The 141,809-nt window shown below is 47.2% G+C and overlaps 9 protein-coding genes and 4 long non-coding RNA genes across 29 annotated transcripts in view; 7 read left to right on the forward strand and 6 right to left on the reverse strand.

Annotated features, from left to right (window-relative positions):
- Positions 1-1,237: 1,237 nt before the first annotated feature.
- LOC1278391 (actin nucleation-promoting factor WASL) lies at positions 1,238-65,153 on the forward strand. 7 transcript variants are annotated; one of them, XM_061662024.1, is made up of 9 exons: positions 1,238-1,484; positions 1,715-1,770; positions 59,836-60,183; positions 61,057-61,284; positions 61,475-61,574; positions 62,540-62,677; positions 62,770-63,041; positions 63,169-63,816; positions 64,010-65,153. In XM_061662024.1, the coding sequence occupies exons 3-9, from the start codon at positions 60,049-60,051 to the stop codon at positions 64,289-64,291; spliced, it is 1,803 nt and encodes a 600-aa protein (XP_061518008.1). In that variant the 5' UTR covers positions 1,238-1,484; positions 1,715-1,770; positions 59,836-60,048; the 3' UTR covers positions 64,292-65,153. The 7 variants fall into 7 exon arrangements, with proteins under 7 accessions (XP_061518008.1, XP_061517844.1, XP_061517925.1 ...); XM_061662105.1 differs by lacking the exons at positions 1,238-1,484; positions 1,715-1,770 and adding an exon at positions 58,950-59,206 and having other exon boundaries at positions 63,169-63,294; positions 63,439-63,816; XM_061662168.1 differs by lacking the exons at positions 1,238-1,484; positions 1,715-1,770 and adding an exon at positions 58,950-59,117 and having other exon boundaries at positions 63,169-63,294; positions 63,439-63,816.
- Positions 28,438-29,101, reverse strand: LOC133394079 (uncharacterized). Its single transcript, XR_009766595.1, has 3 exons — positions 29,025-29,101; positions 28,773-28,915; positions 28,438-28,699 (listed from the first exon to the last, which is right to left on the reverse strand). It is a non-coding gene; the product is annotated as an uncharacterized LOC133394079 (long non-coding RNA).
- LOC133394084 (uncharacterized) lies at positions 34,374-35,068 on the reverse strand. The gene is made up of 3 exons (XR_009766597.1): positions 34,992-35,068; positions 34,740-34,882; positions 34,374-34,666 (listed from the first exon to the last, which is right to left on the reverse strand). It is a non-coding gene; the product is annotated as an uncharacterized LOC133394084 (long non-coding RNA).
- LOC133392972 (uncharacterized) lies at positions 40,685-41,348 on the reverse strand. Its single transcript, XR_009765938.1, has 3 exons — positions 41,272-41,348; positions 41,020-41,162; positions 40,685-40,946 (listed from the first exon to the last, which is right to left on the reverse strand). It is a non-coding gene; the product is annotated as an uncharacterized LOC133392972 (long non-coding RNA).
- Positions 46,592-47,075, reverse strand: LOC133392973 (uncharacterized). Its single transcript, XR_009765940.1, has 2 exons — positions 47,018-47,075; positions 46,592-46,908 (listed from the first exon to the last, which is right to left on the reverse strand). It is a non-coding gene; the product is annotated as an uncharacterized LOC133392973 (long non-coding RNA).
- LOC133394032 (uncharacterized) lies at positions 54,659-58,845 on the reverse strand. Of its 4 annotated transcripts, none has more exons than XR_009766593.1 (3): positions 56,278-58,820; positions 56,141-56,194; positions 54,659-55,273 (listed from the first exon to the last, which is right to left on the reverse strand). XR_009766593.1 is itself a non-coding variant. In XM_061662563.1 (3 exons), the coding sequence occupies exons 2-3, from the start codon at positions 56,339-56,341 to the stop codon at positions 55,323-55,325; spliced, it is 936 nt and encodes a 311-aa protein (XP_061518547.1). In that variant the 5' UTR covers positions 56,342-58,645; positions 58,741-58,845; the 3' UTR covers positions 54,659-55,322. The 4 variants fall into 4 exon arrangements, 3 of the variants coding, with proteins under 3 accessions (XP_061518547.1, XP_061518480.1, XP_061518406.1); XM_061662563.1 differs by having other exon boundaries at positions 54,659-56,194; positions 56,278-58,645; positions 58,741-58,845; XM_061662496.1 differs by having other exon boundaries at positions 54,659-56,194; positions 56,278-58,645; positions 58,708-58,823.
- Positions 65,154-72,180: 7,027 nt separating the features above from the next.
- On the forward strand, positions 72,181-72,573 carry LOC133391100 (uncharacterized). Its single transcript, XM_061641614.1, has one exon. It carries the CDS (start codon positions 72,181-72,183, stop codon positions 72,571-72,573), a length of 393 nt encoding a protein of 130 aa, XP_061497598.1.
- Positions 72,574-81,746: 9,173 nt separating this feature from the next.
- LOC133391283 (uncharacterized) lies at positions 81,747-83,905 on the forward strand. The gene is made up of 2 exons (XM_061644106.1): positions 81,747-81,969; positions 82,035-83,905. The coding sequence occupies exon 2, from the start codon at positions 82,227-82,229 to the stop codon at positions 83,406-83,408; it is 1,182 nt and encodes a 393-aa protein (XP_061500090.1). The 5' UTR covers positions 81,747-81,969; positions 82,035-82,226; the 3' UTR covers positions 83,409-83,905.
- A 5,092-nt stretch (positions 83,906-88,997) lies between these two features.
- On the reverse strand, positions 88,998-102,372 carry LOC1272061 (uncharacterized). 2 transcript variants are annotated; one of them, XM_310930.6, is made up of 9 exons: positions 102,244-102,372; positions 101,094-101,538; positions 100,098-100,328; positions 98,392-98,559; positions 98,122-98,294; positions 97,957-98,044; positions 97,706-97,858; positions 97,326-97,622; positions 88,998-95,526 (listed from the first exon to the last, which is right to left on the reverse strand). In XM_310930.6, the coding sequence occupies exons 2-9, from the start codon at positions 101,154-101,156 to the stop codon at positions 93,823-93,825; spliced, it is 2,877 nt and encodes a 958-aa protein (XP_310930.5). In that variant the 5' UTR covers positions 101,157-101,538; positions 102,244-102,372; the 3' UTR covers positions 88,998-93,822. The 2 variants fall into 2 exon arrangements, with proteins under 2 accessions (XP_310930.5, XP_061500082.1); XM_061644098.1 differs by lacking the exon at positions 102,244-102,372 and adding an exon at positions 101,685-102,233.
- Positions 102,373-104,876: 2,504 nt separating this feature from the next.
- On the forward strand, positions 104,877-106,629 carry LOC4576158 (uncharacterized). The gene is made up of 3 exons (XM_001237334.2): positions 104,877-105,412; positions 105,732-105,956; positions 106,022-106,629. The coding sequence occupies exons 1-3, from the start codon at positions 105,217-105,219 to the stop codon at positions 106,048-106,050; spliced, it is 450 nt and encodes a 149-aa protein (XP_001237335.1). The 5' UTR covers positions 104,877-105,216; the 3' UTR covers positions 106,051-106,629.
- Positions 106,630-108,944: 2,315 nt separating this feature from the next.
- The window catches only part of LOC1272059 (uncharacterized), a 46,832-nt gene continuing 13,967 nt past the window's right edge, over positions 108,945-141,809 (forward strand). The window contains exons 1-3 of one of the 7 annotated variants that reach the window (XM_566191.5): positions 108,945-110,688; positions 125,015-125,480; positions 135,441-135,533. In XM_566191.5, the coding sequence (XP_566191.5) occupies positions 125,172-125,480; positions 135,441-135,533 (402 nt within the window). In that variant the 5' untranslated portion in view covers positions 108,945-110,688; positions 125,015-125,171. Of the gene's footprint in view, positions 110,689-124,652; positions 124,787-125,014; positions 125,481-132,655; positions 134,378-135,440; positions 135,534-139,611; positions 139,953-141,809 lie in introns of those variants that run through there. The other 6 variants (XM_061657106.1, XM_061657112.1, XM_003436889.2 and 3 more) reach the window with 6 other exon arrangements.
- On the forward strand, positions 120,109-121,185 carry LOC133391102 (loricrin-like; the record flags this gene model as incomplete). Its single annotated transcript, XM_061641619.1, has 1 exon — positions 120,109-121,185. A coding segment is annotated over one exon (1,077 nt), but the record flags the coding sequence as incomplete, so codon positions are not given.
- Positions 121,121-124,583, forward strand: LOC133393256 (AT-rich binding protein-like). The gene has a single exon (XM_061657261.1). The coding sequence runs from the start codon at positions 121,249-121,251 to the stop codon at positions 122,158-122,160; it is 912 nt and encodes a 303-aa protein (XP_061513245.1). The 5' UTR covers positions 121,121-121,248; the 3' UTR covers positions 122,161-124,583.

Consider the following 141,809-nt stretch of genomic DNA (forward strand, 5'->3'; position numbering starts at 1 on the left):
TTTGCCGTCTGCTAAACAAAGTCTTTCTATATTCCGTTTAGGTAGAGAACTTGAGTCGTTTAGAAGCCGTTTAGTGGTCGTTTAGTGGATTTGTGGCACTTGGGATAGCCTTATAACTTTCTGAGCAAAAATCTATATGAATGGTCGTGTGGTCAGATACGTGGGTATCAACACCAACGACCATTACTCAAATCTCACTTGCTTCAGTGCTGGTGGTTTCCGTTGGAGTTTAGTATTTAAACAATCGTATCGCCGTTCTAGTTCTAGCGATGCATAACTGCAATGCGAAACCATACAACAGTACAGAGGAAATGAGAAAGCTCTCCTCCAAGCGATGAAGCTCAACTGGTTGGGGTATCCCACCAACAGAGAGCGCCACCAGCTTTTTTGCTATTTTTAGAATGCATGAGTCGTTTAGAAGCCGTTTAGTGGTCGTTTAGTGGATTTGTGGCACTTGGGGTGGAGCTTTCATTTTTTTTTCTATGGATATTCAATTTTCCAGTCGTTTAAGCTTAATCTGTGGCGCTTGGATAGTGTGAAACCCTGTAATTTATCAACCCCATTTTTTCGATTAAATATTCTTTAAAAATATATTTTGGACTTTGCGAGTTCTTATTCTTTGCGAGAGCAACATTAGAACATGGATTAAAGTGTATTATTTTGTTTTATTCCGTGAATTTATTCTATAATTCATTGTGTTTTCGACATTTTTGGAGATAAAAACTAAGAAAACATTATTTTTTTTCAATTTTCACATTGATTCCTTATTATCTACGAGCCGCATGGACAATTTACGTGCGATTAGAACTCATACTCAAATGATTTTAAACTTCGTGCATAAACAAATCATCAAATCTTTTGTTAATATATCTTATTTTTTCGATAAAATCAATAGACACACAAAAATGCACATAATAACAAAGAAATCTGTTCTATTTGCTAAGCTCTGTGTGCGGAAACCAATGGTTAACGGTTCAAAAATGACGTAAAGTCTCTCAACTATGGCGACCCCCCAAAGGCCCTAATCCACCACCTGATATTTTTAATCCACCTTGCTGAGGGCTCCGGTATTAAAATGGTGGAGGGCTGGAGGGGGGTATAGAAAATTGTATGCGATTTGACATAACAATACTCAATGATGGCGCCCGGAAAACGCGCTAATAATTCACCTTCTTAATAAACACACCTTGAGCGTGTCGTGTGGTCTGTCACTGAACTTGCCCACGCACACTGCCACAAACTAGACGTCATTTGTACAGTGAGTGTGAAGTGGGGCTGTGTGAAATGCGTAACCGGCTTGTTCTTTTTGCAATCATGGCGGACAGGTGCACATCAGGCGCAAGGCTCTCGCTTACAATTTTTTAATTATAAATTGTTTAATTCTGTGTTAAGCCTACTCCATTACTTTGGTTAGTGATTTCTAGTTGTGCTGCGCCGGATAAAGTAAGAGTGCTGGCAGAATAATCATCTGTTGGACGGTGAAGGTAAGAAATTTAGAGATAGGCTGTGAAAGAAATGGCAGAAATTGTGTATTTTATGAATTTAATATACTGAAATACCAAACTGTTCCTATTTCGCTAATCCTTGTTAAAGAGTTCCACGCCATACGCGCATTCATTGATCGAGCGCATTAGAATTTACGTATTTATATAAAAAAGTTTTCATGTTAGAGAGCGGATTGAGGTTAACCCAAGCTCCTTTTATATTCTTTCAGATGAGGTTAACTTTCAACATGTTCTTCGAAATCGCCTGATCCGCAGCGTTGCAAAGGTAAGAGAATTTTACATAGAGATCGCTGCCAGTCGCCTGTGGCTCCAGCTTGAGAAGAATGCTTATTATATCTTCAACTAAAATTAATTCAATAATATCGATCAATGCTCAACAATCAAATTCTCAACTAACCCACTGTCGGGACAGCAGTGCTAGCGAGAAATCAAACATTGAGGTTAGTTTCTTTTGTTCGACAGAACGTTCAATCGTTGCGGTTCGTATTCGTGCGCGTCACTTCTGTGAATTTTCTGTTACTTTTCGTAGTGCAAGTGTTAAGTTGGGATGTTGCAATCATGTAGCGAGGATTGTTTCATCACGTCCGTTGTTGTTAAGGAGGTTAAAAATAACCCATTTTATAATATTTCGTCGTACGGGCCTTAGTTTTTCAATCGCTCCTACTAAATTGCGCTACTTTTGCGGCCATGTTAAAGAGGTGGTGAGCTTAGAAACCGAAAACGTGTACAATACTCGTGTTGATCGTTTTAAAAGAAACGTGGTTTTCGTGGTGAAAAAAGTTCTCAGTTTTAACACAAAATCAGTAGTAACCGTGATCGACATAATTTTACAGTGCATCTTGTTATATTACATTATTTTGCATTATGTTACGTAATATTCGATTATATTATAGTATATTATATTACAATATATTGGTTTATATTATATTATTATATTCGGCAAGATCATATATTACGTTCGCCGAAATTCATTCGCAGCGACATTCAATCTCCATTGTTTTAAGTCATTTCACAGCCGCTTGAAGTCTGAATTTGGGTGACGTCATCCACATTTCAATGAGAAACCCGTTCGTTCCTGTTTGCATGGGACAAGTTCCGCGAGGTTTTGCGGCGCCGATGCTTGTGCTGTACGCTCATTCTGAAGTGATCGCCGAACGGATTTCGGCGAACGGAGTCCACGATCTCGCCGATTTTATTATATTTTTATTGGATTTATTTATTTGTTCTTCGTAAACTATTTAAGTGTTGGAAAATGAAAAAAATAACAATTTGTTCTACTAAATTATCTAAACATCAACCTAACTATGCTAACCTCATACAGTACTTAAACGCCTAATTTGCTAGGTCGACAATTATTATTTTAAGTTTGTTTGTAATTAATTCTAATTTTCTTTTAATAATTTTCTAAATCTTTTTTTCAATGTGTGTGTTTCAAGTGTACTTTTAAGTATTGGATGTTCGTTTTCCTGGGTATGTGTTTTGGTCTACTATCTAATTCTCTTTGAGGTAGTTTCCGGATACATGTTTTCTGCCTTTACATGTTTCCGGATATGAAAAGGCATGCCTCAGATTTTGAACGATTACACGTATGCACAACAACAGTTTCGGCTACTAAAGAAATGGACGTTAAGCAATATTCTATAACCATTCCTCCTCCTGAAACTGCTTCGTAACTCTATATAGCACAAGGTGGCGAGAGCAAATTCTAAGCATCTCGCATGCGTTATTTCTTTGGGTAATATGTTGTCCAATTAAACCCTTTGCAGAACAAAGAGTTTCCGGCTCTTGGAGATTGTGCGTTGGGAACTCTCGGCTCCATCTACCGTCATCGTCAAATGACATCATGCTCATAACACTTAGCTCAAAATGATATACTTTTCCAATTATTTCAATAGTTGCTTCACTGTTGTGATTTAAGTTTGTTGTTCGCTCGCACACGTTTCTCTCGGTTAAGGCATCGAATCATCTGACCCAAAAATACGGTTAAAGTCGCCGATTAATGTTCAAAATAAGGTGAATAGTCGCGGGTATTTCACGTTATGTTACTGGCTTTCTCTACATTTAAAAATAATCCTCAATATTGTCAACATCTACATCTTATCTATCTAATCAAATATACTAGTTCCATTTTGATGCCATTTTGAATGCTGGAAAACCCATCACAGCAATCGTACATAGATACATTCATCATTCAAAAACCCCAAACTGTACAGGGTTTGTGTGCATGAAACGCACTTTGAACATACATAAACCCGCTACAGGATGACAATTTTAGAGCGGTTCCATTTAGTGTTTCATCAGGAAGCGGCACGCGCTCTCCTGAGGACCCAGTCCATGCAATCGTTATTTTTCGAGCACCACTTCCCAAACTGCATCACCGATTTCTTGCTCCTTGCTCGATAACTGTTCGATTTATGGCAGTTAGTAAGATTAATTACTAATTTATTCAGCTTAATATCAATTGAGTCTCTCAAGACTGCCTTGATTCGAGATATTCCTCAAAAAATAAAAAATAAAAAATAAAAAAAAAATAAAAAAAAATAAAAAAAAGTTATATCTTGTGGACTACATTTCCCTGCGGACAAACATAAGCATGAACATCCTAAGAACAATCCTCCTAAAAGGAGCTGCTGTCAAAGCTGTGTGTAAATAGAATTTTGACTAGTTTTTTTTTAAGTTATTCTTTGAATTAATGTTTAGCAGCGACTGAGCTGTGTGAAACTATTATGGAAACGAGAAGATCTGAACTCTAGATAATCATAATACAAACATATCAGGATACATCCTTTCTCGTACAAAAAAAAAGAAAAAAAAATCAAAATAAGAACAAAGCTGTGCAAAAATACAGTTTATTTCAGGATTGTTTGTGGCTATGTTACAATTGTTGCTTATAAAACTTCGCACCGAACGCAATGCAACGCTACTTGGGGGGACTCACACGTAATCTATGATAGGGCAGCTGCATGGTGCGTCTCTGTTTTGGTGTTGTATTTAAGACAACGTAAATAGTTGACATAAATGACCAGGATACACAACGCGTTGCGGCTGTGAAGGCTGCGGATACGAACGTACATGAAATATCTAGCAAAAGGCGGCACGTACCAGGGAAACGGTTGCATTAAAAGAAGGTGCGAACATTTACGGGGCACGATCATCCTGGTGGTGGTTGAATGGTAATTGCGCCGCCTACCTTAAGGCCGGACGGGGACCGTTTTTTCTGCCCCTGCCCTGTAGCAAAGGACTGAGCGTCCAGCTGTGTGGAGCACGAAAGCTCCCATACTAGCATGCCCTTCTAAAACCGCCCAAACCCCAACAATGTACGTTGTGCGACCAAATAATACTGTGTGCAATGGTTGTGATAACGTCGGCTGATCGCTACTGCGCTTAAAATTATGATCCCATTGCAAAGACGATCCATGCCGTTGTTCTGTTGTATTTTAGGTGTGTGCATAAAGACGCTGCTCTAGTGAAGGGGGGGGGGGGGGCATCATATATTACAACAAGACGTGTAACATATATAGACAATCCTGCAAATATCAAGACAATAAGAGATTTATGACAGCTGTGCGAAGAGCGGCGATCGTTCAAATATAAAACCGAGGATGTAACATCAATTATTAAATACAAAAGGAAAAACTAGTCAAAACATCCATTTCAAAGCGCGGTAGTCATTTGTGGTCAAAAGCTTGCCCTAGTCACTTTCCGATGTATACATAGCATTTATGTTTAGCCGCTTGGGAAATGTTTTCCATCAACTGTCTCATATTGGTTTGGCAGTGCAATAATTTTTCTGTTCTTGCTCATGCTTGTCAGCACGCCACAAAAAAAAACAAAAAAAAAAACAAAAAAAAAACAAAAAAAAAACAAAAAAAAAACAAAAAAAAAACAAAAAAAAAAACAAAAAAAAAACAAAAAAAAAACCAAAAAAAAACCAAAAAAAAACAAAAAAAAACAAAAAAAAAACAAAACAAAAAAAAAAAACAAAAAAAAACAACAAAAAAAACAACAAAAAAAAAACAACCGAACTGTATCGAGATTGTGAAGATCAAATAATTAAATCATCAATAAGTAAATTGTTGTGAATCGTTAGTTCTGCAGAGCGAGGAGAAAAGACCTTACGGTGAATGCAGCCAAGGAAGAGAGGTTTCCTTATTTCTAATTTGAACAATATTGTTGTATCGCTTACACTTTTACTCTTTATTTCCTTTATTCGTATTTGATTTATACACACACATTCACGATATAACAATTAATATCTCCTGGGTGACCCACACCATGAACTATTTCATCAAATTTATCTAATTACATCACTTTTTTTTGCTGTAAAAATTGTACAATTGGCTAACCGAAGCCTTCTCTACTTCTTCTTCTGTTTTTTTCCGTATGGTAAATATTTTCCTTCATTGATGATATTATCGAATATCAGCAGCAGTATCCACCATCTTCCTCACAGGCTCGCCATTTAATATCACATTCACGTGACCTTTGCCTTTACCGTTTACCATATACACTGTTTCAATTATAATCATTATAATTATCCTCTTCATACCGCATCCTGGATTTCTTATAGCGCTCTGCAGAGTTGCAGAACCCTTCCTTGTGACCATATCTGCTACATTCGTTACATCGGTAACTTTTATAATGGCACTTTCGGGCATAATGCTCCTCACCACAAAGCCAACACTTCGGTGCTGATCTATTAGAATATCCTTCCTGTCTTTCCTCATGGCTCTCCCTCCCTCGCTTTGGACCGGGTCTCTCAAACTTCTCGTCATTCACGACGTTTACCTCCTTGCTCTCATTCTCAATCATCTCAGTGTCTTTTTTCAGTGTTACCATCTTTTGGCACATCTCTACTAACTGCGTTAGAGTGGTTACTTCACTATCCTCTATCCTACTCAGCAACCGCAACCTGATATCAGCGTTTCTGTCGTCCTTTAACCCACACACAAACAGAAAACACTTCAACTGTTCCTCTGTAAGCCCTGCGAGCTCTGCTTCCACTACACTCTTATTAACACGGCAACCGAACGTCACGTAATCCTCCAGTCCACTTTTTTGTAACTGCAAACACTTAAATCGCTTGCTGACCTCTGACTCACGAGAGCCAAACAGTGATTTTAACGTACTTACAGTTTCCGTAAAATTGAAATCTTTCGGCTTACGCGGCAGTACACAGCTCGTGTACCGCTCATGTTCTGTTTGCCCCAGCTTCCTCAGCAGCAGCCGCACCTTTGCGTCATCCTCTAGCTTACTTGCATCCTTCTCGAACAGATCCTCATAACGCTAGAACCATCCGGCGAACGTCGTACTCTCCGGATCGAAGTGAAAATCTTTCACCTGGCCCGCCAGCACATCGCTAAGCTGCTCTGACCCATTCACGGGCTGCTTAAGTTGCGCTGTCTGCCAAATCTCGCCTATCAGCTTTTCCTGCTGCTTCATGAACGTCTGTCGCTGCTCCAGCATCATCATGTGCTGTTGGCGAAACAGCTCGCGAATCCAGCTGGGTCCAGATTCCGTTGGATCGACGCTTCCCGTGTCACCGCGATGGCCGCTGTGCGATGGCCGCTCCTCATCACCGTTGCTCGTCTGCTGGTTAGCTTCTCCGTTGCTATTCATAGCACGATCACTGCCTATTGCACGGGTGGTTTCTTATAATCCCATCCTCGTCGCCAGTTGTTGTATCGCTTACACTTTTACTCTTTATTTCCTTTATTCGTACAATTACATTATTTGTTCACACTACCAGCAACGTCCGTACTCCATCAAGGTTCGTAGGAGAGAGCCTCGAACTCTCATCTCCTTGCACCCACGTACCTACGATCGAGCCCCGAGTGGCACTCACCACTTCGTCCCCAGGGGTCGGCAACCTATATTATCGTATACAACAAATATTGTTTTAAATTAATTTGTGTAGTGTTGGATAAATCTGATTCAGATCGATGAATCTGAATGAATCTTTCAAATGTTATTCAGTGAATCTGAATCACGGTTGCAAAGATTCATGAATCTCGGAATATTCTTGAATCATCAAAGATTGATGAATTTCAAGACTCGTAAATTTTGAAAGATTCATGAATATCAAAAGATTCATATCTCTCAAGAATCCCATGAGATTCATACATCTCCAAAAATTCATAGAGCTTGAGCTTATTATTAACCTTCTCTTTGAAGCAACAACCAACAAAGTCATGCCAGCCTATACAGGCTTTCGGGACTTCTTGGCAAGTCCACGCAGCCGAATAGTTTGTTTTTCTACGGGGGAGACGGTCCATGCGCGGCTTAAAGCCCCGACGGGTTTAAGATGTTATTTCAGATGTTGGGGATGTTGTTTGGTGAGATCGCGCAAATTAACTATTTTGCAATCCATTCATGAATCCATGGAGATACAGCGCCTACCACAACTATATAGACAGTCGTTTTTCGCGATTTGCGGAAAATCCATAAGAGATACATAAAAACAGGGAATGTATGAGTTGTGCAGAATGCTATTTCACGTCTTCGTATATTTTTTTCAAGATTTTTTTTAACAATTTTTTACAAGACTTATGACGATAACAAATGTATGGTCGTACCATAACTATAAAGACACTTCGAAAAACAGGTTTTATGTGCTAACTAACGCATTTAAAAATCGTTAAAAAATATAAATAACATATTCTACAAAGGTTTTACTCTACAAAGGTTGTAATCATGTAGCGAGGATTGTTTCATCACGTCCGTTGTTAAGGAGGTTAAAAATCACCCATTTTATAATATTTCGTCGTACGGGCCTTAGTTTTTCAATCGCTCCTACTAAATTGCGCTACTTTTGCGGCCATGTTAAAGAGGTGGCAAGTTTAGAAACCGAAAACGTGTACAATACTCGTGTTGATCGTTGTAAAAGAAACGTGGTTTTCGTGGTGAAAAAAGTTCTCAGTTTTAACACAAAATCAGTAGTAACCGTGATCGACATAATTTTACAGTGCATCTTGTTATATTACATTATTTTGCATTATGTTACGTAATATTCGATTATATTACAGTATATTATATTACAATATATTGGTTTATATTATATTATTATATTCGGCAAGATCATATATTACGTTCGCCGAAATTCATTCGCAGCGACAATCAATCTCCATTGTTTTAAGTCATTTCACAGCCGCTTGAAGTCTGAATTTGGGTGACGTCATCCACATTTCAATGAGAAACCCGTTCGTTCCTGTTTGCACAAGTTCCGCGAGGTTTTGCGGCGCCGATGCTTGTGCTGTACGCTCATTCTGAAGTGATCGCCGAACGGATTTCGGCGAACGGAGTCCACGATCTCGCCGATTTTATTATATTTTTATTGGATTTATTTATTTCGATTTGTCCTTCGTTAACTATTCAAGTGTTGGAAAATGAAAAAAAATAACAATTTGTTCTACTAAATTATCTAAACATCAACCTAACTATGCTAACCTCATACAGTACTTAAACGCCTAATTTGCTAGGTCGACAATTATTATTTTATGTTTGTTTGTAATTAATTCTAATTTTCTTTTAATAATTTTCTAAATCTTTTTTTCAATGTGTGTGTTTCAAGTGTACTTTTAAGTATTGGATGTTCGTTTTCCTGGGTATGTGTTTTGGTCTACTATCTAATTCTCTTTGAGGTAGTTTCCGGATACATGTTTTCCGTATGAAAAGGCATGCCTCAGATTTTGAACGATTACACGTATGCACAACAACAGTTTCGGCTACTATTGAAATGGACGTTAAGCAATATTCTATAACCATTCCTCCTCCTGAAACTGCTTCGTAACTCTATATAGCACAAGGTGGCGAGAGCAAATTCTAAGCATCTCGCATGCGTTATTTCTTTGGGTAATATGTTGTCCAATTAAACCCTTTGCAGAACAAAGAGTTTCCGGCTGTTGGAGATTGTGCGTTGGGAACTCTCGGCTCCATCTACCGTCATCGTCAAATGACATCATGCTCATAACACTTAGCTCAAAATGATATACTTTTCCAATTATTTCAATAGTTGCTTCACTGTTGTGATTTAAGTTTGTTGTTCGCTCGCACACGTTTCTCTCGGTTAAGGCATCGAATCATCTGACCCAAAAATACGGTTAAAGTCGCCGATTAATGTTCAAAATAAGGTGAATAGTCGCGGGTATTTCACGTTATGTTACTGGCTTTCTCTACATTTAAAAATAATCCTCAATATTGTCAACATCTACATCTTATCTATCTAATCAAATATACTGGTTCCATTTTGATGCCATTTTGAATGCTGGAAAACCCATCACAGCAATCGTACATTCATCATTCAAAAACCCCAAACTGTACAGGGTTTGTGTGCACTTTGAACGCACATGAAACGCACTTTGAACATACATAAACCCGCTACAGGATGACAATTTTCGAGCGGTTCCATTTAGTATTTCATCAGGAAGCGGCACGCGCTCTTCTGAGGACCCAGTCCATGCAATCGTTATTTTTCGAGCACCACTTCCCAAACTGCATCACCGATTTCTTTCTCCTTGCTCGATAACTGTTCGATTGATGGCAGTTAGTAAGATTAATTACTAATTTATTCAGCTTAATATCAATTGAGTCTCTCAAGACTGCCTTGATTCGAGACATTCCTCAAAAAAAAAAAAAAAAGTTATATCTTGTAGACTACATTTCCCTGCGGACAAACATAAGCATGAACATCCTAAGAACAATCCTCCTAAAAGGAGCTGCTGTCAAAGCTGTGTGTAAATAGAATTTTGACTAGTTTTTTTTTTTAAGTTATTTTTTGAATTAATGTTTAGCAGCGACCGAGCTGTGTGAAACTATTATGGAAACGAGAAGATCTGAACTCTAGATAATCATAATACAAACATATCAGGATACATCCTTTCTCGTAAAAAAAAAGAAAAAAAATATCAAAATAAGAACAAAGCTGTGCAAAAATACAGTTTCTTTCAGGATTGTTTGTGGCTATGTTACAATTGTTGCTTATAAAACTTCGCACCGAACGCAATGCAACGCTACTTGGGGGGACTCACACGTAATCTATGATAGGGCAGCTGCATGGTGCGTCTCTGTTTTGGTGTTGTATTTAAGACAACGTAAATAGTTGACATAAATGACCAGGATACACAACGCGTTGCGGCTGTGAAGGCTGCGGATACAAACGTACATGAAATATCTAGCAAAAGGCGGCACGTACCAGGGAAACGGTTGCATTAAAAGAAGGTGCGAACATTTACGGGGCACGATCATCCTGGTGGTGGTTGAATGGTAATTGCGCTGCCTACCTTAAGGCCGGACGGGGACCGTTTTTTCTGCCCCTGCCCTGTAGCAAAGGACTGAGCGTCCAGCTGTGTGGAGCACGAAAGCTCCCATACTAGCATGCCCTTCTAAAACCGCCCAAACCCCTACAATGTACGTTGTGCGACCAAATATGTATGATACTGTGTGCAATGGTTGTGATAACGTCGGCTGATCGCTACTGCGCTTAAAATTATGATCCCATTGCAAAGACGATCCATGCCGTTGTTCTGTTTTATTTTAGGTGTGTGCATAAAGACGCTGCTCTAGTGAAGGGGGGGGGGGGGGGGGGCATAATATATTACAACAAGACGTGTAACATATATAGACAATCCTGCAAATATCAAGACAATAAGAGATATATGACAGCTGTGCGAAGAGCGGCGATCGTTCAAATATAAAACCGAGGATGTAACATCAATTATTAAATACAAAAGGAAAAACTAGTCAAAACATCCATTTCAAAGCGCGGTAGTCATTTGTGGTCAAAAGTTTTCCCGAGTCATTTTCCGATGTATACATAGCATTTATGTTTAGCCGCTTGGGAAATGTTTTCCATCAAATGTCTCATATTGGTTTGGCAGTGCAATAATTTTTCTGTTCTTGCTCATGCTTGTCAGCACGCCACAAAAAAAAACAAAAAAAAACAAAAAAAAACAAAAAAAACAAAAAAAACAAAAAAAAACAAAAAAAACAAAAAAAACAAAAAAAAAAACAAAAAAACAAAAAAAAAACAAAAAAAAAACAAAAAAAAAACAAAAAAAAAAACAAAAAAAAAACAAAAAAAAAACAAAAAAAAAACAAAAAAAAAACAAAACAAACAAAAGAAACAAAACAAAAAAAACAAAACAAAAAAACAAAAAAAAAACAACCGAACTGTATCGAGATTGTGAAGATCAAATAATTAAATCATCAATAAGTACATTGTTGTGAATCGTTAGTTCTGCAGAGCGAGGAGAAAAGACCTTCCGGTGAATGCAGCCAAGGAAGAGAGGTTTCCTTATTTCTAATTTGAACAATATTGTTTTAAATTAATTTGTGTAGTGTTGGATAAATCTGATTCAGATCGATGAATCTGAATGAATCTTTCAAATGTTATTCAGTGAATCTGAATCACGGTTGCAAAGATTCATGAATCTTCGAATATTCTTGAATCATCAAAGATTGATGAATTTCAAGACTCGTAAATTTTGAAAGATTCATGAATATCAAAAGATTCATATCTCTCAAGAATCCCATGAGATTCATACATCTCCAAAAATTCATAGAGCTTGAGCTTATTATTAACCTTCTCTTTGAAGCAACAACCAACAAAGTCATGCCAGCCTATACAGGCTTTCGGGACTTCTTGGCAAGTCCACGCAGCCGAATAGTTTGTTTTTCTACGGGGGAGACGGTCCATGCGCGGCTTAAAGCCCCGACGGGTTTAAGATGTTCTTTCAGATGTTGGGGATGTTGTTTGGTGAGATCGCGCAAATTAACTATTTTGCAATCCATTCATGAATCCATGGAGATACAGCGCCTACCACAACTATATAGACAGTAATTTTTCGCGATTTGCGGAAAATCCATAAGAGATACATAAAAACAGTGAATGTATGAGTTGTGCAGAATGCTATTTCACATCTTCGTATATTTTTTTCAAGTTTTTTTTTTAACAAATTTGTACAAGACTTATGACGAAAAACAAATTTATGGTCGTACCATAACTATGAAGACACTTCGAAAAACAGGTTTTATGTGCTAACTAACGCATTTAAAAATCGTTAAAAAATATAAATAACATATTCTACAAAGGTTTTATTCTACAAAGGTTGTAATCATGTAGCGAGGATTGTTTCATCACGTCCCTTGTTGTTAAGGAGGTTAAAAATAACCCATTTTATAATATTTCGTCGTACGGGCCTTAGTTTGTCAATCGCTCCTACTAAATTGCGCTACTTTTGCGGCCATGTTAAAGAGGTGGTAAGCTTAGAAACCGAAAACGTGTACAATACTCGTGTTGATCGTTGTAAAAGAAACGTGGTTTTCGTGGTGAAAAAAGTTCTCAGTTTTAACACAAAATCAGTAGCAGCCGTGATCGACATAATTTTACAGTGCATCTTGTTATATTACATTATTTTGCATTATGTTACGTAATATTCGATTATATTATAGTATATTATATTACAATATATTGGTTTATATTATATTATTATATTCGGCAAGATCATATATTACGTTCGCCGAAATTCATTCGCAGCGACAATCAATCTCCATTGTTTTAAGTCATTTCACAGCCGCTTGAAGTCTGAATTTGGGTGACGTCATCCACATTTCAATGAGAAACCCGTTCGTTCCTGTTTGCATGGGACAAGTTCCGCGAGGTTTTGCGGCGCCGATGCTTGTGCTGTACGCTCATTCTGAAGTGATCGCCGAACGGATTTCGGCGAACGGAGTCCACGATCTCGCCGATTTTATTATATTTTTATTGGATTTATTTATTTCGATTTGTCCTTCGTAAACTATTCAAGTGTTGGAAAATTAAAAAAGAAATAACAATTTGTTCTACTAAATTATCTAAACATCAACCTAACTATGCTAACCTCATACAGTACTTTAACGCCTAATTTGCTAGGTCGGCAATTATTATTTTAAGTTTGTTTGTAATTAATTCTAATTTTCTTTTAATAATTTTCTAAATCTTTTTTTTCAATGTGTGTGTTTCAAGTGTACTTTTAAGTATTGGATGTTCGTTTTCCTGGGTATGTGTTTTGGTCTACTATCTAATTCTCTTTGAGGTAGTTTCCGGATACATGTTTTCCGTATGAAAAGGCATGCCTCAGATTTTGAACGATTACACGTATGCACAACAACAGTTTCGGCTACTATTGAAATGGACGTTAAGCAATATTCTATAACCATTCCTCCTCCTGAAACTGCTTCGTAACTCTATATAGCACAAGGTGGCGAGAGCAAATTCTAAGCATCTCGCATGCGTTATTTCTTTGGGTAATATGTTGTCCAATTAAACCCTTTGCAGAACAAAGAGTTTCCGGCTCTTGGAGATTGTGCGTTGGGAACTCTCGGCTCCATCTACCGTCATCGTCAAATGACATCATGCTCATGCGTCATGCATCATGCGTCAAATGACAACACTTAGCTCAAAATGATATACTTTTCCAATTATTTCAATAGTTGCTTCACTGTTGTGATTTAAGTTTGTTGTTCGCTCGCACACGTTTCTCTCGGTTAAGGCATCGAATCATCTGACCCAAAAATACGGTTAAAGTCGCCGATTAATGTTCAAAATAAGGTGAATAGTCGCGGGTATTTCACGTTATGTTACTGGCTTTCTTTACATTTCAAAATAATCCTCAATATTGTCAACATCTACATCTTATCTATCTAATCAAATATACTGGTTCCATTTTGATGCCATTTTGAATGCTGGAAAACCCATCACAGCAATCGTACATAGATACATTCATCATTCAAAAACCCCAAACTGTACAGGGTTTGTGTGCATGAAACGCACTTTGAACATACATAAACCCGCTACAGGATGACAATTTTAGAGCGGTTCCCTTTAGTATTTCATCAGGAAGCGGCACGCGCTCTCCTGAGGACCCAGTCCATGCAATCGTAATTTTTCGAGCACCACTTCCCAAACTGCATCACCGATTTCTTTCTCCTTGCTCGATAACTGTTCGATTTATTGCAGTTAGTAAGATTAATTAATAATTTATTCAGCTTAATATCAATTGAGTCTCTCAAGACTGCCTTGATTCGAGACATTCCTCAAAAAAAAAAAAAAAGTTATATCTTGTAGACTACATTTCCCTGCGGACAAACATAAGCATGAACATCCTAAGAACAATCCTCCTAAAAGGAGCTGCTGGCAAAGCTGTGCGTAAATAGAATTTTGACTAGTTTTTTTTAAGTTATTCTTTGAATTAATGTTTAGCAGCGACCGAGCTCTGTGAAACTATTATGGAAACGAGAAGATCTGAACTCTAGATAATCATAATACAAACATATACATCCTTTCTCGTAAAAAAAAGAAAAAAAAATATCAAAATAAGAACAAAGCTGTGCAAAAATACAGTTTCTTTCAGGATTGTTTGTGGCTATGTTACAATTGTTGCTTATAAAACTTCGCACCGAACGCAATGCAACGCTACTTGGGGGGACTCACACGTAATCTATGATAGGGCAGCTGCATGGTGCGTCTCTGTTTTGGTGTTGTATTTAAGCCAACGTAAATAGTTGACATAAATGACCAGGATACACAACGCGTTGCGGCTGTGAAGGCTGCGGATACAAACGTACATGAAATATCTAGCAAAAGGCGGCACGTACCAGGGAAACGGTTGCATTAAAAGAAGGTGCGAACATTTACGGGGCACGATCATCCTGGTGGTGGTTGATTGGTAATCGCGCTGCCTACCTTAAGGCCGGACGGGGACCGTTTTTTCTGCCCCTGCCCTGTAGCAAAGGACTGAGCGTCCAGCTGTGTGGAGCACGAAAGCTCCCATACTAACATGCCCTTCTAAAACCGCCCAAACCCCTACAATGTACGTTGTGCGACCAAATGATACTGTGTGCAATGGTTGTGATAACGTCGGCTGATCGCTACTGCGCTTAAAATTATGATCCCATTGCAAAGACGATCCATGCCGTTGTTCTGTTTTATTTTAGGTGTGTGCATAAAGACGCTGATCTAGTGAAGGGGGGGGGGGGGGGGCATAATATATTACAACAAGACGTGTAACATATATAGACAATCCTGCAAATATCAAGACAATAGAGATATATGACAGCTGTGCGAAGAGCGGCGATCGTTCAAATATAAAACCGAGGATGTAACATCAATTATTAAATACAAAAGGAAAAACTAGTCAAAACATCCATTTCAAAGCGCGGTAGTCATTTGTGGTCAAAAGCTTTCCCGAGTCACTTTCCGATGTATACATAGCATTTATGTTTAGCCGCTTGGGAAATGTTTTCCATCAACTGTCTCATATTGGTTTGGCAGTGCAATAATTTTTCTGTTCTTGCTCATGCTTGTCAGCACGCCACAAAAAAAAACAAAAAAAAACAAAAAAAAAACAAAAAAAAAAAACAAAAAAAAACCAAAAAAAAAACAAAAAAAACAAAAAAAAAACAAAAAAAAAAAAACAAAAAAACAAAACAAAAAAAACAAAACAAAACAAAAAACAAAAAAACAACAAAACAAAAGAAAAACAAAAAAAAACAACCGAACTGTATCGAGATTGTGAAGATCAAATAATTAAATCATCAATAAGTACATTGTTGTGAATCGTTAGTTCTGCAGAGCGAGGAGAAAAGACCTTACGGTGAATGCAGCCAAGGAAGAGAGGTTTCCTTATTTCTAATTTGAACAATATTGTTGTATCGCTTACACTTTTACTCTTTATTTCCTTTATTCGTACAATTACATTATTTGTTCACACTACCACCAACGTCCGTACTCCATCAAGGTTCGTAGGAGAGAGCCTCGAACTCTCATCTCCTTGCACCCACGTACCTACGATCGAGCCCCGAGTGGCACTCACCACTTCGTCCCCAGGGGTCGGCAACCTATATTATCGTATACAACATCTTCCCCACTAATACCGGCGGCTTGGCTCATTCCACCTTACATTAAACGACTCGCGTTTTGTTCCCTATTCATTGTGTTGATTTATACACACACATTCACGATATAACAATTAATATCTTCTGGGTGACCCACACCATGAACTATTTCATCAAATTTATCTAATTACATCACTTTTTTTTTGCTGTAAAAATTGTACAATTGGCTAACCGAAGCCTTCTCTACTTCTTCTTCTGTTTTTTTCCGTATGGTAAATATTTTCCTTCATTGATGATATTATCGAATATCAGCAGCAGTATCCCCCATCTTCCTCACAGGCTCACCATTTAATATCACATTCACGTGACCTTTGCCTTTACCGTTTACCATATACACTGTTTCAATTATAATCATTATAATTATCCTCTTCATACCGCATCCTGGATTTCTTATAGCGCTCTGCAGAGTTGCAGAACCCTTCCTTGTGACCATATCTGCTACATTCGTTACATCGGTAACTTTTATAATGGCACTTTCGGGCATAATGCTCCTCACCACAAAGCCAACACTTCGGTGCTGATCTATTAGAATATCCTTCCTGTCTTTCCTCATGGCTCTCCCTCCCTCGCTTTGGACCGGGTCTCTCAAACTTCTCGTCATTCACGACGTTTACCTCCTTGCTCTCACTCTCAATCATCTCAGTGTCTTTTTTCAGTGTTACCATCTTTTGGCACATCTCTACTAACTGCGTTAGAGTGGTTACTTCACTATCCTCTATCCTACTCAGCAACCGCAACCTGATATCAGCGTTTCTGTCGTCCTTTAACCCACACACAAACAGAAAACACTTCAACTGTTCCTCTGTAAGCCCTGCGAGCTCTGCTTCCACTACACTCTTATTAACACGGCAACCGAACGTCACGTAATCCTCCAGTCCACTTTTTTGTAACTGCAAACACTTAAATCGCTTGCTGACCTCTGACTCACGAGAGCCAAACAGTGATTTTAACGTACTTACAGTTTCCGTAAAATTGAAATCTTTCGGCTTACGCGGCAGTACACAGCTCGTGTACCGCTCATGTTCTGCTTGCCCCAGCTTCCTCAGCAGCAGCCGCACCTTCGCGTCATCCTCTAGCTTACTTGCATCCTTCTCGAACAGATCCTCATAACGCGAGAACCATCCGGCGAACGTCGTACTCTCCGGATCGAAGTGAAAATCTTTCACCTGGCCCGCCAGCACATCGCTAAGCTGCTCTGACCCATTCACGGGCTGCTTAAGTTGCGCTGTCTGCCAAATCTCGCCTATCAGCTTTTCCTGCTGCTTCATGAACGTCTGTTGCTGCTCCAGCATCATCATGTGCTGTTGGCGAAACAGCTCGTGAATCCAGCTGGGTCCAGATTCCGTTGGATCGACGCTTCCCGTGTCACCGCGATGGCCGCTGTGCGATGGCCGCTCCTCATCACCGTTGCTCGTCTGCTGGTTAGCTTCTCCGTTGCTATTCATAGCACGATCACTGCCTATTGCACGGGTGGTTTCTTATAATCCCATCCTCGTCGCCAGTTGTTGTATCGCTTACACTTTTACTCTTTATTTCCTTTATTCGTACAATTACATTATTTGTTCACACTACCAGCAACGTCCGTACTCCATCAAGGTTCGTAGGAGAGAGCCTCGAACTCTCATCTCCTTGCACCCACGTACCTACGATCGAGCCCCGAGTGGCACTCACCACTTCGTCCCCAGGGGTCGGCAACCTATATTATCGTATACAACAAATATTGTTTTAAATTAATTTGTGTAGTGTTGGATAAATCTGATTCAGATCGATGAATCTGAATGAATCTTTCAAATGTTATTCAGTGAATCTGAATCCCGGTTGCAAAGATTCATGAATCTCGGAATATTCTTGAATCATCAAAGATTGATGAATTTCAAGACTCGTAAATTTTGAAAGATTCATGAATATCAAAAGATTCATATCTCTCAAGAATCCCATGAGATTCATACATCTCCAAAAATTCATAGAGCTTGAGCTTATTATTAACCTTCTCTTTGAAGCAACAACCAACAAAGTCATGCCAGCCTATACAGGCTTTCGGGACTTCTTGGCAAGTCCACGCAGCCGAATAGTTTGTTTTTCTACGGGGGAGACGGTCCATGCGCGGCTTAAAGCCCCGACGGGTTTAAGATGTTCTTTCAGATGTTGGGGATGTTGTTTGGTGAGATCGCGCAAATTAACTATTTTGCAATCCATTCATGAATCCATGGAGATACAGCGCCTACCACAACTATATAGACAGTAATTTTTCGCGATTTGCGGAAAATCCATAAGAGATACATAAAAACAGTGAATGTATGAGTTGTGCAGAATGCTATTTCACATCTTCGTATATTTTTTTCAAGTTTTTTTTTAACAAATTTTTACAAGACTTATGACGAAAAACAAATTTATGGTCGTACCATAACTATGAAGACACTTCGAAAAACAGGTTTTATGTGCTAACTAACGCATTTAAAAATCGTTAAAAAATATAAATAACATATTCTACAAAGGTTTTAAAGAAATCATTTTTGAACGATTTTTAAAAAGTGTTTTTATAACTTATTTTAAGGTTTTATAAGTTTTATAAGAGTAATTATCGAAATATATTTTTTTCGAATATCAAAAAAAATCACAAAAAAAAAATTGTTTTCCCCTGTAATAATTGTTTTGAAAATGCCATTCAAAGAATGTAAAAAGTTTTTTGAAAACTATTTTGAAATCACTATGTATGTAACAGCAGCAAATATTTTGATTCTGCTAAAAAATCGTTGTTGAGCTTTTTGTGTCGCTTTTGTTTGATCGGATTAGTTTTGAACCGTTGTTCACAAAATTGATAAGGTACTCATGGCAATTTCAAAATAGTTTTCAAAAAACTTTTTACATACTTTGATTTCCATTTTCAAAACAATCATTACAGGCGAAAACAAATTTTTTTGTGATTTTTTTTTTGATATTCGAAAAGAATATATTTTGATAGTTACTCTTATAAAACTTATAAAACCTTAAAATAAGTTATAGAAACACTTTTTAAAAATCGTTCAAAAATGTATTTCTTTAAAACCTTTGCAGAATATGTTATTTATATTTTTTAACGATTTCTAAATGCGTTAGTTAGCACATAAAACCTGTTTTTCGAAGTGTCTTTATAGTTATGGTACGACCATAAATTTGTTTTTCGTCATAAGTCTTGTACAAATTTGTTAAAAAAAAAACTTGAAAAAAATATACGAAGATGTGAAATAGTATTCTGCACAACTCATACATTCACTGTTTTTATGTATCTCTTATGGATTTTCCGCAAATCGCGAAAAACGGCTGTCTATATAGTTGTCTATTGAGTATTGTTATGTCAAATCGCATACAATTTGCTATACACCCCTCCAGCCTTCCCCGATTTTAATACCGGAGCCCCCAGTATTGTTATGTGAAGTCGTGAAATGTCAATTTGCTCTGAAGCACTTCACCTCCTAATATCCATACACCTTGGATCTATCCCATCAGAAGCTTGCCTATGAACACACATTGCGTTACTTCGTGCCTATGAAGTGATGGTAACCCTTGTAACAAAAAACGTGATTATGATAGTCAAGTCTGCCAGTAACATCACGAGAAAAGATGCGCAAAACCACCCATGTCAGGTGCAGTTGCACAGACTCTAATTTATTTTTCCAAATGTCCGAGTACGATCACTACAGAACACTATTAAACTTTGGTATGGAACCAACTTGACATACATATAACGCGTTAATGAATATACTGCCTGATAACGGTGTTCGAACGGCAGTCGAATGGACCAGCGGGGCTTCAAATGGAACAACAAAATATTGGAATCATGTCAACTAACTAGAAGAGATGAACGTTGCATCGACTCTTTGAAGCTTTTTAACTACCCAACACGCCTCAAAATGTTAGAAATCTAATCTTTATGGTCACAACTTTGTTCAATTTTCCTCCGTCGTCATCTGCCGTTCGACTTGCCGTTCGAACACTGTGATCAAACCGATAGGTTCGATGAACTCTATCAAATGCCGACGAAGATAACCTAGCATGTTGGTAGCTTTTACTTACATTTATTTGTTGTGAGCATTAAATGTCATCTGATGGTGTAGAACAGCGGTCGGCAAAGTTTGCGGCCGAAAGTGCCAAAATGTTCGTAGAGTTCCACGTGAAGAGCCGTCCGCGTGATAGACGAAGAGTCCAATCTATACCCAATCTGTACCGAAAAGCGGTATGGTTTGTGGTATGTGCTTGTCCACTGAACCAGCGATGATGTCGACATCTATTGCCCCACATAATAACCCTGCTATCAATATAGCTTGTGCGTGTTTTCCCTTCCTTGCTAGCGTTTCCAATCCTAATAGTGACAAGCGATGGCTATTACTAAGCAAATTGTTTCGGTCTCTCCAGTTTATTTTTGCTTATATTTGCTTATATCTCGGCGTCCGGGCACCAGATACTTATATATATTATAAACTCCGAAGAAGATCAAGTCTTATCGAACAACTTATAGTTCTTATAGAAATAACATTACACACATTACACCTAACGCAAGCGCAATCTATCTCTCTTTAAACACAGTTGTAGATTCACAGAATAAGAACAACTCTAACACTTCATTGAACTCAAGGCACATACGTGGCATAGGATGACCTAGTACGTTACAATACAATACGGGTGCGTGATGTACGGATATCAAAATTGGACCGTAAAGTACGAGAACGAGCGAACAGCAGATTTAATAGAGACAAGAAGTACGTGCGGGAGTCGATATCATCACCATTAAGGAAGCTTGAATATAAACACCCTAGCTGAGGTATATGAGTCCTAAAATCAGACAGCGTTGAACAAGGTTCGGTTTCCTCGCGCTCTATTGAATGAACTGCACTGGCGTTTATCCACGCATACTTGTAGGGCGTTGTTGGTGCACCAACAGGTCGTGGTCGTTGTATAAGATCTTCCACAACTGCCATTGTCGCAGGGTTTGTCGGTACCGTTTCGTTGCTTTCGTTCTCACCAACTTCACTACTACTCGTTGCTGTGTGTGTCACGCAGATTTTTGTTTTCTTTCTTTTTATTAGCGACCATCACTGTTTCGAGCAATATGAATCCCTGTAAAAAAATTAATATAAATAATTTATTTATATCCAACAAGCTCGGCTTCTAGTGGTGCCCTTCGGTCCTTGAAGTTTGATCTTATCAACCATGTTTACCCCCAGAATCTACTTTTAGTACGTTTCGGGGTTTCATATCCCGGCAGTTGCTGATTGGATCCTTTGCAAACACTTTCGCTTCTGTAGGTCATTTAGGTCATACATTTTACCTAACTTGTTGCCTAGTTTAATTTTATAGAGTTTTTTAAATGCATATAAAGATACGAAAATGAATGCATCGAACAACTGCAACCACCGGGAGGTTTGGATCCACTAAGAAGTGGCTTATACATATTTTCGTGTTTGGTGAAGCGATTCAAATGTTTTCCATCGTTGATTAATCCCTAGGACGACCCCCATTTTTTCTTATAATGCAAATAAACAAATTGATCTTTTTATTTCTCCGTAATTGGAGAGTGATGCTCACCTACATCATGTTGCATCGATCGGAAGAGATGCAAGTCAGAATGTTGATGTTGACTTCGTAAGGATTCGTTAGGAAATCACCGTCATCAGGACGGTTTCAGTATTTACCAGGGCTAACTCCAGACCGTGTTGTTGCATCCATCGTTGTTCCTGGTCCACGGCCTCCTTTGCTGTTGCGTACAACACGTTTGTGGAGGTAGTTGTGACGTTATCCAAATCCCGAGCCTCGCTCACGATAGCACGAAAACGCGCACCTTACAGTCCACACGCGAATGAACGCAGCTGGATGGGATACCTATCGACGACCGCGATGAACTGCAGCTGCTGAGTGATCCGTGAGCTCGGTGGTACAGGTCAGCTCGTCCAAACTGGTGTAGCGATCTCGACCATCCCACAGTACATGCAACGGAGATCTCGACCGGCACGAAAGCGCGCACCTTACAGTCCACACGCGAATGAACGCAGCTGGATGGGATACGTATCGCTGGATGGGATACTTGGCGAAAGTCAGCTCGTCCAAACTGGTGTAGCGATCTCGACCATCCCACAGTACATGCAACGGAGATCTCGGCTAGCAAGATACTAAATCTTTGAATCCAACACGTCGCTTGTGGTAGCCAGCTGAGGCGATTAAAGGAACTTGACTCACCCAAAATTGTTGAAGACGTTATCCGAAATGTAAATCGAAAAATGCGAGGAAGAAAACGCACAGTTAAGGCTCTCAATCTGATGGTGGTTGTAACGTTTGCGGCGTAAGATTGCTTTCCTATTTCCTAGAGTGTGAAATATGAGTATCCTGTTTGAGCTACACGATCGTACTATAAGTGAACTGTTAGCATTCGTCTCTGTGGAATGTGTGGGTGTAATAATTTTTTTCTTTTTTTCTTATAATTAAACATGAACGATTGTATTGTATTCGTTAAATTGCGATTCAAATGTTTTCTATCGTTGATTAATACTTAGAATGATCCACATTTTTTTGGTGCAATGTTAACAAACAAATTGATTTTTTATTTCTCCTTAATTGGAGAAGTGCTGCTTAGTTACGAAAATGCGCACCTTACAGTCCACACGCGAATGAACGCAGCTGGATGGGATACCTATCGACGACCGCGATGAACTGCTACTGCTGAGTGATCCGTGAGCTCGGTGGTAGAGGTCAGCTCGTCCAAACTGGTGTAGCGATCTCGACCATCCCACAGTACATGCAACGGAGATCTCGACCGGCACGAAAGCGCGCACCTTACAGTCCACACGCGAATGAACGCAGCTGGATGGGATACGTATCGCTGGATGGGATACTTGGCGAAAGTCAGCTCGTCCAAACTGGTGTAGCGATCTCGACCATCCCACAGTACATGCAACGGAGATCTCGGCTAGCAAGATACTAAATCTTTGAATCCAACACGTCGCTTGTGGTAGCCAGCTGAGGCGATTAAAGGAACTTGATTCACCCCGGCACCCAATCCGACACGAAGCCGCTTATCCACTAGTTCACGAGCCTCACTTGACCTGATCTCCTAGGCGTTCCGGCAACGAGAGAGAGAGAGAGAGAGAGAGAGAGAGAGAGAGAGAGAGAGAGAGAGAGAGAGAGAGAGAGAGAGAGAGCACGCGAGCAGCTGGCTGCATTATTTCATCTAACACTCTCCAACATAACGTTTTTGTATCGAGCAATCATAGCTCATCGCGATGCCGCCATCCGTTGCTTTTTTTTAATTTCATAGAGTTCTCTTTATTGGTTATACTTCTAAGCTACCAAGAGAACCCACTCCTGCCAGCGGGGGGTTACCACTAACGGACTCCCCCCGCTGGGAAATCCGCCCATTTGAGCCTTTCTATTTATTTTAACGATAATACTTTAGTTCATTTTCTTATGTCCCCAGAATCATCAGGGGAAAGTTCCCTTATCACTTGACATTTTGTTTCGTGCCGTGAGTCGTAATCTTCGTCCATTTCCTAGCGGGTGTCTGTATCGTAATCCAGTGTTTCTCAGCGCGCAAAGATGTTCGCCGATGTTATGGCCGCACGCTCGTCTTCCGTAAGGCCAGATCTTCTTTCGGCAAGCTGGGAACTCGGCAGCTCGTTCCACGGGGGAGGCTGGGCCTCGACCTCCGTGCTGCCTTGTTCCAGCCGCCGTTGCCTTCTCTCTCGACTGTTACGCCGCCTGTTGAGCCGACGCCTTTCGAGTTCCTCTGCGGAAGGTGGTACTCTGCCGCGTCGCTGGCGACCCTGCGGAACCACTCCAAGTTCGCCGGCCAGACGTCTTCTGCGGTACTTCTGCTGCATGTCGTTGCGCCGGCGGAGACTCCAGTGTTCTCGGGGAGGGAGGCAATCCTCGGCTACGCGGGGGGATTGGTGGCACTGGAGGACTGGCCTCCTCTTCCTCAACCTCCCCTGTCGACTCCGCTGCATCGTTGGGCGCTGCGCGTGCACACAGCGCTGGCACCGAAGGCAAGAAAAGACGACGGTTCGCCCGGTGATTTGCCTGGTTTTGGCAGGAGCACCAGTCGCTGCTTCTTCCACGGCTGTGGAAAGCAGGACATGTCCAGGCACTCCTGAAACACCCGGCGGAAGGGCTCCGGTTGCTGCCTGAGAGAGCTACCGTAAGAGCGGCGTTGGGCACTCCATCCAGCCCAAGAGCCTTCCGCGGGTGCATGCTGGCTGCTATTTGTTCCAGCCCGATCTGGCCGATCGATCGAAGCGGCGCCATGTTGCCAACTCCGAGATCAGGAGGCCACTCGACCGGCGGATGAACCGGGAACAAGGCGTCGACAATTCGCCGCAGTTCTGCTGGAAAAAGTTTCCGGTTTCGTCCTCCCTGATCGTCAGCAAGAACCAGTCGAACGCCTCGTTCTTACTCACACGAATAGCCTTCCGAAGGCTCTCCCTGGCAGCTTGAAGTTCCGTTAGGAGCTGTTGGTTCGGCGGAATGGACCTCGTCGCCAGTTGCTACTTCCTGGAGAAGTCGTCGATCATCGACTGGATCGCCGGAGTCTGATACGTTGTATCGGCAGCCGGTTGCCGTTAACGACGATGGCAACCGTATTACTCTCGTCCGTCACCCAGTTGCCGTTATTGCACGGTACGCAATAGGGCTCGGACAAGAGCAGAACGTCGAGACCCTCGGTGGTCATCACGTGCAACGCCAGGTCCTGGGCGTTCTCACAGTGATTTGCGTTGAACTGCAGGACGTTCAACATTGTCGTTACGGGCCTGGATATATGGAGGCGGCAATTCGATGAGGGTTATGGCGGCGATGACGATGAGGGCCGCCACAAACGAACTTCGAGTCCTTCGTACACGTTGCTGCGCGATGGTCGGCAGCTCCACAGCGTAAGCAGAGACCCGAACGGTCCTCACCCCGGCAATCCGCTGTGGTGTGGCCACGTTCAAGACAGCGGAAACAGCGAACCGCGCTTCGCTGCTGCTTAGGGGCACTGCGCACCAAGCACACCGAGTGTCCGACCACGATGCGTTTTTCCAACAAGAAAACCGCATCCCGCCGTGGTAGTCAGACACGGGCACGCTGCGTACCATCTCCTCGCTCCCACATGGATGTGGTAGCTGCCACCGCTGTACGCTCCAGTGCGCGCATCAATCCCCGCTCTACATCCTTCTTCTTGGCCAGCATGTCCAGTCCGGTGATGAGGACCTCGGCCATCTCCGTGATGATCCGGCCAGTGGCCAGATCGCCCACCTCCTCCTGGATGCGCTGCAGCAACACAGCGGCGTCTGCGTCCTTTTTCAGCTCGAGGCGAAGGAAGTCCCTGGTGGACTCCCTTGTTCTCCTCGGCCAAGCGCGGGTTTAGGCGAATTTTTTCGAATAGCGCCTTGTACGAGATTCCCTCGGCTGGCTCGAAAATGGGCTGGTCCTGCCGAGGTCTTCCTCCTGCCGCAGCAGTTCACGGCGCTGCGCCTGTGTAGCATTTGGCCGCTGCTGTTGTCCACGTTGCCAGCAGAGCTCCTGGCGCAGTTGCTGCCCCAGATCGCGGATCTCGGCCAGCATGGCGTCCCGCTCCTTTTTTGCTTCGATTTCGGCAGCAAGGCTGGCCTGCTGGGCATCCGCCGGCTGCTTCTGCAGGCCCTCGATTGTGGCCTGAAGGCTTGCCACCGTTTTCATCAATTCGGCCTTTTCGGCCTTCTCCACCTGTAACATGAGATGCAGGCGAATCTCCTTCTCTTCATTGATTTTGGCAATCATGGACGTTCGTCCTGTGTCGATCTTTGTTGACACTGCGGTCTTTTTTGGGACCGCTCCCAAACTGCAGTCGACGGACGGCGGCCGAGGTCTCAAGCTGCGATCCATTGTCACTCGCAAGGTTTTGTAACCATCACCTCTACCTGACTAGCTTTTATCTGGCCGGTCGCCTCGGTTTGGGCTTCCAGCATTCGCTGTCAACTCGCAGGTGGCAGCAATATATCCTTCCTCTAGCAGATAAAAGATGGCACCACGCTAGCCAACCAAACGGATAGATGAGGCTCCGTCACTGGTGTAATTTTCTGCTTTCGTGCCGGTTTTTTTCCGTCGAAAAGGTCCAAATTCTAGAGTCCAAGTCGTTTTTCCGCTGGATAACACCAACTTATAGTAAAACGCGATCCAAGGCTGTTTTTCACACTTTTTTTCGAAATGTTTATGGAGCGTGTTTCCATGTGACTTCACCCGTCGGCTACCCAATCAATACTCCGTCATTTTTTAAATTCATTGGGTTATCTTTATTGGTGTTACTAACTGCTACCAAGAAAACCCGCTCCTACCAGCGGGGGGTTACCACTAACGGACTCCCCCCCGCCGGGAATTCGGCCCATTTGGGCCTTTCTCTTTATTTCAACTATAGTATTTTAGTGCACTTAGTTTTTGTACTTCCCCGAATGATCAGAGGAAGATATCCTTTTTCGCAAAACAAAAATGTCGTTCCGTAAGCTCTTAACGTTTTCCGTTTCCTAGCAGGTGTCTCCAAATCATATTCCAATATTCCTCAACGTACGGAAGTATTTGCCGATGTTATGGCCGCTCTCTCGACGTCTGTGAGGCTGCTTCTTCTTTCGGCCAGCTGAGAGCTCGGCAGCTCATTCCACGGGGGAGGCTGAGCCTCGACCTCCGCTTGCCGTTGCTCCAGCCGCCGTTGTCTCTCCCTCTGTCGCCTGTTGAGCCGTCGTCGCTCCAGCTCCGCTGCGGATGGTGGTATTCGCCCACGTCGCTGGCGACTGTCCGGGCTGGACTGCTGTCGATTGTAGCAGCGGGCGTCTTCCTTCGCCAAGAGGTGGTAGGGCAGTTCTCCGGCTGAAACTACCGCTACCTCGCAGCTCGTGATGCCCTGGGCTAGGGGGCGCTGCACGCGATCCAATATCCGCCTGCACCACTGCAAGTCCGTGGCTTCCGCCCAGACGGGTGCGCCGTAGCGGATAATGGATGCGGCCATTGCGGCGAGCAGCTTCCGATTACTTACTTGGGGGCCGCTGTGGTTGCGCATGATACCGCGGAATGCTCGCACCACACGGAGGGCCTTGTCCGCGACCATCTCGACGTGTGGGCGCCACGATAGGTGGTCGTGTAGCATGACCCCCAAGTAACGGATCGACCGCTTCGAGCGCACTTCCACCCCGCAGATGTTAACCGGGATGTTACGATATCCGCTGCGCTTACTGGAGATCATCAGCAGCTCCGTCTTCTCGCTATTGCAGCGGCGTGTTCTGGGGTTGTCCCCGCTGCCAGGATCGCAAGATCGTCGGCGAATCCCACGATGGAGGCGCCCTCAGGGAGCTCTACGGCTAGCTCTCCGTCGTACATGATGACCATGTTCCACAGTGTGGGGCCCAATATGGACCCCTGTGAACACCTGCCGATACTCGGCGGGTAACCGGCCCGTCCGCCGTGTCGTACGTAAGCTCCCTGTCGGCGAAGTAGTCCTGCAGTATGCGGCACAACTGCACTGGGAAGGCCGGGTCTAACCACCGCTTAGGTATAGCAGTTTGCTGAACAATTCGAGCTCGAAGATTCGAAAGTAAAATAAAAAACGAACTTCCGGTTTGATTCAATTAAAAAAATATAATCTGAATCTAAAAACTCTGTGTTAAATTCAGTAAGAATCGTATAAAACAGTTAAATTAATTTTAGAGACAAACTCTAATACATTAATGCGAACCTTTGTGCCGATATATTTCAACCCTCGAAGCCGGCAGTGTAAACTATTCTTTCCATAGGAATCCGCTGTACGTGTGAAAATCGACATACGCAATTTGTGCTCGGTACCGTACTATAGCGTATATCGTATATAATGAATGTAATGCTAAAATAAACCGCTAACCGTTAGCCAAAAATATGGAAGCCACGGCGCCACCAATCGCAACCTAAAAGGGGCGAGGACAAGCCTCCCATCTATCCGAACAAAAAGACTTTTCTTTCTTTCTTTTTTTTATTTTTATATAAAAAGACTTTGAGGTCTAGCTCATTCGCTTCTTTAACAAGAAGACGAGCCGTGCTGCTAACAATTTTACTTTTATTTATTTTTACAATAAAAAAAACCGCACTGTCGATCGTTTGTAGCGTTCCGGAGGGATGCGGAAACACCCGCTGCTGAAAGGTTACCAGCAACCTTCCAGCAATCCACACGTACACGTACACGAATCGTGCTTTCGATCCTTCGTGGCGTACCGGAACGATGAGGAAACACAGTCCTTCCCGCAGCTGAAGCTACCAGCAACCTGAAGAAAAACAAAACAAAACACTTTAAAACACGAAGGAAATAATAATACTCATACGTGATAGAAAGCCTACCAGCTACCAGCAACATTCCAGCAATCCGAACACGTACAAGAACCGTGCTGTCGATCGTTTGTAGCGTTCCGGAGGGATGCCGAAACATAGCCCGTTCCCACTGCTGAAGGGCTACCAGCTTCCATGTATTGGCTACGAGCTACCTGTATGGAATATACATTAAAACACGAATTAATAATCATCTATAATTATTACACTTGTAATGTAATTTTAATTATAATTACCTCGCGAAAGATATATATTAAAACTTACCTTTACAAAAGGACGCCTCATTTTTTATGACAACAAGACAGCTTGACAGCTTGACAGTGGGCCACGAGGCGAGTTTGACAATTTGACGGAAGACGTAATGAAGGCGAAGGCCGCGTGTAACCACCGGTTAAGCATAGCAGTTTGCTGAACAATTCGAGCTCGAAGGTTCGAAAGTAAAATTAAAAACGAACTTCCGGTTTGATTCAATTAAAAAAATATATTCTAAATCTAAAAACTCTGTGTTAAATTCAGTAACAGTAACAGTAACAGCTTCTAGACCACACGCTATCGTTCGCGCCAGCTTGCACAGGTGTGAAATATGAGTATCCTGTTTGAGCTGCACGATCGTTTTTTTTTTATAATTAAACATGAACGATTGTATTGTATTCGTTAAATTGCGATTCAAATGTTTTCTATCGTTGATTAATACTTAGAATGATCCACATTTTTTTGGTGCAATATTAACAAACAAATTGATTTTTTATTTCTCCTTAATTGGAGAAGTGCTGCTTAGTTACGAAAATGCGCACCTTACAGTCCACACGCGAATGAACGCAGCTGGATGGGATACCTATCGACGACCGCGATGAACTGCAGCTGCTGAGTGATCCGTGAGCTCGGTGGTACAGGTCAGCTCGTCCAAACTGGTGTAGCGATCTCGACCATCCCACAGTACATGCAACGGAGATCTCGGCTACCAAGATACTAAATCTTTGAATCCAACACGTCGCTTGTGGTAGCCAGCTGAGGCGATTAAAGGAACTTGATTCACCCCGGCACCCAATCCGACACGAAGCCGCTTATCCACTAGTTCACGAGCCTCACTTGACCTGATCTCCTAGGCGTTCCGGCAACGAGAGAGAGAGAGAGCACGCGAGCAGCTGGCTGCATTATTTCATCTAACACTCTCCAACATAACGTTTTTGTATCGAGCAATCATAGCTCATCGCGATGCCGCCATCCGTTGCTTTTTTTTTAATTTCATAGAGTTCTCTTTATTGGTTATACTTCTAAGCTACCAAGAGAACCCACTCCTGCCAGCGGGGGGTTACCACTAACGGACTCCCCCCGCTGGGAAATCCGCCCATTTGAGCCTTTCTATTTATTTTAACGATAATACTTTAGTTCATTTTCTTATGTCCCCAGAATCATCAGGGGAAAGTTCCCTTATCACTTGACATTTTGTTTCGTGCCGTGAGTCGTAATCTTCGTCCATTTCCTAGCGGGTGTCTGTATCGTAATCCAGTGTTTCTCAGCGCGCAAAGATGTTCGCCGATGTTATGGCCGCACGCTCGTCTTCCGTAAGGCCAGATCTTCTTTCGGCAAGCTGGGAACTCGGCAGCTCGTTCCACGGGGGAGGCTGGGCCTCGACCTCCGTGCTGCCTTGTTCCAGCCGCCGTTGCCTTCTCTCTCGACTGTTACGCCGCCTGTTGAGCCGACGCCTTTCGAGTTCCTCTGCGGAAGGTGGTACTCTGCCGCGTCGCTGGCGACCCTGCGGAACCACTCCAAGTTCGCCGGCCAGACGTCTTCTGCGGTACTTCTGCTGCATGTCGTTGCGCCGGCGGAGACTCCAGTGTTCTCGGGGAGGGAGGCAATCCTCGGCTACGCGGGGGGATTGGTGGCACTGGAGGACTGGCCTCCTCTTCCTCAACCTCCCCTGTCGACTCCGCTGCATCGTTGGGCGCTGCGCGTGCACACAGCGCTGGCACCGAAGGCAAGAAAAGACGACGGTTCGCCCGGTGATTTGCCTGGTTTTGGCAGGAGCACCAGTCGCTGCTTCTTCCACGGCTGTGGAAAGCAGGACATGTCCAGGCACTCCTGAAACACCCGGCGGAAGGGCTCCGGTTGCTGCCTGAGAGCTACCGTAAGAGCGGCGTTGGGCACTCCATCCAGCCCAAGAGCCTTCCGCGGGTGCATGCTGGCTGCTATTTGTTCCAGCCCGGTCTGGCCGATCGATCGAAGCGGCGCCATGTTGCCAACTCCGAGATCAGGCCACTCGACCGGCGGATGGACCGGGAACAAGGCGTCGACAATTCGCCGCAGTTCTGCTGGAAAAAGTTTCCGGTTTCGTCCTCCCTGATCGTCAGCAAGAACCAGTCGAACGCCTCGTTCTTACTCACACGAATAGCCTTCAGAAGGCTCTCCCTGGCAGCTTGAAGTTCCGTTAGGAGCTGTTGGTTCGGCGGAATGGACCTCGTCGCCAGTAGCTACTTCCTGGAGAAGTCGTCGATCATCGACTGGATCGCCGGAGTCTGATACGTTGTATCGGCAGCCGGTTGCCGTTAACGACGATGGCAACCGTATTACTCTCGTCCGTCACCCAGTTGCTGTTATTGCACGGTACGCAATAGGGCTCGGACAAGAGCAGAACGTCGAGACCCTCGGTGGTCAACACGTGCAACGCCAGGTCCTGGGCGTTCTCACAGTGATTTGCGTTGAACTGCAGGACGTTCAACATTGTCGTTAGGGGCATATATGGATGTATGGAAGCGGCGATTCGGTGAGGGCCGCCACAAACGATGCACTTCGAGTCCTTCGTGCACGTTGCTGCGCGATGGTCGGCAGCTCCACAGCGTAAGCAGAGACCCGAACGGTCCTCACCCTGGCAATCCGTTGTGGTGTGGCCACGTTCAAGACAGCGGAAACAGCGAACCGTGCTTCGCTGCTGCTTAGGGGCACTGCGCACCAAGCACACCGAGTGTCCGACCACGGTGCGTTTTTCCAACAAAAAATTCGCATCCCGCCGTGGTAGTCGGACACGGGCACGCTGCGTACCATCTCCTCGCTCCCACATGGATGTGGTAGCTACCACCGCTGTACGCTCCAGTGCGCGCATCAATCCCCGCTCTACATCCTTCTTCTTGGCCAGCATGTCCAATCTGGTGATGAGGACCTCGGCCATCTCTGTGATGATCCGGTCAGTGGCCAGATCGCCCACCTCCTCCTGGATGCGCTGCAGCAACACAGCGGCGTCTGCGTCCTTTTTCAGCTCGAGGCGAAGGAAGTCGCGGGACGTGCGGTAGCCCTGGTGGACTCCCTTGTTCTCCTCGGCCAAGCGCGGGTTTAGGCGAATTTTTTCGAATAGCGCCTTGTACGAGATTCCCTCGGCTGGCTCGAAAATGGGCTGGTCCTGCCGAGGTCGTCCTCCTGCCGCAGCAGTTCACGGCGCTGCGCCTGTGTAGCATTTGGCCGCTGCTGTTGTCCACGTTGCCAGCAGAGCTCCTGGCGCAGTTGCTGCCCCAGATGGCGGATCTCGGCCAGCATGGCGTCCCGCTCCTTTTTTGCTTCGATTTCGGCAGCAAGCCTGGCCTGCTGGGCATCCGCCGGCTGCTTCTGCAGGCCCTCGATTGTGGCCTGAAGGCTTGCCACCGTTTTCATCAATTCGGCCTTTTCGGCCTTCTCCGCCTGTAACATGAGATGCAGGCGAATCTCCTTCTCTTCATTGATTTTGGCAATCATGGACGTTCGTCCTGTGTCGTTCTTTGTTGATCGCTGTTTTTCACACTTTTTTTTTCGTTTACGGAGCGTGTTTCCATGTGACTTCACCCGTCGGCTACCCAATCAATACTCCGTCATCCATTTTTTTTAAATTCATTGGGTTATCTTTATTGGTGTTACTAACTGCTACCAAGAAAACCCGCTCCTACCAGCGGGGGATTACCACTAACGGACTCCCCCCCGCCGGGAATTCCGCCCATTTGGGCCTTTCTCTTTATTTCAACTATAGTATTTTAGTTCACTTAGTTTTTGTACTTCCCCGAATGATCAGAGGAAGATATCCTTTTTCGCAAAACAAAAATGTCGTTCCGTAAGCTCTTAACGTTTTCCGTTTCCTAGCAGGTGTCTCCAAATCATATTCCAATATTCCTCTACGTGCGGAAGTATTTGCCGATGTTATGGCCGCTCTCTCGACGTCTGTGAGGCTGCTTCTTCTTTCGGCCAGCTGAGAGCTCGGCAGCTCATTCCACGGGGGAGGCTGAGCCTCGACCTCCGCTTGCCGTTGCTCCAGCCGCCGTTGTCTCTCCCTCTGTCGCCTGTTGAGCCGTCGTCGCTCCAGCTCCGCTGCGGATGGTGGTATTCGCCCACGTCGCTGGCGACTGTCCGGGCTGGACTGCTGTCGTTTGTAGCAGCGGGCGTCTTCCTTCGCCAAGAGGTGGTAGGGCAGTTCTCCGGCTAAAACTACCGCTACCTCGCAGCTCGTGGAGTGGAAGGCGCTCGTGATGCCCTGGGCCAGGGGGCGCTGCACGCGATCCAATATCCGCCTGCACCACTGCAAGTCCGTGGCTTCCGCCCAGACGGGTGCGCCGTAGCGGATAATGGATGCGGCCACTGCGGCGAGCAGCTTCCGATTACTTACTTGGGGGCCGCTGTGGTTGCGCATGATACCGCGCAATGCTCGCACCACACGGAGGGCCTTGTCCGCGACCATCTCGACGTGTGGGCGCCACGATAGGTGGTCGTGTAGCATGACCCCCAAGTAACGGATCGACCGCTTCGAGCGCACTTCCACCCCGCAGATGTTAACCGGGATGTTACGATATCCGCTGCGCTTACTGGAGATCATCAGCAGCTCCGTCTTCTCGCTATTGCAGCGGCGTGTTCTGGGGTTGTCCCCGCTGCCAGGATCGCAAGATCGTCGGCGAATCCCACGATGGAGGCGCCCTCAGGGAGCTCTACGGCTAGCTCTCCGTCGTACATGATGACCATGTTCCACAGTGTGGGGCCCAATATGGACCCCTGTGAACACCTGCCGATACTCGGCGGGTAACCGGCCCGTCCGCCGTGTCGTACGTGAGCTCCCTGTCGGCGAAGTAGTCCTGCAGTATGCGGCACAACTGCACTGGGAAGGCCGGGTCTAACCTCCGCTTAGGTATAGCAGTTTGCTGAACAATTCGAGCTCGAAGATTCGAAAGTAAAATAAAAAACGAACTTCCGGTTTGATTCAATTAAAAAAATATAATCTGAATCTAAAAACTCTGTGTTAAATTCAGTAAGAATCGTATAAAACAGTTAAATTAATTTTAGAGACAAACTCTAATACATTAATGCGAACCTTTGTGCCGATATATTTCAACCCTCGAAGCCGGCAGTGTAAACTATTCTTTCCATAGGAATCCGCTGTACGTGTGAAACTCGACATACGCAATTGTGCTCGGTACCGTACTATAGCGTATATCGTATATAATGAATGTAATGCTAAAATAAACCGCTAACCGTTAGCCAAAAATATGGAAGCCACGGCGCCACCAATCGCAACCTAAAAGGGGCGAGGACAAGCCTCCCATCTATCCGAACAAAAAGACTTTTCTTTCTTTCTTTTTTTTATTTTTATATAAAAAGACTTTGAGGTCTAGCTCATTCGCTTCTTTAACAAGAAGACGAGCCGTGCTGCTAACAATTTTACTTTTATTTATTTTTACAATAAAAAAAACCGCACTGTCGATCGTTTGTAGCGTTCCGGAGGGATGCGGAAACACCCGCTGCTGAAAGGTTCCCGCTGCTGAAAGGTTACCAGCTACCAGCTACCAGCAACCTTCCAGCAATCCACACGTACACGTACACGAACCGTGCTTTTGATCCTTCGTGGCGTACCGGAACGATGAGGAAACACAGCCCTTCCCGCAGCTGAAGCTACCAGCAACCTGAAGAAAAACAAAACAAAACACTTTAAAACACGAAGGAAATAATAATACTCATACGTGATAGAAAGCCTACCAGCTACCAGCAACATTCCAGCAATCCGAACACGTACAAGAACCGTGCTGTCGATCGTTTGTAGCGTTCCGGAGGGATGCCGAAACATAGCCCGTTCCCACTGCTGAAGGGCTACCAGCTTCCATGTATTGGCTACGAGCTACCTGTATGGAATATACATTAAAACACGAATTAATAATCATCTATAATTATTACACTTGTAATGTAATTTTAATTATAATTACCTCGCGAAAGATATATATTAAAACTTACCTTTACAAAAGGACGCCTCATTTTTTATGACAACAAGACAGCTTGACAGCTTGACAGTGGGCCACGAGGCGAGTTTGACAATTTGACGGAAGACGTAATGAAGGCGAAGGCCGCGTGTAACCACCGGTTAAGCATAGCAGTTTGCTGAACAATTCGAGCTCGAAGGTTCGAAAGTAAAATTAAAAACGAACTTCCGGTTTGATTCAATTAAAAAAATATATTCTAAATCTAAAAACTCTGTGTTAAATTCAGTAACAGTAACAGTAACAGCTTCTAGACCACACGCTATCGTTCGCGCCAGCTTGCACAGGTGTGAAATATGAGTATCCTGTTTGAGCTGCACGATCGTTTTTTTTTTATAATTAAACATGAACGATTGTATTGTATTCGTTAAATTGCGATTCAAATGTTTTCTATCGTTGATTAATACTTAGAATGATCCACATTTTTTTGGTGCAATATTAACAAACAAATTGATTTTTTATTTCTCCTTAATTGGAGAAGTGCTGCTTAGTTACGAAAATGCGCACCTTACAGTCCACACGCGAATGAACGCAGCTGGATGGGATACCTATCGACGACCGCGATGAACTGCAGCTGCTGAGTGATCCGTGAGCTCGGTGGTACAGGTCAGCTCGTCCAAACTGGTGTAGCGATCTCGACCATCCCACAGTACATGCAACGGAGATCTCGGCTACCAAGATACTAAATCTTTGAATCCAACACGTCGCTTGTGGTAGCCAGCTGAGGCGATTAAAGGAACTTGATTCACCCCGGCACCCAATCCGACACGAAGCCGCTTATCCACTAGTTCACGAGCCTCACTTGACCTGATCTCCTAGGCGTTCCGGCAACGAGAGAGAGAGAGAGCACGCGAGCAGCTGGCTGCATTATTTCATCTAACACTCTCCAACATAACGTTTTTGTATCGAGCAATCATAGCTCATCGCGATGCCGCCATCCGTTGCTTTTTTATAATTTCATAGAGTTCTCTTTATTGGTTATACTTCTAAGCTACCAAGAGAACCCACTCCTGCCAGCGGGGGGCTACCACTAACGGACTCCCCCCACTGGGAAATCCGCCCATTTGAGCCGTTCTATTTATTTTAACGATAATATTTTAGTTCATTTTCTTATGTCCCCAGAATCATCAGGGGAAAGTTCCCTTATCACTTGACATTTTGTTTCGTGCCGTGAGTCGTAATCTTCGTCCATTTCCTAGCGGGTGTCTGTATCGTAATCCAGTGTTTCTCAGCGCGCAAAGATGTTCGCCGATGTTATGGCCGCACGCTCGTCTTCCGTAAGGCCAGATCTTCTTTCGGCAAGCTGGGAACTCGGCAGCTCGTTCCACGGGGGAGGCTGGGCCTCGACCTCCGTGCTGCCTTGTTCCAGCCGCCGTTGCCTTCTCTCTCGACTGTTACGCCGCCTGTTGAGCCGACGCCTTTCGAGTTCCTCTGCAGAAGGTGGTACTCTGCCGCGTCGCTGGCGACCCTGCGGAACCACTCCAAGTTCGCCGGCCAGACGTCTTCTGCGGTACTTCTGCTGCATGTCGTTGCGCCGGCGGAGACTCCAGTGTTCTCGGGGAGGGAGGCAATCCTCGGCTACGCGGGGGGAATGGTGGCACTGGAGGACTGGCCTCCTCTTCCTCAACCTCCCTGTCGACTCCGCTGCATCGTTGGGCGCTGCGCGTGCACACAGCGCTGGCACCGAAGGCAAGAAAAGACGACGGTTCGCCCGGTGATTTGCCTGGTTTTGGCAGGAGCACCAGTCGCTGCTTCTTCCACGGCTGTGGAAAGCAGGACATGTCCAGGCACTCCTGAAACACCCGGCGGAAGGGCTCCGGTTGCTGCCTGAGAGAGCTACCGTAAGAGCGGCGTTGGGCACTCCATCCAGCCCAAGAGCCTTCCGCGGGTGCATGCTGGCTGCTATTTGTTCCAGCCCGATCTGGCCGATCGATCGTAGCGGCGCCATGTTGCCAACTCCGAGATCAGGCCACTCGACCGGCGGATGAACCGGGAACAAGGCGTCGACAATTCGCCGCAGTTCTGCTGGAAAAAGTTTCCGGTTTCGTCCTCCCTGATCGTCAGCAAGAACCAGTCGAACGCCTCGTTCTTACTCACACGAATAGCCTTCCGAAGGCTCTCCCTGGCAGCTTGAAGTTCCGTTAGGAGCTGTTGGTTCGGCGGAATGGACCTCGTCGCCAGTTGCTACTTCCTGGAGAAGTCGTCGATCATCGACTGGATCGCCGGAGTCTGATACGTTGTATCGGCAGCCGGTTGCCGTTAACGACGATGGCAACCGTATTACTCTCGTCCGTCACCCAGTTGCCGTTATTGCACGGTACGCAATAGGGCTCGGACAAGAGCAGAACGTCGAGACCCTCGGTGGTCATCACGTGCAACGCCAGGTCCTGGGCGTTCTCACAGTGATTTGCGTTGAACTGCAGGACGTTCAACATTGTCGTTACGGGCCTGGATATATGGAGGCGGCAATTCGATGAGGGTTATGGCGGCGATGACGATGAGGGCCGCCACAAACGAACTTCGAGTCCTTCGTACACGTTGCTGCGCGATGGTCGGCAGCTCCACAGCGTAAGCAGAGACCCGAACGGTCCTCACCCCGGCAATCCGCTGTGGTGTGGCCACGTTCAAGACAGCGGAAACAGCGAACCGCGCTTCGCTGCTGCTTAGGGGCACTGCGCACCAAGCACACCGAGTGTCCGACCACGATGCGTTTTTCCAACAAAAAATTCGCATCCCGCCGTGGTAGTCGGACACGGGCACGCTGCGTACCATCTCGGCGCCCATGGATGTGGTAGCTACCACCGCTGTACGCTCCAGTGCGCGCATCAATCCCCGCTCTACATCCTTCTTCTTGGCCAGCATGTCCAATCTGGTGATGAGGACCTCGGCCATCTCTGTGATGATCCGGTCAGTGGCCAGATCGCCCACCTCCTCCTGGATGCGCTGCAGCACACAGCGGCGTCTGCGTCCTTTTTCAGCTCGAGGCGAAGGAAGTCCCTGGTGGACTCCCTTGTTCTCCTCGGACAAGCGCGGGTTTAGGCGAATTTTTTCGAATAGCGCCTTGTACGAGATTCACTCGGCTGGCTCGAAAATGGGCTGGTCCTGCCGAGGTCGTCCTCCTGCCGCAGCAGTTCACGGCGCTGCGCCTGTGTAGCATTTGGCCGCTGCTGTTGTCCACGTTGCCAGCAGAGCTCCTGGCGCAGTTGCTGCCCCAGATCGCGGATCTCGGCCAGCATGGCGTCCCGCTCCTTTTTTGCTTCGATTTCGGCAGCAAGCCTGGCCTGCTGGGCATCCGCCGGCTGCTTCTGCAGGCCCTCGATTGTGGCCTGAAGGCTTGCCACCGTTTTCATCAATTCGGCCTTTTCGGCCTTCTCCACCTGTAACATGAGATGCAGGCGAATCTCCTTCTCTTCATTGATTTTGGCAATCATGGACGTTCGTCCTGTGTCGATCTTTGTTGACACTGCGGTCTTTTTTGGGACCGCTCCCAAACTGCAGTCGACGGACGGCGGCCGAGGTCTCAAGCTGCGATCCATTGTCACTCGCAAGGTTTTGTAACCATCACCTCTACCTGACTAGCTTTTATCTGGCCGGTCGCCTCGGTTTGGGCTTCCAGCATTCGCTGTCAACTCGCAGGTGGCAGCAATATATCCTTCCTCTAGCAGATAAAAGATGGCACCACGCTAGCCAACCAAACGGATAGATGAGGCTCCGTCACTGGTGTAATTTTCTGCTTTCGTGCCGGTTTTTTTCCGTCGAAAAGGTCCAAAATCTAGAGTCCAAGTCGTTTTTCCGCTGGATAACACCAACTTATAGTAAAACGCGATCCAAGGCTGTTTTTCACACTTTTTTTCGAAATGTTTATGGAGCGTGTTTCCATGTGACTTCACCCGTCGGCTACCCAATCAATACTCCGTCATTTTTTAAATTCATTGGGTTATCTTTATTGGTGTTACTAACTGCTACCAAGAAAACCCGCTCCTACCAGCGGGGGGTTACCACTAACGGACTCCCCCCCGCCGGGAATTCGGCCCATTTGGGCCTTTCTCTTTATTTCAACTATAGTATTTTAGTGCACTTAGTTTTTGTACTTCCCCGAATGATCAGAGGAAGATATCCTTTTTCGCAAAACAAAAATGTCGTTCCGTAAGCTCTTAACGTTTTCCGTTTCCTAGCAGGTGTCTCCAAATCATATTCCAATATTCCTCAACGTACGGAAGTATTTGCCGATGTTATGGCCGCTCTCTCGACGTCTGTGAGGCTGCTTCTTCTTTCGGCCAGCTGAGAGCTCGGCAGCTCATTCCACGGGGGAGGCTGAGCCTCGACCTCCGCTTGCCGTTGCTCCAGCCGCCGTTGTCTCTCCCTCTGTCGCCTGTTGAGCCGTCGTCGCTCCAGCTCCGCTGCGGATGGTGGTATTCGCCCACGTCGCTGGCGACTGTCCGGGCTGGACTGCTGTCGATTGTAGCAGCGGGCGTCTTCCTTCGCCAAGAGGTGGTAGGGCAGTTCTCCGGCTGAAACTACCGCTACCTCGCAGCTCGTGATGCCCTGGGCTAGGGGGCGCTGCACGCGATCCAATATCCGCCTGCACCACTGCAAGTCCGTGGCTTCCGCCCAGACGGGTGCGCCGTAGCGGATAATGGATGCGGCCATTGCGGCGAGCAGCTTCCGATTACTTACTTGGGGGCCGCTGTGGTTGCGCATGATACCGCGGAATGCTCGCACCACACGGAGGGCCTTGTCCGCGACCATCTCGACGTGTGGGCGCCACGATAGGTGGTCGTGTAGCATGACCCCCAAGTAACGGATCGACCGCTTCGAGCGCACTTCCACCCCGCAGATGTTAACCGGGATGTTACGATATCCGCTGCGCTTACTGGAGATCATCAGCAGCTCCGTCTTCTCGCTATTGCAGCGGCGTGTTCTGGGGTTGTCCCCGCTGCCAGGATCGCAAGATCGTCGGCGAATCCCACGATGGAGGCGCCCTCAGGGAGCTCTACGGCTAGCTCTCCGTCGTACATGATGACCATGTTCCACAGTGTGGGGCCCAATATGGACCCCTGTGAACACCTGCCGATACTCGGCGGGTAACCGGCCCGTCCGCCGTGTCGTACGTAAGCTCCCTGTCGGCGAAGTAGTCCTGCAGTATGCGGCACAACTGCACTGGGAAGGCCGGGTCTAACCACCGCTTAGGTATAGCAGTTTGCTGAACAATTCGAGCTCGAAGATTCGAAAGTAAAATAAAAAACGAACTTCCGGTTTGATTCAATTAAAAAAATATAATCTGAATCTAAAAACTCTGTGTTAAATTCAGTAAGAATCGTATAAAACAGTTAAATTAATTTTAGAGACAAACTCTAATACATTAATGCGAACCTTTGTGCCGATATATTTCAACCCTCGAAGCCGGCAGTGTTAACTATTCTTTCCATAGGAATCCGCTGTACGTGTGAAAATCGACATACGCAATTTGTGCTCGGTACCGTACTATAGCGTATATCGTATATAATGAATGTAATGCTAAAATAAACCGCTAACCGTTAGCCAAAAATATGGAAGCCACGGCGCCACCAATCGCAACCTAAAAGGGGCGAGGACAAGCCTCCCATCTATCCGAACAAAAAGACTTTTCTTTCTTTCTTTTTTTTATTTTTATATAAAAAGACTTTGAGGTCTAGCTCATTCGCTTCTTTAACAAGAAGACGAGCCGTGCTGCTAACAATTTTACTTTTATTTATTTTTACAATAAAAAAAACCGCACTGTCGATCGTTTGTAGCGTTCCGGAGGGATGCGGAAACACCCGCTGCTGAAAGGTTACCAGCAACCTTCCAGCAATCCACACGTACACGTACACGAATCGTGCTTTCGATCCTTCGTGGCGTACCGGAACGATGAGGAAACACAGTCCTTCCCGCAGCTGAAGCTACCAGCAACCTGAAGAAAAACAAAACAAAACACTTTAAAACACGAAGGAAATAATAATACTCATACGTGATAGAAAGCCTACCAGCTACCAGCAACATTCCAGCAATCCGAACACGTACAAGAACCGTGCTGTCGATCGTTTGTAGCGTTCCGGAGGGATGCCGAAACATAGCCCGTTCCCACTGCTGAAGGGCTACCAGCTTCCATGTATTGGCTACGAGCTACCTGTATGGAATATACATTAAAACACGAATTAATAATCATCTATAATTATTACACTTGTAATGTAATTTTAATTATAATTACCTCGCGAAAGATATATATTAAAACTTACCTTTACAAAAGGACGCCTCATTTTTTATGACAACAAGACAGCTTGACAGCTTGACAGTGGGCCACGAGGCGAGTTTGACAATTTGACGGAAGACGTAATGAAGGCGAAGGCCGCGTGTAACCACCGGTTAAGCATAGCAGTTTGCTGAACAATTCGAGCTCGAAGGTTCGAAAGTAAAATTAAAAACGAACTTCCGGTTTGATTCAATTAAAAAAATATATTCTAAATCTAAAAACTCTGTGTTAAATTCAGTAACAGTAACAGTAACAGCTTCTAGACCACACGCTATCGTTCGCGCCAGCTTGCACAGGTGTGAAATATGAGTATCCTGTTTGAGCTGCACGATCGTTTTTTTTTTATAATTAAACATGAACGATTGTATTGTATTCGTTAAATTGCGATTCAAATGTTTTCTATCGTTGATTAATACTTAGAATGATCCACATTTTTTTGGTGCAATATTAACAAACAAATTGATTTTTTATTTCTCCTTAATTGGAGAAGTGCTGCTTAGTTACGAAAATGCGCACCTTACAGTCCACACGCGAATGAACGCAGCTGGATGGGATACCTATCGACGACCGCGATGAACTGCAGCTGCTGAGTGATCCGTGAGCTCGGTGGTACAGGTCAGCTCGTCCAAACTGGTGTAGCGATCTCGACCATCCCACAGTACATGCAACGGAGATCTCGGCTACCAAGATACTAAATCTTTGAATCCAACACGTCGCTTGTGGTAGCCAGCTGAGGCGATTAAAGGAACTTGATTCACCCCGGCACCCAATCCGACACGAAGCCGCTTATCCACTAGTTCACGAGCCTCACTTGACCTGATCTCCTAGGCGTTCCGGCAACGAGAGAGAGAGAGAGCACGCGAGCAGCTGGCTGCATTATTTCATCTAACACTCTCCAACATAACGTTTTTGTATCGAGCAATCATAGCTCATCGCGATGCCGCCATCCGTTGCTTTTTTATAATTTCATAGAGTTCTCTTTATTGGTTATACTTCTAAGCTACCAAGAGAACCCACTCCTGCCAGCGGGGGGCTACCACTAACGGACTCCCCCCACTGGGAAATCCGCCCATTTGAGCCGTTCTATTTATTTTAACGATAATATTTTAGTTCATTTTCTTATGTCCCCAGAATCATCAGGGGAAAGTTCCCTTATCACTTGACATTTTGTTTCGTGCCGTGAGTCGTAATCTTCGTCCATTTCCTAGCGGGTGTCTGTATCGTAATCCAGTGTTTCTCAGCGCGCAAAGATGTTCGCCGATGTTATGGCCGCACGCTCGTCTTCCGTAAGGCCAGATCTTCTTTCGGCAAGCTGGGAACTCGGCAGCTCGTTCCACGGGGGAGGCTGGGCCTCGACCTCCGTGCTGCCTTGTTCCAGCCGCCGTTGCCTTCTCTCTCGACTGTTACGCCGCCTGTTGAGCCGACGCCTTTCGAGTTCCTCTGCAGAAGGTGGTACTCTGCCGCGTCGCTGGCGACCCTGCGGAACCACTCCAAGTTCGCCGGCCAGACGTCTTCTGCGGTACTGCTGCTGCATGTGATTGCGTCGGCGGAGACTCCAGTGTTCTCGGGGAGGGAGGCAATCCTCGGCTACGCGGGGGGATTTGTGGCACTGGAGGACTGGCCTCCTCTTCCTCAACCTCCCCTGTCGACTCCGCTGCATCGTTGGGCGCTGCGCGTGCACACAGCGCTGGCACCGAAGGCAAGAAAAGACGACGGTTCGCCCGGTGATTTGCCTGGTTTTGGCAGGAGCACCAGTCGCTGCTTCTTCCACGGCTGTGGAAAGCAGGACATGTCCAGGCACTCCTGAAACACCCGGCGGAACGGCTCCGGTTGCTGCCTGAGAGCTACCGTAAGAGCGGCGTTGGGCACTCCATCCAGCCCAAGAGCCTTCCGCGGGTGCATGCTGGCTGCTATTTGTTCCAGCCCGGTCTGGCCGATCGATCGAAGCGGCGCCATGTTGCCAACTCCGAGATCAGGCCACTCGACCGGCGGATGGACCGGGAACAAGGCGTCGACAATTCGCCGCAGTTCTGCTGGAAAAAGTTTCCGGTTTCGTCCTCCCTGATCGTCAGCAAGAACCAGTCGAACGCCTCGTTCTTACTCACACGAATAGCCTTCCGAAGGCTCTCCCTGGCAGCTTGAAGTTCCGTTAGGAGCTGTTGGTTCGGCGGAATGGACCTCGTCGCCAGTTGCTACTTCCTGGAGAAGTCGTCGATCATCGACTGGATCGCCGGAGTCTGATACGTTGTATCGGCAGCCGGTTGCCGTTAACGACGATGGCAACCGTATTACTCTCGTCCGTCACCCAGTTGCCGTTATTGCACGGTACGCAATAGGGCTCGGACAAGAGCAGAACGTCGAGACCCTCGGTGGTCATCACGTGCAACGCCAGGTCCTGGGCGTTCTCACAGTGATTTGCGTTGAACTGCAGGACGTTCAACATTGTCGTTACGGGCCTGGATATATGGAGGCGGCAATTCGATGAGGGTTATGGCGGCGATGACGATGAGGGCCGCCACAAACGAACTTCGAGTCCTTCGTACACGTTGCTGCGCGATGGTCGGCAGCTCCACAGCGTAAGCAGAGACCCGAACGGTCCTCACCCTGGCAATCCGTTGTGGTGTGGCCACGTTCAAGACAGCGGAAACAGCGAACCGTGCTTCGCTGCTGCTTAGGGGCACTGCGCACCAAGCACACCGAGTGTCCGACCACGATGCGTTTTTCCAACAAAAAATTCGCATCCCGCCGTGGTAGTCGGACACGGGCACGCTGCGTACCATCTCGGCGCCCATGGATGTGGTAGCTACCACCGCTGTACGCTCCAGTGCGCGCATCAATCCCCGCTCTACATCCTTCTTCTTGGCCAGCATGTCCAATCTGGTGATGAGGACCTCGGCCATCTCTGTGATGATCCGGTCAGTGGCCAGATCGCCCACCTCCTCCTGGATGCGCTGCAGCAACACAGCGGCGTCTGCGTCCTTTTTCAGCTCGAGGCGAAGGAAGTCCCTGGTGGACTCCCTTGTTCTCCTCGGACAAGCGCGGGTTTAGACGAATTTTTTCGAATAGCGCCTTGTACGAGATTCCCTCGGCTGGCTCGAAAATGGGCTGGTCCTGCCGAGGTCGTCCTCCTGCCGCAGCAGTTCACGGCGCTGCGCCTGTGTAGCATTTGGCCGCTGCTGTTGTCCACGTTGCCAGCAGAGCTCCTGGCGCAGTTGCTGCCCCAGATGGCGGATCTCGGCCAGCATGGCGTCCCGCTCCTTTTTTGCTTCGATTTCGGCAGCAAGGCTGGCCTGCTGGGCATCCGCCGGCTGCTTCTGCAGGCCCTCGATTGTGGCCTGAAGGCTTGCCACCGTTTTCATCAATTCGGCCTTTTCGGCCTTCTCCGCCTGTAACATGAGATGCAGGCGAATCTCCTTCTCTTCATTGATATTGGCAATCATGGACGTTCGTCCTGTGTCGTTCTTTGTTGATCGCTGTTTTTCACACTTTTTTTTCGTTTACGGAGCGTGTTTCCATGTGACTTCACCCGTCGGCTACCCAATCAATACTCCGTCATCCATTTTTTTTTAAATTCATTGGGTTATCTTTATTGGTGTTACTAACTGCTACCAAGAAAACCCGCTCCTACCAGCGGGGGGTTACCACTAACGGACTCCCCCCCGCCGGGAATTCCGCCCATTTGGGCCTTTCTCTTTATTTCAACTATAGTATTTTAGTTCACTTAGTTTTTGTACTTCCCCAAATGATCAGAGGAAGATATCCTTTTTCGCAAAACAAAAATGTCGTTCCGTAAGCCTTTAACGTTTTCCGTTTCCTAGCAGGTGTCTCCAAATCATATTCCAATATTCCTCAACGTGCGGAAGTATTTGCCGATGTTATGGCCGCTCTCTCGACGTCTGTGAGGCTGCTTCTTCTTTCGGCCAGCTGAGAGCTCGGCAGCTCATTCCACGGGGGAGGCTGAGCCTCGACCTCCGCTTGCCGTTGCTCCAGCCGCCGTTGTCTCTCCCTCTGTCGCCTGTTGAGCCGTCGTCGCTCCAGCTCCGCTGCGGATGGTGGTATTCGCCCACGTCGCTGGCGACTGTCCGGGCTGGACTGCTGTCGATTGTAGCAGCGGGCGTCTTCCTTCGCCAAGAGGTGGTAGGGCAGTTCTCCGGCTGAAACTACCGCTACCTCGCAGCTCGTGATGCCCTGGGCTAGGGGGCGCTGCACGCGATCCAATATCCGCCTGCACCACTGCAAGTCCGTGGCTTCCGCCCAGACGGGTGCGCCGTAGCGGATAATGGATGCGGCCATTGCGGCGAGCAGCTTCCGATTACTTACTTGGGGGCCGCTGTGGTTGCGCATGATACCGCGGAATGCTCGCACCACACGGAGGGCCTTGTCCGCGACCATCTCGACGTGTGGGCGCCACGATAGGTGGTCGTGTAGCATGACCCCCAAGTAACGGATCGACCGCTTCGAGCGCACTTCCACCCCGCAGATGTTAACCGGGATGTTACGATATCCGCTGCGCTTACTGGAGATCATCAGCAGCTCCGTCTTCTCGCTATTGCAGCGGCGTGTTCTGGGGTTGTCCCCGCTGCCAGGATCGCAAGATCGTCGGCGAATCCCACGATGGAGGCGCCCTCAGGGAGCTCTACGGCTAGCTCTCCGTCGTACATGATGACCATGTTCCACAGTGTGGGGCCCAATATGGACCCCTGTGAACACCTGCCGATACTCGGCGGGTAACCGGCCCGTCCGCCGTGTCGTACGTAAGCTCCCTGTCGGCGAAGTAGTCCTGCAGTATGCGGCACAACTGCACTGGGAAGGCCGGGTCTAACCTCCGCTTAGGTATAGCAGTTTGCTGAACAATTCGAGCTCGAAGATTCGAAAGTAAAATTAAAAACGAACTTCCGGTTTGATTCAATTAAAAAAATATATTCTGAATCTAAAAACTCTGTGTTAAATTCAGTAAGAATCGTATAAAACAGTTAAATTAATTTTAGAGACAAACTCTAATACATTAATGCGAACCTTTGTGCCGATATATTTCAACCCTCGAAGCCGGCAGTGTAAACTATTCTTTCCATAGGAATCCGCTGTACGTGTGAAACTCGACATACGCAATTGTGCTCGGTACCGTACTATAATAATCAGATAATGAATGTAATGCTAAAATAAACCGCTAACCGTTAGCCAAATATATGGAAGCCACGGCGCCACCAATCGCAACCTAAAAGGGGCGAGGACAAGCCTCCCATCTATCCGAACAAAAAGACTTTTCTTTCTTTCTTTTTTTATTTTTATATAAAAAGACTTTGAGGTCTAGCTCATTCGCTTCTTTAACAAGAAGACGAGCCGTGCTGCTAACAATTTTACTTTTATTTATTTTTACAATAAAAAAAACCGCACTGTCGATCGTTTGTAGCGTTCCGGAGGGATGCGGAAACACCCGCTGCTGAAAGGTTCCCGCTGCTGAAAGGTTACCAGCTACCAGCTACCAGCAACCTTCCAGCAATCCACACGTACACGTACACGAACCGTGCTGTCGATCGTTTGTTGCGTTCCGGAGGGATGCCGAAACATAGCCCGTTCCCACTGCTGAAGGGCTACCAGCTTCCATGTATTAGCTACGAGCTACCTGTATGGAATATACATTAAAACACGAATTAATAATCATCTATAATTATTACACTTGTAATGTAATTTTAATTATAATTACCTCGCGAAAGATATATATTAAAACTTACCTTTACAAAAGGACGCCTCATTTTTTATGACAACAAGACTGCTTGACAGCTTGACAGTGGGCCACGAGGCGAGTTTGACAATTTGACGGAAGACGTAATGAAGGCGAAGGCCGCGTGTAACCACCGGTTAAGCATAGCAGTTTGCTGAACAATTCGAGCTCGAAGGTTCGAAAGTAAAATTAAAAACGAACTTCCGGTTTGATTCAATTAAAAAAATATATTCTAAATCTAAAAACTCTGTGTTAAATTCAGTAACAGTAACAGTAACAGCTTCTAGACCACACGCTATCGTTCGCGCCAGCTTGCACAGGTGTGAAATATGAGTATCCTGTTTGAGCTGCACGATCGTTTTTTTTATAATTAAACATGAACGATTGTATTGTATTCGTTAAATTGCGATTCAAATGTTTTCTATCGTTGATTAATACTTAGAATGATCCACATTTTTTTGGTGCAATATTAACAAACAAATTGATTTTTTTATTTCTCCTTAATTGGAGAAGTGCTGCTTAGTTACGAAAATGCGCACCTTACAGTCCACACGCGAATGAACGCAGCTGGATGGGATACCTATCGACGACCGCGATGAACTGCTACTGCTGAGTGATCCGTGAGCTCGGTGGTAGAGGTCAGCTCGTCCAAACTGGTGTAGCGATCTCGACCATCCCACAGTACATGCAACGGAGATCTCGACCGGCACGAAAGCGCGCACCTTACAGTCCACACGCGAATGAACGCAGCTGGATGGGATACGTATCGACGACTAAGATGAACTGCTACTGCCGAATGATCCGCGTATCTCGGTGGCGAAAGTCAGCTCGTCCAAACTGGTGTAGCGATCTCGACCATCCCACAGTACATGCAACGGAGATCTCGGCTAGCAAGATACAACATCTTTGAATCCAACACGTCGCTTGTGGTAGCCAGCTGAGGCGATTAAAGGAACTTGATTCACCCCGGCACCCAATCCGACACGAAGCCGCTTATCCACTAGTTCACGAGCCTCACTTGACCTGATCTCCTAGGCGTTCCGGCAACGAGAGAGAGAGAGAGAGAGAGAGAGAGCACGCGAGCAGCTGGCTGCATTATTTCATCTAACACTCTCCAACATAACGTTTTTGTATCGAGCAATCATAGCTCATCGCGATGCCGCCATCCGTTGCTTTTTTTTAATTTCATAGAGTTCTCTTTATTGGTTATACTTCTAAGCTACCAAGAGAACCCACTCCTGCCAGCGGGGGGTTACCACTAACGGACTCCCCCCGCTGGGAAATCCGCCCATTTGAGCCGTTCTATTTATTTTAACGATAATACTTTAGTTCATTTTCTTATGTCCCCAAAATCATCAGGGGAAAGTTCCCTTATCACTTGACATTTTGTTTCGTGCCGTGAGTCGTAATCTTCGTCCATTTCCTAGCGGGTGTCTGTATCGTAATCCAGTGTTTCTCAGCGCGCAAAGATGTTCGCCGATGTTATGGCCGCACGCTCGTGGGCCCAATATGAACCGGTCGAACGCCTCGTTCTTACTCACACGAATAGCCTTCCGAAGGCTCTCCCTGGCAGCTTGAAGTTCCGTTAGGAGCTGTTGGTTCGGCGGAATGGACCTCGTCGCCAGTAGCTACTTCCTGGAGAAGTCGTCGATCATCGACTGGATCGCCGGAGTCTGATACGTTGTATCGGCAGCCGGTTGCCGTTAACGACGATGGCAACCGTATTACTCTCGTCCGTCACCCAGTTGCCGTTATTGCACGGTACGCAATAGGGCTCGGACAAGAGCAGAACGTCGAGACCCTCGGTGGTCATCATGTGCAACGCCAGGTCCTGGGCGTTCTCACAGTGATTTGCGTTGAACTGCAGGACGTTCAACATTGTCGTTACGGGCCTGGATATATGGAGGCGGCAATTCGGTGAGGGCCGCCACAAACGATGAGGGCCGCCACAAACGAACTTCGAGTCCTTCGTACACGTTGCTGCGCGATGGTCGACCTCGTCGCCAGTTACTACTTCCTGGAGAAGTCGTCGATCATCGACTGGATCGCCGGAGTCTGATACGTTGTATCGGCAGCCGGTTGCCGTTAACGACGATGGCAACCGTATTACTCTCGTCCGTCACCCAGTTGCTGTTATTGCACGGTACGCAATAGGGCTCGGACAAGAGCAGAACGTCGAGACCCTCGGTGGTCATCACGTGCAACGCCAGGTCATGGGCGTTCTCACAGTGATTTGCGTTGAACTGCAGAACGTTCAACATTGTCGTTAGGGGCATGTATGGATGAATGGAGGCGGCGATTCGGTGAGGGCCGCCACAAACGAACTTCGAGTCCTTCGTACACGTTGCTGCGCGATGGTCGGCAGCTCCACAGCGTAAGCAGAGACCCGAACGGTCCTCACCCCGGCAATCCGCTGTGGTGTGGCCACGTTCAAGACAGCGGAAACAGCGAACCGCGCTTCGCTGCTGCTTAGGGGCACTGCGCACCAAGCACACCGAGTGTCCGACCACGATGCGTTTTTCCAACAAAAAATTCGCATCCCGCCGTGGTAGTCGGACACGGGCACGCTGCGTGCCATCTCGGCGCCCATGGATGTGGTAGCTACCACCGCTGTACGCTCCAGTGCGCGCATCAATCCCCGCTCTACATCCTCCTTCTTGACCAGCATGTCCAGTCCGGTGATGAGGACCTCGGCCATCTCCGTGATGATCCGGCCAGTGGCCAGATCGCCCACCTCCTCCTGGATGCGCTGCAGCAACACAGCGGCGTCTGCGTCCTTTTTCAGCTCGAGGCGAAGGAAGTCGCGGGACGTGCGGTAGCCCTGGTGGACTCCCTTGTTCTCCTCGGCCAAGCGCGGGTTTAGGCGAATTTTTTCGAATAGCGCCTTGTACGAGATTCCCTCGGCTGGCTCGAAAATGGGCTGGTCCTGCCGAGGTCGTCCTCCTGCCGCAGCAGTTCACGGCGCTGCGCCTGTGTAGCATTTGGCCGCTGCTGTTGTCCACGTTGCCAGCAGAGCTCCTGGCGCAGTTGCTGCCCCAGATGGCGGATCTCGGCCAGCATGGCGTCCCGCTCCTTTTTTGCTTCGATTTCGGCAGCAAGCCTGGCCTGCTGGGCATCCGCCGGCTGCTTCTGCAGGCCCTCGATTGTGGCCTGAAGGCTTGCCACCGTTTTCATCAATTCGGCCTTTTCGGCCTTCTCCACCTGTAACATGAGATGCAGGCGAATCTCCTTCTCTTCATTGATTTTGGCAATCATGGACGTTCGTCCTGTGTCGATCTTTGTTGACACTGCGGTCTTTTTTGGGACCGCTCCCAAACTGCAGTCGACGGACGGCGGCCGAGGTCTCAAGCTGCGATTCATGGTCACTCGGAAGGTTTTGTAACCATCACCTCTACCTGACTAGCTTTTATCTGGCCGGTCGCCCCGGTTTGGGCTTCCAGCTTTCGCTGTCAACTCGCAGGTGGCAGCAATATATCCTTCCTCTTACAGATAAAAGATGGCACCACGCTAGCCAACCAAACGGATAGATGAGGCTCCGTCACTGGTGTAATTTTCTGCTTTCGTGCCGGTTTTTTTTCCATCGAAAAGGTCCAAAATCTAGAGTCCAAGTCGTTTTTCCGCTGGATAACACCAACTTATAGTAAAACGCGATCCAAGGCTGTTTTTCACACTTTTTTTCGAAATGTTTATGGAGCGTGTTTCCATGTGACTTCACCCGTCGGCTACCCAATCAATACTCCGTCATCCATTTTTTTTTTAATTCATTGGGTTATCTTTATTGGTGTTACTAACTGCTACCAAGAAAACCCGCTCCTACCAGCGGGGGGTTACCACTAACGGACTCCCCCCCGCCGGGAATTCCGCCCATTTGGGCCTTTCTCTTTATTTCAACTATAGTATTTTAGTTCACTTAGTTTTTGTACTTCCCCAAATGATCAGAGGAAGATAACCTTTTTCGCAAAACAAAAATGTCGTTCCGTAAGCCTTTAACGTTTTCCGTTTCCTAGCAGGTGTCTCCAAATCATATTCCAATATTCCTCAACGTGCGGAAGTATTTGCCGATGTTATGGCCGCTCTCTCGACGTCTGTGAGGCTGCTTCTTCTTTCGGCCAGCTGAGAGCTCGGCAGCTCATTCCACGGGGGAGGCTGAGCCTCGACCTCCGCTTGCCGTTGCTCCAGCCGCCGTTGTCTCTCCCTCTGTCGCCTGTTGAGCCGTCGTCGCTCCAGCTCCGCTGCGGATGGTGGTATTCGCCCACGTCGCTGGCGACTGTCCGGGCTGGACTGCTGTCGATTGTAGCAGCGGGCGTCTTCCTTCGCCAAGAGGTGGTAGGGCAGTTCTCCGGCTAAAACTACCGCTACCTCGCAGCTCGTGGAGTGGAAGGCGCTCGTGATGCCCTGGGCCAGGGGGCGCTGCACGCGATCCAATATCCGCCTGCACCACTGCAAGTCCGTGGCTTCCGCCCAGACGGGTGCACCGTAGCGGATAATGGATGCGGCCACTGCGGCGAGCAGCTTCCGATTACTAACTTGGGGCCGCTGTGGTTGCGCATGATACCGCGGAATGCTCGCACCACACGGAGGGCCTTGTCCGCGACCATCTCGACGTGTGGGCGCCACGATAGGTGGTCGTGTAGCATGACCCCCAAGTAACGGATCGACCGCTTCGAGCGCACTTCCACCCCGCAGATGTTAACCGGGATGTTACGATATCCGCTGCGCTTACTGGAGATCATCAGCAGCTCCGTCTTTTCGCTATTGCAGCGGCGTGTTCTGGGGTTGTCCCCGCTGCCAGGATCGCAAGATCGTCGGCGAATCCCACGATGGAGGCGCCCTCAGGGAGCTCTACGGCTAGCTCTCCGTCGTACATGATGACCATGTTCCACAGTGTGGGGCCCAATATGGACCCCTGTGGATCACCTGCCGATACTCGGCGGGTAACCGGCCCGTCCGCCGTGTCGTACGTGAGCTCCCTGTCGGCGAAGTAGTCCTGCAGTATGCGGCACAACTGCACTGGGACCCCCTTCGCCTGGAACGCCTCGGCGATGCTCTGCCAGCTAGCCTTGTTGAACACGTTACGGACGTCCAGGGCCACAACCATGAGGCAGCGCCGGTTTGATATTAACAAACAAATTGATTTTTTATTTCTCCTTAATTGGAGAAGTGCTGCTTAGTTACGAAAATGCGCACCTTACAGTACACACGCGAATGAACGCAGCTGGATGGGATACCTATCGACGACCACGATTAACTGCTACTGCTGGATGATCCGTGGTGCTCGGTGGCGAAAGTCAGCTCGTCCAAACTGGTGTAGCGATCTCGACCATCCCACAGTACATGCAACGGAGATCTCGGCTAGCAAGATACTACATCATTGAATCCAACACGTCGCTTGTGATAGCCAGCTGAGGCGATTAAAGGAACTTGACTCACCCAAAATTGTTGAAGACGTTATCCGAAATGTAAATCGAAAAATGCGAGGAAGAAAACGCACAGTTAAGGCTCTCAATCTGATGGTGGTTGTAACGTTTGCGGCGTAAGATTGCTTTCCTATTTCCTAGGGTGTGAAATATGAGTATCCTGTTAGAGCTGCACGATCGTACTATAAGTGAACTGTTAGCATTCGTCTCAGTGGAAAATATAAATATAGTAAACTTTTTCTTTTTTTCTTATTATGAAACATGAATGATTGTATTGTATTGTTTTGTATTTGTCTGTCTGCTCCAAGGTTCTCACCGACGGCTCGGATCCCCGACAGGCGCAGGAACAGAACACGGCATCCCTATTCCGCCCCATTCTCGCTGTGGCATATCCACAGCACCGATGCAAACAAACAGCACTTCTACCGACAGGGACGGCCACCAGCCACCAACTACCTTCAGGGGCGCCTGGACATATTTGTGATACTTTCGGCTGTACCCCACAACCGCTTTATCCGTGGCCAAAATTAATGCGTTCCTGCATTCCAGCGTCGATCCAGACGCTTGCAGCACGAAACGGGCAAATTAATTAACCATTCCAACGTTTGCAGGCAATCACCGCAGCATTTCCTAAAGAGAAAACAAAAGAAAGCACGAAGCTTTTTGTGTTGGTTGGTGTTATATTCCGCACTTTACTCCTTTATTACACGTACAAAATAACTAAGAATCAAAATTCACAATTAACAATCACAGGTGCGGTGGCCGCGCACCAGCCGCACCGAGCGCCCCTGCCGAGAGCTCCAGCTCGATCGGCTCGCTAACACACTCTGATCGTGCCGCGCTCGGCACACACTAAGGCCTCACACGCTTAGTGTCGTGTACTGAACTTCCAGTCTACGATGAGTTTCAATCGAATGGTTTATTAAAACTGAACTTGTTATTTGCATTCCCTACTTTTTATAGTCCAGAATGCGACAATGCGAACTATGATCTATTAATAGTTATTACATGATAATGTTATGATTGCAATGTGTGCTATGATCCAACACTTAGTGTTGGAACCTTTTCGCAAGGTACCCAACGACCTGTCGTAAACGCGCGTTTTAAAATATGTGAGATATCGGTTCGGGTTTCAACCGATCGCGTTCGGTTCGCAAGGAAAGCATAAAAAGGGGCGACAGGACACGAAGAAGGCCTCTAAACCAAAAGCGGGAATCGAAGACTAATTTTTTGGCAAACGTAGAAAAATAAATCGTTTCGGCAAAGAATTTACACCGCGTTGGTTTTCATTTCGCAACACTTAGTGTGTGTGACAGTGTGCGTGACACACTGTCGTCCTCTTGGACGTTGACCGGTGGCAGCGTATTGACTAATTCTATTACTCAAGATATTTAAAATCAAGTAAATTACAGAATCAATTTCATTTAAACCGTCTACAGTAAGGCATTATTGTGAAAGTGTGTAAAATAAAAGATATCTCAGTTGTTATATTCAAATCCTCTATAAAGATCCTTTAAACACCCCCTGTAGAAAATTACACCGGGTGTGAAATTGGAGGAAAACTTGTGATATTTTGGGAATAAGAAAATTACGTGTAGGCGGTTGAACTTTCACTTTGCTAATGTTTATTCACTTGTCCGTTTGAGTTCATTTGTACATGCTATAATTCATTACATAGTTCATTTAATCCTCATCTAGTTCTCATACATAGAAATTCAAACACCCCCTTATTCACGTGGTAAACAAGTGTAATCGAGTGTCAATTCAAAATCTATGTTTAAATGTTAAATACAAAATATTCTCACAAAGCTCACAAAGCCCAAAATATGTTTAAAAAGCATATTAAATCGTAAAAAAAATAGTATATAAACTATACTGTAAACTAAACTGTACTGTGTCCAAAAAGTAAGGTGACTTTGCGTTTTTTTCTTAAATGGTTTGTTTTTTCGGCCAAATATAGGTCATCACCTTCGAAGTAATCCCCTTCCAATGCAGTGCACCTCTTCCACCTCTTCTCCCACTCCTCGAAGCAGGAATGGAAAACGCGGATGCAGGGTTGCCCTTTAGTTCCGCCGTCGTTGCGGCTTCTAGCTGCTCGATAGTATCAAAACGGTGTCCCCGAAGCGGCCGTTTTAACTTGTTGAACAGCCAGAAGTCGGCTGGTGCCAAATATGGCGAATACGGCGGATGCGGAACAATATGGGTGCCAGTTTTTTTTGCGAAAAACTCCCTCAAACATGCGGAATGTTTCCGCAGCGTTTATTTCATTGCGCAAACAAAATTTGATGCCTGCCTCGGGTGTCCCCCAGCCCAGCAGCTCGCGTCGCGTGTCGTCAAACACTGGGTACTCAAACATGACGTGGGCCACAGACTCGACCGACGCTGCGCACCGTGGACACTCCGGGGATGAAGCAAACCCGCAGACGTTCAGATACTCGCGGAAGAACCCATGTCCGCTAAGCACATTTTTTTTTTTTTTTTTGTGTTAACGAAGAGTGAGCATATTCCATCCCATCCCCCTCTCCGACTCACCCAACTCGGCCGGTACGCTTGTGGTGCGTATTACTTCATGCGGAGTCGTGTGTGCGGTTGCACCCTGGGTCACGACGCATCTTCTGCGGCGATCTGGTCTGATGATTCTGCTTATTACGCTGCTTTCCGTGGTGCGACGCGGTCCCTTTGGTCCTATCGCCCACGCTTCGGGTGGGCAATGGGGGGTCTGCATCGTTGGTCACCACTCCAAGCCCGTAATGCAGTTCTCCTGAAACGAAATTTGGATAGAGGAAACAAGAAAAAGGAGAAAGAGATAGAAGAAAGCTGAAAATAGATGAGAGAAGAGAAAAAGAAAGCTGGAAAGAAACGAAAAGAAAAGAGATAAAAGATTAGTAACTTTCCAGCTTACGGTGGCCCTTGCGGCGCGGGTTGTTGCCGTGCCGCAGGGCCTGAGGGACCACCATTTGCGTCCCTCGCCCGCCGTCTGGCCCGCCTGCGTCGCCTTGCCGTTGGTGGACGCTCAACATCCCATCTCGCTTGGAGAGTGGAGAAGATTGTCCTGGCGGCGGCGCGGACGGCCTCCCACGTATCGCTGCGGGCGCACATTTCCGAGACGATGTTATCCATTGTTACTCGGGAATGGCACCGCTGCTGCATCTCATTCCGGATCCGATCGAACCGTGGACAGTGGAACAGCACGTGTTCAACGTCTTCCACGGCGTCCCCACATTCAGGGCAGTTGGGCGAGCCTTCCAGGATGCCTTTCTCGACGAAATAGGAGCGCAAGAACCCGTGCCCCGTGAGGAGCTGGGTGAGGAAAAAGTCGACTTCCCCATGCTTGCGGCTGACCCAGAGATTAATGTCTGGAATCAGCCTCCTCGTCTTCAGTCCTGGTGCTCCAGGTTGCCCTGCACCCGTTGTCCACTGGTCCTGCCAGCGCCTCATCGTCTCCTCCCGTTGCCGCTTCCGTATGTCCGATTGAACGCCACCACTCGCTACCTTTTCGTCTTGGCAGCGGATATCCTCCTGCATGAGGAGGACTAACGGGGTGGTGTTGGCGACAACGCAAGCGGCATCATAAGACACGGTCTGGAAGGCGCTGGCGACTCGGAGAGCCCCCGGTCGATGCGCCCTTTGGACCGATTTGCGATGGGTCTCCTTATCGAGCACCCATCGCCCCCCAGGTCCGCTAAGCACCTGCGAAAGATGGAAATCCACCTCACCATGCCTCCGTCTCCCATCCACCGATGCACGTCGGGAATCATCCCGTGCGCCCACTTGACCGGCAGCGGTTGTTGTACCCAAAAGAAGAAGAAAAAAGAGTCAATAAAGTTCCCCACAGCTATGAAAACTCTTGTACCAAACCATGTACAGGCGTCCCTCGCGTTACGACGATTTTGATTTTGACAGTGAAAAGTTGTCATTTAGAAGAAATTGGTGTAATTTTTTTTTTAATTTCTGTGCTGATTTTTTTTTTTATTAAAACAATACAAATCCGTATATGTGCTTACAAACTATTCCCTAATTTATCATGACCTTCAACGTGTTTTTACTCGTTATTTGTTTTATTGCATTATTTTCTATCAATTCTACGTAGTTGATGAAAATACTCGTGATTTTTTTTTTCCATTTTGCTTATTTATGCCTCTCAGTTCTGGTTTAGATAATTCGTTGAATGTAAGAGGTTTTATGTGGTACGCTTCAATAATTTATTTAAACATATCCCAGTTGTTGTGGACAGACCGCTGCCTCATCCTGAGGGCTCGCCGTTGACAGCAGGGCTGTCATCCGGTGACCTCCTCAGTGAGGATCGCGGCGCGAGCAGGACCATTCGTCCTCTCCCCGCATCGCGTGTGTGTGTGTGTGCGTTTCTATTTATATACGTGTTATTGTATTACCCATATCAAAGATAGGAATAAAACACATATTCTGTTTGTGCCGTACAACACGTATCATGTCTCATTTGTGCGGACACAACACCAGTAATCTTCAAGTTGTCTGCAGTTTTTTTTTTTTAATTTTTGTTCTAATGTTTCAGTAATTCCACAAAATGAGCAATTTGGAACCGATTTGTAATTTTGTTTGAATTTTTGATCCTGAGTATTATTTTTTCATTTACTAGTAAATAGTATAAGATTCTTTGTTTTGAGCTGTGTTCATTTGAATTGATATCTCGCCCTATTTTGTTCCATTTTAATGCTGGGTATGTATTTTGTGCAATTGAAGAAGGAGGAATGAAGTTAATCATTGTTTTATGTATTTCCCTTGCTGTAGGGTTCTCTATCATGCGTTCTGTAAGATATGCACAGTCTATGGTTAAAGTTTCCACCCATGGATAGTTTTTGGGGATTAATTGTATATCACGGGGGATTCTCTGTTTTGGGTTTAATTCTGGATGTGAAGGGCATACAGTGTTGTTCTTTTAAGTAGCTATTTGTTATCAATGAGGGTAGCTTTAATTTTGGTATCAGTAGATTTAATTCCCCTCTAGATTTGGAAAGAGCAAGCTGATTCATGCTTACTCTTAATCCTCATTTTGGGCACCACGAATTCACCTAATGCCTGATAACCGTTACAGACACATCCCAAGTGACATTTTCGAGCAGATTGTTAGCGTTTTTCGAGTTGCTGGAAGCTTAAAGAGCAGGCTTAAAATTGGCTTAAAGAGCAAGCGATATTGCAGAGTTTAAGCTTATTATAACAGTTGAAACGTCAGTGTGAAGCGTTTTTTCTGGTGCCATTTTGAGAAATGTCATCACGTTGTGCACAAGCTACCGGCCCAAAACAAAACATGCGTACTGTTCAATCCATATTAAACAACAAGTTTATTATAAAACACTCTTTCACGTTGTTTTGTTATTTTCCCTGCGTTTCTCAGCTATTCTGATGCTCCTGGATAGATCGTTTATTTCTTTTTACTCAGTGTTTTGGCTGTTGAACACCGAGGACGAAACTGCAAGCTTCTTGTTTGTCCGGCTTCTACCGAAGTTCTGACATAAACTTCAACGCTTCAACACATCGTTGTTCACTCACACACCCATGTTTTCAAGCGTTCATATGAGGCAATGGGTTCAATCGAGCTGTTCGCAAGGAGTTTAAGCTAAAAATGTAGAACAGTTGTCACCTGGGATCCCAAGTGACATTTTCGAGCAGATTGTTAGCGTTTTCGAGTTGCTGGAAGCTTAAAGAGCAGGCTTAAAACTGGCTTAAAGAGCAAGCGATATTGCAGAGTTTAAGCTTATTATAACAGTTGAAACGTCAGTGTGAAGCGTTTTTTTTGGTGCCATTTTGAGAATTGTCATCACGTTGTGCACAAGCTACCGGCCCAAAACAAAACATGTGTACTCTTCAATCCATATGGAACAAAAAGTTTATTAAAAAAACACTCTTTCACGTTGATTTGTTGGTACATTCATTTCCCCGCTATTCTGATACTCCTAGATAGATCGTTTAATTCTTCTTACTCAGTGTTTTGGTTGTTTATCACCGAGGACGAAACTGCAAGCTTCCTGTTTGCCCAGCTTCTACCGAAGTTCTGACATAAACTTCAACACTTCTACACATCGTTGTTCACTCACACATCCATGTTTTCAAGCGTTTATATGAGGCAATGGGTTAAATCGAGCTGTTCACGAGGAGTTTAAGCCAAAAATGTAGAACAGTTGTCACCTGGGATTTCCAAAGATTTCACAACTACCCGATCTTGAATATCGATATCGCGTAAACACCTTTTGGAGTAAAATAAATACATTATCGAACATTATTTTAAATAAAATGCACAATATCATACATTCCGCGACCCTTCAACACATCGGTTACAAACTTTATATTCACAGATATTCGACTTTACGCCTTGCTTTGGGACATTGTTTCGGTCTCCAAATACAGTCGTATCTCGGGGGACATCTGTATGTAAACTGACGAATAGTCTGAATGCTGTAGATTCCACCACCCGGTTTCATTAATCCTCGTTTCATGTGAACACACTCCATCTCCTTTACCGTGGGGCGTTGCTGTCCGCTGACATCAAGGTTAACAAATGCGTACAGCGCACATGACGTTTCCAGCCGTCATCGGGCTGACGATTGCTGTCAGCGAGGAAACACCATAAGAAAACAAAAGGGAAAAGAAAACGAAACGGGGGAATACGAGTGTGTGACAGTGCCAGCTGGGAAGTTAGCAAAACATTCGCAGTCTCGGGTCAGTATTGGGTGGTAGATGTGATGGGATTGAACCAATTTGCCTGCTCCTCTCTCTCTGTGGGCCGTCTGTAGTGGAAAACAGTGCAGGTGGGTGTGTTTTTTATCTAATATTTTGCTCGCATTCGTGTGTTGGGATCGTTGGTGTGTGTGATTGTGTAGTTTTTTTTTTAACTGGGGGTGCGAATGTCAGTGACAGTGTGCAAAAAATAAGACGGAACTTATTAGTAATTGTTTTGGGGATGGCTGTATTGATGTGTTGTGGAATGTAAAAAAAAAACTAGTCGTTTGGTGTGGTGTGTCCCAGAGCGCAAGTGAACAAGTGGTCGTGTTGGGACATTGCATTGTTTTTTTTTATTCCACCGCCGCACTCCCATAATCAAATCACATGCTCTTCTGCTGTGCTGTGAACGCGCTAGGCGTAGCATTTTTCCCTTCCTGTACGAGCTTTCAATGCAGCTGCTGGTGGTAGTACCCCTGCACACAATTACGGTGAAGCGCATTATCTTATCGCGGCGCTCTTCGCGGCTGCTGCTGTGCGTCACGCAACCCAACACGCCTACGCCCATCCCAACACAACACACACACACACAGTCCTTTCGTAACAAAACACGCATCCCACCTTCACTTCACTCGCTGGTGTGGTGGTATTTCGAACGGAAGCTGAATTTGTGTACTTCAATTTGTTGTATTTATATGTATATTTATATATATTTTAGACCAAATTGTAGTGACAATAGTGACAAAACAGCAACAACAGAAAACAGCAACGTGCGCGCGTGGATCGGCCCGGATTAGTGGCGACGAGAGGCTTCCTCCAAATAAGGGGTGCGCGGCTGCGGCTGGGTGGTATTTACATCCGGGGGGGAGCGAACCATACCGGAAGCGTTGCTGACTCGTGCAAACGCTCTGAACAGCCAGGAAAAGCAGGCATGAAACAACCGGCGGGTGGAGAGAATGCGGTTGACCGGAACTCGTCCTCGGCCAGCAAAGCGAACCGGCCCAGCACGCTGCTGACGAACGACGAAAATGATCAGCTTTTCCGCCTGCTCGGCCGTCGATGTCAGGTATGATTCATCGATTCGCTTTAAGGGTACACAAATATATATATTTGCGTTTATTACCACCACGGGTAGAGCAAAGGGGGAGTGTAAAATCGAGCACGCCCGGAAGGTTTCCTGGCGGCGCTTGCCAAAACTATCGTGGGGAAGAAGAGCAGCAGGGGCTTATCTTATCCCCCGCTAAGAGGGACCTTATCGCGTACAGTTGCAATGCCCTTTTAAGTCGTCTATGTTAAGCGATAAAAAGGCTTAACACACTGGTCCATGTTAAGGTATTTCTCTCACCAAAAGCTAGCAGCAAAATGATTTTTAATAGCACGACAATTTTATTGATTTGCATTGGAAAACATTTTTCAATATTTCGTTTCGGATTAGTGTTAGGAGCTCGGAATCGGATCTACCCGATTCCGATTCCGTGTTCAAAATCAATTCCGGAACCGATTCCAGAACCAATTTCAGAACCGATTCCGGAGTCAATTTCGGAGCCGATTCCAATTCCAGAGCCGATTCTGGAATCGATTCCCGAAACTGATTCCAGACCTACTATCCGGAAAACACTAACTCTAACCTACTCCAGAAAACTGCGAAGCCAGGCGGAATCGATTCTGACGAAAACTTCATTTTTGCATCACTTTCTTCTCGCTTCTTTCCTTTTATTAAAAAAAATCGTAGATAATATATTTTCCATTATTGATCTTGTGACTCAGGCTTTGCCGTAAAAAAAAAACTATTCTCTAAAATTAATATATTAACGTTAACGATCGACTACCATCGACCCTTTTTACTCCACCAAGTAAAGTTTTTGTGCTATCCTAAATGTACTCATATTCGGGGGAATGAACGTTCGTTTGCTTTCTTTTGCCGGCCCCACCTCCTCAGTCGCTCAGCACGGCGGTGGTGCAGCTGTACACGACCCAGTCGCCGGCCCACGCCTCCTGGGTGAAGCGGTGCACCGGTGCGCTCTGCTTCATCAAGGACAACATCCGCAAGTCGTACTACTTCCGGCTGTACTGTCTCAAGGCGAACCAGATGGTGTGGGAACAGGAGCTGTACGAGAAGATCGAGGTGACGCAACCGAAACCGTACCTAATCACGTTCGAGGGACAGGTATTTGCCTAGTTTTATAACCTTTTCCTTTTGTTTCTGTTTCTGCTTTTTTATCATTTTTGCAGCAACACGGGTTTGTTGTGCTGTTGTGCGCTCGTCCGTACGTTATGACCTCTAATGCCCAAATTTGTGTTTATTTATTTTGTTTTTGCTGCTGTCTTTACGCCCCGCGGGACCTACTGCAAACCAGGATGGTATAGTGGCATTTAACTTTGCTACCGAGGACGAAGCGGCTGCGGTGATGAACACAACCCTTACCACCATTCACAATCGCAACCGGAGGCGCGACGGTAAGCAGCTAAGCTGATAGTACGGACACAGGGGGTAGTAGTGGTTGTCCCTCGAAGGGCATGGGTGTTTTTTTTAGCATAGTCCACACAGGTTTAGCTCCGACATGATAATTGGAATACAAAAAAAAAGAAGAAGCAACAAAACAATAACGAAATGGTTAACACTACAAAAACGCGGCCTGCTGTGTTTACCTAAACATTCCCCACTGCCCAAGAGGGGTGGTGAGGAGGGGGGACCCATTGGATAGTGGTAGCATATTTCCCCATTCCTGTGCCGGTTCGGGAAGGTAAATGGACGGATGCGATAAGCCGGGCGGAGAGGGCACGGTTCCCACCCGAGGCACGTACCTTCCCGATAGGTGGCACGGAAAAACACCGCGATGCAGCAACAGTGTGTATGTGCGTGTGCGTTTACACACTGTAGCAAAAGAGAGGGATGGCTGCCACGCAGCCCCACTTTTAAGAAGCACGCAAAATCAATGCAACCCCCCGAAGGTCGTTCGTCTACTATTGAATTCAATTTTCCTCGCTGCAAACACGGCACCACCTACGTAGCTATAGATCCAAGACACAGGATGGTTAGGATCGAACGGTGTACGCCCCACGGGACAACGCTTTTATGGCGATTGTGTGGGCTAAAAATATGGATCTGGAGCAACGAAAAAGCCTCCAGAAAGGGAGCATCAATCGATCCGATGATGGCTTGTCAGGAGCGGATATATATGCTTAGCTTAGTTTTCGATCGTGCCCGCTGCGATATGAAGTGCTGGTGGTGCTTGAACTACAATCGGCACAGTCGCCGCAGTAGCAGGAAGACCAAAAGTAGTCTATATTCCCTAATTGGTGTAGCGTGTATTTCGAATGTCGCCATTAATTTCATTAAATCCTTTATTCGCCCTCCATCTCTCTTTCTTGCTTTTTCTCCCTTCCCTTTATCATCAAACCCCTCCCCGCGCGCTTTGCAGAGCGTATCAAGCGCAACAACACGCGGAAGGATCCGCCACCGGCCAGGCCACCACCGCTGCAAACGATACCGGGCGGTGGAACCGGCTCGAACATTCCCGATGCAGACCTGGGTGTCACCTACCGGAACAAGCAACCGTGTAAGCGCAGCGCCAGATGATTGAGCCCGCGAGAAAGGGACTGGTTTAAATTATTATTTAAAAAAAAAAATCCAAACTATCTTCCTTGACAGTTGCGAGCCCCTTTTCCGGGCCGGCAGTGCCGCCGATGCAGCAGGGAGCACAGCCGCTGGCTGCCGTCGCCCCGAGCCTGGGCAGCGCACTGCACCAGAAGCCGCGCAAGGTCAAGGGCATGGGCAAGCTGCAGAAGTCCGACATCGGGTCGCCGTCCAACTTCAAGCACGTGACGCACGTCGGCTGGGACCCGCACAGTGGCTTCGATTTGATCGGCGCGCAGGAATCGCTCAAACCGTTCCTCGAGAAGGCGGGCGTCGGGGATCAGCACGTAAGTGGGCAGCCGCCGCCGTTCGCACGGATGATGAAATTTATTCGTTTCCGTTTTTCCTTTCACGCAATTTTTTTTTTCCTCAACTGTCCGGACACGCTGTAAACCCCTTCTGCGCCTACCACAGCTGAAGGATCGCGATACGTGCGCGTTTATCTACGACTTCATCCAGACGAACAACGTGCTCGACACGGTCAAGTCGGAGCAGAGCAGCGGCCGCAAGCAGAAGCCCCCGGCGCCACCGCCCGTACCGGTTCGTACCACTACTACTACTACTACTACTACTACCACCCCCCATACCGAGGCGCCACCGCCCGGAACGCCACCTTGCTCCTCCCCCCCTTCGCACCACCAGCACCACTCACCTGACCATCAACATCATCATCATCCCCAACAGCATCCGCCGCCGCCGAGCGTGCCGGGCGGAAACCACCACCACCAGAACGGGCAGACGCGCAATCCGCCGCCGCCGCCGCCGCACCGCACGCTGCCGCCGCTACCGCCGACCACGCCGCCGAAGGTGGCGCCGCCGGCCATGCGACCGCCCCCGATGCAGCCCCCGCCGGCCGTCGCTGCTGCCCCTGCGCCACCGCCGCCCCCGCCGATGCCGGCCGGGCCTGTGCCGCCGCCGCCGCCCCCGATGATGCCGTCGCTCAAGCCGCCCGCCCCGGCCATTCCCGGTGGCGGTGGATCGGCCGGCGGCGGCGGCTCGGATGACGGTGGCGATGCCCGCTCCGCCCTGCTCGACAGCATACGCAAGGGCACTACGCTCAAGGTAAGTGGCCGGCGTGCCCGGTTTGTCACACTAAAGTTAGTTTTAATTATTGATCCCGTTTTTGGGTGACTTTTTGTTTGGGGCCGATTTAACTATCTCTCCTTCATTCTGGTATCATTTGTCGGTCGATCAAATGTCTAACAACATTTTTCTTCTTTTCCTCTGGTGTGTGTGTGTGTGTGTGCGCGTGTAGAAAGTGGACCAAAGCGCACACAGCAGTACCGGCAGTGGCGACATGCGGAACGATTTGATGACGGAGATACAGCAGGGCTTCCAGCTGCGCCCGGTCGCCAACCGGGAGCTGAACGCGGAACGCAACAGTGGCGGCGCGGGAGGAGGTGGCAGCGGTGACGTCGGCACCGATGCGCTGGCCGATGCGCTGCGCCGCGCCCTGGCCGAACGGGGCCGCGTCATTCGACCCTCGGACGAGGATGACAGTGATTCCAATTCCAACAACACCGACTGGGAGGACTAGAGCAACAGCCCAAAAAAAAAAAAAAAAAAGCAGCAGCGGCGGTGTTGTTTCTTACATTGTTTTTTTTTTCTGCAGGTGTTTTTATTTTAGCATTTAATTCTTTATTTTTTACATTTTTACGTCGTGCATCCGCAATGCGTGCGTTAGCCGAATTTGTTAAACCTGTCGTGTTTTTTCGCGTTTGTATTAAGCATTCCCCGTGTAATAACGCCGCTTTGTTTACATTTTTTGGACATACGAAGAGAAAACAATAAGTACTGTTGAACTACTACTACTTACTATCAGCATGCTGTTTGCCAAACGTGTGCTGCATCGTTTCGTTTATATTTTCGTGGGATATGAATAGTGTCCTCGTTTTGCAAAGCTCATAATACAAAACAAAAAGTGCATTTTAGAGTGCAGACTAAAAAAACCGCTAGTACTCCCTATTGCTTTATTTGGGTACTTCATCATTGTTCTGAAAGTTTGTTAATATTGAGATGCAAATTGTTCAACAAAAAAAAACAAGTAATTGTGTTTACTTTGAATTCAGCGCCTTTTAACACATCATGCGTACGGTAGGTGCCTATCAGAATTAACAAAAACATTATAATCGCAATGTTTTTTTTTCTGTTGTTGCTCAATGTGGTCGTGCGTTGGGGCGGAAACCCAAAAACATTCACGCGTCCAATGCACAGAAAGCTGTTGTACTTTTTTTTTTGTCCTTTCCCAAATGGAACCATTAAAACAGAAACACGCTTGTTATTTAACTTTGTCAATGTTATGAGGAAATGATAAACTGATCACGCGATAGAGCCGGTTGTAATTAATGATCATTTGTAATTGCAAATACTATAATAAAATACTGTTCTATTCACATTAACCATCGGCTAGAGATGTTCTGCATTTATCGTGTGTGTTGATGATCCGAACAGAACATTACTGTTATTATTTACATCAACTGTTTGTTTTGTTTTTACTTGCCCCCCACACCACAATGCCGGTGTTTTACTGCTCAGGATGCGTCCTCAACACCCAGACTGAGCGTACAGTACCACTGCCCGACAAGTTTAGGCAAGTGATATGACTTCTTTCAGGCCTGCTGTGAGCAACTTCCAACATGAGAAAAGAATTTATACCATGGTCAGGGGAGCTATATGCTATACCCCATTTGGTGCTATAAGAATCTAGGAAAACAGAAGCAAGTGTACTTTTAAGGTAGATATCCGCGCCTTGTTTCTACTTCGGGCTTGTCCACTACTCTGGCTATATCAGCTTGTTGAGGTGAACGCGTGCTTTGAACTTTATTACAAGCAAAAAGCGTCCGGAATAGTCGGAAAAGTGCTGGAAAAATTCTAGCTTGGTGTGGATTGAACTTCCCTGATCAGTCAGTGACACACCCCCAATAACCCCAATAATAGTGCAGCTCCTTCATCTCTCTCTTTCTCCATCTCTCCGTTGTGGTAGCCGACCGAGATCTCCGAGGTGACCGACCGAGATCTGCGATAATTCCACCCACCACCTCCTACTTAATCCTCTCCTCCCAAGGAATATTCCCCGCCTCGTCCGACTCACCTCTTTAGGGAATGTTCTGTTAGATATCATAGTATGCAACGTTGTGTTGTTGCATCTAAGTAGTCCATAGAATAGATTTTTTTTAAATATAAATAAGCAGTTTATTCGTTCCAATATACATTTGTTCCCAACTGCTTGCGCCCCCCAGACGCCAATTCCACGTCCCCAAATAGAATAGAATAAATGAGTTGAGGTTTCTGTGTTACTGCAATGTATACAGAACAGTTTAAGTTGTGTCCACCGTTTATTTGAAATTCCAACATGATCCCCACCCCCTCCGACTGCTCTTTACCAGGAATTTTCCCCTTCATCTCTTTGCTGTGGTAGTTGGTCGAGATTGTCGATGCATGTACTGTGGCAAGGTCGAGGTCGCTACACCGTTTTGAACGCGCTGACCTCCGCCACCGAGCTTTGCCCTCCGATAATTGCACCCACCACCTCCTACTAAACCCTCCCCACTCCTTCCTAGGAATATTCCTTGCCCCGTCCTACTCACCCCTTTTAGGGAATGTTCCCCACCCTCTCTTCTGACTGCCCTCTACCAAGAATTTTCCCCGCCTCCTCTTATCAGCCCTCCGACAATTTTCCCCACCTTCTTCTACCATCCCTCTGAGAATTTTCCCCTACCTCTACGGCTCCCTTCCACTTTCTCCAAATCCTCCGCCACCCCCTCCTCTATCTTTAAATTACGATTTCTTCCTCGAGTTTTTCGATTCACATTTTGCATAACGTCTCCAACAATATTGGGTGAGTCGAATGCTTTAACGTTTATCGCTTCATTAAAACTCACTTAACGCTATATTAATAGTGCAGCTCCTTCATTTCTTTGCTGTGGTAGTTGGTCGAGATTGTCGATGCATGTACTGTGGCAAGGTCGAGGTCGCTACACCGTTTTGAACGCGCTGACCTCCGCCACCGAGCTTTGCCCTCCGATAATTGCACCCACCACCTCCTACTAAACCCTCCCCACTCCTTCCAAGGAATATTCCTTGCCCCGTCCTACTCACCCCTTTTAGGGAATGTTCCCCACCCTCTCTGACTGCCCTCTACCAAGAATGTTCCCCGCCTCCTCTTATCAGCCCTCCGACAATTTTCCCCACCTTCTTCTACCATCCCTCTGAGAATTTTCCCCTACCTCTACGGCTCCCTTCCACTTCCTCCAAATCCTCGTGGAAAGGTCGAGGTCGCTACACCATTTTGGACGAGCTGAACTCCACCACCGAGCTTTGCCCTCCGATAATTGCACCCACCACCTCCTACTAAACCCTCCCCACTCCTTCCTAGGAATATTCCTTGCCCCGTCCTACTCACGCCTTTTAGGGAATGTTCCCCACCCTCTCTGACTGCCCTCTACCAAGAATTTTCCCCGCCTCCTCTTATCAGCCCTCCGACAATTTTCCCCACCTTCTTCTACCATCCCTCTGAGAATTTTCCCCTACCTCTACGGCTCCCTTCCACTTTCTCCAAATCCTCCGCCACCCCCTCCTCTATCTTTAAATTACGATTTCTTCCTCGAGTTTTTCGATTCACATTTTGCATAACGTCTCCAACAATATTGGGTGAGTCGAATTCTGTAACGTTTATCGTTTCATTAAAACTCACTTAACGCTATATTAATAGTGCAGCTCCTTCATTTCTTTGCTGTGGTAGTTGGTCGAGATTGTCGATGCATGTACTGTGGCAAGGTCGAGGTCGCTACACCGTTTTGAACGCGCTGACCTCCGCCACCGAGCTTTGCCCCTTTTGATAATTCCGCCTACCATCTCCTCCTATCCCCCTTTCCAACCACCCCACAGTAATTCCTGCCACGATTCCTCCCCGTGGGAATTTTCTCCATCTCATCCTACTACCTCTCCGAGAATTTTCCCCGTCTCCTGCTACCAATCCTCTGAGAACTCCTTCCTATCCTCCTCTCTATCTCTCCGCTTTGGTAGCCGGTAGAGATTTCCGTTGCATGTACTGTGGGATGGTCGAGGTCGCTGCACTGTGTTATATTTCACGTGCTGAGCAGTTCAGCGTGAGCCGTCGATACGACCTCCATCCGGCTGCGTTCGTTCGCGTCTAGACTGTAAGGTGAACGTTTTCGCGTAACCGTGAGCGAGGCTCGTGAACTAGTGGAAAGGCGGATTCATGTCCGTTTGATGGACGTTTTTATCACTGGGGTACTGCAGCCTTCATCGGATCAGGTGCGGTGCTACCGGTGAATAGAGAGTGATCGCAGTGATAACGCCGTCTTAAGAGGCTGGATCTGGGCTTTGCTGAGGTGTGGTGGTCTGCAGAAGTACCAGCAAGTACCATCACAGCAACAGCAGACGAGGAAGTCGCGCCGGTCCAAGCACGATTTGGGTTTGCTCTCGCTGTTGGCAAGAAGAGTTGGCAGATCGTTCGCCGGAAGATACACAGTTAGATGGCAAGAAGATCCGATTGAGTTGCTGCATCGGTATGGTTTGCCCCACCCACTCCTCTAGAGCGGCCATGAGACAAGCGGTGTCTAAAGATGGATCACATTGAGATAGGTTACAACATCCAGAATCCCATCGAAAAGCTGCCGGAGGGTGTCAGCACGCCGATACTCACTCAGTGGAATATCCCGTGTTGGTTCGACCCCTCCGGCTAAACAACGGAGGACCCCTGGACTCACCATGATAGCTGGGCTACCATCGGTCGATGTCCGGGGGTTGTTAGTGTCCCTCCCGTATGCGACGGCAGATTGGTGTCAAACCAGTTAGCTAGCTGGGTGGTCTACTTATCGAGGAAGCTACCCGAGTGCACAAGCGAATCCGCTCGCCGAATCGTGCGTGTTGTGGACAGACGTGCCGAGCCCTGGATTTGCCGCAGCAGTTGCAGCAGGGACTGTGGTTCAGGTCCTTGCTAAAAGAAGCCGAGACACCAACCATCGACTGTGATGGTTGCAGAATGGACCGAAACCTGAGAGCCCGGAAGCCGTCCGTCGACTGCAGCTTAGGCGCGGTCCCGAAGAAGTCCGTGGCAACTTCGAAGGTCGACACGGGACGAACGTCCCTAACGACAAAGGCTTAATGAAGAGAAGGAGATTCGCCTGCATCTCATGTTACAGGCTGAGAAGGCCAAAAAGGCCGAGCTGATGAAAACGGTGGCAAGCCTTCAGGCCACTATTGAGGGCCTGCAAAAGCAGCTGGCGGATGCCCAGCAGGCCAGGCTTGCCGCTGAAGCCGAGGCAAAGAAGGAGCGAGACGCAATGCTCGTCGAGATTCGTGATCTTGGGCAACAATTGCTGGCGTTGCCAGGTCAGCTGTCCTGACGCAACAGCAGCAATCGCAACCTGGCCCCTCAGCAGCAGTGGCGGTATCGCTCCGGGCAACACCCCAGGCGACGATGGGGGAAAGCAACCAGCAGGAGGAGCAGGTGAGCTATGCCGAGGTTGTCCGCCGCAATTATCGCGGCACGGCTAAGAAGAAACCCCGGCAGCCCCCACAGCAGCAGCAGCAGCAGCAGCAGCAGCAACAACAGCAACAACAGCTGCGGCACGAGCAACGGCGTCGAGCGCGCCCTCGGCAGGACCAGCCCATTTTCGAGCCAGCCGAGGGAATCTCGTACAAGGCGCTATTCGAAAAAATCCACCTAAACCCGCGCTTGGCCGAGGAGAACAAGGGAGTCCACCACCAGGGCTACCGCACGTCCCGCGACTTCCTTCGCCTCGAGCTGACAAAGGACGCAGACGCCGCTGTGTTGCTGCAGCGCATCCAGGAGGAGGTGGGAGCGCCGAGATGGTACGCAGCGTGCCCGTGTCCAACTACCACGGCGGGATGCGGATTTCTTGTTAGAAAAACGCATCGTGGTCGGACACTCGGTGTGCTTGGTGCGCAGTGCCCCTAAGCAGCAGCGAAGCGCGGTTCGCTGTTTCCGCTGTCTTGAACGTGGCCACACCACAGCGGATTGCCGGGGTGAGGACCGTTCGGGTCTCTGCTTACGCTGTGGAGCTGCCGACCATCGCGCAGCAACGTGTACGAAGGACTCGAAGTTCGTTTGTGGCGGCCCTCATCGTCATCGCCGTCACAACCCTCATCGAATCGTCGCCCCCATATGTCCAGGCCCGTAACGACAAAGTTGAACGTCCTGCAGCGCAAATCACTGTGAGAACGCCCAGGACCTGGCGTTGCACGTGATGACCACCGAGGGTCTCGACGTTCTGCTCTTGTCCGAGCCCTATTGCGTACCGCGCAACAACGGCAAGTGGGTGACGGACGAGAGTAAGACGGTTGCCATCGTCGTTAACGGCAACCGGCTGCCGATACAACGTATCAGGCACCGTCAGACCCTCGGTGTGGTTGTAGTTGTTGTGGGCAGCCGTGCCGACCCCTGGACTTGCCGTGGTAGTTGTGCTACCACTGGTCAATGTCCAGGGGACGACAGTATGTCACGCACACTGTCGTACGCACACTAAGCGCGGGCCGCTTAGTGTGTGTTGTGCGCTCGGACAAGCAAGTGTTGCGAGCAGCCGGTCGAGCAAGGCTCCCGCAAAAATGCCCCAGGACAAGGGTCTATGGCCGGAGGGTGTCACCACACCGATATTCCCGCAATGGAATATGCGCGTGTCGGTTCGACCCCCTCCGGATAAGTAAAGGGGGGAGATGTTGTGATCAGCCGTGCCGACCCCTGGACTTGCCGTGGTAGTTGTGCTACCACTGGTCAATGTCCAGGGGACGACAGTATGTCACGCACACTGTCGTACGCACACTAAGCGCGGGCCGCTTAGTGTGTGTTGTGCGCTCGGACAAGCAAGTGTTGCGAGCAGCCGGTCGAGCAAGGCTCCCGCAAAAATGCCCCAGGACAAGGGTCCATGGCCGGAGGGTGTCACCACACCGATATTCCCGCAATGGAATATGCGCGTGTCGGTTCGACCCCCTCCGGATAAGTAAAAGAGGGAGATGTTGTGGGCAGCCGTGCCGACCCCTGGACTTGCCGTGGTAGTTGTGCTACCACTGGTCAATGTCCAGGGGACGACAGTATGTCACGCACACTGTCGTACGCACACTAAGCGCGGGCCGCTTAGTTGCGCGCTCGGACAAGCAAGTGTTGCGAGCAGCCGGTCGAGCAAGGCTCCCACAAAAATGCCCCAGGACAAGGGTCTATGGCCGGAGGGTGTCACCACACCGATATTCCCGCAATGGAATATGCGCGTGTCGGTTCGACCCCCTCCGGATAAGTAAAGGGGGGAGATGTTGTGATCAGCCGTGCCGACCCCTGGACTTGCCGTGGTAGTTGTGCTACCACTGGTCAATGTCCAGGGGACGACAGTATGTCACGCACACTGTCGTACGCACACTAAGTGCGGGCCGCTTAGTGTGTGTTGTGCGCTCGGACAAGCAAGTGTTGCGAGCAGCCGGTCGAGCAAGGCTCCCGGCAGGGCACGGTACGGCTGGCGCACGGCCAAGTATATATAGTGTGTATTGTGGGGAACGTTCCAACGTTCAAGGGGAACTGAGCGGACACAACTCGGTTTCCGCCCAGCCGACCGGACGTAACATTCGCCAGCAGTGTCATCAGCCGTCTCGACCCGCGCGAAGACAGCGCCCGTGGCTGGCGTGTGCCCGACGTGGCGACGCTGAGTGATCACCGATACGTCCGGTACGAGGTTGGCGTGAGTCCACCACCAACGAGGGATCGGGCAGCACGGCGTGGACAGCGCCCGGCCCGAGTAAGCAACGCCGGTACGCGCTGGAAGACCAGTCAGTTTGACTCCCAGCTCTTCGGAAAAAACGCTGACTGTAACGGGCTTCACCCGTCGAATCAATAGCGTCAAGAGCCTGGTTGAGGCACTGACCAGCGTCTGCGACGAGACGATGTCGCGGGTCTTCCCAGCGCAGGACCACACAGGTCGGCCAGCTTACTGGTGGACTCCGGCGATCCAGTCGATGATCGACGACTTCTCCAGGAAGTAGCAACTGGCGACGAGGACTATTCCGCGGGACCAACAGCTCCTAACGGAACTTCAAGCTGCCAGGGAGAGCCTATTCGTGTGAGTAAGAACGAGGCGTTCGACTGGTTCATATTGTGGAACATTATGTACGACGGTGTGCTAGCCGTAGAGCTCCCTGAGGGCGCCTCCATCGTGGGATTCGCCGATGATCTTGCGATCCTGGCAGCGGGGACTACACCGGAATACGCCGCGGCGATAGCGGAGGAAGCAGTAGCAGGCGCCGGAGAAGACGGAGCTGCTGATGATCTCCAGTAAGCGCAGTGGATATCGTAACATCCCGGTTAACATCTGCGGGGTGGAAGTGCGCTCGAAGCGGTCGATCCGTTACTTGGGGGCCATGCTGCAGGACCACCTATCGTGGCGCCCACACGTTGAGATGGTCGCGGACAAGGCCCTCCGTGTGGTGCGAGCGTTGCGCGGTATCATGCGCAACCACAGCGGCCCCCAAGTAAGTAATCGGAAGCTGCTCGCCGCAGTGGCCGCATCCATCATTCGTTACGGCGCACCCGTCTGGGCGGAAGCCACGGACCTGCAGTGGTGCAGACGGATTTTGGATCGCGTGCAGCGCCCCCTGGCCCAGGGCATTACGAGCGCCTTCCACTCAACGAGCTGCGAAGTAGCGGTAGTTCTAGCTGGGGAACTGCCCTACCACCTCCTGGCGAAGGAAGACGCCCGCTGCTACAATCGACAGCAGTCCAGCCCGGACAGCAGTCGAGAGGCGATTCGCCAGGAGGAGAAGGAGACATCGCTGCAGCTGTGGCAGCAATAGTGGGACGACGTGGCGGCAAACAACACCAGCCGCTACTTACGTTGGGCCCACCGACAAGTGCCAGACGTGCGCCTGTGGACGGGACGGAAGCCTGGGGAGGTGGATTTCTACCTCTCCCAGATTCTCAGTGGACACGCCTTCGTACACGAGTTTCTGCACGTGTTCGGCTTTGCTCCGTCCCCGGATTGTCCCAGGTGCGCAGGGTCGGTCGAGTCGGTGGCCCACGTAATGTTCGAGTGTCGCGGAGAAGGCCCTGGTGCGTGGTGCGAGCATTGGTTACCCGCCGAGTATCGGCAGGCGTTCCACAGGGGTCCATATTGGGCCCCACACTGTGGAACATGGTCATCATGTACCACATGTCGACGGCGTGCTAGCCGTAGAGCTCCCTGAGGGCGCCTCCATCGTGGGATTCGCCGACGATCTTGCGATCCTGGCAGCGGGGACAACCCCGCTCTGTCCCCGGAATGTCCCAGGTGCGCAGGGTCGGTCGAGGTGGATTGCGATGCCGAGGTGGTATCAGCGGTGTTGGCACGCACAGCGCCCAACGATGCAGCGGAGTCGACAGGGGAGGTTGAGGAAGAGAAGGCCAGTCCTCCAGTGCCACCATTCCCCCCGCGTAGCCGAGGATTGCCTCCCTCCCCGAGAACACTGGAGTCTCCGCCGGCGCAACCGCATGCAGCAGCAGTACCGCAGAAGACATCTGGCCGGCGAACTTGGAGTGGTTCCGCAGGGTCGCCAGCGACGCGGCAGAGGAACTCGAACGGCGTCGGCTCAACAGGCGGCGTAACAGTCGAGAGAGAAGGCAACGGCGGCTGGATCAAGGCAGCACGGAGGTCGAGGCTCAGCCTCCCCCATGGAACGCTTGCTCGTTCCGATCCCTTTACACACGTTGGAGGTACACGTTGGAGGACGTGAAGACAATCTATTGCCAGCGCCATGCAAGCATAGGGAGTCCCGAACAGCCTCCAACGAATGCTTGGGAACTATTTCGAAGGCGATGTTGTTTTTTCGATATAAGGGAAGGCTCCGTCGCATGTCAGCGCCGACGTTCCACAGGGGTCCAATTTGGGCCCTACCCTGTGGAATGTTATGTACGACGAGGTGCTGTATGTGCCGCTATCCCTCGGCGTCTTGGAATCATCGGGTATGCGGATGAGCTGGCACTGCTGATCCCAAGTACCACCACTGACGTGGTGTACGCAACAACAGAGGAAGCCGTGGTCCCTTCCAAATCACCTACGCTACTCTCAATTCCAGCTACCACCCATCTTATCCAACGCTCATAACCCACCTTCGCTGCCCATCCAACCCTATCTCGCTACCCATTAAACTCAACTCTCACAATCATCCTATCCTTAACCGGGCAATTATCCCAATAAAAGGTCTGCAGTGCCGGAATCGCAACCCCGTATGCAAGCGGAGTAAGTAAACGCTACACTGTTCTTAGGGAAGAACGGAACTGACTTTATTCATTCAATTCTACGCCGCTATCTTTCACTAGCGATGCCTAATCCTAATTTTCCTAATCCTAGTTTCCTTATGCCCTATGTCCTTATGATGAATACCCCCACCCTTATTTTAATGTGACTTCTATGCCCACGCACTTTACGCGCGCATCCTAATTACTAACACTACTTAAACTACTAATCGCACTAGCTGTCCTAATCTATAAAGTGGGCGTGGCCTTCCTATCTAATCCTATGCTATAGTTCATCCTACTTCCGAATTCAAAACAAATGCCATCCTCTCGGTTCGCCAAAACAAATGTTCATCAGGAAACGCAGAACGAATGCTGCCTATAAGGCAACACTTTGTGTATCACACAACTGGAAACAAATCGTGAATAAAGTGCATTCCTTGTTATAGCGTACAAGCATTCACAGGCCTTTACATTTGGTTTACTGTTCCGTTTGTACTCGTTATTCCGTTATCATTTTGTACTCGTTATTCCACCGTGTGTCTTTCTACTTCGAATAGTGTCGGCGGCTACTACTGAGAGTCCAGCGGAAAGCCGTCATCAGGGTGGCACGGACATTCCGTACCGGCAGGTATGCTCTGTCCCTCTCATGTTAATGGTGAAGATAGAATCGTATGCCATCGGCTCTTCATGCGGGCGTGGGCATCACCGTTCAAATAGACATAGAGCGACAATTTTACAAAGTGAGCTACTCATCTCGCGCGACATTTCTGCTTCACCCGAAACAATCGAATTATTCAGTTTGTTTACGAGCCAGATTAATACCAAACGCAAGAAAATAGTTTTGAACACATTTTAACTTATTTTTTGTTATTTCAAACATAAATCAAGTTGGTTGACTGGGTCAAATGAGCTACTTTGATCTACGCGGAGTGAAATGTTGAGCTATTTTTTGTCGTGCTAGTTTTTTTCCGTACTTCCGCCTCTTACCTCTTAACCTTCCTACCTAACCTTCCTCACCCTCCTAACGCTCCTACTCCTCCTAACCTTAACAATCCTTCCATACCCTGCCAAACCACCCACGTTACCCACACTTCGAACCTTACTACCCATCCAATCGAACCCTCCTAGCCACCTTTGCTGCCCTTCCAACCCTACCTCGCTATCCATCCAACCCAACCCTCACAATTCTCCCATTCCTACCAACCAATCCTCATTTTCCACCCAACCCATCCTCGCTACTCCACCATCCCAATTCTCCCAAACATCACAACCCACCCTCACAACTTCACCGTCGTTTCCCATCCAAACCATTCTCGCTACCCCAATCATCACAACCTTCACAACTTACCGTCACTACCCACTCAACCCTTCCAAACAAACCTTACCTTACCCACACATCCATCCCACCCAACATAATACGATCTTCACATCTGTTATCGAGTTAGTAACGTTATTCTTATTATCTTGTCTTCAACAGGCCAACGAACGAGGAAGGAAGGACGGCAGAGGTACGTGCCCAAACGTACACACATCAGCCTCGACAAACAACGAAGAACGCTAGAGAGGGATGACGGCAACAGAGTAGCACAGTTCCTCTTCGCTTACCCGTGTGCGAGTGTGTTTGTGCTTATGAAGAAAAGGTTAAAAATAAAAATGTATATCGGAATTGTAAGAGTGTCTGTATTCATTTCAACGCGAAAGAAAGGGAAAGGTGCTCACATAAGACGTAAGTACACATTTATGCAACATGTTTCGCGTTGCCGCGACGTTTTGCTCATTGAGCCTTACCGTTCAAATAGACAATAGAGCGTAAAGTAGGTCTGTTTGCTAAATTGAGCTACTTTTTGTCGCCTATTGGAACGCTTACAGGAGCTTTTAAGCGATTATTTTAACGGGCGCCCAGGTAGCGCCCGATGAGTCCGCAGTTGTATGGTTTTTGCTACAGGGGAACGTCTCTGTACGTCTATTAGCACGGTAACACCGCGCTTTGGCAGCTTTCGAACAAGCGATCAGGACTCGAACAAACAAGACAAACAAACAAATTTTACAAACTGAGCTACTCATCTCGCGCAACATTTCTGCTTCACCCGAAACAATCGAATTATTCAGTTTTGTTTACGAGCCAGATTAATACCAATCGCAAGAAAATAGTTTTGAACACATTTTAACTTATTTTTTGTGATTTCAAACATAAATCAAGTTGGTTGACTGGGTCAAATGAGCTACTTTGATCTACGCGGAGTGAAATGTTGAGCTATTTTTTGTCGTGCAAGTTTTTTTTCCGTACTTCCGCCTCCTACTTACTTAGTTACTTTCCGTACTTCCGCCTCCTACCTCTTAACCTTCCTACCTAACCTTCCTCACCCTCCTAACGCTCCTACTCCTCCTAACCTTAACAATCCTTCCATACCCTGCCAAACCACCCACGTTACCCACACTTCGAACCTTACTACCCATCCAATCGAACCCTCCTAGCCACCTTTGCTGCCCTTCCAACCCTACCTCGCTATCCATCCAACCCAACCCTCACAATTCTCCCATTCCTACCAACCAATCCTCATTTTCCACCCAACCCATCCTCGCTACTCCACCATCCCAATTCTCCCAAACATCACAACCCACCCTCACAACTTCACCCTCATTTCCCATCCAAACCATTCTCGCTACCCCAATCATCACAACCTTCACAACTTACCGTCACTACCCACTCAACCCTTCCAAACAAACCTTACCTTACCCACACATCCATCCCACCCAACATAATACGATCTTCACATCTGTTATCGAGTTAGTAACGTTATTCTTATTATCTTGTCTTCAACAGGCCAACGAACGAGGAAGGAAGGACAGCAGAGGTACGTGCCCAAACGTACACACATCAGCCTCGACAAACAACGAAGAACGCTAGAGAGGGATGACGGCAACAGAGTAGCACAGTTCCTCTTCGCTTACCCGTGTGCGAGTGTGTTTGTGCTTATGAAGAAAAGGTTAAAAATAAAAATGTATATCGGAATTGTAAGAGTGTCTGTATTCATTTCAACGCGAAAGAAAGGGAAAGGTGCTCACATAAGACGTAAGTACACATTTATGCAACATGTTTCGCGTTGCCGCGACGTTTTGCTCATTGAGCCTTACCGTTCAAATAGACAATAGAGCGTAAAGTAGGTCTGTTTGCTAAATTGAGCTACTTTTTGTCGCCTATTGGAACGCTTACAGGAGCTTTTAAGCGATTATTTTAACGGGCGCCCAGGTAGCGCCCGATGAGTCCGCAGTTGTATGGTTTTTGCTACAGGGGAACGTCTCTGTACGTCTATTAGCACGGTAACACCGCGCTTTGGCAGCTTTCGAACAAGCGATCAGGACTCGAACAAACAAGACAAACAAACAAATTTTACAAACTGAGCTACTCATCTCGCGCGACATTTCTGCTTCACAAGAAACAATCGAATTATTCAGTTTGTTTACGAGCCAGATTAATACCAAACGCAAGAAAATAGTTTTGAACACATTTTAACTTATTTTTTGTGATTTCAAACATAAATCAAGTTAGTTGACTGGGTCAAATGAGCTACTTTGATCTACGCGGAGTGAAATGTTGAGCTATTTTTTGTCGTGCAAGTTTTTTTTCCGTACTTCCGCCTCCTACTTACTTAGTTTCTTTCCGTACTTCCGCCTCCTACCTCTTAACCTTCCTACCTAACCTTCCTCACCCTCCTAACGCTCCTACTCCTCCTAACCTTAACAATCCTTCCATACCCTGCCAAACCACCCACGTTACCCACACTTCGAACCTTACTACCCATCCAATCGAACCCTCCTAGCCACCTTTGCTGCCCTTCCAACCCTACCTCGCTATCCATCCAACCCAACCCTCACAATTCTCCCATTCCTACCAACCAATCCTCATTTTCCACCCAACCCATCCTCGCTACTCCACCATCCCAATTCTCCCAAACATCACAACCCACCCTCACAACTTCACCCTCATTTCCCATCCAAACCATTCTCGCTACCCCAATCATCACAACCTTCACAACTTACCGTCACTACCCACTCAACCCTTCCAAACAAACCTTACCTTACCCACACATCCATCCCACCCAACATAATACGATCTTCACATCTGTTATCGAGTTAGTAACGTTATTCTTATTATCTTGTCTTCAACAGGCCAACGAACGAGGAAGGAAGGACGGCAGAGGTACGTGCCCAAACGTACACACATCAGCCTCGACAAACAACGAAGAACGCTAGAGAGGGATGACGGCAACAGAGTAGCACAGTTCCTCTTCGCTTACCCGTGTGCGAGTGTGTTTGTGCTTATGAAGAAAAGGTTAAAAATAAAAATGTATATCGGAATTGTAAGAGTGTCTGTATTCATTTCAACGCGAAAGAAAGGAAAAGGTGCTCACATAAGACGTAAGTACACATTTATGCAACATGTTTCGCGTTGCCGCGACGTTTTGCTCATTGAGCCTTACCGTTCAAATAGACAATAGAGGGTAAAGTAGGTCTGTTTGCTAAATTGAGCTACTTTTTGTCGCCTATTGGAACGCTTACAGGAGCTTTTAAGCGATTATTTTAACGGGCGCCCAGGTGTAGCGCCCGATGAGTCCGCAATTGTATGGTTTTTGCTACAGGGGAACGTCTCTGTACGTCTATTAGCACGGTAACACCGCGCTTTGGCAGCTTTCGAACAAGCGATCAGGACTCGAACAAACAAGACAAACAAACAAATTTTACAAACTGAGCTACTCATCTCGCGCGACATTTCTGCTTCACCCGAAACAATCGAATTATTCAGTTTGTTTACGAGCCAGATTAATACCAAACGCAAGAAAATAGTTTTGAACACATTTTAACTTATTTTTTGTGATTTCAAACATAAATCAAGTTGGTTGACTGGGTCAAATGAGCTACTTTGATCTACGCGGAGTGAAATGTTGAGCTATTTTTTGTCGTGCAAGTTTTTTTTCCGTACTTCCGCCTCCTACTGACTTAGTTTCTTTCCGTACTTCCGCCTCCTACCTCTTAACCTTCCTACCTAACCTTCCTCCAACCCAAATTTTACAAACTGAGCTACTCATATGGCGCGACATTTCTGCTTCACCCGAAACAATCGAATTATTCAGTTTGTTTACGAGCCAGATTAATACCAAACGCAAGAAAATAGTTTTGAACACATTTTAACTTATTTTTTGTGATTTCAAACATAAATCAAGTTGGTTGACTTGGTCAAATGAGCTACTTTGATCTACGCGGAGTGAAATGTTGAGCTATTTTTTGTCGTGCAAGTTTTTTTTCCGTACTTCCGCCTCCTACTTACTTAGTTACTTTCCGTACTTCCGCCTCCTACCTCTTAACCTTCCTACCTAACCTTCCTCACCCTCCTAACGCTCCTACTCCTCCTAACCTTAACAATCCTTCCATACCCTGCCAAACCACCCACGTTACCCACACTTCGAACCTTACTACCCATCCAATCGAACCCTCCTAGCCACCTTTGCTGCCCTTCCAACCCTACCTCGCTATCCATCCAACCCAACCCTCACAATTCTCCCATTCCTACCAACCAATCCTCATTTTCCACCCAACCCATCCTCGCTACTCCACCATCCCAATTCTCCCAAACATCACAACCCACCCTCACAACTTCACCGTCGTTTCCCATCCAAACCATTCTCGCTACCCCAATCATCACAACCTTCACAACTTACCGTCACTACCCACTCAACCCTTCCAAACAAACCTTACCTTACCCACACATCCATCCCACCCAACATAATACGATCTTCACATCTGTTATCGAGTTAGTAACGTTATTCTTATTATCTTGTCTTCAACAGGCCAACGAACGAGGAAGGAAGGACGGCAGAGGTACGTGCCCAAACGTACACACATCAGCCTCGACAAACAACGAAGAACGCTAGAGAGGGATGACGGCAACAGAGTAGCACAGTTCCTCTTCGCTTACCCGTGTGCGAGTGTGTTTGTGCTTATGAAGAAAAGGTTAAAAATAAAAATGTATATCGGAATTGTAAGAGTGTCTGTATTCATTTCAACGCGAAAGAAATGGAAAGGTGCTCACATAAGACGTAAGTACACATTTATGCAACATGTTTCGCGTTGCCGCGACGTTTTGCTCATTGAGCCTTACCGTTCAAATAGACAATAGAGCGTAAAGTAGGTCTGTTTGCTAAATTGAGCTACTTTTTGTCGCCTATTGGAACGCTTACAGGAGCTTTTAAGCGATTATTTTAACGGGCGCCCAGGTGTAGTGCCCGATGAGTCCGCAATTGTATGGTTTTTGCTACAGGGGAACGTCTCTGTACGTCTATTAGCACGGTAACACCGCGCTTTGGCAGCTTTCGAACAAGCGATCAGGACTCGAACAAACAAGACAAACAAACAAATTTTACAAACTGAGCTACTCATCTCGCGCGACATTTCTGCTTCACCCGAAACAATCGAATTATTCAGTTTGTTTACGAGCCAGATTGATACCAAACGCAAGAAAATAGTTTTGAACACATTTTAACTTATTTTTTGTGATTTCAAACATAAATCAAGTTGGTTGACTGGGTCAAATGAGCTACTTTGATCTACGCGGAGTGAAATGTTGAGCTATTTTTTGTCGTGCAAGTTTTTTTCCGTACTTCCGCCTCCTACTTACTTAGTTACTTTCCGTACTTCCGCCTCCTACCTCTTAACCTTCCTACCTAACCTTCCTCACCCTCCTAACGCTCCTACTCCTCCTAACCTTAACAATCCTTCCATACCCTGCCAAACCACCCACGTTACCCACACTTCGAACCTTACTACCCATCCAATCGAACCCTCCTAGCCACCTTTGCTGCCCTTCCAAACCCTACCTCGCTATCCATCCAACCCAACCCTCACAATTCTCCCATTCCTACCAACCAATCCTCATTTTCCACCCAACCCATCCTCGCTACTCCACCATCCCAATTCTCCCAAACATCACAACCCACCCTCACAACTTCACCCTCGTTTCCCATCCAAACCATTCTCGCTACCCCAATCATCACAACCTTCACAACTTACCGTCACTACCCACTCAACCCTTCCAAACAAACCTTACCTTACCCACACATCCATCCCACCCAACATAATACGATCTTCACATCTGTTATCGAGTTAGTAACGTTATTCTTATTATCTTGTCTTCAACAGGCCAACGAACGAGGAAGGAAGGACGGCAGAGGTACGTGCCCAAACGTACACACATCAGCCTCGACAAACAACGAAGAACGCTAGAGAGGGATGACGGCAACAGAGTAGCACAGTTCCTCTTCGCGTACCCGTGTGCGAGTGTGTTTGTGCTTATGAAGAAAAGGTTAAAAATAAAAATGTATATCGGAATTGTAAGAGTGTCTGTATTCATTTCAACGCGAAAGAAAGGGAAAGGTGCTCACATAAGACGTAAGTACACATTTATGCAACATGTTTCGCGTTGCCGCGACGTTTTGCTCATTGAGCCTTACCGTTCAAATAGACAATAGAGCGTAAAGTAGGTCTGTTTGCTAAATTGAGCTACTTTTTGTCGCCTATTGGAACGCTTACAGGAGCTTTTAAGCGATTATTTTAACGGGCGCCCAGGTAGCGACCGATGTGTCCGCAATTGTATGGTTTTTGCTACAGGGGAACGTCTCTGTACGTCTATTAGCACGGTAACACCGCGCTTTGGCAGCTTTCGAACAAGCGATCAGGACTCGAACAAACAAGACAAACAAACAAAGGTCTTGAACAAAGCAGAAAGCCCTGGAAAATTCATCAAACAATTACTACTACTTGTCCAATCGGTTTTCATCTTGGGACTTCGTTCCTACACAGACCTTGGGCGATCTCCTCAAAAGCCCTTTTCCACCACCTGGTCGCTTTAATCAACCTTGGTGTATGGCAGCTGAACCATTCGGTGTTGACAAGCGAGTTGATACGTCGTTGGTTGAGAAAGTGTAAGTTCAACGCTTCTTGAGCCGTGCTGAATCTATGCTAAATTAACTAAATAAATGCTGTGTAGAGCGTGTGGAAAGAGGCAAACAGTTCATCAACGAAGCGGCAACGATGGTGCAGCGTTATTTGTGAAGTGCTGCGGTAAATTTGGCGGACACACAAAGCGACATTTGCCCGCGCATTTCAGACCGTTACAAAAAGGGACGGCCGTTTGAAAATCTGCGAGCAATCGGATCCGATAGACGAGCCGAAGGTTGCCATGGACTTCCAATCACAGAATGCTCTGCTGAAGCACGCGCTAAACTATTACATGAGGTTACTGAAGACGAACGACGAACGTTTGGAAGAATGGTATCAGAAGCAGCAGGACTGGTTTAAAGAGCGAATGCAACTCCAGAAGAAGGTCGACGATCTGAGTTGTGAGGCCGAGACGCTGCGGAACAAGATAGCCATGATGGAGATATGCGAACGCACCACTCGGCACGCGATTGCACTGGCGCCGTACGAGGAGGTGGCTTCGGCACCGCAACCAGCAGAAGCTGTCGAACCGCCAGCAAGCGACGAACCGGAGGCGATGCTGGCGGACAGTTTGGACGATGCCGATCCAGCAGCAGCAGCGGTCGAACAGCCTCAAAAGCAGAAGAAGCGATCGAAGAAATCAGCAGCGGAAGCGCAACACCGAAAACAACAGCAGCAGCAGGAGGAGACTTCGCAAAGTCGCAACAAGAGCCGGCTGCCAAGGGATACCATCTGCATCACGCCGGATGCGGAATACACGTACCACGACGTACTGACAGCGTTGCGCGACAATGCCGAGTTTGCCAGTGTCGCGGCGGAGCTGCTCGAACCACCCCGCCGGCAGGCGAACGACACGCTGGTCCTGCGCTGCCAGCGCGGCGTCTATTACGACGCGATCGAGCAATACCTTTGGGACGCGCTCGACCAATCCGACGTTGTGGTGAGCGTTCGGGTGACGATGACGACGGTACCGGTGGTGTGCCGCAACCTGGACGAGCTTACCACCGCGCCGGAGCTGCAGGAGGCCCTGCTGGAACAGCACGGCGTGACGATTCACCCGGACAGCGTGCTGCTGCGCAAGCTGCCGAGCGGATTGCAGCGGGCGCGCCTGCTCGTGGATGCCCGGGATGCGCCCGGCTTGATCGGCAAGCGGCTGCGCGTCGGGCTCGTTACCACCACGCTGAGGGCGGAAGATCGGTCACCGCCAGACGAGGTGCGCTGCTACCGCTGCATGGAGCGGGGGCACACGTCGCGTGAGTGCACCGGGGTGGACCGCTCCCGGCGGTGCTTCCGGTGCGGTTCGGGCGACCACTGGGCGGCCACCTGCAACCGGGCCGCCAAGTGTTTGGTGTGCGAGGGAAAGCACCCGACAGGAGCGAGCAGTTGCGCCGGTGCACCGGTGAAGGGGGAACCAGAGGTGTAAACGCTCCACGACCACGATCGTGACCATAGACACAGAGTCCAATTTCGGGGTTTTACAAGTCGCATTCAAAATGCCAACCAAATATTAACTCAACAGCTCAAGCTCATTCACATTCGCTGTTGATTCACCGCACCGCTTTCTGTTCCCGAAAAGTACCATTTTTATAATCATTTCTTTATATTTTATAATTATTTTTTCATGATAGCTTCTGACTTAACAGATCGGGAACGTTTCAAACACCAAATTGCGGCTGTGAAAATATTACTGGTGGCGGTGAAACGACGTCTTTTGACCTCTTTGAACAGGCTTGTTTCGAAAAAAGTTTTGCTAGCATTTGATTCTGACGTAAACCCCTGGATAGTTTAGAGATTAAGATTTATATAATAATTTTTTTGTCTTGTTGAAATTACAAACAAAGATCTAGCATTAACCAATCGTCCTTTTCACTTGAATAAAACAAACACTGAATGTCCTGAGTGTCCTGAAAGCAATGAAAAGCAGATTTCAGCTTAATTCGAAGTCAAAAGGATCCACCCGATATGGTACAGGGTAGCGACTATCCCCTATGGAGCAGTTGGGAAATGGATCGAGCCAAAGAATCGTTCATTTGTCTGCTAGTGCAGCAGTTCCACACGAAAACTATCGTAATATGTTGTACTATTTATATATTGCCATTTCAACTGCCATTGTTTTGTTAGTTCGAAATATTCGCAAAAAATATAAACATTGTTTTTGCAGTATTAGCACCCACTTGGCTTAGATTGGTTGAAGTGCACCTTAATTATACATGTTATGTTGTCATTTCTTCTCTTAAGTTTTTGTAAGCATGAATCATCGTTAAATTGATGATATTCGATATGAGAAATGTGGTAGTATTTGTAGACACAACTATTGCCAGTAGTTTAGGTCCTGTCGTCTTAAACATCAATAATGAAGTTTGCAGTTGATGCGCTTAAAAGTTAAGCAAGTTAGGAATGATTATGAATCCAATTTTGTTCACTACTTGGCTGGTGGTTTGTCTATATCCAGACTCCCTCTCTCTCTCTCTCTCTGAAGTCTTCTGGATCTCAGCAGTCGGTGAAGCCCATAGTATCCCCGATTCCCCTGAACAATGCGTCGAGTAACTACCGTGCCGTGATAGCAAAACTCCTTTACTGTCTCGAGATTGTCGCCGTCAACTAATACGACTGCTTTCCAGATGGTCTGAGTCTCCGGCAAGCAGATACTACGTCTTCGTCGCATTGATTATCAATCCAATTCTTGCTGCTTCGCGTTTTAATCGGGTGTACGCCTCACAAACTTCTTAGTAAATCGTTTGGAAGCAGCTGGTGAAGAATACGCGTTTAGAAGACTCCATCTTGGCACTTGTTCCGGACTTGGAGATCTGCAGTGCCGTGTTACCTTGTTGCTCCAGGCATGGTAGGCTCACAATAGAGGCAATGAGTAAGGACTGGATTCAAATGGCTAGGTCGTTATTAGGCACTGAACAAATGAAAAGAAGGCAAGAAAGGTTGACATTTTCTTTCAGAAACGTGGTTCGTTTATAAAGTGTTCGGCCTCGACAAGTGAAGACATCAACAAGGTGTTCCCCCAGAATCGAAGCACATTAACCATATGTTTGTCCGCCAGTACTCATCTCCAGATAACAAATCTTCGTCTTTAGTTTTGTTGTCTTCGCCAGTAATCTAGAATTCTATAAAAAAAAGAATTGACCGAACGACCACCAATCGTCTGTGAGTCACATTATTAGCCAGCAATAATTGTCAGCGTTTACCCTATGCATCGGTTTATTTTATTCAGACTCCGGAACATAAACACTACATTTTTTACTTAATGCAACTAATGAAGGTCTGGATGTATGTTTCCCTTAATAGATATTAAACTCACCAAACAAAAACATTGATACGGAGGGAATCAACAAGCCTACCTGCGCTACACACGATATATTAACGCTTCTAGCAGTAGCTAAGCCAAAACGATCTCTAAATTCGGCACTTTTAAGTGTAAACTATTATACTATCGCACGGACACAGTTTCGCGCACATGCCACAACAACTGGGGAGCTTTGTTTTAGTGAGATTTTGCATTATTAAAACAAAAAAAACCAACAATATCAACACGCGCGCGCTGGGAGGACCACGCCAGTATTGCAGTGTTACTCAACCGCCTGTTACGCCTGTAACGGAATCGATTCAAACAGGACGAAACAAAAACGAATGGATCTCACAAACGCGTGTTCAATGTTCGTAACAATGTATATTTATCGCTAGGGTGGTATGTATTTAATTAACTCCATCAATGTATTAATTGTGTTTTTCCCCCACGTTTACGACGACTTTTGCTTGCCTAAACGTTCATTTACGTGATCTTTTTTTTTTTTTTTAATGACACCAAATACATCTTCGTGGCTTGATAAAATTCATGTATGTGTTTATAAGAGCATATGTATGTATATGTTCGGTCATGATATTGTATCGTAGGATATAGTTCGGGCTGGTTGGTTCGACGCAGATGGACGAAGACGCACCGGCTGCGCACTCATCGCGGGCGGTCAACTATTGGACCGGAGTGTAGAAAGGTGGTTATCGAAAGTGAGCTACAAACTGCACACATACACGCGCGGTAGGGTGTGTGTGTGTGTGTGTGTGTGTTGCGTCAAGCCCGACTCGGTTAAGGAACACACAGTACCTAGGTTTAGCTGTCGCTGATTAATAAATATTTCCACACTCGTATTATCCTTTATAACGATTTAACAACAGTTATAGTGATAGTGTTTGCCTTGCCATTATTTGCTTATCCTGACGACACTAGTATACTGTCTGCAAGCATGAAGCCGCATTTATATGCATTGAATTAATGTCACAATATGATTATCAGGGGTTTGTTTTTGTTTTTGTATTGCACTAAAGTTTGACTAGAAGTATTATTGTTATCTGCTCTTTTTTGTTTTGCTTAATTCTTGCCATGATGCTTATAGTAGGACGCGCACGTAGAAATGCCAAATACACAATTGCTTGCTGGTGTGCTGCCCGCTTCTTGCACATCCCGGATGGTGAGAGTTTCAACATGATATTCTAGGCGGTTTAAAAAGAACGATAGAGTAAAGATTGGGTAAAAAGCTAAAGAGAAGATCGCCATCCTAACACCGCGAACCGTAATACACTTGTTTATCTCTCTTGTATGTATATTTTTCCATTTTTCCCCCCTTCAAAAAACTGCTACCCTAAAAGCGCTTGGATTCCAGAGAACATAACAACCATCACAACACACGTCCAAACAATACCAATTCTCGCCCCCTCTTGTTTCTACGTCGCTCTCTTTCTCTCTCTCTCTCTCTCTCTCTCTCTCTCTCTCTCTCTCTCTCTCTCTCGCTCTTTCTCTCTTACAGCAGCATTAACACCAATTGCTAATCGCAAAATATCCCTGTGTTTTGGTTAATTGATAAAAAACGTTTACACGCAGCAAATCTCAGACTTTTGTTGTTGCGGCGCCCCCTTTGCCAGATTACTAAGCTGCTGCCCGTGCGGGTCGTCTGTCAGCCTGACTTTTGTGTTCTGATTAAGTACTGCACAACATTCATATTATGTCCGGTTAACCGTCTGTCGCTAGCAAATTCATCCATAGAGTTTGTTCTAATCTCATAATACTACTACTACCAGACAGAAACGTACGTTTTTTAGCCTCTCTGCTGTTTGCAAGACTTTTCAAAAAGCTTCGCCCCTTTTTAAATACTAATCCCATTGCGGCGAGTGGGGGGGTCTCGCGGCACACATCCAAATAAGTGGGTTTACATTACGTTTTTCTTCACATTTGTTTTCGCTATTATTGTGATAACACGTTTTCTTCTACGGCAACTGCCGCTGCAGCAGCAGCAGCAGGTTGAGAAACACTGCTACTAGGGTTGCTAAGCGCTTACTCGAGCGTTTTTACTGTTCACTCGCTGAGAGGACAGAGTGAATTGGCGAGACATAATACCCCGGGGGCAGGGAAGAGAATAACACATAATCTTACATTGTATGTAGAGGGTTTCGTGGAAGCGTAATCGATTTGTATAAATATAGTACAGTACTGGGCCAATCTAAATGGAACCACTTCGATGTTGGACACGTTGGAAACGAACAGTACCGGTTGCATGTGTCTGCATAGGAATATGCATGCTAGCATAAATGTCGAGCAATGCCACTTCTTTTCTTTTTAAGTACTGACGAAGAAATTGCCCAAACCCTAAGTGCCAGTTTTCGATCGCCCAGTACCGCAGAAAGAAAACAAAAGCTGAAACTCAGCAGCATTTCCTCTTTTAAGGCTAACGAGATACACTATTGGCTTTGGCGTTAATATGTTTAGCACACAAAAATAAATAAATAATCTGCTCGATACTACTCGAGAATACGCTATCAAAGTAGTCAAATTAACTAGAGCACCGCTGCGCTCAACATGAGGATCATCAAAGTGTCTGAGGTAAGTGTAATTGGGAACGTTAAAACAAACACAACTGCAGACAGGCTCACAGGTTAACAAAATGTCCGGAGGGAAGCTGGGGCATTCAACTGTGTTCGATCTCTCTGTCGCTCTGAAACATCACTTGCACGCACTCCCCAACAGCTCAAATCACTGTTTTCATTCCCCTGGCTTCTCTCTTTCTCTCTCTCTCTCTCTCTCTCTCTCTCGCAGCACGCTGGAAAGACTCTGGCAATGAACAACCGTACCATCTCGCTTTAGACGGTCGTTTCGCGAAAGATCAGCGCACAGCACGTGCCGGAGGAGACCGCATCACCGTGACAGGCGCTAGCATCCTCTGGAGGCCCTCCGCCACCAGCAGCAGCGGCCGCCGCTCCCTCGGTGCCGGGCGAGGCTGCCGCCTGCCGTGCGCCACCGCCGCCACCGTCCGGATTGATCGGTGTTATCTTAACGTACTGCGAGTGCAGGATCGTCAGGTTCGACTTGTCCAGCTGCTCCTGCTGCTGGTCGTGGATGCGCGTGTTGAGATCGGTGTACTCCTGCAGCCGGTCGAGAAACTCCTGCGCCGTCAGCTCGCCGCCCTTTCCGTCCGGCCCGAGCGCAAGCTGCCCGTTAGCTGTTAGGTGTAAGGATTTTATTTGGGGAGTGGGGAGATATTGTTTTTTTTTTTTAAACGAGAAAAAGAAAAAGTAAGGAGGAAATAGAGTAGAAGTATAGAAGTCATCCATCTCGTTCAAGGTCTCGTTTGGGGGAGAAGAGACTGCAGGTATTTTTTTTTTTTTTTTACTTATTTTTTATGTTTTTTTGCAAAGCTTCATCAAGCGTGGAATTTAAATGTAATAAACTCTAAACAAAACCACAAGCACAACGCAAACTGATGCAATAAGGCCAACCGATAGAACAATCAAACGAAACGAAAGGCGAACAAACTGATAAAACACATGACAAACTGGATGACGAAACGGGAAACTACCTAGTGGGAATGAAACAGTACGTAAAGTGTACAAATCAAACACACAAACACACATGAATCATTCATTTTGATCAACTAAAACCAATAAAAGTCAATAAAACAAAACCAACAACAACAAAAAGAAGAAGAAAAACACAACACAACACAACAGTAAAACATCCTTTCTCGACGACAACGTGTATTTGATAAAGGCTTTTTAGGGCTCCCCGTTTGAAGGACTTATGCAATTGCTTAGACTACTACTGACTGAGCTGTGAGGATACAGCATCTTACCTATACACATTTAAAAAAAAACCCTACTGACTGACCCTGCTGCTGCACGGCTGCAAAGATAAATAACTGCTCTACTGTCCACTACTCATTGTGCTCAACCCTCCTGTGTTTGGCTAAACCTGAACCACATTTTGTTTTACATAAAAATTCCCCTGCACAAACTGGCGACACACACTGGAATCACTGGTATGTGTGAAAGGGTGGGTGGAGGGGTAGGGTAGCTTTTGCTTCGAAATGCCTAATATCACCGATAACAACCGTTACCCCGAAACCCCCTGTTCCGGAGAAGATGTGGGCACGACAACCGTGTGAGCTTTTGCGATAGCGAATTAAGTGTCTAAATGGAATAAATAAATGCACCCTGCTTCATTCCTGCAAAGCCAGGCGAACCCGCGGGCCCCGGTGAAAGAGAGGCAGAACAAAAAAAAAAAAAAAAAGGTTCAAAGCATTATCGCATGGATGGTGATTTATTTTTTCAGTGGCACTGTAGATTCGAGCTGGTCAATGGATTTAGTTAGTGAGGTTAAGTGCGTGGTTAAGTACTGCGAGCTGTGGTAAAGGGGGACGAGTAATTGAATAACCCGTTTTTTTTCTCTCTTTTATTCGTATGCACTAGGTCTAGTAGTATGTCACATGGGCAACGCGCGCGCGCCAGCGAATGCTGGACAAAGCCCAGGACGCTCCGATGCTGCAATAAGTTACTTAGTATTTGTATATGGTTCGACAAAAGAGACGGAACAAACTGAAGAGGGTCGATAAATACGGGCGATCATGGCAGGACATGAGCCAGGACATTAGTAATAAGAGAAGGTAAGAGGGAGAAAAGGATGGATTTGGTTATAAAAAGGGAAGCACAGGCAAAACAGACAGTTGTTAAGAATTGTACAATGTACAGTAGTTTCACTGGTTACGCGTATTCACAATCCTTACAGACAGATTAAGTATCTTTTTTTCTCTCCTTCAGAAGGAACAATTCAAACAGGCCGTATTGCTTAACATATTAAGTATACTTGGTTAGTTAAGTATTATTAGTAGTAAGATGCAAAGTGCCTGTACCTGAGAGCCATCAGAACCCGTACCACAAAGACACGATAAAATCATTTTGCTGCATGATAATGCTCCGCGACCACATGTGGCAGCACCGATGAAAAAATATTTGGAAACACTGAAATTGCATGTTCTATCCCACCCCGCCGTACAGTCCCGACTAGTGATGTGCTCTATGGAGCGTACCTACGACTACGATTCGATTCTGGCAAAATCCGAACGAATAGTCTCCGCCCGGATTCGGAGGCATCTGGAGTCGTTTAGAGTCATTCGGAGTCGTCCGGAATCGGTTGGAGTCGGAGGCTTCCTGAGTCAATTAGAGTCAATGAAGTCGGAGTCGTCCAAAGTCGTCAAAGTCGTTCGTATACAGGCCGTTGTTCCGAAGGTCGACTCGGGCTGACTCCGGAAGCCTCCGACTCCAACCGATTCTGGACGACTCCGAATGACTCCAGACGACTCCGACTCCGAACGACTTAAACAGACAGCAATTCTATTGCACCAAAACAACTACAGTGAGGCATTGACCGATGGCAGAGACACCAGTGGCATTGACAACACTGGAATTTACATATAGTTACGTGGATAGCAACACGTACACCCATCGGACCAATTGACCAGCGCCCCACAACATTGGGCGAATGGTGTAGTCGTTCACATAATTATATATCGTCGACAGCAACAATATCGGTACCGTACTCATCAAATTCCCTTCCTATCCAATCTCCTTGCTTTATTAAAAAAACCCTGCATAAAAACCTTTTATCATCAATAAAAAACACTATTCACGACCATTATTAACGGCATAAGCCTACCTTTGCATTCGTGCCCTCGGTGAGTACTACTTCTATCTAAAGAGCACGTCTTTCGTCAAAAATGGGTCATAAGCAGACCAAATTAGTTTAAAAACTCTGAGGATCCTCAGGCTCAAATTTTGCACCAACTAAATGTTCACCAAGAACTCCACAAATCGCAAGACTGACAACATAGCATGTGTATATTCTTGTTGTGGTTCGTATACATTTGGCATTATGCATTTTTAAAACCCAAGAGCATAGACGGCGATACGCAAGTTAGCATTGTGCATACATTGGAACAATACTCGATCACGATAATCAGGACATACAAATGTGATTTCTTTTAGTGATCTGCACTATCCAACGGGTGCTATCTATATGAAAAATAGGGAAACCTCTGATGCAAAAGCAGGCAATGAGAGCAGCACAACGCCACGCGAGAACCAATGTGAAGGAACTATAGGCGTGACCGTGCAACAATATTGATGCCTCCTGCAGCCTCCTGAGTGAGTTTCACAGGGAGCTAATTTGAGTGGAAAGCGGTAGTTCCCTACAGGTCAACCCAAGAAAGGAGTCTCGAATCTTGAGCCTGGAAGCCTTCCTCTGCAATGCTTGAGGGTCTATCACCTGGCGACCAATCGGAACGAGTAAGATTAATATGTGTCCTCAAGCACATTCGCAAAGAAGAACACCTCCGTGTGAGCACCAAGCAATAGAACGGAATGCTCGTCGAGTGGGATAAGGATCAATAGATTGTGAACCTTTTCAAAAATATTAAATTAAATTAACCACTACTACTACTAACTTCTGCTCATCTGAGGTTCAAAACCATCCACAGTCGCCAATGGAATTTTAAAATTCCGCATGGCAACGGAGGACATCTGGTGGAGGCATATCTTTTATACCTTGTAGTGTTTCTTTCTACAACTGCATGGAATGGCTTGGAATGGCTTGGAATGGAATGGAATGGAATGGAGCTTGGAAATGTATCTCTACCCAAAAGGCCTAGGTAAGGGATTTCCGAACTGCGAACAGTTTGTTCCACCTCGGTTTAAGTCAGCAAAACTGATCTCCCGGAAGCCGATGACATTACAATGTTGTGTAATGAATGAACGAAATAATCATCTAAAGAGATCACTCACTATGAAGACTATATAGTTAAAAAAAGGTCCGCAGTTGTCCGCATACAACGGAACGCGTATTAGTGAATAAAAAGGAGAATGAAAACATCAACTGCAGGAGAGACCTATGATCTGCAAACTGAACTGTTTAGGTGATCAATGTTCAGTTATTGCGCCATCACATAGAAAGACACACACCTCGATGGAAAGACCCTTGTCGCAGGTAAGGCAAGCGGAATGGGCTGGCAGAACTCCGAGTAGCATCTGAGACACCCAGGATGAGAAAAAGATATTATGTAAGTGACGAATAAAATTATAAATTTATAAATTTATAAATAAATTTAGGAAATAGGGACAGTTAGTTTTAGTTTAGATTCAGAACGCAATGGACAGGATTTAGGATTCAGGAACAGGGTAATGCATTTTTGGCTACCCAGAATGGTAGTACGCGCTACCTTACTGTGCTACCAATAAGCAATCAGCAAACAGTAAGTAAGCAACTACCGATTGCCCAAAACATTTGTAGAAGGGTTTGTTCGGTACTCGCAACTGCTGAGCTCCCGATGCGCAACAAAGACGATACCAACACCCAAGCGCAAGGCGAAAATGCAACGGCGCAAGAGGTTCTAGGATAAAATCCTAGACCCGGTGAGCGACAAAGTCGCAAAGTTCCCAGAACGAGGACCGCTTTTCGTTCTTAAGGGCGGCAGTCACACAGCTGAAATGGTCCCACAAGTCAGTAGCAACCTTGATTTTTGTCTCAAACAAAAATGTGAAACACAAAACTGAACTGAAGGCGACCAACATTCATGCAGAGGAGAAGAAAAAAAAACAAACATATTGACAAAAAAAGACTAATTTCTAACCGTAAGTGCATCAAAAACAGTAACCACATTGTAAATTAATATAAAAATAAATAAATAAAAACAAACAGACAACACTGTGCAAACTGTTTAACACACACACACACACATAAAAACGCGGCAAAACGGTTAAGGGTGCCGCACTACTGGGGAAACTTCTACAAACGAAAATTGTACTGCGGCAAAGGGGGTGGGTCGAGGAAACTATTTAAAACAAACAACAACAACAACAACAACAACAGCACGAGCAAGCGAGTAGTGGTAGTATTGGTTAGCAGTAGTAGCATTTTTGTAGTAGTGTTAGTAGCTGTGCGTAGTGGTATTTTAAACCCATTCTTATAGCAGCAACACAGCCCATGGACGAGAAGGGTGGGCTGTTGTTTTCACACCACACTGTTTTTCTTTCTTTTTTTTTGCACTAATGCTTTTCATTTTCCCGGCTACGTCCGTTTCCGCCCGTGTGCCAGTGGATGGGTTAGTGGGGCGTTTAAGTGGCACCATTAAGTTTGCCGCACAAGATACGCACAACCGAGTTGAGGTAGCTGCTGTCTTGAGATGATAAGTACGAAAGGTTGCCCCTCTTGCGGCGTGGTACAGGCGATTTGTGTAAAGGTGAATATACCATCCATGGAAATGACTCTGCATCTGCGCTCTGCATCCACTCAGCTGCAGCATTCAAACACATCCCGTCCATCCCTCTAACATTTGGTTCCCCCTTTCGGTCGCGCATTAAAAGTAAAGATCCCTAAGATAAGTAGTCAAACTGAGCCACCTGCAAGAAGCTCGTATGCTGTCGTTACGATTGAAGGTAGTTTTGGTGGTAGTGCCTAAATATGTACGCTAAAATATTCGATCATCAAATATTCGAATTTCCCTCTCCCCCAACTATAGTATTGTGCACATACCGCGACAGCAGTTGGCAATGACCGAGTCCCTGCGTATTGCAATCGAGCTAGTGACGTTTGCCGTCGACGCAGCAGAAGCGGCAGCAGCAGCAGCAGCAGCTGGCTCTTCGTGGCGGTGGTGGTGGCTGTTAAAATGATTATTGCTATTCGCCGATCGTACGAGCAGCGCACTCTCTGCCGGTTCGGCCGCACTACTATCGATCGTCGGCACCGGCTCATCGTTGGACGGGGCATCCGTGGTGGTGGCAGTGGTGCAAGACGCTTTGGTTTGCTTGGCGCTGGTGTCGGACTGCGAGAAGCTGCGCGTCCATTCGCCGTACTGTTTGCGCCGTTCGTCCGCCAGCCGCTTCAGCTTCTCGAGCCGCGACATGAGCTGGCGGGGCGAAACGCCCCCGAAGCTGCCACCGTCGGTCAGCTTTGCTCCCCGGTGCTGTTGCTGCTGCTGCTGCTGCTGCTGCTGGTGCTGCCGTGACGTCTGCGACCGTTTCGCATCACTGGTCGGGCCCGGTGCGATCGAGTATGGCAAATCGGTTTCCGATTTCGAGCCGCCGCCCCTCTGCTCCACACCAGCCGGTTCCTTGCCGGTGGGCACGGATTTCGAGCCCGCCCGGCGGCCATCCCCTTCCGCCGGTCCGTCACTGTCGTTCGTCGGGATGGTGCTGTGCGAGGCTTTGCTGCTATCGCTCGACTCCGGCAGGGGCGAGTGAGATTCCGCACTCTCCGGCGTGTACGGTTCGAACTGCTGCTGCTGCTGCTGCTGCCCGCCCGCACCATTGCTGTACGCTCCCGCTCCACCGCCCGGCGGCATCGAGTACGTGTTAAGGTAGTGGGTGTCGATGCGATTCACGATCACATCGTTGGCAAGCATCATCCGGCGGGAGATGAGCGTTTTCCGGTGCTCGACCGGCTGGTGCTTGATGATGTTGCGACAGTTCGGACAGATCGTGGGGCTGCCGCCCCCCGCCCGCTCCTTCCCGTCTCCGTTACGCGCCGCTGCGGCACCCTTGCCCGCGTCCCCGCCCGCGTTACAGTACAGTGCGCACATGCAAACGTTAAGGTTGCTGTCCGTGTCGAACACGTTAATGCTGACCAGCGGATGCTGATACCGAAAGCAGGCCTGCGACAGTAATTCGAGCGGTCCGGCCGCCTGACCGGGTTCGAGATGGGCAAGTGGCGGCGGTGTTGCCACCGCCCCCGACGACACCGATTGCTCTTTGCCGTCTGCAGCGACGGCCGCCGGTACGGTGCCGGGGGGTTCGAGCGCGAGGAGATTCTGCGCGTAGCACTGCTCGATGCGGGCGGCACATTTGGGACATGCGGGCGGGTAGTGAAGCTGATGATGGTAGGCGAACCGGTCGCCAGCCACATCGAGCGCCGGCCCAAACGGAATGATGGTGGTGGCGACGGCACTAGTGCTGCTGCTGCTATCGCTACACTGGGCCGCGGTGGCAGCCAGCTGGCGGATCAGGGCCGCGTCCGGCGACGGGCTGGCACCACCGGCCGCAGTACTACCATAACTACTAAGACTTACTACGATCGTGTTATTATTACTACTACTATCCATACTTGCACTGTTACGATAAATAGGGTGTTCAACACGCAGCTTTCTAGGCACATGCGTATCACAGGAGCAATTATCTACAATACCTTGACTCGTCTTGATTCTAAAGCTGAGAAAAACCGGCTGGCGGGTCCGTGGAGAAGGTCGCGCGTCACAAAAAAGGGAAGAGAAAAGAAATGGTTGAACAAACGGGATTAATACATGTGCGCTTTTGTGTGTGTCCCACAGGTGTACAGATGTCCCCCGAGATACGACGGTATTTGGGGCCGAAAAAATGTCCCAAAGCAAGGCGTAAGTAAGAAATAGTCGTGTGTCGAATATCTGTGAATATAAAATTTATAACCGATGTGGAAAAGTCGGAATCTATGATATCGTGTATTTTACTTAAAATAATGTTCGATAGTGTATACATTTTCCTCCAAAGGCCGTTTACACGATGTAGATGTTCAAGACCGGGGAGTTGTGGAATCTGAGGAAATGTGTTTGTAACGGTGGTCAGTACAAAAATTAAAAAAAAAATACATAAATTTCGTCTCAATGACAACTTTAAACTGTCAAAATTAAAATCGTCGTAGCTCGGGGGACGCCCGTCTGGGAAACTGTCTCCGCAAGCTCTGCAACTACCATGACGAGCCGCGCGCGAAACGCATCGATTAATCGATTGTGTTTTTTTTAGTTTCGGTATTCCTACTTTATCGGCGAGATAGAGAGGCGCGATAAATTTAGAATTATAGAGACACAATTTTATGGACAGCACCCTGAACTTTTGCACAGAACCATTTACTTTTGTCGCGCAGTACCGTGTTCTGCGCGGTAGCTGTTTGCAATATCAAGCATTAAATATTGTATCGCTTTTTAACACCTTATCGACGGATAACATACACACACACACGTATCTCCACGGTTCGTTTGCTTTCAGAGGTGGGGGACGAACCTGCCCAGCATAGCTGTGTGTTCGGTCGTTAATAATTATTTCCGCCTTTGTTCGTCTAAATACTTCTTTGTGTTTGACTTAGAATTTTAAAGAAATGTAAATGAAACATTGTCTATTTATGAAAAAAAATTCAACAAAGCAGTTTGCCGAAGTACAATTATACTTATAGGCGCTCGTCAACAAGATGTTGGAATATTAAATTTTGCCTATATTCAATCGATTAAAGCCCGCTCTTAGATTCGCTTGGCAAATCGTGACACGCTCAACGATTTTTCAAAACTATTTTTAGCTATATGATATTTATGTTTGCCTGCCAAAAACCAATAAAGTCGCTTATTGATTTGATTGTTAAACAACGGTAACTTCTATGTATCGGAGGCTCTGTTTATATACATGACGCACATATTGTACATGACGCACATATGTCGGGCGCGTTGACAGCTGTCCCATGGGTGTGGCCCAAATAGATTTGAAATATTGAAATTTGCATTTAAATGTTCTAAATGTTCCGTTGGTGATCAACGTTCGTTGCGTGTTCTTACAGCAACTGCAAACCTTTCTACGTTATGCAAATGCAATCATTTTTAATAATAAGTTGGTTCAATCGATGCATTTCGTATTGGAACGTGGCCCCATACGTAGGACTGACCATCCCCGTCACGTGTTTATCAGTAAGTCACTTAAAGTCAAGCCCCGCTAGTGGTACAGGTAGACCTTGCCCGACAACGGTTGTTGTGCCAAAGAAGAAGAAAAAGAAGATATTAACTAAATGTGAAAAAGAACATTTTGTTTTTAATTTGGTGGTCTCAAATATAGATGAGGCAATTTAAGACAAAATCAAACGACAATCTACAATTTAAAAACTCCCGCTTCACAAACGGTAAGAAGCATCAATATCATGGTTTGTGCATAAGTTCGGTACGGTAATATATGGCCAAAACGAGAATGATGACACTGCTCTACACATTTGTCATTCATTTTAGCTTACCTTATGATCACCCATGCAGACGTTCGCACCAATAATACCGTAGCTAACGGTGCTAGTGTTGGCGCCGGAACCGGCACCATCGCCGCCGGGCTTGCCGTCGTCCAGTCCGTGCTCCCATACGAGCTTGCGGGCCGCCGGACTTACCAGTATTCGATCGCACCAGGCGGGACAGCGGGTCGCCATGTACGAGACCGGCTGGAACGGGTCCTCCTCGTACGGGTAGGACGGTGGGAACGTGATGGGAAACTCGTACAGGATGCTGCGAAGCGATTCCAGCTCGCGGTCGAACTGACGCAGCTGCAAAAAGTCGCGTTGTTAATAAAAAGAAAAAAAAAACGACCATAAACAATCGAACCAAACTGCTGGTCGGCACCACTTACCCAGCCTTCCTTGAACGTGCTTTGATCGCAGTGGAAAAATTCCTTCTTCCCCACCGTCAGCACATTCGTGCCGGTTGCATCCCGATATTGCACTTTTGTACTGTCGTTTTTCGTGTTCTGTACCCGATGCATTGTGAGATCTTCGGTGAGCTTCTGTGGTACGGAGACAAAGAGGCAAAGTTAGCAAAACGGAGAAAACAAACGCCCTCGAGCGTGTGTGTGTGTGTGTGTGTGTGGTCGGTATCAATTACCTTAATGACGCCCTCTGTGTCGCAGCGAAAATTAAAATCACCGAAAACAAAATATGGCACTGGTCGGTTTACCGTATCTTTGTGAAATCTGCCAGCGAAAGTGGAGAAGCAATGCAAAAGTTAGCAAACACGGCAAAGGCAGTCACGGGAGAGCACGCGGCTTACCGTTCCAGCGTGTGTACAAGGGCGCGGCGCCGGCTCTTGCAGTACACCGAGGGATACTCTTCGCACGCTTCCAGGTTGGACGCATCGTGAAACAGGTGAATGTTAACCAGATCAAAGACGGTTCCGTTCAGGAACCAGCGCGTACGAAGAAACCCTTTGCGCGACCATTTGCACTGCAATGCAAGCAAACAATGTAACAACGGGCGTAACAACAACCAAATGCCTAGGCGGAGCCGTTCGTGTCGAAGGCGGGCGCAGCAACACACCTACCTCGGGGAAGAATTGTTGAGGAAACTTTGCCTTTTCTTTGGTAGCGACCGTTTCGATACTGCCGGTGTGGATGCTCTTGCCCTCGACGGAGTCCCACTCGTGCGTGAGAAAGTTCCACATCAGCACGTGGCTGACCGTGCTCCGGACAAAGTACAAGTTCCCGAGGGCCTGAAAGAAGAGGAAAAATAAACAGACGAATCATCAATAGGAATGTATTGCTTCTCGAAAGGCCCTCGTAATGCATTATCTGAAAGTAAGCGAAAACTAAATTCATTGTGTGCACATTACCTAACATTTGCTTCCGTTGATGTTCTAATGCTTGACCAATGCTCAAGGGAGTAGTGTCTCCACTACATAGCTCGTGTCCACCCCCCCCCCCCCCCCCCCCCCTATGGTATCCAACGATAGGTCCCGTAGGTCGATAAGTGAATCTATTCCCGGAGGATTGTCTACACACATACACACACGCACACACACACGGCCACCATTAATGTAACGAAGTTTGGTAACAACCAGAAGTTTGGTTGTTCCTACTAGTGATGTGCTCTCTGGAGCGCACCAACGACTCCGATCCGACTCCGGCAAATGGAACCACAAGATCCGCTCGGAGTAGGAGTCGTCTGGAGTCTTTCGGAGTCGTTCGGAGTCGTCCGGAGTCGGCCGGAGTCGAGCCGTGTGATTTAATGTGCTTGTGATGTTGTGCTTTTTTGTCTTCCAATCTGCGCATGCACTTCGTATGCAGGCCTTTGTTTCGAAGACCGGCTCCGAACGACTCCGAAAGACTCCAGACGACTCCGGACGACTCCAAACGATTCCGGATGAAACCGACTCCCAATAACTCCGGACGACTCCGAAAAACTCCGACTCCCAATAACTCTGGACGACTCCGAAAAATGCAGGGCGGATCTACCTTCCGGAGTCGATTTCGAATTTATCGGATGCGACTCCGGATTTTTGCCAACTTTAACCCATCACTAGTTCCTACTATTACGAACTTTCTGTATGGCGTTTCGCATTGTCTTTGCTCTGTTTTTCCCCTCCCACTCCCCGCCCCCCTCCCATCACCTTTTTCTCCTCCTTTCCTTTACAACTGAATGGACAGGGACTGTGAGTCGTGTAATGCTAGCTAAAAATACACATCCCATCTTCTCGATACATCGATTCCGTTGCTGTTGTCGCTCGTAAGGCTTCCCTACGGCGCCCGTGGGAAAACGACGCAACCAATTCAGGTCAGCAGCACCAACACACCACTGATCTCCCCGCACCACTGATTTCGGTACATGGATGGATGCCTTTGTTTTATTTTACATGTTTTTCTTCTGCCTCCCCGACAATCGTTGTCGTTATTGAAACCATATTCTTTTGCTTTCCCCCCGCCGCTGCTTCGCCGTGCAAATTTAAAAGGGCTTAAGCAGTTATGCACATACACACACGCGCCCGTTTGCACTGATTAGGTTTCCTGTCTCTTGGCGTATGCGTCACGGTGCGTGTGCATTTGCATGTGCATGAGCCAGGCGCTAGCGCTACCGCATAATATGATTAAGGGGGTATCGGTACGAAAAAAATATGTTAAACTATGATTCGCAATTGGTCAATATTTGTCCTTGAAGGCGGGTCGATTGGGGTTCGGCTTTCGTGTGTGCGTGTGAGTTTTTTTTTATCAAAGCAAGCAAATAGCTGTCCTCCTCCATCCCCGCTTTACGTACCGTAAAATGTTCCGCCGAGTTGTAGTCCTCGTCCAGGTAAACCCGGATACGGTTGTAGCCCTGCAGCTCGTCCGATTCGCACAGCTGCTTGATGAATTCCTGCACGTACTCCATGGACTTTTCGTACGTTTTGCCGCCCACCTCCTGCAGATGGAGCGCGATGAATGCCGGCTGCCGGGCCGCGATGTGATCGAGAAACTCTTTGATCCATAGGTGCAGCAAGTTGGAGGGCTGTGAATATGAAGCAAGGAGAGGACCGAGATGATGAATTTAGAACATTTTTTTTGGGTGAAACGTATCAACAAGAAGTGGTACGTGAAGGAAAACCCGTGCTATTGGTGTAAGAACAAGATCGATAAACTATGCAAAACTAGCAAAATGATGAGCCATTCAATCGGTCCCGCAACTGTTACAGGAAGAGCCTTATATTTAACCTTGTCGATGATAAGAAAAAGTTATTTGCGGGGTTTATTGCTTTTGAATGCTTAGTTCGACATTGTTACGATGTTTTACGATGGAAAAAAACTCATTGAGCTCTTTTAATTTTCGAAATTAAAAATAAATAACCCTTATTTTGCCATGATGTTTGAAAATGGTTTGACTTATTACAACTGTATAACATACATTTCGAGACTAACATACGTGTTTTCGGTAAAATGTTACTTTTTGTAACTAAATTTCATTTTAAAACCAAATGCCTTCTTCAATTTAATCCATTTTCTTGGCTAATTGAACGATTGTTATAAAATGTATATCAAATCTTACTAACTTAGAACAGATTAGTTTGAACAGTCAGTGCAATATTACTTCTTGTAGTGCGCCTTTTAGGATAAAATGGACAGAACATTAAATTTACGCGTTCACGTTCATTCGATCTTGGAACGAACCTTCAGCCTTAAATCTCGCGGGGTACATAAAACGCTACAGCCCAGTTGCCTCCCCAGCAGCGCAGAAAGGCGAAAGATGAAACGGTCGTAAAATCGAGCCTCTACTTACGTCTTCGAACACGCTTCCCACGTTCGCGGTGATCAGCAGAATCGGCAACGACTCGTTCTCCATCCTGGCGCGCGCCGTTTTATGTACAGTTGTGTGTTTTTTTTTTAATACTTTTCCTCCGGTTTAGCAGCTGCGGCTGCTGCTGTCGATGGCGGCGGTGGTCGTGGTGTTGGTGGTGGTGATGATGATGATGGTTCTGCAGCACATATTATCGCCAGTCAGCCGACCAGTTGCGAGTTTTCTGTTTGCTGAAGCAATGCAAGCAGGAGCTGTCATATTTCGTTGCCCCCCCTCGCGGCTCCGCTTTTTAGCTTTGGTTCGCAAATCTCGGCAGTCTTGGGCGCGGAGGACGCTTCATGCGAACGGCGGTGAAGCACTCCAGGTCACGCGCATATACATACACACACACACACACCCTCACTCACGCCCCGTGGAGGAAGCCAGCCTGCAAATGTGTATACAACAGAAAATGCTGAATGAGTAATGAGCTTTGAATTTGTAGAATCTAGAGATTTTTTTTTGTTTTGTTTGTTTTTCATTCTATCCGACACCCAGAAACAAATGCTGACGAAGGAATTAGGAAACATTTACCCACAGTGCCCACCGCAAAAGGCGTGTTCCTTTCGCGACCAGAATGTAGAGCGCGAAAAAACACTTTTTTTTTAAATGGTCACCAAGAAGGATGTCACTTTCCCACCACCCTTCCCTTGATGCTTTTTGATGGGGTTGTGGCGGGGATACAAAAATGGACGCTTCCGCCGCACCGTGCGGCAGATTGGATTGGCAGCAAACTGGTTTGGTTGATGGTTCGTTTCTTTCGATCAAAACATTTTCTAATGAATTGCACACACTCGAACACTCTCACACACACACACATATACACGTTTGAGGAGGCTTTGGCGTCGTTTGATTGTAGCGAAAAAATTGGCAATGGATGCTGCTGCTGCTGCTGCTGCTGGGTACTACCACCACCACACCCACCGTAAAATACAGTCGTCGTGTGTTCACGCACTTTTGCTAGGCCTTGACACCGCACGATTCGGGAGGCGGAAGGAACAGGGTTTTTGGCCAAAGCTTGCGTTTTTGTTTGCGGAGAACAAAAAAGGAAGACCCAATGTCGAACGCTAACCACACATTGCGCGAAACTTACCCCTGTAACCTCGGAGCGTCACAAACAATTGTGCTATCGGTTTCGCACACGGCGTACCAGAAGACGGGGTTTTCTCTGCGCTTCGCTCGCTGACAGCGAGCAACCTTGCCCAATGTGTCATTTCGCTGTACAGGGTGGCCAGATTATATGGTGTATGTCAAGGTCTGTGTAGGAAAGGGGTAAAATAATAGCCAAAATCGGGATGGATGCCATATGACTGCAGAGAGCACTTGAAAATACATCAAACCATCTAACAACTATTATTATTATTGCTGTATTGTTTCATCAACCAAACAACTAGTGATGGGAAAAATGAAGTTTATGTAAGAATCGATTACGGCTAGCTCCGCAGTTTTCTGGAATCGATTCCGGATAGTTGGTCCGAGATCAGTTTCCAGAATCGATTCCGGAATCGGCTCCGAAATCGGAATCGACTCCGGACTTGATTCCGGAATCGGCTCCATAACTGATTCCGTAATCGTAATCGTTTCTGGAATCGAAATCGGCTCTCGAATCGGAATCGACTCCTAAATTAGAATGGATTTAATGACAATTTCGTACTTCTTGATTGTTCGTCTGTGATTCGGTAAAATAATAAAAACACAGATAGAACCTCAAAGAAATCGGTATGTCTGGTCTCCCTGCTATTGTCAAAAATTTATATGGGATTTGACAGATAACGTCGGACGTGCAAATTCGTCAAACAATGGAATCAATTCTTGATATTCCGTCGGATCGTCACATCCGATTTTATCTGTTAGGCCCGTGGCTACGCTCATCGGATGCGATTTTATCGGACGAGATTTATATGGGATTTGACAGATAACGTCGGTCGTGCGATTTCGTCGTCCGACGTTATCTGTCAAATCCCATATAAACATTTGACAGGCCGTCCGATAAAATCGCATCCGATGAGCGTTGCCACCGCCCTTAACCCAAGTGCCACAACTCCAAACGACCACTAAACGGGTTCTAAACGGTTCAAGCTCTCAACCTAAACGGAATATAAAAAGTCTTCGTTTAGCAAACGGCAAACGACTTATGCATTCTAACAAAAGCAAATAAAAATGCTTGTAGTGCCATCTGCTGGTGGGATAGCCACACAGCGGAGCTTTCTTTGCTTTGAGAGCGCTTTCGTTCCCTTACTTTTCTGTTATGTACTACAGGCGGTCCCCGAGATACACGGTTAATGGGGACCGAAAACGGCCGCAAAATACCGCGTATCTCGAATTTCCGCGTAAGTCGAATCTCGTGATTTCCAGCTAAAATATCACAAATTTTCGTGTAATTTTGCAAGTAGGGGGCGGTTTTAGTCACTTTATGAATTATTTGATATGATTCTGACTGAATATAACTGTTTTAAACCTTTTGAAATAGTTTTTAACATTCGATCAAAACGGATATTATTTTGCAATTTGAAATTGATGTGTCAAATCAGTACAATTTGCTCAAAGAATTGTCAAATTTAGAAAACCGCGTATCTCCGAATCCGCGTATAAGAGGTACCGTGTATCTCGGGGACCGCCTGTATTGTATGGTTTCGGATTGAAGATACGCATCACTAGAACTAGAACGGCGATACGACTGTTTAAATACTAAACTTTAATGTAAGACAACAGTACTAAAGCTAGTGAGATTTGAGAAATGGTCGTTGGTGTTGATACCCATCCCAAGTGCCACAAATCCACTAAACGACCACTAAACGGGTTCTAAACGGCTCAAGCTCTCCACCTAAAAAGAAACACTGAAGACTTCGTTTAGCAGACGGTAAACAACTGATGTATTCTAAAAATAATAAAAGGCTGGTGGTGCCAGTTGTTGCTGAGATAGCGGAGTGGAGTGGAGTTTTCCTCGCTTTGAGAGCTTTCTCCTTCCCTATGTACTGTTGTATGAATTCGCATTGAAGTTATGCATCGCTAGAATTTCTAGAACGGCAAAATGACAGTTTTAATACCAAATCCAATGGAAACCACCAGCACGGAAGCTAGTGAGATTTGAGTAATAGTCGTTGGTGTTGATATCCACGAATCTGACAACACGACCATGCATGTAGATTTTTGCTCCGGAAGTTAGAAGGGTATATAGGCCGTGATTACATAAGGCAAAACACATTGCAAGAAAAGGATAGCAATAGACTTATAAAACGCCATCTATTGAGCAAACCATTGAGCAAGCTATGAAGCATTTTTTTTTTTGATAAAAGTATTTTACAGTTGTTACTGTGGCGCTTGGAATTCCCATACAAAATGTATGGAATGCCCGGGTATGCCGGTCATAGAAATAAGGGGTTCGCACACCCTATGCTGGTTGCTTCGGGGGTTGTTTAAGGTGGAAAATTATATGTACAATTTGTTCGTAAATATTCGTTTGTAGTAGATTGCGGCAATACACCGACGAGAGCTAAACTCCAGTGTTGCCGATCGGTTGTCCATGCACATGTGCAGGTGTGCAGTTTCTTCCGAGTGCTCGGTTCCTGTTCCGTTTGAATTATTGTACGTTGCGTATCATAAACCTTTAGGGGTTTTTTTTACAAAAGCTGCAGCAATTACAAAGCCGGTTTGCATCCATCATCACCGCCGTGAGTATCGCTGATCGCTGTCGAACCTGACGTCATCCGCAAAGTGGAGAGGGGAGTGCGTGTGACGTCTTACCCAATGCCGGTTCGATCGGAAAGTGAGCAGTGCGAGCACAACTGATGCGAAGCATTTCACGCACTGAGGCAACGGACAATACGTGCCTCAGCCGCCGCCGCCATCCCAGTGCCACCCAAGGTTTTGGGGGTGGAAGTGAGAGTTGTGCTTTTGCTTCTGGCTTTCGGTGGCTGAGGTTGAACCGTTCGCGGTCAGTTGTAGTATTGCCCCGTGCGAGGATAGAGAGCGCACAGGCGCGCGACAATCAACACGAACCGTGACACGCTGGTGAAGCGATACGCGAGTGAGCGTGAATAGAGCGTTGACTAATAGAATCAGCAGCATGGTACCGTCGGGACCAGCAGGTGTTTCCAAGATGCTGCCAAGTACCAGGACAGGCAGGGCGTTCGCTTTCGGACGGCATCATTTTCTACTCTCGCTGGGTTTATGTTGCATTCTGCAACTGTGCCTGCTGGCAGGCTCTGCCAACGCTACCTCGATGTACTACAAGAAAGTTAGTGGTGAAAAGTATGAACCAGGTAGGTAACAATCAAATTGAAAATAGTTGTTTTAAACATAACCAAAAATTGTTAAAAATAACAGACAACAATTTTTTACATCCTACTCCATGTATGTCCTAAACTATATGTAAAATTTCGCCCATGTAGCGAAAACAAACAAATAAACACCGAAACAAAGATCTTCAAACATATTACTCATCATACGGTGTGTTAGTTCGCTTTCCAAACGTGTTCGAGGTGGTTTTGAGTAGGAGTAGTGTGCCGAGCGGATCACATCTCATCTTGTTTTCATTTTATTTATTTTTTATTTTTTGTTGTGCTCTCGCACGTTCCACAGACTGGGTGCCCGTATCGTCCACGGTGATACCTTTGGTGGAGCGTGTCGTCAGCGTGGGTGCGCGCACGAAGCCGTCCACCGGTGCGGATGGTTCGCAACACCCCGGAGCGGCCCGTTTGCAGTCGGCGGACGAAAGCTACAAACGCGCGTACGTGAAGCACATCAGCAAGTTCACGAAGATTGGTACCGCCGGAGCGTTGGTTCAGCCGGGCACGCTCATTACCGGTAGGAATAGGTAACCTGATCCGAGAGTGGCCAATTACGTATCCTTCTTATCCCGTCACCCGCAGGTAAACAGGCCGCAAGTGCAAAGGATTAGGAGCTGCCTCGGTGTGGACGGACGCAGGAGCCAACGGGGCGGAATGTGGAGCGGATACTGTGCGCGATTTCACCTCAAGTTCAATATAATCAGCGTGACTAACGTGTTTAAAATGTTGTGCTAAAGTTAATCACTAATTTGCTAAGTGTTGATATTAATAAACGTTAAACCTACCGCGTATGTGTCGCACGGAGCTCCCTCCTATGTGTACTAATAAAATTAAAACAAAAAAATCTAACAAATTGTATCACTTCACGGCAGCAGACGCATTAGACAGATTGTTAAAGATGACAAGTAATTTGATGGAGGGCAGGACAGATTATCTCACTGTTGTGCTGCAATAGAAACATTTTGCTGTTTATTTAATGTTTGTAATAGCTTTGATCGTTTCAGCGTCCTTTATCGGACTATTCGAAGCAACAATAGAATGATTTTTACGTACCGAGGGAACAGCGCTGTACAAAAACAGATGTGTATCTGTTGAAAGATGTTTCACCCAAAACGATGATTTTGCAACCCTAACCCTCACGGAGCTGTAGAGGCAAACGAAATGAAATAAAAAGTGCCACTATCAAGTTACCCTTCTTTTGCATCGTTGCTGCAGCGTGGTTTATTTTACTTGTCGAAAAAAAGGGGTCCACCGATAATTGAGTGATTATCAGTGCCGTGTAGAAAAGAGGACGAATGCTTCACAACTGTTCGGCATCGTTGCGGTAGGGTGTGCGCGTGTCCCAAACGCCAACTACTTTAGATGTTAGCGCTTCCCGGCGCACTTGATACGTTGTTTACTTCCTTCCGATATGGCAGCCACGTGGCGGTTAGGGAAGGGAACGTTTGAGTAAGGGATCCGTTTGCTCGTTTGTCGGTGGGGTAGCCAACCCTCGGCTAACTTAACCCCTAGCTGCTCGCAGTTACGATACATTCCCTTTTGCTATTCCGAGGGTTTAGGGCCTACATCCTAATTATTGTGTTTGATTTTCATCTCTGGACCAGATCTGCATATTTGAAATGCGCCCAAAATTGAGGATATCGGTGTTATTTATTGCATACTACCGATATTCTATTTGTCGTGGAAAAGGAACACGCCACACACTGGAATATATGAAAATGATTCCATGATGGATTAACATTTTTAAACGTCATGTAACAGAGATAACGTGAATACACTAACATTGCTATTTACAGTGAGCTACTTGTGAGCATGTAATCGAGTGATTCCCAAAGTTATTTCTGTTGCCCGATTATTCTTTTATTAGTGGGCGGTAAGATTAAAAATAATAGTGATGCGGCCAACAATGTCTAATGTGAAATTTAAAAAATGTAGTGACGTCATTTTTTTCAAATTGAGCGTCAACAAATTGAGCTAAATTCATATTTTTTTATATTTAATTTCTATGTGATATATTGAATTTCTACATCCAATCTATATACGGAATCGAATACGATTCAGGAGCAGTTCCGGTTTTGTTTGGATCTAGTATCAACTCCAGGATCGGTACTAGTTCCAAGACCGATTTTAATTCAGGATCACTTCTAGGATCGGTTATGGTTCGTGATCTGTTTTAGGATTAATATGGGATCAAAAACAGTTCCAGGACTACTAGTACGCGTGGTCAGGAAAAGTGGGCTCTGGATGAAAAAAGTTTGGGAATCACTGGACTGATGAGTTCCTGAAACTACCAAAATGTGTTGAATCGTTAAAACTTATGCTCAAAGCTCTGACGACCTGCTCTCCTTCCTTCAAACATTCTTCACGATTCGGGTACATTTTGCAACTGCTGAGCGATGCTTCAAAACCGCTTGCCCAGACCTGTTGTGCCCAAGAAAGGCCGCAATGGTGGCTATCGTCAATGTTTTCAAGCAACGTGCCGCAGTTATACGGCATTGACTTAAGAAGAATAGCAAAACCCTGTAACAGGGGTGTTAATCTAGTATTCACAATGATTTAAAAAAATGCATTTTGTCAACGTCAAAAAAAAAAAAACACACACACACACACACACACACACACACACACACAAACTTCAGACAACTGTTCTTGGAAATTTCCTGCTACTATAAATCCATTGCATAGCATCAGGCGCAAAACCCAGCGGTACGGTGCCGCTGGTACATGCAATGAACGTGAACTGAGGTTGCTGCTCCTGCTTAATGACACTCCCCAAGAACAAACAAAACAGGTTCTACCCCATCTAACCCGGGAAGATTTGTTTGCAGGTAATGGTTACATTCCTCAATAGAAACTACCTTGCATCTTCTGGGTGTTGATGGTTGCAAAATTAAAGCAATAAACACGAACAATCCAATCATCATCAAAAGGCCCCTTGCACGGCTCCAATAAAACGATAAGCTCAAAACCGGAATTGTGCAGCGGGGTAGGGGGAGAAAGTCGACATCTTAGCGCAGCTCTTCTTAGCGCAACCGAGAAAAGGCATATCGGGTGATGGTTCAAGCTGCCGCTATCGAAGCGAACAATTGTATCAACCGAATTGGAAGGATGCAGAATGCGAGAAAGCATCGTTTGTTGATTATTCTACAGAAAATTGTGATATTAACCTTTTCGGTCGGAAGAAAATCATTGCGAACGAGTTGCGAAGCAGTTGCAGTGGAGAAGGCAGAAGTATCAAACTCGTTGTTGTTGAAGTTTAAGCTTTTTTTTTCGAAGAAAATCATGAACAAAACAAAAATAAAGCAACATATTCTTTTATTTGGCAATAGAAAAAAAAAAGTTCAGCAATCCCATGTAAAAGATAGATAATGAAATATTTACTTTAAAATAAAACAGAAACCGATGGTACACCCCTGACGGCATAGCAGCGGAGGCTTTTCGAGCAGCGGCCGCAGCAGCAACAGCTTCACCTACACATCCGCAAGCTTTCGCGTCGATCGCGCGTTCCGTACGATGCTCGGGAGGGCGACACGCACACCACTATGCCCTCGAATTCCAGCAGCGGTGAGCGCGTACGGCGGCACTCGCCAACACCACACACACGCTCAGACGGTCGAAGCAACCTGACCCTCGTCGATCGCTGTGCGCCCTGCTGGTAAGCGTCGTCCCCGCGGGTGCGTGTACACAGTCCGTCGTTTTGTGTGTGCCTCTTTCCGCTGAAAAGAAAAAAAGCCTTGGAAAGTGCGGTGGAGGGCGAACGTGCGCGTGTAGCAAACGCTGCTCCACTCTACTGGTTGCTGTTTTTGGTAAAAGTGTCTTGCGCGTTTACAAGTGTTTTTGTGTCTTGATATTTAAGAAGAAAAACCAAAATATCAAACTCACCCTCAGTGAGCGAGGGTGTGTATGTGTGTGTGTGTGTGTGTGTACCCGTTAGAGCCAAAGCGGGTGAAGGCTCCAAGTTCTTGGCTGGGCTTTTTCTACCTTGGCGGGTGAAACTGCGAGGCGAAAGCGAACGAAAAAAAAAGGCAAAAAAACACAGAGGTGCGGTGGTGACACGTCACTTGGTGTGTGCCGTTTTTGAGTTGTTGTGTCGCTTGTGTCGCTACCCCCACCCCGCACAACTGGTGGGCTGAGCTCTGTAGCAAGTGTGGATTGACGACGGTGTAGTGGAAGATCACCCGGAGCAATTGCCACCACGATCCACCTTCCGGCCGGGGACGGGGGGAGACAGGGGCGATCGCTTCTGCCTGGCTGGCCTTGTTCGCGTCCGGTCAACCCCGCTGGCAAGGCCACTCGCGTTCCAATTCCACAATCAGGAAGCGGTAAACCAATCAACGCACGGGCGACGGCAAAGGACGAGCTCTTGCGCCTGCAGGTATGCAATGCAGGAAGTGAAAGGACGATCGTGGTAGTGTGCAGTGTGTGTGTGTGTGTGTGTAGGGAGGAGGAAGGAAAGAATAACAACAAACAGCATCTCCATACACAAGCGCATCACGTTCGCGGGAGCACATTCCAGCAGTAAATAGTGAAGCAACGACAAAAAAAAACAATAACAATAACGACAGCAAAATCATAACCAAAAGACGGTTTTGTTCATCTGTGTGTGCCACTTAGCAGGTAAGAGCATCGAAACTCTACCTCGCGCTGTGTTCGTGTGTGTGTGTGTGTGTGTGGCAAAGTGTTGAAATGGAAAGCGCCTGAGATGGAATGGGAGGAAGACATGGCAGTGTATGTGTGAGTGTGTATATGTGCGTGATGATGATGTGTGTGTGTGGCAGTGCGGTGGACGCGGGTAGGCGATGAAATGTGAAATCCATCTCGCGCACATCAGCATCATCAGCATCGTCGTCGTCGCCGCCGTCTACGGTTTGAAAGTTGTCGCTGGCAAAGCAAAAGAAAATCGAAGAGAGCGAGATCCGAAAAGGAAAGAGCGTGCGTGTGTGCTAGTGCGTGCGTGTGCGAGGTGTGGAACGAGCGGTGATCCTCGGGTAGCGCATCCCACATACTCTACCTACCTGTGTGTGTCGCGGGCCACAATCAACGCTGTCCCGGGGGTGGACCATCTATCAAACGCGCCATCATCATCATCATCAGCATCATCATCATCAAGCGCGCGACATCATCCGCCCATCCCGAGTTCCTGGGCTGAGGGGCACTTTCGAACGAGCGCGAATCGCAAAAGGGCACACTGGTGCGGAAGGTGATAAAACACAACGGCGACGACAACCTTGAAGCGCCCGTCCCCTCCGGTAAGCGAGAAGCTATTAGCTGAAGAATGTAGCTGAATTGATCTTTGTGTTTTAGATCTCTCTTACCTCTTAACTCGTATTGGCGTACGTATTGGTCATCAATCTAATCTACTAATGGCAGATCAATCGCGCATCGCTTTGTGTAGCCATGGGGGTTATGGGGATGGTACTGACACATCTACTAACCAGCTGCTTGTAATTTTCACCCGGCAAAGTGTATCATTTTAGTTACATGAACGCTTGAATGAAGACAAGCCGTAGCAAATGCTGCTAATAGAACACTCTGAAGCTATTTAAATTTAAAAATAATAGAACACTTCACACCGTGATAGCCATGGCTGTCAGATATGATGGCCAGAGGTTATTGATTTTAAATCCTAATTCCTTGCAAAAGCAACGGCGTATTATCACGTATTTTTGTTGCAAGATATCATTGAAAACAAGTAGTCAAAAGTCGAGTATATTAATCGAATAGAACAATTCCTTTGATGAATATACTGTAGCCACTTATATTCTAGTTATTATATTGTGAATTTTCAAACTCTCTTTATCTAAGAGATCTATAAGATCTCTATCTAAGAATCTAAAAATCTATAAGATAAGCAAATATTACATAAAATCTTGACTAAATATCAACCAGCGTTGTTTGCGTGATCGATTTTTCCATTCTACCAAGGAAACAACTTGATCACAAAAATTAAAACAACAAGTAAATAACCAAAATTATTTTAAAATTCATTATTTTCATCCCTTGTTAGTGTGCTGATATACAGGGTTTTCCAGGAGTTCTCATAGCTGTGGGCCACTTTATAAACACTTTCTTACGTGAAATGAACTTAATGTAATGGGAATTGGACTCTCTAGCACTCATATTGGACAAATCCAATAGGAATTTCCACGGAGCTTGTCTAAAAAGGGTGCCATAGAGTTCAATTTCCAACGTATGAAGTTCACTTCCAATGGGAAAGAGTGTAGGAAGTGTCCCACAACTATGAGAACCCCTGGAAAACCCTGGAAAATTACACTTTCGTGGATGTCAAGGCCTAGCATATATGATAGCCATAAAAAAAAACCTAAACCAAAAGTGTTTGGGTCCACCAGAGCAATATCAACAACATCTGGTCTGTGGCACCTTGATAAGCTGTTCGCAAAAATCAGGACTTGTTCCGTTGATGGTCGCTTGCACTGTTGTAATGTCAAGCTGGTTTCCGATTCCGTTTACTGGAGCTCCTGTAACACACTGTATGGGGAAATTTCTTTCTAGAGGATATGTTGTACAAAAATGCTGCGATTGCTATTGCAATTGACGAGTGACGTCATGCATCAAGTATCCAGTGCAATACACGCGATGAAAAATTAAACTAAATTTAGGCTAATTTTTTATAGACCTCATTAAAAAGATAGGTCCAAAATGCTTTTTTGAAGAGCCGCAAGTCGTAAGTTTTTGAGTTACAAAAAAAATCGTTTGTTGTATAATAGAGCTCCACTAGGTTATCACAAAATAAAATAGCACCAAGACGTGGCCGAGACCGAATACTTGTTGCGTGACGCGTGCTTTACATGCTTTCGGAAGCAATTCTTTCTACACAACGGTTTTGAGGCGTATCGAAACGTTTCGTTCGGGTCTAGCACGGCGGGAGGCAATGTTCTTATCTCGCGCCCGCGAACGTTCCAAGTCTCTAGCTCTGCGCCCCAGCGCTGCAACGAATTCGACGGAACCGGAACGCGGCAATGCATCATATCCATCCAGCAGCAGCGGCAGCCCACGTGCATCCTAGTGCGACGAGTGTTAAATGAGTGTTTGTGAAACAGCTTCTTGCACAGCGGTCACTTCCTGGGTTGGCAGTAAGGGGGAGGAGGAGGGCAGGAAGTTGATAGAGGAGCGCGCCTGGAGAATGCGTTACCAAGGGAGAAAAACATTAGCAGAGCAACAGAAAAAGGGTTTTGCACACTTAAAGTATGTTTAAATACTGATTTTTTTTCTAATCAGAATTGTTACGAAGAAGTTCTAATTCTAATAGAAAAGCTTCATTTTTTTTTCGGTGGAAATTGAGTAGCAACTATTGCCCTTTTCTCTCCGCAGCCTCCATTTGCGTTTCGGGATAGTCCTAGTAGGTGGAAAACAACCATTTCTGTCCTTTCAAAATGCACCCAAACGTCTTTCGAGTGTGTGCGTTTTTGCGCTAGTTTTTCAGCAGGACTCTCTGCTACTGCTGAACTACAAAATGGACAGACACACACTCACACACCGCACGTAAGAATCTTTGAAAACTTTCCACCACACTGCACTGCGACTGCGGAGGGCAAACGGTTCCGTGTGTATCTCAGGCGCCCAAGCTGGCAAGCTCCTTCCGCTATTGCTGGCCGTTGTTCCACCGCTCTTGGTGTTCCGGGGCCGACGACGATGATGATGATGCGACGATTCGCCTGGATTAGTTCCGTACGAGTAGGCACGGCCGGCTGTGCGCAGTCGCGAGCGAGACGCACCGAGGCGTGATCAATTTATCGATTTTATACGTGCGCTCTCGTGTTGCCCTCTGCACACCATTTGTGTGGCTGCAAGCGTGTGCGTGTGTGTGTGTGTGGCGGTGGAATTTGCCCAAGGATGTTGGCAAAGTGTGATATTGCCGACCAAAAATATTTTTGCGAATTTAAAGTACCATCAAATCGTAAGTCCGTGCGAAAGGATTTTCCTGTTTGGTGTGTTTTTTCTTTCAAATCCTGATCCGGCTCCCAGTCTCGGTTTAAGTCTTCCTTAAAAAACTAAAAAAAAAAAAAAACGGTGCGCTCAATCGCATCAACACCCATCAGTCAACGATCACAACCCGTGCTCGTCGGGCAGGATTGGTTCGAGGCTCTATCAAGCGATATCCAGCACGAACACATTCAACCAGCAACATCTCATCGGACCCCCCGAGCCCCGAGTTTGGCTGGCCAGGCTGCCAGGCAGCTCCAGTAGTGTTGTGTCGCGTCATTTAAGTGGGTTGTGCAGCGGTGGTGCTGTAAGTTTTGGACACAACAGTGGATTTTGTTTTAAAAAAAGGACCCGTTTTGCGTGTGTGCGGACAACCAAAAGGAAGGTTTAAATGAGTTGCCTTTTTGTGGAATAATATCCAACGCAAGAACACTAATTTTTGTGTTAGTTTATCCATTTTCAAAACACATTTTATCAACTATTATTGCACCGAAACGACACGCTAGCGGAGTGGCCAGATCCGGTTTATCCGCATGTCGGCCGGATGCGCGTATCTGTGTGTATGTGTGTGTGTGTATGGCGGCCATTGCGAAAGGCCATTGCGCGCGCGATTACTTCCAGCCGGGCGGGCTTCACCGTTCGCTTCACTGGCTGCCGTAGCGGCCGACGCTCGCGTCACGCATGAATGGCGGCCGTCCTGCGGGTGTCTGCTATCCCGGCTGCCCCTCTCCTCCCCCCCCCCCCCGCATCCGTGCGGCAGTTTTCTTCTAGCCGCGGGTTTTCCACACCGAGTTTTACCACTTTTAATTAGGTCGTACTGCAGGGTGGGTACGGATTGCGTGAAACATCCCGTCGTCAGTGTGTGTGTGTGTGTGTTTTTTTTTTGTTGCTTTTTCCAGGGGGGAAAAACTCATCTCACAGAAGCTGCGACCTGTGCGCCGCTCTGTGCCCGGTGCCGATACCCTTTGCGAATGATTCTGGCGTAGCGCCGCGCTACGCATCGATGACATTTTTCCGACGAATTTTTCCAACTTCATTTCCATTGATTTCGGCAGCCGGGAGGGCGAGGGTTCAATTTTCCCTTCCTGTACTGCACTGCACTGCAAGCAGGGGGAAAGGAAACCCCCCTGGAATCTTTCGATTCGACCCGAACGTCCGGCCGTCAAGAGGTTTGGCGTAATTGAAAAAAAGGAATAAGAAAGAAGACAAAAAAAAACAACCCCGAACACGTTCACCCTCGTGACATAGAGAGAGAGAGTGAGAATAAGAAAGGATGCAAAGTGGGCTGCGTGCGTGTATGTGTGTGTGTGTAATTGAGATGACGACAAGGGCAATTGTGGGAACAATAAAACCGCCCTTAACTCGCACAATAGTCGAGCTGATCGTATCGCTTGTTTTCGGGGCACAATGGGTCGCCCAATACGGCACGGAGGGGCACGGCGCATCCTGATGACGTTTCGGATATTGGGAATTTAGGCAGTGGGGAGAGTTAGAGCCGGTGAGGGTGAGCATGGTTTGCGACTGCATTTTGCTTACAGTTAAAGGTAAAAGCTAACAAAAAAAAAAAAAAACAGAAAAGAGTGTCAAAGTGGTGTTGCATTGTTTCTGTTCTGTTGGGAACTGCGACTAACTAAGGAACGCATCGAAATAGGTCGCCGTGTTGGTACGCGTTTTAAGTTCGATTTATTGCTTTGATTTAAATTTTTCTTTCAAAAATGCAATTAATGCTAAAACAAGTAGCTCTTTCGGATATTTCAGCTATGATTTTTGATGGAAACGACGATACTATTTCTTTGATCTAAATGTGGAACAACATCAACATCGGAGGAAATTCGTTTCATGATTTGATTTTACTTGAATTGAAACAATAGTGTTGGTGTGTAGTGTAAGTGTAACGAATGTTGCAAGATTTGGTCCTTCGAACCGGATACGTACAGTGAAAATGGATGAACGTGATGTCCAAGAATTGAAAGTAGTGATGGGAGTTCTTGTTGTTGGAATAGTTTATAGAGGCTTTGGCTCCAACGGAGTTCTTTCGCCTCTTAATTAGTGATGGGAGCACACCTACGGCTCTCGAACAGACAACTGCTATTGTTTGTTCCATTCTGGACCCGGCGAAAACTGAACCACCAGTTCCGCTCGGAGTCGTTCGGAGTTGGAGTTTTTCGGAGTTGAAGTCGTTCGGAGTTGGAGTCGTTCGGAGTTGGAGTCGTTCGGAGTTAGAGTCGTTCGGAGTTGAAGTCGTTAGGAGTTGGAGTCGTTCGGAGTTGAAGTCGTTAGGAGTTGGAGTCGTTCGGAGTTGAAGTCGTTAGGAGTTGGAGTCGTTCGGAGTTGGAGTCGTTCGGAGTTGAAGTCGTTCAGAGTTGGAGTCATTCGGAGTTGGAGTCGTTCGGAGTTGGAGTCGTTCAGAGTTGGAGTCATTCGCAGTTGGAGTCTTTCTGAGTTGGAGTCGTTCGGAGTTAGAGTCGTTCGGAGTTAGAGTCGTTCGGAGTTGGAGTCATTCGGAGTTGGAGTCGTTCGGAGTTGGAGTCATTCGGAGTTGGAGTCGTTCGGAGATGAAGTCGTAAGGAGTTGGAGTCGTTCGGAGTTGGAGTTGTTCCGAGTAGGAGTCGTTCGGAGTTGGAGTCATTCGGAATTGGAGTCGTTCGGAGTTGGAGTCATCCGGATTCGGAGTAGTCTGGATTTGAAATCGGCCAAAGTTGAAGACGTCCGAGTTGGAGTCGTCCCGATGCAGAATCGGTCCGAAATAGATTCGGACAGAGTTGGAGTCGTCCGGATTAGGAGAGGTCTCGATTTAAAGTCGGCCGAATTCGAAGACGTTCGGGGTTGGAATCGGCCGGAGTCCTTTGGAGTCATCCGCATTCGAACTCGGAGTCATCCGGAGGCGAATTCGGAGTCATTCGAAGTCAGATTTGGACGGAGTTGGAGTTGACTGGAAGCATCCAGAGATAGCTAGAATCGGTCGGAGTTGTTCGGATTCGGTCAAAGTATCTAAGATGAGACATATAACTTAATTTCGTTTTTGTTTAAAGCTCCATGCACAAATTTATACAAAAATACCTAAATATGAGTAAAGATGATTCCAGACTACTCCAACTCTGGCTGACTAGCCCAAACTTCGGTCGATTCCAAAAAAGTGCTGGTGGACATACCTTTCCTCAGTCGATTTCGAGATTTTTCGAAAGAATTATCTGCCAACTTTGTTTGATCATCACTAACGCCAACGGAATAGGGTTTATTTTACCCTCCAGGGGTTTCAATCGCTCTATGAACGTGACTGTTAAAAAAGCGATTGAATAGCGCAGAAGAAAGCGTTGACATGTTGTTGCTCATGGTCCGTTCTTTGTTGCACTTACAGTATCGGACAGAAAGATAGGGCATTGGGTTTTTAACGCACCGTGCACCCGTTAGGCCAAGTTTATGTGTGGTTTGTATGTGTTTGTGTTTGTGTGTGTGTGTATGTGTGTGTGTGTGTGTGTGTGTATGTGTGTGTGTGCATCTGTGTGTGTGTGTGTGTGGATATATGTGTGAATGTGTATTGATGTGTGTGTTTGTTTCACAAGTAGGTCGTTTCGGATAGATTTGTAAGTAGTTTTTTTGTGTTTTGGGTTAGGTTTTTGGTGCGATAAGCAGGACCACCGCCTTTGCGATCAGTGTGTTTTCGATATATTAACAATGTTACGGTCTTCTTTCACCGTGGTCTTCTGAGGACGTCCGGTTGACTTGCGCGTTTCGGTTGTCCAAGCGCGTTTCAGTTGTCTAAGCACGTTTCGGTTGTCCGAAGCGCGTTTGCCACAAAAGTGCGCGATCGTTCCATTACGAGCTCGATCCTTTTGCGCTTAATGCCAGCAGCAGCCATTCGCTTTTACATATGGTGCTGATAATCGGTACAACGTTTACCTCGACCCATTGTTACTAACATTGCTTGCTTGGACCGTCAAGAACGCGCTGGTTAAAAACTTGGACACGGCTGATCCCGTGCTCTGCCTGCGTTCTACTTCTATACGCGATGAATTACATCGTTTTGGAGCAGCGAAAACATCGCATGGATAAAACTATTAACGAGTACGCGAGTAAGCGTCTTCCCTTCAAAATCGAGAAAAGAATACTGCCGCGCTCATGAAACAAAACGCCCATTGAAAAGAATAACTGCGCGCCAGCTCAATGCACGCACAAAGTTTACCATTCGCACACAACGTGCAACGCAGAGATGCACGAAGGCCTTTCAATGGCGTGCACTGGAGAAACACCTGTGAGCGAATGCCGAGTTCATTGCTATTGTGCGCGTGTCCATTTCGCACCGGTGTCGCATTCACATTCATGAAACAGCACTCCTGCGTTTTCGTCCGAGGAACAAGCGCTGCTGTCGATGCAAACTTTAGTTTTTATCCAAGTGTAAACGCACAATGTGTCACATGATAACACACATAATAAGAATAATTTCAACGCAATATGACATCATGGCAAGCTATGTTTTTCAGACACAAACCCGCGCACTTGCAAATACACATTAAAAAGCACACTCTCTTTCTACTACTACACACACACACACATGCACACACACACACACACACACACACACTCACACACACACATACACACACACATACACACATACACACACACAAACACAAGTAACGTGGCAAAACAAGTGCACGGTGCATTGAAAAAAGGGTCCTATCTTAATGTCCGATACTGTACCAGCCTGTGCCAAAAAGGGTGAGCATTATTCGTTCTTTAAATTTGACGAATGCCTCCGGGCCTATATTTTACTGGCTACCAAAAGAACTTGTTGCCTTTTGTTGAGTGCGTATTGAAATATAGTTAATATTGATTTTAAATCATGTCAAAAAATTATTAAAACTGCTCTGTTCAAAACGTTTCTACAACTGTTCGTGCACGTGTTATCGTAAAATGTCATAACAAAGAAAGCATCTAGTTTCACGCGAATCATCCGATATCGAAACATCGTTCAAAACGTGTCATATCAAATGCAGGCAAGTTCTACCGAACTCAAATGATTCATTCGAAACAGAACAGATTGTTGACGGTTGATTCGTTGGGGTGGTTCTGCTGAAGTCAGGCGTAATTTGATTCCCAATCAAAAACCGTCCCTCCGCTCCGGTTGCGTGACACAAGCAAGCTAAGCAAGCTGATATTTAAGGGTGGAGAGCACAGGATCTTAAAACCGTGCAAAGAAGTACGCTTGTAACGTTCCTTTGCATTAAAGGTTAAAGGTTAAACACCAAATGTGGGGCAGCTTAACCTTAAGGAGAGTAATATTTGCTCAACTAGATTGAAGACGTCACATTGGATATTTTGTTTATTTTTTCTGTTTTCATTCCACCAACAAACTATTTAGTATTAGACAACGGCAATACGGAGGTGCCAAGTGCATCCTTTCCTTGCCTGTAGGGCCATACACAGTAAACTGCAGCGCTCCGGCGAAAAGGGAGGATGCGATTGGTGGATCATTCGGGGCGCTGGTTCACCCATAAAGTTCTCCCCGCTGTTTTCACGCTTCAGTTCGACGATTGGATTGGATGTGCGTGCACCGAAAAAAAGAAAGAAAAAAACAGCAACAACAACGGGCATCCCTGCGAGAAAAACAAACCACCCGAGCTTCTTCTTGTATTCCCCTTGCAGGGTTTGTCTCAGCACGGGCGTTGGGCCAGAAAATGTTCCACTTCCTCCGAATCCAGAGAGAGAGAGGGAGAGAGAACGGCAAAGCCGGAACTAAGAGGGAAGAAAAGAGACTCCCGACCACCACCATCCGGTGGGCAACAGCATCCGAGGCGGACAACCGCTCATTTAGCGAGTCGGCGCAGTGAACGATTCCACCGCACGAAGACGACGGGTCCCGCCGTACAGGCAACTCGTTCGTGTCGGAGATGTTTCTTCATTCGAGCCGTGCTCAATGTTGTTCTGCTGGAGAAAATTAAAAACTGCAGCGGAAATGTTGCTAAATGTTTTGCCCTGCGGTACGGCATGGTAAAAGGATGTTGCCGAGGAAACATTATGCGTTCTTTTTTTGTTTCGCTTTTGCTCGACAAATAATTGTTCTTGAGTTGGTAGACAAATTGTTCTTCGGTCTTTGTTTGTTGCAGAGCGTTGTCGCTTTCCGATGCAAATTAACGAGGCACTTCGACTTGCTGGAGAGCAATTTCCTTTGGTTCGGAATATTGTTCAGATAATTAGGTGTTTTACTTCCACTACAATTTACACACAATCTCTGTACAGCAACAGAAGAGGAAACTGGATTGATTTAAAGTATTTTTTTAAATGTCTCTTCCTTCTCACATGCCGACCTACGGAAAAGGAAATGGGATGTGTGTCTTCCTGCCCAGCCAGCAAATTCTTTCTCTATTTTCTCTATCTCTCTGTTTTTCGATCTCTTTCTCTGTTTCTACTAACAACATTATTTACTTATTTAGCAAACTGATTACTAACTAACCACCACCTCCGGCAGCTTCCGAGGCAGCTTTACTAAAGAAACCGAGCATCGTGCAGTTTGTTTCGCCTTTTTATTATCTTTCTTATCTACTTTCAGCTAATTTGCACTCGAGTTAACTAACCATTTCTGCTATATTTAATAATATCTAATGCTTTGCTTTATAATATATCTAATACTATACATGAATGCTATCGGTTATCAATCTTAACATTGTTGTACATTTAAAAGGATTGCTATTTACACTAAACACGGTGATGGGTGATGGCGGTAAAAACTAACATTTTCTCTTTGCTTTTCTACGCTAATTTCGTCCCACCATGGAACGGCACCTGTCTGGCCTGTCGCGCGTAACATAAAACCTCCCGTTCAGGTTTGGTTTTCGAACCGGCGGGCCAAGTGGCGCCGGGAGGAGAAGCTCCGCTCGCAAAAGCGGCTAATTAACCACGTGGGCGGTGTGGGCGGCGGCGGCGGCAGCGGTGGTGGCGGCGGCCTCGGCAACGGGGGGCTGGTGGGCAGTGGCAGCCTCGGCGGCGGTGGTGGCGGCGGCGGCGGCCAGTCGGGCGGCGGTACGGGCCCGGCTGGCGCGGGCGGCGGCGTGATCGGGAGCATCGGCACGGCGGCCATCTGTTCGCCGTCGGCGACGGCCGCCAAGCTGTACCAGTCCGAGTACGACAACCCGTACGGGGCGGCGGCGGCTGCGGCCGCCGTCGCGTCTGGCCAGCCCACCACCGCCGACTGCTACAGCAGCGCGATCGGCAACTCGGCCGCCGCCGTCGGCCTAATGTCGGCGCAGCCGCCCCGCGACAACTACCAGTACTTGCTGTCGGATTCGCTGCATTCGCTCAGCATGCCTTACTCGTTCCACCACCGGCTGCCGTGCAGTTCGCCCTCGACCGTGCAGCCGATGGACCTGAACACGCACTCGGCTGCGTCGGCGGCTGCGGCGGCTGCGGCGGCCGCGTCCGCCGCCGCCTACAGCCAGTCGATCAACATGACGGACCTGTCGCAGATGACGCCGCCGAGCGCGGCGGCGGCTGCGGCGGCCGTCGCTGCCGCCGGGCTGCCCCCGGTTCCGTCCCGCCACCTGCCGATAATTACCAGCGCGATAGCGGGCGGCGGCAACGGTGGTGGTGGTGGTGGCGGCGGCGGCGGCTCAGCAAACGGTTCGGCCGGGTCGGGCGGCGAGCTCGGCGAACCGGGCAGTGGTGTGGTGACGGCCGCCAGCGGTGCCAGTGGGGGCGGCGGAACCAGTGGCGGAAGCAGTGGCACGGGGAACCCTTCCGCACAGCAGCAGCAGCAGCAGCCGCCCCAGCAGAGCGGCGGCCATTACATTACGCGGCTAGAATAATCTTCAATCTCGTCGGCGGCAGCAGCGGCGGCCGCAGCGGCAGCAGCCGCCGCGGCCGCAGCCATGTTACCCATGCTGCATCCGAATCCGTCCTCCTCCTCCTCCCCGACGCCCTCGTGCTCGTCCAGCTCCTCCTCCCATCAGCCGCCGCTTCACAATCCGCACGCACACCATCACCCGCATCACCACGCCCACCTCAATGCGCATCTGCACGGGGGCGTCCCGGGCGCGCTGTCCTCCCCGCCGCCGGCCAAGGTGTCGGCCGAGCTGGTATCGGGGCTGTCGCACCATCTTTCCATCCTTTCGTCCTCCGCCTCCTCGCCGAACTCCTCCTCCACCTCCTGTGCTACGGCGTCGCTGGGCCATCGGCTTCAGCCGCCCCACCATCTGTCGCACAACCTGCACGACCATCACCATCACTATCTGCAACATCACCACCATCAGCAGCAAGAGCAGCAGCAGCAGCAGCAACAACAACAGCAGCAGCAGCAGCAGCAACAACAACAGCAACAACACCAGCAACAGCAGCGCCATCTACATCCTGCGCTGGGATCGCCCCGGCTGTCGCCACTGCACGGCAGCTCCCTGCTCGACCAGCACGCGAGCGCCTGCAGCATCCCGGGCAGCATCCACAGCAGCCTAGCGACCCATCCCACCCACCAGGACAGTGGCCAGCTCGGGTACCACGGGCATGGCAATACACACGGCCACCTGTTCCGGTCGTCGTACCGGTCGCTGTTTCGCCATCCCGAGACGGCAACCATCGCTGCGCTGCGATCGTGCAGCTCTCCCACCCACCCGCCACTTGCTACACCTACTTCAGCACCTCCCCCTCCTCCTCCTCCTCCTCCTCCGCCGCCTCCTCCTCCTGCTCCTCCGCCGTCTGGGTCCGGTTCGGGGGGTTCATCTTCCGCAGCAGGGGCGAACCCGGAGCAAAACACTGACGGTGGGCCCACTATCGCTGGTCCACCCTAAAGGCAGGCACGAAAACAGCAATAGGCCACTGGGAGATTTGTTTTGTTACACTTCAACTGGCAAACGGGTCGGCGACAAGTCTCGCAATAGAAATGGTAACACACGAAATATGAATTATGAATAGTTCGAATCCGACAACTGATAAGCACCGGTGTACCGTTGATACATATTGACAAACAGCGCAACGGTACGAACGCGGCCTGCTAGTGCCGTGGGTAAGCACATGGCCTGCCACATCGTAGTTCGCGCGTTCAAATCCCAGCCCGCATTCACGACGGTGCACGGACGAATATAGCAATAGTTTGATGTTTATTATATTGTGCAGCAACGATCATATTTAAGCGTAGGAGAATAGAAGGTGTTTATGTCTCTGTTGATACCACACATATCTTCCAATTATCAAGAAGAAGAAGAAATAAAAAACAGAATTTTAGGGGCATGAGTATCTCAATACTGATTAATTTCTGTCAACTGACATTGTGCTCAACCAATTTGTGTTGTTGGTGTGTGGTATGCTGCAAGATATGATGCCAACCCGTGGGCCAGTTTTGTGGGTGCAAAAACGAATTATAGAGGGGCTAGCAGATACGAATTTAGAAAGCAAAAAATATGATATATATTTAAAAACAGCATTGTGTTGTGGTAAAGGAAACGAGGCCGAAACACGGCAGTAAAAACACAATAATCGAAGAAGATTCTGTTCTAAATGAACAAAACACACACACACACACAAACAGAAAAAAAAACAGAATAACAACGCACACACACAGAGTGGAAAATCATGTGGATAGCTCGTAAACAAAGCAAGAAGATAAGTAAAAAAAAACAACCCCCAATTGTGATAATACCGTAATACGTGTTAATTAAAAAATTGCATATAAACAAATTAAAAGCATACGAATTACTCCCGTGTATATGGTATATGTAGGATTGTACATTCGACCTTAACGCTGTGTGTTGTTTTTTTTTACTTTACCTTTCCTTTTGTTTTTGCTCCCCATTTCGGAATCAAAATCGGCTGCCATACTGCCCTTTTTGTTGTTGTTGCAATTTTGGTTGTATCATTTTCGCGAATGCGCCTACCCCAGCAGCACGTTTATTTGTTTTTTAGCGTTAAAAGGCAGCTAACCAGCGCTGAAATGGGCTGAACTCTCTTTCCTCCGTATCGGACGGAAGCGCCCGTACCAGCGGGTGTGGCGCCGTGGTTTTAGCGATTAAAATTGCTCAAGTTTCTACATGAACACACTATACATTACATTACAACTACGGACGGCCTCAATGTAGCGGCGATAGGAGCAGCATTTTTAGTGGTTTTTGTTTTGAGTTTTAAATGATTATTCGTAACACACGAGAAATGGCCCATCGATAATCGCGCCAGAAAACTTCGTTTTCTTCCCCCACCCCCGTCGGGGCTGTTGCAGAACCGGGCGGTGGCACACTCAAAGAGTCGTACGGTCGCCGTAGGCCAGCATAGTAGCTACGTTTTGTTTTTTTTTTGCAAAGAGAGCACCACATGGAAGGAAAAAAAGCAGCTATAATCTCTTGTTACGCTATTTATTCTACGCATTAGTGTGAGGCCAAGCCAAATCGCCCCACTGCAAAGCCGGCGAAACGGCGAAACGAATGCATTTGGGACGAATAATGAAGGCAAAAGGGCCCACCGGCCCCGCGCGATATGGCTGCTGCACTTGTTGCACCGATAATAAAATGATGATGTATGTGCAGTTTTTAACTCCAGAGCGGCAGTGGGCAAGAGGCAATTTTAAGTAGATGAATTGCAACAGAAGACGAAGAAAATGAACAAAAAAAAAGAAATAAAAACAAAGAGAACAGGGCAAAACATTTAGCGACGCATTTACTACTTTCAAAGTAAAATAACAATCGCAGAATTATCGCCGGTTAAGGGGGGGGGGAGGGGGGGAGGGGAGCGTGAAACAGCATTTTTCACAAATTGACTGAAAACAAACGGAAAGCAGAAAATAAATGCACTAAATGGATGAAATCATGTATCGATTTTAGTTATTTTGTACTTTGTACAACAGGGCAGTAAAAGAGTAAAAAAACACAAACACACACACACCACTGGCCGGTGGTGTACTGAGCAGTGCGGGGAAAATTACAACCAGTGGAAATAATAATCTAGAAGGAGAAGCAATAAATGAAGCAAGCATAGTTTGAAAAACAAAGGCTAGAATCGAATAATGGGAAGGGGGAAGCCAGTGACTAAGAGAAAGGCGTTACAATTGTTTAACAGTGAAGCAAATAAAAAGCAAGCAAACAAAACAACACTATCGGTGGAAAAAATAACGAATTTTGTGAACAGAAAATAGCAAGCAACACAAACGAACCTAACAAAAACGTGTCATACGCAATATACCAGAAAAGAGAAGAAAAAAAAAACGATTAACACACTCTCACACACAGCGTGCGTTTCATTTTAACTGTTCGTAACGGTGACGGAGGGGGGTGCTGGTTCTATATATCGATGTGAGAAATTAATCCCAAACCAGGAGCTTTCGTTGGGGATGGGGGCTAGAATTTTTATCTTTTTGCTTTATCGTAATCGTAGGGCTTACGGTGGTTCTAGAACGGGTCGCTCACTTACTACTTTACTTTGTTAGCTTAGGTAAGCGTAAATGGATTCGTTTTTGGTTTTGGTTTCGTTATTTTTTAGTTCGCTTTGGTTATAATTTGTTTAGCTTAGTTCTTCTTTTCCATTGCTTTTTTTTATATTTCTTTTTTCCTATGTTTTCCCCTTCGTTATATGTTAAACCTTTGTTCAATTATTTTAACACCTTTTTATCTTCACTCTCTCGTCCTTCATCAAACGTCCTCTTCCCGTCGTGCCCGGCAGCAACTGCGAATTTTGCCTGCGAATAAAAATGATCGAAATTAAATAGGCTGATTGCTCGCCTCTACCCTACCGAACGCTACGAAGAGGCTGACAGAGGCGTCAGCAGTGAACAAGAAACACACACCACCACCACCACCACCACATCCAAACCACTATAATGATATCGCCCCGCTTTAATGTGGTGGATGTGACCGGTTTGGGACCGCCGCCGCCGCCGCCGCCACCACCGTCAGAGAAAACGCGCAGCAGCAACACGACGGGCGGCCAGGCGCCAGCTGCCGGGATGGCACACGCCCCGGTGGCAACGACCGCGGGCGGCAGCAGCAGCAGCAGCTATCGGACGGAGGCGGACCAACTGATGCACGGCGTCAACTTTACCACCGCTCATCACTGGCCGGTGCGGCACGCCAAGGGGCTGCTGAACGGGCCCGGCCAGAACAACTGCTTCCTCAACTGTGCGGTACAGGTGAGTGTGCGGGGACAAATTATTACTGAGGACCGAGTCTATCATTTGGACAGTCTTGAAAGATTGCATTGTTTTTTTTACATTTACGTTTTTCTTAAATATAAATACGTCAGGCGAGCATTGGAATAGATGTTTCCTCCTGTTCGTACCACTACAGCAGTGGCTAGCTCGACTCTAATTCTTCGATGAGTCATCCAAATTACAACGGTTCCTTGTTTTAGCTATACAGGATTGACCATGTGGTATTGCTCCAACACAATGGAGCCACGGATTTGACACCGAAAATGGAATGCTTTCCGTTTCCATTCTTTTCCATTGCCAGTGCAGTAGAGTTGACAATGCCCAATTTAAGCTTTACGACACCAAAATGAGAAAATCTCGAACTGGGACGTATCAATTTTGAGAATATCCTTAAGCAAATGTGGCAGATAATCTTTAGGACCACTCGTGGACGTCAATTAAACAATTTGAAGGGATTATCTTTTAAATTTTACTGCGATGCTCGAATCTTCAAACACTTACTATGTTTTGGGACATATTTGGGCCTATTCCGAATTAAATTAAAATCTAGTTGAGCCGAGATGTATCACAAAACTGCATCTAGCAGCTCCAATAAAGCGATCAAGATATCATTCCACATCTGTTGTGACATCTTGGCTGTCGAATAACTGTACAGATGTGTTGAGATCCGAATGTAGGTTATACAGGTGGTCCTCAACATCCACAATACCTGATTAACGAATGTTTGAAGACATGTAGAAGTTTTTTTTCGAGCAATTCACATTGATTTGATTCTTCGCCAATTCTTCAAACAATTCTTCAAACAACAATTCAACAAACTAACACTGAAAACTATTTAAAATCATAGAACAAAGCATCATGCGCGTTTATTAGTAAGGTACATATTTGGACCTATTCCGAATTGAATTGAAATCTAGTTGAGCCGAGATGTATCACAAAACTGCATCTAGCAGCTCCAATAAAGCGATCAAGATATCATTCCACATCTGTTGTGACATCTTGGCCGTCGAATTACTGTACAGATGTGTTGAGATCCGAATGTAGGTTATACAGGTGGTCCTCAACATCCACAATACCTGATTTACGAATGTTTGAAGATATGTAGAAGTTTTTTTTCGAGCAATTCACATTCATTTGATTCTTCGCCAATTCTTCAAACAATTCTTCAAACAATAATTCAACAAACAAACACTGAAAACTCTTTAAAATCATAGAACAATGCATCATGCGCGTTTATTAGTAAGGTACATATTTGGACCTATTCCGAATTGAATTGAAATCTAGTTGAGCCGAGATGTATCACAAAACTGCATCTAGCAGCTCCAATAAAGCGATCAAGATATCATTCCACATCTGTTGTGACATCTTGGCTGTCGAATTACTGTACAGATGTGTTGAGATCCGAATGTAGGATAAAAAGGTGGTCCTCAACATCCACAATACCTGATTTACGAATGTTTGAATACATGTAGAAGTTTTTTTTCGAGCAATTCACATTGATTTGATTCTTCGCCAATTCTTCATTAAACAAAATCAAAGAACAAGGGCATCATGCGCGTTTATTAACAGACATGCTAGTCTTGCTTGCTGCCTTTAAAACAGCTAATCAGAGCAATATTTTCGGGAAGTCTTGGAGCAAAAAGCTCCAAGAAGTTTACATCTAGCCGTGCAAAAAAAAAGGTGCCTAAGAAACAAACGAAGGACACACACTCATCGGCGGATGGAAACTTCAGCGCGTTGCTTCCTTTTTCACTCCCGGGCAACGCGTTTCCTTCTCACAAACACAGACACACACACACACATACACACATGTAGATCTATCTCTATTCTTCCGCTTTTCACCGTCGGCAACCGCAGCCTATACCCGTGCACCGAATGTGAAAACATAAATTATCCACGCTCGGTGGAGCTTTCCCACACGAACCAACCATGCGGACCGGAACGGGGTGACCAAGGAGGTCCCACGGCAAGTGCACATACACACACACACACACACACACACACACACACACACACACACCCATCAGCGCATCTGCGTGGAAACGCTGTTCACAGAGCGAGTTCACTTGGGTGCTGCTTTCTTTCGTACAAAACCTCTACCAGACGGTGACGGGGTGGGGGTGCTTGGTGGTGGTACACACATGGTACCCGTCAGGTGCCTTGAGAAAAAAAAGATGGCAGTGCTGCTGCTGCTGCTGTGTAAATGCACATGGCCTGTCCACCTGTTCCGTCTGCCACGCGCGTTTTCAAGAGATTCGTTTGCCGCGGACACAAAGTTTTAAAGGGTTTTTGGTTTTATTTTATTTTTTTTTTCGTCTTTTGCTTGGTTGCCAGCGAGAGCAGGTGCTGATTCTGTTTCCCTTCTTTCCCTTATTTTGTTGTTGTTCTATATACTTTGTTCTGCTCCCCAGCTCCTTCGGGCGTAATTTGCTTTTGATTTTTGAAACCTCGTTCTAGAGATCGCTTTTGGAGATGGAGCAAAAATGAGTCATTGCGTGAGCGCTTTTCAAGTGGGGTTTTTTTAAGCACACGAAAGAACGTTTAGACGTTCCCCGAGCCGAGGTTGACGATGAAGTTGCGCTTGCTCGGTGCTTCGAACAACCAAAGCGGTATACAACGAATGCCGGGAGCATGTCACACGCTGCTTCCTTTATGATAATTAGCACCGGGCGGCGAGGCATTATGCGTTGCGTTAGAAACATGTTTTAATTTCCTGTCCGGCCCAGGAGGGTTCTGGGTGCATCATGCTGTACTCCAGCTTCCAGTCCAAGTTCCCTTGCCAACCACTTCCCGGTGCCCGGAAGGAAGGAAAAAGGAAGAACGAGCGATAGTGCAAACAACTTGTGCCCGCGCTGCATTGCACCGGGCCCAGGCAGGTGTGTACCGTTACGCCTGCAATCAGGTGTCTCGCAGGGGGAGGGAGAGGCAAAAGAGGAGCAAATGGGCGACACCGGACCGATTGATATGCGAACCAGAACCATCAATTTATCGAACGGCAAACAGGGGACTTGCTTTTGCCCGATTTGGCCCATCATTTGCGACCCATCAACAGGTGCTAAGATGTGCGTGTGTGTGTGTGTGCCTGCACTAGCTTCGCTGGGGCACGTTCGCTTCTCCCCCCCCGGGGCGTGTGCATTTAATAACGCGCAGCGGAAATGATTAGTGTGGCACACGACGACCACGGACCAAGGAAGCTGGTCATGTGGCAGCAAAGAGGGGGGAGGGGAGGGGGGGGGCTTTCAATAATTGCAGCTTAATTACATACCGCTCTGCCGGTAGAGTGCGTAGTGCGCGCAACATCCTGCGACACAGCGTAGATGCGTCGCCACGAGAACATCCGCCACCGGGAGGGTTCGTCGCCTGGTAAGCAAATATTCAATATCCGTTCTAGAAGCGGCGCCGGCAGCGCTGTGGTGCTGTGTGTTCCGCCAGCAGAAGGCTGTATTAGCCGTCGCATGTTGGCTTTACAAGATAACATATTAGCATATCTCGACCCCCTTTGCCCCGCTCGCTTCTCATTACGGTTGTACCGATAAGCGTCTGTAAGGTGTGTGCGACTCCATTCGTTGATGTTGATACAATTTAAAAGGCTTAAGCGGGGACACGGTACGTGTCTGTTTCAACTGCTTTTAAAACTGATTTCGCTTAGACATGCGTCAGACATTCACATGCACAAACACACACAATACAAAGTGGACTACATACACCACATACTCACGCTGTTAGGCAATACCGGAGCTGGCGTACGGGAAAAAAAAGCGCGATCGTAAGTAGCTTACTTGCCCCAAAACAAAAGCACACTTTCATGCACATTTCACCAGCTTAATTTTCCTTTTTTCCGTATTTCGGCTACCCATTTTCCATCGCCTCCCCACCACCTACTCCTACTGTGAGACGCGAAGGGAAGAAGGGGGGGAAAAAAAGGAGGTTGAGTGCAGTTTACCGATTATTTTCGGGCCATCAGCTTCCAAAGCGAAATTTGAAAGGAAAAACGAAACCAAAAACCAAAAAAAAAATCGCTGCAAAAGAAGTAACACATTCAGGCGTATCATATCGGTTTCATTCTCACTGGCGTTTGTTTTTGTTGTTGTTGTTGTTGCTCTCTATCTCTCTTTCTCTCTTTGTGGGTGAACCTGATTTGCATCTCTCGCTTGCTGTGCGTGCTTGCGGGTAACGACAATACAAAAAACCATTTCCCGCAGGCAATTGTCCAGCGTGTAAATGAGTGATAGAGGGAGAAGAAGCGAGACACCAGACACAAACCACATCAATTTTCACTCTGGTGGCAGTGTGTCTGACTGCGACCTTCTTTACGGCGCGCGCGTGTGTGTGTGTGTGGATGAGATTTCTGCGCTTCTTCCATTTACCTACGCCGCACATACACGTACGCTGAGCTAGTTTTCCTCGACCGGCGGTGTGTGATAAGGCGGAGATGAGCCGTGCGCGCGCACATTTACGCGGGGGGTTGGTGGAACCGATGGGACACAATTTTGCGCTCGAGAAACAATGAGGAAGCTGTCCTGGTTGCTAGGGGGGGATTTGCTGGAAATTATGTAAAAAAAAAGTATTTTATAATCATATACCCCGCCCCCCTAGCAACAGCCGCGGAGCGTCGCGCGTTCTGTTGCGCTGCTTTGCTAAATCCGGTCGAGATTAAGCGCAACGGCATGCAGACCGACCCTGTGGTCGTGCGGGATTAGGCGCTGCGCACGGGTGTGTGTGTTTCGTTCGCCCGCCAGAGATCGAATCTGCAAAAAAGCGCCATCTTTTATCTTGTTGTTACCGATCGGGAATGAAAGCAGTTGGAACTGTTTCAAAAATTGTGTAGATTGGTGTATGGATTGAAAGAAAAAAAAATTAGATGGAAAAATACGAAACGCGCGCAATTATTTTATAATACTCTAAAAACCTTTCCGACGAAATCCCCTTGCGCGCTTAGTACACAGCAAAAGGGTTGAGTAAAAACATCTATGCTTACTACACGCTGCTCTCCGTTTTTACAGTCAAAAAGCTGAAAAAAAATCCACTGAATTGTTAATATGTGTCGTGTCTGCCTTCACGAACCTCTCGCACCTCGTGTGTGTGTATATGTGCTGCCGTTTTTCCTTCCCTTCGTCCAGAAACAACCGATTTTAAATCCCTTCGCCATCGCGCGCTTAGATTCGATCGGCCGTATACGTACAACGCGCGCGCCCAAGAGAGAGCTGGTGTGCCGGGGAGGGGGGGGGGGGAGGAGGAAGCGTTGCGAAAGACCTCTTAAGGAGACTAACGAACTAGTCGACGCACCGAACCGAGTGGGGAGACACAGAAGGAGCGAGAGAGAGAGAGAGACTTGGATGAAAAAAAGAACGACGAATTGACCAAGCGGAATCGAATCGGGAGGAGTTTGGGGAATGGTGGTGCGGTGGGGTGTCTTGGTGGTGATTTTGTTACTTCTTGGACCGCTCGGACCCGGCCCTCCCTTTCCTCATCCTCCCCTCCGGTCGTTCGTTATCCTCCTCCCACCCACGACTCCACGGCCGATGGCAGCGCGCGCGAGCGAGTGGGTTCTCACTTTGGGCTGCTCGTCGCGGGCCCCTCCTGCGGGGGCTACCATTTAAAGGGTTTTGGGGGGCCGGCCAGTTGTAGCGTGGCAGCGGGCTCCTCAAACCCAGAGCCCAGTGGGGTGCGGGGGGTTTTTGGGTCTCTCCCTCTTGCCTGCCCGCCCGCACGGCGAGGCTTAATGCGTTTTTATAGCAGCTTTGCTGTGTCTCCCTTTTCGGTAAAGCAAATAAGCGAAGAAGAAGAAAAACGTCTATGTAGCGCGCTTGTGTTAGAGATATGTTCGCGGGCATGTTTTATTCAGCGGTACTACACACACACACACACACACGTGCTTGCATCAATCGTACGTAGCCCGTGCCTGCCACTAATGCTCGGACGCAGGGGTCAATTTAAAAAAGTGACCGGTCGTTTTTTCTCCTGTTACACCCCTGCCTCACTGGCATCCAATCTGGCGCGCTCTTTGTCGCTTTGGAGACACTCTGGGCGGCTTGGGCTAGCCGAAGCAGTGTGTTGCGGCCTATTTTACTGAAAATGTCACAGTATTTCCCGTATCTACAACAGGTTGCCTTATGCTGTAGAGTTGGAAAGGCAATTTTATATGAATAATTATTTAAAAAAAAAAAAAAACTGTATTCTGACCCAACAGCACTCCAAAAATGCTGCTCATACGAGTGCTCTATGAAGGAAGTAAGACTTACAAGCTAGCTGCTGCTGCCAATCGTCTCCAAACGATGTAAGCGACGCATGGCTTGAAGCTGCCCAGCGCTGTCTCGTTATGCCTTTAAATAGCAGCGCCCGAGCACGAGAACGATGCGCACCGTTCAAATTCGCTGCTATATAGTACAGGTTAGAAAACCGATCCATAATTCTTGCTCGGGCCCGTTCGTGGAAGGGGAGATGAAAACGGATAACACGTAAACAAGGTGGATGGATTCGCCCCGGCAGCGAAGATGAAAAACGTGAAAAATAAAATAAAAAAAAGAAATAAAACAAGGGTGGAAAGGTTATGGTATGGAAAACCGTGCTGGGAAAAGGAGGACGCGCGACGGGGAAGACATTGAAAAGAATTAAGCAAGTGTGTAACCTGAACTAAAGATAAGGAAGAGAGAGAGAGATAGAGAGAGAGAGAAAGAGGGCAAGAAAAAAAGGAAGCAAACCAAAAAGAGGATGGAAGAGAGAGAAAAAAACACAACAAAAGAGGGAGCCCTTTTCCAAAACCTCGAGGAAGACTACACAGACGAGCAAAGAAACGAAGACGCACAGCCCCTCGAAGGGTGAAGGGCGGGAGAGAAGGGAGAAGCAACAAAACAACAACAGAAAAAAACGAGCTGTGCCACCGGGGTACCATCGAACGCTTTTTAAAATCGAAAGACTTCAACCAGCGGCAGCAGAAGGAACGACGAAAAGCGACGAACCCCCGTGAGCGTGCTGCTGCACCGCTTCGGTTTAACCTTTCGTCTTGAGCTACCTGTTTCCCCGCCCGGGTCCCTTCTTGTACTGGTCCAGGGCTCGCTCTCTCTCTCTTTCTCTCTCTGACGCTGGCATGCGTTTTCTTCGTTCGGTTGCTTTCCTCCCGGTCCTTTCCGTTATGCTACGGCTCTATGCTAAGACGTGTGACGCAGCGTTACGATGCTTGCGAGTTTTCTCGTCTCGTGTATTGTTAGAGCGTTTGCTGGTTCCACCATTCCGTTCCACTCCTCCGCCATCCAAGCATCACCGCCACCACCTCCCGCGCCCAACACAAAACATAGCGTTAAGCCCCGCACGAGCATATTTCTTCTTCTTGCTGCTGCTGCTGCTGCTGCTGCGCTGTGGTGTGCTTTGAGACAGGGGTTTTCTTGCTTTTTCCTCTTGCTTCGTCCCCGGGTTTAGCGATCTCGTGTTGCCTTCTCCTTTGGAGCGTCCGTTTCACCTGTGCAGAAGCGAGAACGCGGCGCGTGTGCAGTAAGAGTGAACGAGCGGGAGCGATCGAACATGTGGGCGAGCTGGGAAGGGACCCGAAGGCGGGGTGTTGTGCGCTCGGTGTGTGCGTGTGTGTGAGTGCGGTGCACGATCGCGCTTGTGTGGCGCGCCGTCTTCCGAGATCCCCCAGCAGCATGATCAGTCTTCAGATGACCAACATGATCTTAGGACGTGTTTCGTGTCAGCTGCGTTAGTTTTATGTGGCGCGACTTTCGTACACGGCGCTCAGCGTGCGAGATATTTGTGTACGTGTGTGTGTGAGAGAGAGAAAGAGAGAAGAGAGAGAGATCAGTGTGAGTGTGTGCGCGCGCTTGGATTCATCGCTGTGGTGGATTCGGAATTAAAATCGGCGCAAAGCATAAATGAACGATCTGTTGGGACATCGCGCGTAGTTTGTGGTGTGTGTGTGTGCGTGCGAAGCGTTTGGTGAACTCCGCCTGGATTTATGCAATCGAACGGGGAGGCACCATTTAAATGAGTTTTGCCAGTAAAAGCGCGTCGTCGTCCCACAATCAATATGGCGTCCAGTTACTATTAGCCGGCGTTGTGTTTGTGTTCATTCGTGAGATGAAATGTGTGTGTGTGTGTGTTTTTTGTTTTCTTCTCTCGATTATTTGATTTAAACGTTCCAACGGAAGTGTAAGGATGAAACGTTAAGCAACACGCCAACGCCAAATCAATCCCCAGCCGGCAGCGGGAAGAATGCAAACGCTCACTTCAATGTACCAACCGTCGCACACACGGAGCGCAAAACGGTGGCATCAATCAAAAAATGTTTCTACACTCAACGCACCGCAACGCCTTTGGTAGCGCGCACGGGAAGGAAGCTGAAACGTCTTCGGCCGCAGCAAGTGCAGCCAACCAGCAACAACACCGAGGCACCGTGCACACCTCAAGCGGAACACTGCCGTGCCGCGCGTTCTTGCCGGCAGAAGGGAGGAAGCATTAATAGGAGGGACCAAAGCACACCCTCTCCCCAAGTGAGCCAAGTGCATCGCGTTCTGCTGCACGTGTGCGTTTCCGTGTGTTGAAGTTGCCCGTTGGGAAGGTTCGGGAGTTTTGTTTTACATTTGTTTGCGGCTGTTTGTACGAAGAAAGTGCTATAGAGACTGCTTACTAACCAGCCCTGTGCACAGGTGTATGTGTGCGAGCAAACGTTTGAAGAGCTTTTTTTTTGTGGTTAGTTCTTACATACTCAAAAAAAAAAAAGAAATACGAGAAAACAGAAATTTGAAAACCATGAACAATCGCATTAAAGCGTCTGGCCGTAGAGAAGCAAACCCCGTGTCCGCATCGAGAGCAAACGTGCTACCACAATAATGCTGCTGCAACAAATCAACCCGATCGGAGCGTTTTTTCAAACGTGCAAGGTAATCAAACGTTTTTGTGGGGTGTGGGGGCCTCCCCAAAGCACCCGTGGTAACCGCAAAACAATTTGTTTGTATTGTACCCGTCAAGCAAGGGACTGTGGCTGTGTGAGCAGGGGGGGGGGGGCAGTAAATGAAAAATTTCATTCCATTTCAATTAACGACCCACTACTACTGCGCTGATGCTGTGCGTTCTTACTGGCAAGTGTAAAATGGCGCCCCCCCCTCCCGGGGGAGAACGCCTGCGATGTCTCAAATTGCCGGCCGCTTGGTGGATGAAATTACGGCAATATGTCTCCTATTTCCCTCTTCGCTTTCGCTCGCTCGCTCTCTCTCTCTCTTTCTCTCGTTCACTCTCCCTCTGTTTTTCACTTCGGTTTTCCGCAACGCTCCGTAATGTCGCGGCAGGTGCGCGCGAAGCGAAAGGAAAACATACGACCGGACACGATTTTCGGAACATCTGCTGTCATAAGCTCTTCTACCTTACCGGTACTCCGGAGGGGAGGGGAAGGGGGCAGGCGGGGGATAGAGGGGGTTAGCTAATGAGGAAGTGTATGACGTCTGGTGTTATTGTTATTTTTATTCTCTGACTGTATTAATTACAAACAAGTAGAGCAAATGTAAGAAGGAGATAAAGAAGATGAAAAGAAGAAGAAGAAGAAGAAGCTGAAAACAAGAAGAAGAAAAAGGATAGATGATGCCGGTTTCGAAAATCTAACTAAGCAGATAAAAATAAACGCAAGACTTTTCGATCCGGCGGTGGGATAAGCGACGAACCCTTCGATTTTATATCTTTTTTTTATTAATTTCTTTACACTTTTAAAACTCATTCTAAACGAACTTGTTTGTTGTTGCAAGCAATGTATGCTTTACGATGAAGTAATTCAACCATTGATTATGTTAGCAAACATTAATGGCATTCTTTTATGCTTTATTCATTACAACTCGTATTTTTTTCCCATCACTAATGTTCTTCACACATTTTGCTCTCCTTTTTTCATGTGCACCGCCCCCTTGCTCTTCTCGTGTGCGTTATTATGTGTGCGTCCGCGCATAAATCAAATAGGTGCTCTGGCATCTGGACGCTTTCCGGCGCTCGTTCCGCCAGCTACAAACACACGACTGTGGAGGTCCGGACTGTATATTTTGTGCTCTCAAGGTAAGTAGTGAACAACTGTGGTTTGTATGAACCGACGCGCCTAGCTAGAATTTAAAATGTTCCATCTAAAGTCAATTTGTTTCGCTGCTACAAGAAGTTTTGGCAACGGCTGAAAAAAAGAGGATACAATCTAAATTTAATTTTCCATTCATTTTTGTCGTATTGGTTTAGAATGGTAAATCTAATAGCAATAAAATGTTGTTGCTACTCTGCACAGTAACGACGAGCGTAACGGTATCGAAAAAGAATATACCGCGAAGCGTTTCCCCCACTGTGTAGCATAACTTTAGGCGCTTGCTACTTGGGGAGCGCACTGAAACGCTAGCGACGCCTTTGTCCGTAAGGAGACACGCTTGGCGCCCTCTAGCGGTAGGTAACGGTAACTGCTAAATGGGCTACTGGTGGAATTTAGATTTCCCTCCACAAATTCCTTCACTGTTTTAATGTCTTTAATGCATTGGTTTGTGATTGTAGAAAAAAAAAAACATGTGCTTCACTGTACCAACAACACAATGGTGACGGTGATTGCAAGCAGAATATTGATGTGTCCACCAAGGCATTGATGATGATGGGGGTCGTCGTCACAATCGCGGTTTCGCGCCCAAGGCTTGGGCGGCGAAGACTCTCCCCACCTCCCCCCCCCCCCCCTCCGCACCCTTTTTCTGCCTTTTACCGAGCCCAACCTGTGGAATTCCCATCATAATCTCTTACCAATACCAATGCAAAACCAATGGCTTTTTGCGGGCTGGGGAAGCGAGGTTAAAAATCGTTTTCGCTGTGGCTTCGGAGCGTTTGATATGGGATAAACCGATCATGCAGGAAACATGATTCAACACTTTCAACACACACACACACCGACACGTACGTGTTTGTGTATGTGCGAGTGCAATCTCGGTCAAACGAAATTGGAAGTTTCCGAAAGTTTCGACATTTTCGGTAGGGTAGTGTTATGATTGGGGCCTGTTTGGGGAGAAATTGCCTACACGGTCGCCAACCCTACCACTAAGCGGGGTCTCGGCCGTTTGTGCGTTTTGTGGGTGGGAAATTCTTGCGTGAAAACTGTGTTCCACGACGACGGCCCGCTTTGTGTGCGATTATTGGTTGCCCATTTTGGTAACCAATTTTTGGCATTCGAAGGAAAGAAAACAAAAAAGAAAAAGAAGGAGATATCAATAAAAACATAAATGTCTGAACGCTGCATGAGCCTTACGGTCGAGCAGAGTCCCTGCCTGCCATTAACTCTGAACATGTACAGTCAAAAGCCACGTAACACCGCCGGGGACAGCTTGCCTGGAATGTGTCTCGCAGCGGAAAGAGGGAAGGAAAGAAGACACACAACAAAAGACCATTAGAATTCCACGCACAAAGCAGTGCGATCGGATTCGGAGAGGAAAAGGATCTTTAAGGAGGTTTAATGGAGGGTTTAACACACGCACGGCGCGGCGCGGCGACACGGACGGTTGGAATCCTGCGACGGACGGGTGCTTTTGCCTGGAAGGAAGTGCGTGACAGTGAATACGAAATGACGAATATCCGTTTCGAATGGGTGAGCCGAGAGAGAGAGAGAGAGCGAGCGAGGATCCATACCTGTTTCGGTGCTGGTTGGATTTTTTTGTTGTTGTTTTGTTTTGGGAAGCAATCTCGGGACTGGGACTGGGTAATTTCCACCACGGCGACGGTGTAATTGCACTCCCTACGTAGCGATCCCTTCGGGGTGCCTCTATCGTTTCCTTTGCCTTGCAACGGAGCGTTCCCGTGTGCAAAGTGCATCTTAATGGTCTGGCTGGACGGATGGGGTGAGCATTGAGTCAGTGAGAATGACCCTGGCCAGATTGACAAGCACTCGGGAAAGCCCGCGGGAGACGGACCATACCGAAGTGTTTGTGTGTGTGTGTGTGTGTGCTTTTCCTGTCCCATCGTTGCGGCAGCAATCGACTGTAAAGTGCAATAATTACGCTGTGCCTGTGTACCACCAACCTGCAGGGAAAAGAATCGTAAAGGAAACACGTTTTCCCGCCTGTGCCAACCGAAACGTGTTCCAGAATATTTAACCCCCCCACCCGTCCAGTGCATCAAGGGAATTATGTTTGCAGTTGAACGCACAGGAAAAGAAACCATACACGCAGAGATAAAGATTAAGTAAAGCAGCACGGGATCGAGGCTCTTTAAATCGCGCCGTAAAACATCGAAACGGGTTCGTTGTCTAGCTAACGGTGCGCGCGGCATTGTGGTGAGTTATTTGGCCATACTCACCACGGCCGAACAGAAAACTCACCACAAAGCCGCGCGCGCGCGAGCTACACGCCTCGGTTAGAACGAGTTTGTCGTCCACTACTCGGCTTGTCGACTCCACTGCAGGATGAATGCGGCATCGCTGCAGTGGATGGAAGTTTTTTGTGCAATAAGCGACACTTTATTACCAATCGAGCACATTTTATTGAGGCCCGCTGGTGGTTTAAATAAGCGGACTGGTTTGCTGGAGCCGTTTGCCCACCGCCATCTTGGCGAGACGAGCCAAAAACAAACGTACCTGTGGCTTTCGTCTAACTGTGTGTGCACACATGACGCGCGCGGACACGCAAAGCTCCTTATTGGTCAGCCGTTTTGAAAACGGTTCACCGAGAGCCTTACCACCTTACCACACCCAGCCGCCGTCCAGGGAAGGGACAGATCGAGGAAGAAAAAAAGGTTGATTGATGTGCTGTATATAAATACAGCACACAAAGACAGAGACACGGCGAGAAGAGGTAGCGCAAAGGTTAAGGCTCCTCAACTACCAGGTAACTGAAGGCAGGGCATAGAACAAAGCAAACACACACACACACACAAATATATATATTATTCTACACAAATGTACAGAAGAAGATCCACTAGAAAAAGGCACACAGCAAAAGGTTAAAGAATCGATAGCGCAGCTTTCCGGCAGGGACCCTGCAGTGGTGTGTCAGGGAGCGGCCCAGCTCAGGGAAAGCCACACAGTGATTCGTTGTTTTATTATCTTGCTTGCCTCTTCACCGTTGCTTTGTTGAGGTGAAAAACAAAGCAACTTTATTAGTTAGTCACCCTATTCCACACCAACCCTTGCCCGCGAGGAGCGGTAAAACGAGAAAAAGCCCTCCGAGCGCGCGCGTGTGTGTGTGTGTGTGTGTATGGTAAGAGGCTAAGAATAAGGCAACGAGAAGAAGAAGCCGAATCCGAGACGCAAACAGACGGAGCAGAAAATCAAAGAAGCTGAAGCTTAAAGAACGTGAGCGCTAAGGCGAAGAAGCCAGAAAGTTGTTCAACTTGAAGGCAAGAAACGAGTTTTTCTGTGTCGTTTTCTCTTTTTTCTTGCTGAGTTGTGCTCTCTCTCGCTCTCTTTCTCACACACGCAAGCACTCTCTTTCTCTCGTTCGTAGGCTGGAGCTTTTCGAGCTCCAGTCAAAGTCTCCAGAAAGATACAAAGAGACGAACGTGTTTTGCAAGAATGGTGAAGGTGTAACTGCAGAGAAAGGAAAGGAGCTGCTGAGAAGAGGGCGAGCAAGAAGGATGGGGAGGTACCATAAAACACAACTCTAAGGGGGTGAGTTTGTCTATGTGTGTGTGTGTGCCTCGCTTTGATGCAAGGAAGAAGAAGAAGAAGAAGCGGACAGAAACCTTCGAGTAGAATCGAAAACATGAACTGTGGCTTTCTTGTAAGACGGTGGGTGCACGCTCAACCTCTCAAAACCGGAATAGCGGTGCGAAAAGAACTGAAAAGCACTCCATTGGCACTCTTTCTCGCTCTCGCTCGCGCACTCTTCTCCTACTCTCTTACGCTCTCTCGCTCGTTCTTCCCACCATCAGAGACAAGTTCGTGATCAAGTGGGGTTCAGGTTTCGGGGCGGATCGGGTGCGCCATTCCCCTACTCGAATGGCATCGGTTGGCCACTCTTCGGCTTTGTTCGGGCCGAACTGCTCGAATTGTCTCCAGGGGCACTCACTCACTCACTCGATCGTGTCGTGTACGATTCGCCGCAGCAGCAGCAGCAGTGGTGGTGGTGGTGAGCGATCGCAGGCCATCCGTGTATTGGTGGGCGCGCGTTGCGGTAAATCAGAAATATGAGAACTTAGTACATTTTGCAGCCGCGCGAGCTTTTAGTTCCACTGCACGGCAAGGTGCGAGCGGACCACCACGCCGCCACAGTGCACGGGCTGTATTTTGTTTTTCGTTTGTTTTTTTTTTGTTGGTTTGGTTGCTTGCGGCACACGCCGCCCGGAGTGAGTTGCACACTGCACCCGTTACCCCCGGGGGGAGATTTGCGGTGCCAAGCATTTCGCCAGGCGCTGCGCAGCACCTGCAGTTCAGTGCACGGTAGGCGACGAACCCGCCTGTGTGTGTGCTCAAGAGCGGACGCGCGCAATCGGTTTAATTTGAAGTGTCCTGTTGTAAGATAAAAAGTAAAGAATTTATTATTTTAGTGTGTGTGTGTTGAGTGAGAGCACAAAAAAATAATAACAATAAAACCCGCCCCTGTGACTAATGTGATCAGCAGTCTTAAGCGGGTCTTAAAAAGGTTAACGAATGACTGAAGAAGTCGGAGCAGTGCTTCCCTGACTCCCGTTCGAGTACGAGAGACCTTCCAGGCACGTCTTGTCGGGCTTCTGGCCGTTGTTTGTGGGAAGAGGAGAAGAAAATCAAGCTCTTTTCTTGTGCCTGTGGCTATGTGAGTATGTGTGTGTGTGTGTATCTGTGCGGTGTGAGTCAGTTTCTTAGGGCCAAACTCCTCCTCCACCGTGCGCGTTTGTTGTGGCTCGAGAGTGCTCGGGCCTCACACCTTTGCTCGGGCCAACAGCACCTGCTATGTGGATGAGCTGTGTGTGACACGCTGTTTATGGCGCTGGCTGTGTGTGAAAAAAAACGTAAAGCCCGCAAAAGGGGAATCTGGAAAGAAAGAGGAATAAACAGAGCAACACAAGACAAAAAAACACGCACACACCCAAGCAAATCGGGAACGGAGAAGCAAACGGAGGAAGAAAGATCAGCTCCCCGCAAGCAGCACTCCTGCGCGCTCGAGCTGGCGAGCTTGGCGAGAGGGCAGCACCGTCAACAACCGTCTCAAGCTACCTCTCCCTCCCTTCGGACATGTTGTTTTAAAAAGGGTGCTTTTCTGCTTACCTTTGGAGAGGTCTGTGGTTCTCTGCGTCTCTGTGTGTGTGTGTTTGAGTTTGTTTGCCTTACACAAACGTCCCGTGTGGCGTGCCCCGTTTTGAGAGGAAACATAAGCGTAAGATAAAAAAAAGAGCTGTGTATCCAAGCAACCAACGACCCAGAACGTTGGCGGTGGTGGTGCAGCAGCAGCAGCAGCAGCAGCATCTCGCAGCTTCCCACCGTGACTCACACTCTGCTCTCACTCCTGTCCCCCTCTTTTCTGATTGTGATATGCAATTATAGAGGGCGCATTAGGACTTTATCTCGCGAGCACGTGTGTATGGTGGTACCCTTTTTCCTCTCTGTATGTGTGTGTGTGTGTAAATGTGAAGGTACAGTGCTGTTGTGGACGCAGAAATTGGGGTCATACGTGGTGTTTTCACCCCTTCCCGTTTGCACCCCCAGAAAAGAAGGTGTGTGCGGGAGGCTGAAATCAATGTCTGGCTTAACAGCGCCCCTTCACCGTAGCTCCGAGCTGTGGCAGCACGCTCGCTCGCTCGCTCACCGTCATCCATCAACCACTACGTCAGCTCAAACCGTCGGCGCTCACAGCTCACAGCACCGCCGCACTCCGCGCGCTCACCCAACAACCAACTGCGACGACGAGTGGGGCGTGCAGATTTTTTGCGTTCTTTTTTTTGCATGCTACGCCATTTAAATGGACGCCCCCTCCCCCCATCCCAAACGCCCAGCAGCAATCAACCGCCAGAAACTCGTTCGAAATGGGATAGGCCACACAAGCGAACGGGTGTGTGTGTGTGTGTTAACTAACGAACAGCATAACTTGGTTTAAAATGCGTTAATTGTTAATTGATTTCTGGCGCTGGGCGGAAGGAGGCCGATAAATGCTCCACACTACCCTTCCCTAATGAGGGAAGAAATGCCAAGACCGGTAAAACATGCTCTCTACTCGAGCACTGGCTACTAAAAGAGCCGATTGCCAGCCGAGATAAGCGCAGCTCGGTAAACCCTGGGAGCAGCAGCACCGAAAGGCGTCTTGCTTTTTTTCGCCCAACGGATTCGTTTATAATCCAACACGCCCGATCTGGATGTGGTAATGAGCGGCGGGGCCATCTTCACCTTGGTGAAGCGGGTTTTTATTAATA

Source organism: Anopheles gambiae, chromosome X (genome assembly GCF_943734735.2).
Source record: "Anopheles gambiae chromosome X, idAnoGambNW_F1_1, whole genome shotgun sequence".
NCBI classification, from domain to species: Eukaryota; Metazoa; Arthropoda; class Insecta; order Diptera; family Culicidae; genus Anopheles; species Anopheles gambiae.

Coding starts and splice junctions, on each gene's coding strand:
- LOC133394032 (XM_061662563.1), bottom strand. CDS start 56,341: ATGACAACTTTTCACTGTCAAAATCAAAATCGTCGTAACGCGAGGGAC. Junction 56,195..56,277: donor GGACGCCTGTACATGGTTTG/GTACAAGAGTTT, acceptor CTGCCGGTCAAG/TGGGCGCACGGGATGATTCC.
- LOC1278391 (XM_061662024.1), top strand. CDS start 60,049: ATGAAACAACCGGCGGGTGGAGAGAATGCGGTTGACCGGAACTCGTCC. Junction 61,575..62,539: donor TCGCAACCGGAGGCGCGACG/GTAAGCAGCTAA, acceptor CGCGCTTTGCAG/AGCGTATCAAGCGCAACAAC. Junction 63,042..63,168: donor CGGGCGTCGGGGATCAGCAC/GTAAGTGGGCAG, acceptor CGCCTACCACAG/CTGAAGGATCGCGATACGTG.
- LOC133391100 (XM_061641614.1), top strand. CDS start 72,181: ATGGTCGCGGACAAGGCCCTCCGTGTGGTGCGAGCGTTGCGCGGTATC.
- LOC133391283 (XM_061644106.1), top strand. CDS start 82,227: ATGGACTTCCAATCACAGAATGCTCTGCTGAAGCACGCGCTAAACTAT.
- LOC1272061 (XM_310930.6), bottom strand. CDS start 101,156: ATGGAGAACGAGTCGTTGCCGATTCTGCTGATCACCGCGAACGTGGGA. Junction 98,045..98,121: donor CTTGTACACACGCTGGAACG/GTAAGCCGCGTG, acceptor TTTCGCTGGCAG/ATTTCACAAAGATACGGTAA. Junction 97,859..97,956: donor ACACAGAGGGCGTCATTAAG/GTAATTGATACC, acceptor TCCGTACCACAG/AAGCTCACCGAAGATCTCAC.
- LOC4576158 (XM_001237334.2), top strand. CDS start 105,217: ATGGTACCGTCGGGACCAGCAGGTGTTTCCAAGATGCTGCCAAGTACC. Junction 105,413..105,731: donor TGGTGAAAAGTATGAACCAG/GTAGGTAACAAT, acceptor CACGTTCCACAG/ACTGGGTGCCCGTATCGTCC. Junction 105,957..106,021: donor GCCGGGCACGCTCATTACCG/GTAGGAATAGGT, acceptor CGTCACCCGCAG/GTAAACAGGCCGCAAGTGCA.
- LOC133393256 (XM_061657261.1), top strand. CDS start 121,249: ATGTTACCCATGCTGCATCCGAATCCGTCCTCCTCCTCCTCCCCGACG.